Source organism: Argopecten irradians, chromosome 2, assembly GCF_041381155.1.
Source record: "Argopecten irradians isolate NY chromosome 2, Ai_NY, whole genome shotgun sequence".
Lineage (NCBI taxonomy): Eukaryota > Metazoa > Mollusca > Bivalvia > Pectinida > Pectinidae > Argopecten > Argopecten irradians.
This window is the reverse complement of record NC_091135.1, coordinates 43,007,565-43,151,743: the sequence shown is the minus strand read 5'-3', so window position 1 is coordinate 43,151,743 and position 144,179 is coordinate 43,007,565. Positions and strand designations below refer to the sequence as shown.

Genomic DNA, 144,179 nt, shown 5'->3' with positions numbered 1-144,179 from the left:
CTCTGTACCACAGCAGACATAATTTGTCCATTAACCCCCTGCCCGTCATCTCGGCTACCAGAACACAACAAAACTGACACGAGTGTTGCCGGCTATTCATATCCTTTTCTATGGCCTCAGTATGGTCCGCATATACAATGAATACACATTCTAGTAGTAACAATATCCGTCAATCACGTCAACGCTCTGATTTACCAGCATAATTATTTCCTCTTTCACGGGCTGCCAAAACGATGGAATCTATAACTACAAGTCGATGGATTTTCAAATTTATATACACATAGTCTTATTAGCTTAGTTAATAACGGTCCACTTACAAATGCATTAGAGATTGCGACTTGGGGTCGAATGTTAGTGCATAGCATGTCAACTAGTTCCAAAGGGCTCGGGGACATAACACTCGTAAATCATTCTTGGAGATGAAGCGACTTAGAGTGAGGAATCAGAAATCAATTTGCATCAATTCCGACAGCGATATATAGTGCTAGAAAGTGGACAGTGCACATAGTTTGTCCAATTTTAGGAAGGCTTATGAGAGCATTCTGGATGTTCTGTGCCATGTTTTTAAACATGCTAGAGTCTGCCTCTGTGTAGTGTTCAGCGTAAAAATGGAGTGGGACGACTGGTTTGTACGTTATCAGGATAATACACGATAAACAGGGAAGCTGTCTTAACTTTAAACCCTATTTACCTAGCTACCAACTAAAACATCCTGACTCATAACAGCTTGTGTATTCCAATGAGAGTAAACTATTCAGTTTTATCCTGCAACTGCCCCACATCTACTGCTGGATAAACTTGTGCTTTATCCGTCAATATTAAATGCTTTATCCGTCAATACGATCACGTAAATTTGTTTCATATCTAACGGATTTTTTTTATAATTTGACCCAGAACTTTAACCTCCCGATGAATGAAACGTCGTTCAGTCCCGCTAAAAAGTGACGTCACATTCCCCGGAATGACGTCATTAATCGAAAATTTCGTATGGCTGTGTTGTCTTTTTTTGTCTCATACCAAAGGTATGTAACGTAAAGTAACTCTTTGAAGTTTTTTGAATTTTTTTATACTGTTTCAATGATATTACACACTGAATATAATTACTGGTACTAATTGCGAATGCACTTATATATTTCCCACGGAAGTAAAAAGGAGTTACACTCTCATTCGGTTTAGTGAATGATTCGTTTCCTTCGCATCAAAGAAACGTCTGGTTCAAACGAAACTAAGTACATAACTGGCAAATTGCTTTCGTTTTGAATGTCATAATGGTTGCAGGTTAACATAATACACGGTTAGCATCTTACAATACAAGGTTTATTTGTTGGTGCGCGACACGGAAAGCCGAGATGACTCGACAATGCCTTCTTAAGTCTCGCACCAATATAAACCTTGTATTGTAAGATACTGACCATGTATTCTCTATTTATACATAATATTGGAATTGGTTTATTGATATTAAGTTTTCATGTTAAAGAAGTATATTTGAAGTCGAACAAAGACTAGCACCATACAGACATGAATTTATGAATACCGAAATATTTGTATCGGAGATTTGCCTTGTACATTATTTCTTGACAGGGAATACTGCAACCATTCAAAAATGTGCCTAAACCGATTGATTATTCAAATGTCTTATGCCTTTCCATGGTATATAGCAAGCTGGCAGAAACACTGCGACATACGTCACCAGATCTAGTCTGATTCTTCCTTAGGTTTGCTCCTTCTGCTGCAGCTGCCAGTGTCATCTGATAAGATACGTAAAGATCGTCCTTATACACAAATGAATATGTCTCAATTACGAAAGGCAAATAAAACGTTTTCTGGTACTGTATCAGTATAGGAAGGGGCGGTGTGTGGTAGAAGGGAAAATTAATTGATACAAGAGGAACATTATTACTGTGACGGTAAGATCTGGTCAACATTGATAGTGAACAGTGGGCAGCTGCCTGGCCATTCGATACCAAATATAGGTAATACCCACAACCTCATTCAGATCACGTGACTGACTTTTACTGCTCGTAACCCATTCACTTATACAAATTGACAGAATATAAATAATTGCCTATATTCTAGCTATTTCGATACTCTACTATACTACAACTGGATTGGAACAGTCATTGCCGTACAGAATCCAGGTCAGTCGGGAAACCAATAGGATATTTGTTGTTGTTTATATAAGCAAATCCTTCACGGTATTTTGTATAAATTGAGTTTTGATGAGAGCTTTGACATTCCTTGGATTTATATCGATTCCAGAATGACGGATTTTATTTCAGGCGAGAGTGTGTTGTCTGTCTCGTGTATAGAAGGCCCAGCACCAGCCATTGTCTTGACTCTGGTCAGCACAATACCACTCACAAGCTGGACCAAGGAGAAGACAGAGCCAGTATTAAACCATAACATTGATTGCCGGCGAATACTGGAGAGAAGTCAAGTTTGAAATCGCATTAAGGCGGTTATTCTGCCTCTCCTGAATGATTGCACTCCTCGCGACTAGACGTAATCCATAATCTTTTCACAACAAGCGTTGTGATCACCCAGATGTTGCCTAGTCGTGGTGATGGTGAAGATTGTACCGATACCCAATTTACAAGCTTTTGCCTTGCATGCGTCATGAAATAGATTTACTATATTAGTAACTGCAAAATAGTCTTTGTCCGACCTTCTCAATGTATGGGGTAAAATTGATGGCCGTTTGGTTTTATCTATTTCCGGAGCGGTGAGCGGAATATAAACCGGTAGACATTTTGCTTATCGCCAGTGTTACTGGTAAGGTTATTGCTAGCCTCTGTTATGTTCATATGGGTCATCATATAGGAGTGTGTTATTAGTGTTATGGCTACAGAGATATATTGTACGAATAATTCATAAGGAGGAAGCAATTTTAGATCAGAATTGAAATACGAGCAATATTCACCCAGGTTATAGTAAAAGATTTCAATAATTTTCAATAATAAATTTCGCCCAGGTCATACTACGTACGATGATATAAATTGTTTTTCGAGAACTGATTATAAAGGCTTACAAAAGAAAAAAGACATAACAGGCGAAACATAGGCGCATCGTATTCGAAATTCAACATATGAGTGCCTTCACCAAATGTTGGTAGTCTAATACAAATAAAAAAAAACTTCTCTTTTTAATTTCAAATTTATAGTTCTCCGATTCATGAAAGTGTCATTGTCACCTAATTCATAATATCTTCATTTCTTTCCGCTCTATGTTTATTCTCGGAATGACCAACCCCTATGAAGGTTTTAGCATGTCCATCCATAATCCAACGTTACCATTGCTGAGAGACATGATGATTCGAAACCGTTTTAGAGCAAACATTTTTTCAATTTTGTGTGGTATGTAAATCATTGCCGATGTCTCATCTTTAAGTAGACGCTTTTTGTCTTCATGCTATTTTATATGCGCGGCTTTAAAAACGCCAATTTCCAGTTCGCTCGAACTTCGTCTTCATTTCCAAATGGAATCTTTTGACAAATGTGTTGCTAGTCACGTTGATATCAAATTGTCTCCTTATGTTTTAGTTCTGTTGGCCGATACAATATTTTTCATTTTTTCTTCTGAAAAGTACAGCAGTATTTCATTCGTTCGACAAATGTAAGCTATACTAGATGGACACATGTCATGTAAAATCTAGTTTAGAAGACACATGTCAAGATATATCTCGTATGATGTAATATCTGACCAATTTAGAAGAAACGTAATATTTAGATATCTCGCTCTCACATGACTGGAGCGCATGCTGAGAAACATACGGTTGAAAAAGTTATGATAGATGATGTCAAGTTGTCCCTTCGGGTATCCTCGCATGCTATCGATTATTTTATGAATGATCGAAAAGAGTTGCCCTGCCAATCTTCTACTTGGAAATGTAGAAGTTTTGATATTTGAAGTAGAATAAATCTAAGTCAATCAAACTGTTATCTGTAAGGTAAATGACATATTATGGGACCTCCTTGAATTAAGGTCAATTTCTGGGAAGGATATATGACACCAGTTATATAAATGGATCGTAAAAGATAACTAAAAGTGGGGTCTCAATTCATTTTGATGGACATATCTGGGCTATAGTTCATGATGTAATGAAGAAATATTCCGTAAAACTTGCAAATTTTGGAAAATCCAAAATGATGTAATTGATTTTAAATCTTCATATGGTCTTTATATGTCTTCTTCATTTGTATTAGGGGCAGTCACATATGACACATACAGAAGATAAATGCATTGCAAATCCAAAATTGGTAACAAATCAGTATATTTGATATGTTAACTATTATGGATGCACACACACTTCAATAAAGAAGACTATGATTTCCCTGGTAAATGTTTATTGGAGTTGGTAAGCGATATTCCGTGACAAGATAATCTTAAAAGAAAGGGACTACCATTATTTCATACTCATTGCTTCGAAAACCTGTATTATGAATCCAGAGCTCTATCTCAAAATTATTTATAGTTTCCAACTTTTTCGCATTCATACATGGTTGAATGATTTGGATATCCCGATACAAAAATGCAGTGTCGTATTATATTTATTGTTGTTAGTTGCAATGCTCTCCGCTTGAAGGTATCAGGTCTACTTTATGGAAAACATCATTGGTTCTATTTTCGATATGATTCGCAGAATCCTCCTTCGGGGGTATTTGGCCTGTTTATCTTCTCCTTTATTAGATTCCCACTTGCAGTTTAATCCACTCCCTTTCTATACATGTATACCTTTTCGTATTCCTTTCTGTACTAGATAAATGCGGAACCATAATATCAATATATCATTAGGTGGCCCCTTTGGCACGGCCATTAAATAGAATTGTCGGGCTTATCGACAAACGCCACGCCTCCATACAAAGGACATTGGCCTTGAATAGCGTGACCTTCACGCCTTCTCGTTTCTGGTCGACCATGATTCCTTGTGACATAATTAGATAACAAATACACTATAGAGGGCCAGCTCTCTCGGATTGTGTCGTGTAGACTGTGGTAACTATAGTAAACAAAGATACAAAGTCGGGAGCATGTATCAATTATTAAAGTCTCATATCGATCTCGTCTCTTCTGCAAAGTAAAAGTATGTAAACATTCATCTACGTCTTGTGTTGACATAACGCTGAGGAAGGATATTACAGGATAATCTTATTTTAAATTATCTTCTCTTTTCAAAACTGTTGAGAACAGTTTCTTATTAGGTTACCATGAATTCTAAGCTTGCCTCTTTGTACAGATATATCATACTACCTCTAAGTCCTAATAAGCTAGACATTTCATTTATTAGACATCGATTGCAAAACAAGTATTATGATTTACACCAATCGCTTTGGATGGCACGGGAATGGGGAAACCGGAGTTCCCGGAGTGCAACAGATCTAACACCTAACATCCTAATGAACGATAAAATATGGAGAGATTCAATAAAAGGGTGGTTAATTCTACCGAAATGTTGGACAGCTATTGGTGTCTATCTCATCTTTTTTCTACAGACACAACGGTTTTAGTATTGCTGACATTTATACAGTGGCAAATAGCTAAAAGTATCGAACATAATCGAAACAGGGGAGTCTCTCTATTATTTTGGTTAGCTTTATAGTACAGAAACCCATAAAAGATACAAAACGCATATTTGATAAAAAGGGCAAACGTATAAGCATTCATATGATAAAATCACCTTGTTATATGGAAAAAATAACAAGGAACAACATTCCAGGATTATCAACATCATATTTACCTTTATAATGTTATAATGTTTCATTAAATTTTCACGAGGACATATCTGTGAAGATGAAGAAATACACGGCTTCTTAATATACCTGCTTTTATTGTAGATATCACCCTCCATACCGGCTTTTATTGGGACTGACACATACTCATAGAGTTGCCTTTATCTTCCTTTTATAAATTTCTTGTTATGAAATGCAAAACTAATGAAAGCTGATTCTTTAAAGATGATTCTTTGAATCTGAAACATGATAGACTAACCGATTAGGTTAAGAGAATTCTGTAGGTCTGTTTTATAGTAAAACTAAATGAAGAGGTTACTTTATAGTTGCCAATGTTCGCGTTTTTTTAAGTTTGTTAAATTCGTGGATTCGTCTTAATTTACGAAATTTGGATATTTCAAAGGGATCCTATCAAAAGGATGGCTTAACATAATGCATATATTCATATAAATGACAGTTTCAAAAGCTACGAAGTTATTTGCGATAAATAATTATAACCCGAGCTAATAAATCGTGAAAATTTGTATCCAGGACATTTAGCAAGTATACAGTAATTGCACCATATAACTTGTGCCCTAGGTAAACGGATAGCATGTTGCTATCGTTAGGAACTGGTAGTAACATAGCATCTTAAATTGCATTTCACCATTTTCTAATTCTCTCCTCTTTCGATTTATAAATATATTATATTTTAATTTCGTTTTATATGATTCAAATCTCAATTTAGATTATCTAATGATGTATCTGTTGAGTAATATATTGTCTTTAATATGGCATTTGATTAAATCCAAATTTACTTCGTGCGAAATGCCCATTCCTAAGTTATTGGAATGGTAATTATAATGAAGGTTGCTCTTGTCAATTGCAATAGTAACAGGTAGTGTGCTGATGACACGTTTTCGCCTCGCCTTAATTTATACTAGGACAACATTTGCATTGCTCATAGACAGTAATTAGAATCCACAAGGCCTGGTGCTGTCGCTAGAGAGCTCATTAGGCTTTCTCGTCCTAAAGTACACAGTCCCTGTGTGATAAATGCACATGCATTGCATGTTTAATTGATGTGAGACATTAATTGGAACACATGACAGAGAACTGAAATTACGCCCATCCTACGTACTGAAACGATATAGTGACAGTTTCCGAAGTGCATTGCGTCAGATCATAAACGTGTTTGAAGAGTTGTCTAATCAAAGCATTTCTGAGATACAGGAGTAAGAATCATTGAAGTGTTATGAAACATGACATGCAAATTGGACAAAATATACATTTTCTAATGAGACACGAATTTACAAACGTGTAAATATATATTGTTTTTCGTTATCTACAAACAATAGTAGTAATTGAAGCGTGCTTGTTTGTCCATAGACGGCCTTGTCATCAAAAACATCAAAACAAAACCAGCATGTGTTAGATTCTCAGAACAGGTTTTCTCCGAAAATAATACAGGAATTGAAACTTGCATTGCTTTTCCATTTCATTGTCTTATCAGCTTAATTCATACCTAGTTAAGTGAACTGCCACGTCCTACGTAAATCTGATAACACCTAAGACACGTGGAGGCTATTGGCGACAGTCATCAATGCGTTTATCGAGCGTAATCCAGTTTTCCCCCGAATATGGACCTGTTTACCAGGAATCAGATCTACGGGGACGATAGCTTTTGATTTAATTATTGTCCATCGACTCATACGTGGTTGTCGTTGAGTTCGGGTCCATCGTACTCCTATCTAGGGGTCACTTGATAGCTCCTCATCTAGAGCAAAAATGCCATCATTCCTTGAAGTGCACCATAACAATTGTTCTCTCATATTGGCGCACCCGGTCGATGTCATAATATCGTATGGGCTGTAACAAGGATTGTAAGTCTTCCATCTTTTCAACAACCTGTATGCATGGTGGCCTTCTCATAAATGCTGCTGTGGTCAATAATGTAGTTACGATAACCATGGCATAAAGCAAAGCCACTTTATTTAAAAAAGGTGTATGACATCAACTTGAGAAATATTTCTTAAATTATAGATAGGAGATGAAAAGTTCTGTAAGTGACTCTTTCCACTGATGGTTATAATATTATTTCAAGCCTGAATTCTCCCCCATGATTTAATATTTGATCTACACATTTAAACGAAAGGTATTGTTTTGACCAATGTTCAAACTTTATATTGCATATATGATACCAATGATAGTTTTTATCAAATCCTTTAAGTATCAAATCATTAACAATGAAATCATGTTTGATGTGTTTTTGACACCTTAAGTAGCAATAGACTACATATTTCCTGTTTTAATCGGTACAATATGTTAGGAAACACTGAATCCCTTATGTGAAGTCGCAGTTATTGTATTGAAAATACAGTTATACCTGTTGTCCATCGACCATCATCATTTGTCAATATTGAGGAAGCCCTTGTAGAACACAATAAAAATAATCGGAATGCATGCATCATCAGAATAACTGTTGGCATTGCATCTTTCAACAGAAAATGTTTTGACATTTCAATCTTAAAATTTTGATTTGAATAATTGTAGCCTTTCCTGTAAGTTTATATGCTATATGAAAAACATATATGCCTGTGTAAGTAATTTATAGAAAGTTCTGACTCATCAATATATCATGATTGTGATAGAATTTATACAAACTCGTATGTGTTTTTGTTATTTAATTTTCAACGTTACATGTCTATCAGTTTTACATGCAATTAGACAAACATTCGCTTTGAACCTGTCATTTATGTTAAAATTCGAATGCATTATATTGCATTGATTACGATTTTTGTCCCTAGGGAATATTTATAGTAGTGAAATCACCATTAAATTTCTTTGCCGTTAACTTTGTCATAGTTTATGACTTCCTAATATGTTTAACTTATTCGATACAATGACATAATGCATGAGCTTTGGTTTTTAATGATTTTCTTATGCAGGCAAAAATCCCAAAGGCATACCACCTTTATAGCCCCATTCTGAAAACAAAGAAAACGAAAACGCGAGATAAGACTTAAAAGTCATTTTCAAGGACACAGATCCTTGAACGAAATGGATTTCATGTTAATTTCATAAAGCTGTCGTTCTGACAACGTCTGTAGGCAATGTTTTAAATCGTTTGAATCGGTTCGATCTGTTTTTAATGTTTTCCTGTTTTTGTGCATATTTAAGTAGTATCATAATATTTTTAAGATAGGCATTTCATTTTGTAATATAGTCTTGTTAAATTAAAATCATGTGTATTTGCCTTAATGAAAAATAACTAAATGTCAATTATTGGATTTTCTTAGCAGACTCCCATGGGTCGTTAAGGGTTAAATGTAAAGTTTACAATGTAAAATGGAAAGACTTTCATCAGCAACGGATTAAAAACTGATGGCATAAGAGAACCAAACCTGTACTAATGTAACTTGAAAGTCATAGTTTTGATATCATCGTAGCCTGTCAGCCACGCTTTATAAGACCACTTGATCTATATATAGTATGATATGTCACAAAATTTCTTGTTTCCTAATTGATTCTTTTAACACTTTCGAACTAAGAGCATCATCAAAAAACATAAAATATGTCAATGAGGTTTGAGTTATCATCTCAATTGCATAAGATATATTTGAAATGGTCGAAAACTAGAAATCATTCTCATTTTCAGCGCCATCGGTATCGTAACAAACATGTAAATATCGACACTTTAAAAAGCTGTCATCAATCAACAATGTATAAAACGGATTTGTAATATAATCTGCTTGTCAATGTTATTGACTTTCATGCGTAGTCATATCATGTACATAAAGCTACAACAATCATTACCCATGGCATTGTATATCTTATATACATCCAAATGCATAATATTTATTTACACTTCTATTATATTACAAACCATTTTCAGTTTCGTTCTGCTATTTATATTGTATAGATTATATGTCCTTTCCTCATGTCTTTAATTAGCCATCATTTATTTACAATGATCCGTGTGTACCCTCCAAAATCATCTGATCATTGTGTGCGGATAACAAACCAGCGATGCACTGTCTTCTGTTATAAAGCGTCTGTTCATGAATGAATGTAAAAAATAGCTTTACGACACAGCGTTGTTTACTTGGAATCTATATATGGAGAATATGAACCTAAAATGGTCCTGGTAGTCCCTTACCTTGCCAGGACTCCCATAATCCAATAACCCTATCTGAAGGCTGTTTTGGTCTCACTTGCGTCAATATTGTAGTAAAACCGATAACAACTCGCGCTTACTCGTTAAATTGCTTTTATGGTCAAAACCAGAAAGTGAAGGTAATCTGTCAAACTAGATAGATCATTGTCTATACCTGATACTTTTTGAAGCAGTCAGTTCACAATTGACGTCACCAAGTTTTTCGAATGTTAACACGTGCATTTCGCAACACGTGACATAAGACAACATGTGAATATAACCATAAACAAGTATCCGGATATCAAAGGATTATCTTTGTATTGTTTTGTTGTAATTCTAAAATTGTATCGCTAACGATAGGATTATCTTTGTATTGTTTTGTTGTAATTCTAAAATTGTATCGCTAACGATATGTATTAATTATTTTCTGTAGATTGGTGAGATATTTGACGACAAACACTTGTTTTATATGTTACTGTCACCTACATGTTGTATCTAATCATTGAAATGATTTTTTAAAACTGTGACGTAAACTCATGCGTTAAGACAATGCTTGAAACCATTATTTTCCTGTATAAATTGCGCCTCAACATATCAAATATTATGCAGCATATTGTTTAGAAGTACTTATTATATATGTTGATAACAATCGAATTAGTTCATATAAAAACTTTCGTTTGCCGCATTCCCTTTCATTTGAAATATAAGGGTAAAGATGTTCACAACATCTACCGCTGCGTTCTGATTCTCGTTTAGGTCATTATCTTACCTGAGTTAAATCTTGATTTATATGTCAGACAATGTCGATGAATGAGAAAGCGCTAAATCTTCCGGAACGCATTATATTGACAAGAATTTTTATTTATCCTACAAGTCAATCTGATCTATATGAATATTTTCTGCCTTACCTGTCATAGCAAAGACACGGAGATCAATAACATAAGTCAGTATATAATATGTCCCCGGGGTTAATGTAATCCTAAAATTTACGGTCAGTGAAAAAAAAAACAATTATCCTGAAACATAAAGCGAAAACAGGATTTATATGACAGCTTCCTATTTTTGTCTCAGGACACTCATCTTTGTCCTGATAGACAAAATAGTTCCCTTGAAAAGTTATAAACAATTTTAGTACCCTGTCCTTCATGCCGCGCCTTGATATAAATGGGACACGTGTACACATATTTTTTTAAATCGCGTGTTTTCTAACTTGTTTTTGTAGAGTATTATTACGTAATATGTAAAAACATTGTTGTGGGGATAGCTCATTTCTATCCCCTTTTGTCATTTCTAGAAACCTCTTCCTAGAAAGATTTGTTTCATTTTTAGAGATCGATTCATTTCACTTGAACCTTCCTAAGTCATGGTGTAAACACTTGTGCCGTGCACAGTGGAAAATTAGGAAGGAAGGCAAAAAGGATTGTTTTCTTTTACAATAGTTCGATAGTCACTATAGAGTGAAACTGCATTTAATTGTTTATTTCCATGATTGAATATTTCCATAGTATGACCATTGTATAATGATATGGTACTTTCAATCGTTTTTGAATATGTATCCAAATTCACGACTTGTGGGCAGATAGAAAAGGTTTTCTTTTTCTATTAGAGATCACGTGATTAAGCTTAAACTTTGATTGATGGATCGATTCTGAATGACCCACAGTATGAAATCCTAGAGATAAACACAACAGATAACATTAAATAACGATGTCAGATTGATTTGCTGATACAATATTCTTAAGACAAATGAATGAACTTTGAACCATTAAACCTTATATCATTAATCGCATATTTCCAAATATCATGTACATACATTTTTCTGAAGGAGCCCTTATATACCAAAAGCTAAAACAAAATCCTTGTATGAAAGGTAGTTCTCCTTTGCATTTAATGCTATGCATTTCACTTAAATCTACAACACTTTTATGATAATATATCTCTATAATTCTTGTGGTGGTCATTAGCTGTGTGGAACAATATATTTCCGGTATCAGTACTGTTAAAGTACCCTGCGTACGTCAATCATTTGAGCAATTTTTGTTTATATTTGTCCCTCAGTTGGAACTAAGGGAAGAAAAACACGATAAGCAGAAAAGGATTCTGACTATACGCCGACACATAATTTGAGCTGTAAAAACAAACACTTTCTTTAATGACTTAACAACTGTTTATTTGTTTTCCTAAAATTAGGGACTTTTCCTCACTTTTGTAAATAAACAATTACTTTTCGAATCCGTTTCCATGGTTTTAAGTAATGGATTCTTTAATCATTCTTTAAATCAACCACATCTAAATGAAATACTGAAGTGATAAAGTGAAAAGATAAATATGGAAACCCAGTAATATTTAACATGTTTAACGATGGATTTGTACAAGGCAGACTTCTGGGATGTCCTAATACTATACACGCAGCAGTACACCTAATGATGTATGTTAGATACACCGCAAATATAAACTCGATATGTAAAGTAGATGGTATGGTTAATACACAGTGCTGTCTAGTACGTAGCTTTTTAGCATTAGGAAACAATGGAAACATATACAAAGGTGTACATCAGTAGGCAGTACATGTTGTACTATGACAGGAAAAAAAACAGACAAAGAGATGTATGCATATCTAACCGCGCCTCCACATTTACATAACTATATGTTTAACAGTAAAGGTAGAAATGTAGCCATCACTACGCAGCTCGAACCCGGGACCTCCAAACACTAGCCAGATATTATATACAGATTGAGCTGCCTGGTCACCGATAATCGCCCAGTCAATTCCCGCTACACTAATAGGAACGGTCCATGACAAGACAGGATAACAGGATCTTATTAATTAACAAGTGAAAGCTATCTTAACTATGCTACAAATATAGTATAAATAATATATAGCATAGGCAACTCTCACTTTCATAATCTATATAGTATCTTGATATTTATTTTAAAGATACAGTAAGAAATATCTGCAACATGTTATTCAAACTAATATTGGTCTCGTAAATGACGAGAGAAGAGACATATTTCAAATATAACAAAATCTATAAGAGAGAAATGGAAAAGTGACATCAAATCCTAGCTTATTTGTTTGGACAATTGATGATATCGTGTAACAAATGATTGACATATCATTAGAGAAAACCAGGAAGTAGTACGGAGTATCATAAAAATGAATTTGTTGTGGAGGAGCTCTTAGCTGCAGTATTTATTGCGATTCCCTCTTACATAATGACAGATTGTCTCATCATTTTCTGTTTTTATTATAACTTGTTATTGGTAATTAGAGATAGTAACTAGTTTGAATGCAGATTGCTGAATGTGGTGTCAAATAATGATAAGTTTTCTCGTTGTAATAATAACTCATTAAGTGCAATCAGTTTGTTTATCAATCATGACAGCAAAACATATCACTTTCACACAATTTTTTTTATTGAATTTTGTTTCTGTTTAGTGTACGAGATTTAGAGAATATATGGTTAGTATCTTACAATACAAGGTTTATGTTGCTGCGAGACCGAGACGCCGAGATAACGAGGCTTGCCGAGCCATCTCGGATTTCCGTGTCGAGCACCGAAAGAAAACTTGCATAGTAAAATACTAACCATGTATTATGTTTTTCCTGCAATCATTATCACATACAAAACGAAAACAAACTGTCAGTGATTGATTTGGTTTCGCTCGAAAGATTCATTCACTACCGTGGGAAATATATCAGCGCATTCGCAAACAGTACCAGTAATTCTATTCAATTTGATATATCACTGAAACAATATAAAAAATACTCATAAACCAATAATTACCCATCCTTTGTCATGAGCCAAGGAAAAGATGCTACCGCCATACGAGATTTTCGATATCGTAAAAAAATGACATTATTCCGAAGAATGTGACGTCACTTTTTAGCGGCGCTGAATGACGTTTCATTCACCGGAAGGTTTAAGTTCGAGGTCAAGTTAGAAAATGTTCCGTCAGATATGGAACAAATCCACTTGATCGTATTGACGGATAAAGTATTTCGTATTGACGGATAAAGTATTTCGTATTGACGGATAAAATATTCGTATTGACGGATAAAGCACAAGTTTATCCGGCAGTAGGTGTCCATCAGTATGTTGGACAGTTGCTGTATAAAAAGATTTGTTTGGTTGAACACCCGTTTGGTGCTTCCTTAACAGTCATCCTGGCTTTATCATTGCTCCTATGAAGACAATAAAATGACTCCAAAAACCCCCACTAAAAAAGCTATTTTCATATACAAAGAATATGGAAGTTGATGAAGCTCTCTGAACTGCCTCTCTCACAATATATCAACCATCTGCCTGTTCATTGTTTACCATTGTGTACTGTCGCCCTCACTTCCTCTCACAGTATGATATAATTGCTTTGTGTTTTCCTAAAATACTTCGACAAATTGTTTAGGGTTAGGGGCAACCTTTTCAAAAATTACCTGTATCGGTCTACGGCTGAGAAAACATATTTTCTTAAAAAAAAAAATGGTTACATGTAATGGTGTGTCCTGAAATAATATTTTAATCGGTGGCCTATATCTGCTGGCTGATTTGATTTTGAACTTATTATATTGATTCAAACTTTTAGAAGGAAATGTAATTTTTGAATGATGTTTTCTACTTTGATGTATACGAATAATGTTTGTACATCGGTCTAATTTGATTTTGAACTTATTATATTGATTCAAACTTTTAGAAGGAAATGTAATTTTTGAATGATGTTTTCTACTTTGATGTATACGAATAATGTTTGTACATCGGTCTATGGTATCTTTCTGTTGTCTTAGTGAAAACGTTTACCTTCTAAACATTGCTATTACTATGAACTATACCGAAAAGAATATTAAACATTGCACGGATGAATTAAACGACCCGTTATCACGCCTAATAATTAGTGCTAACAGGAAAATTGCTATTTGCAAAGGAATTTGAGCAGAAAATTTAAAGCTTGTATAAAAAAGGGTATGCTTGTCGTGTTTTCCTCTAATTACAAATAGTTAAAACAAATTAAGTAATATTGGCTTTCATATAAATTAATGGCCTTCTAATTGTGTCACTTTATCTTGGTTTCGTTATTTACATCATAAAAAAAATAAAAAAAATAAACCCAGAGAATATGAAAATATCCTATATGATATACTTGATGTTGCTTCGGTATGTTATTAATACTTTGAAAGTAAGGCTTCATCACTGAAGCTGTACATTGTTTATATATTATCTGAATTTTCCTGTATTGTCTGGCAATGGGATATTGATAATTTAAGGGCCATTGGTTTAGCCTAATCAACATCAATATGATTATATACAAAGCATTTTATAGGTATTTGATATAACACAAGGCAAGTTTAAAGCAAGACAAATGCTAACATCAAATCATTCCATCACCACCGCCTACCGCGTGACATTTGCGGCTGACAGATTGAAATTGACTGCAGTGTTTCAACTTCTTATGTTCATTAGAAGTTAATACCGGGGCTGGCGGTAACGTAATAGTTCCACAAACTTATCATTGAAGTGAATAATGTATATGATAGCAAAATAATAAAAATATGCCAGATGTGAGAAAGTGATAATTTGTTATATTGCATTGTTAATTTATAGCAGAGAAGAAAGGAGTTTAAAAGTACACGCTTCATTGATGTTTAGTTTGGTCCTCCTAAAGCGATTCTAGTTTGTGTGGGTACTAATAAAGTGCCCGTGTTATCTTACACGCCCCTACATAGTGGAATTATCTATTAGTTACCCTTACTTAAAGTACACATCACTCTCTTTGGTTAAACTTGTATAAATTGCACTTGGTTATATTATATGTGGGTATGCTAATCCATTAGAGTGACACAAAACACGTGAAAAGATACCAGTATCTCGGCCTAACTTTGTATGTGTATCTTTAAAGGCTGAAATAAGAAATCGTAGATAATAAAATAACGTTCAATATACAAATATTTAAATATACATTTAAAAACGATTTATTACTAGGTTATCTATGAAAAAGCTGTAATTTGCTGATCATGATAAATGGAAGTTGCCAATAGTGTCCATATGTAGTAGAGTGAAGAAGGGTTTCTGGAATAGCTGGTTTAGCGGAATGTTATCAAATCGGGTTGGTGTTATTTTGGTGGATTTCTATGTGCTCTGTTTCAACTTTGACGCATTCTACTTAGAGCTCCAATTTCCTAATTATACAAATCAAGGATTTATTTGTTCGTAAATCCCTCATTAACAGCACACGAAGCGTCATATTTCCATTCTTGTCAATATTATCCCATTTAAGCCATTAAAATAATAAAGCATGATGATGAAGACGTAGTTACAGTTTGTTGTGGTAAACCCTGGCACTTTTGTGACATGTGGATACTAAGCGAAAATATAACCACGTCAAAATATTGCCTTTTATGATATTGAAAAAATCTTCATAAGTGTCGATTAATAAAAATACACATCAATAAACCTCGTTATGAGAATAACCTTGACCATGTGAATGTTTTTCGATTTGATCAATCACCAACGCTAAATATTGCAGCGCAATAAAGAGCCTAAGCCAAATATTGGCGAGACAGTGATGGTTTATATTGCACCATGGATGTCTGATGTGGCATATTAAGCGTATATTACATAAATGTATAAGTGATTTGGCGTCGCCTATTTCAATTTCTAGTTATCCAACAGTGTTTGTCCGAGACAATATTAACGCAAACATTGTCAAGGGACGCACGTGTCTTACTTTATGACCCTTTCAACATGTAGACGGACAATTCCAAGCAGATTGGCATCATTTTTATCACATTGCCGGTATTGTTTCTCTGGATTGCCAGTTTGTGTAACGTCTGATAGATATTTGGGACGTTTATAATCTTGTATATTTTTATCATGTTAGTGTGTGACAAGTGGCAGCTTTGGTTGTTCTCGAAAAATCCACTGACCTCGGTAATTTATTTAAGCACTTAGTATTAGACCTTTTTACCACTAGCGACTTAAGGACGAGCCAAATGTATTGGTCAGTGTAGTGTTTAAAATTAATTTTGGGATTCGCCTTCACAAAATTTATTTTACTTTAACCCCACGTTGTCATTTTCATAAATGGGGTGTGTTGCTCCGTGTCTTCGGCGGCATGCTTCAGTGATATAGCACTATAAAAGGGCAACAGTTCCACAATAAAAGAAGACAACACGAATATACTGCAGTCTCCCAGAACAAGCACCTCGCAATTCACTCATATATCTAAGACACCACATACATGGTAGACCGTCCGTAAATTATCCTGACTGTTATAGGCTCTAATTTGATCAAACAAACAAATTCATTAATGAACACATTGTACAAAAATTGCAAAGCAAAGCTTTCAGCTGTATCAATCGTTTTTGGTCGAACATACGATGACACGAGAGGACTGAAAGTGAGAGCAAATTATGGTATCTTGGTGAAAACATAGGAATAGTTGACCTCATTTCTATTCGAGACCTATTGAGGAATCTTTAGGAAAGTGACATGTGCAATACTACGGTGAAGTTCGTGTTTAGTGGTTCATCGATATAAAGTTTGATAAAAAATAATCAGAAATCAGCGAAATCATAACAATGGAACAGTAGGAATCATTGTAAATAAAACCATTTTTTTATACTTATATCTTTATTTTTTTATCGCGTAACGAATTGCTGCAAAGCAGTAAATGAAATAATAATATGAAAACAACCCCAAAACCTGTAAATAGAGCTAAAACCTTTGATGTTTTCATAACTTCTTTAATTTGACCCTAAACTTGTCGACTAAGTAATGTATTCAGATTAATTCCCAATTAAAGATGAAAGACAAAGCGTTTAATAGCTGTAATACAAATGAATAGCCTTTTCATCCCTTGGAGTCCTATTCTACTCGACCTTGATATAAAGTCATAGATATTAAGGATGCTTAATGGACGATAATCATCAAAACACATCCCTAATAGTTATAAAGTCGTGCTGATTATCAGACTACATACACCACTATCATACACAATGTATAAACAATGACAAAATGCCGGGAGGAAGAACACTGCTCTATGAAACAAAAATACTACGGTCTATAGTTAGAACCTGCCACGCGGGACGTTATAAACATAATGGCCAGAGTCAGGCATTGCTTAAAATAAATATTTAGATCCAGTTGCTTAAATTGGACATAAGCAATGCGACCGATATTTCGGAGCTTTTTAAAAACATTCTCACTTACTTACAAACCAAGAAAGAAGCTAATGATGACTGATTGTACAGGTAAGTGAGACTTTGGTGTGTATTTAATATACGTAGGATTTTAATAATGTTTTAGATAAAGACGTGGTACTCTTAAGGATTTGAAATAGAGCGTCTGCAAAATTAACTGTTAACATCAAAAGAACGTAACTAAAAAAATGAAAATTAAAAAATAAAGTAAATGAAAAATTAATTTAAATCGATTTGTAAAGATGTGATATGAATGAAATCTAATCGATTGATTGTCCTCAAACCTCTTTTTCAATCCATTTTGTTATTATTTCTGTAACAATTAGACTACCTCATCGCCGATGATGTATATTGATATTGACATTGTTTACTCGGTAATTAACACAAACATCAAAGAAGTATAGTCATTGGCAGTGTTTGATGTAAAACGGTATTAGGGTACGTAAATGATGTTGATGAGTACATTTTAGGAAGACATATGAGGCAAATTGAATATTAACAGACTGAGAAAAGACAACCGAGATGAAATAATAATCTTCAAACCGATAGTACGACAATCAATTACGACCAAGGTCATTACTGGAATCCGTTTGTTAATTAACAAAACACGTATTCTCGTTCGTATTGTTTCGGTTTGTTTGTTTGTTATGAACGTTAATGTTGTTTATCTATAAGAGTGGCATTTCTTAGTGTATATATATATATATATGCAATGTTTCCTAGTACACGTATTTAATTACTAAAATTTATAAAAAATAAAACGTGTGCACAGTAATTCATGTTACATGTTTTTCAAAATGATGTTAATTTAAATCAAACATTATATATTACGTTAACAATAACGTGGAATTTATCAACAGTGTTTGCTTTATTTTTCATAAGGAATGTTAAACTATAATAGTTTTATGCAATTATTTGCTTCTGGGTTATACATTATGTAAATACGTGGTACTTCAATAAAACATCATTTTGAATGAAACGCCCTTCGCTCCATTCTGTTAATCAGATTTCTTGTACATGAAGATGCTAAATAATCATACCTTCAGTCCCGAGAATGAACTATAACAACTTAAGGAGAGAGTGGTTACATAACTAAAGATAAACGCATTGTTCCAAAAATCAACTTTTTCATCATATCACATCTAAGTATTCATTCTGTTATGTCTTCAAATGTCAAATTAATGTTTACTTCAACTCAACCTGAAAATATTTATGACAATTGAGAATTGTGTAAAGATTTGTGTAATCATGCGTTACCATCGTCTAGTACGGTTGATTCGCTAGGCAGTTATGATACTTATGTGAACTATAAAGATAGCGCCCAAGGCGTTACGAGTTCGATAAAACCACACGCATGATACAAATACATCAGAGGATATTCCGAGCGGAACGGTGTCGATACAATAACGCACGACAATATTAAGGCGATGAAATAATCCCTCGGGTGCCCAATCTGATAAATAATTGTTCTCTCTGCGAAAAATTCCCACTGATCCGGCAGTCAGGCATCTGGAATATTCAGAGGGGATTCACAATTTAATAAATGACCTTGTCTTTCTTATCAAACCAGTTAATCACAGTTGCTGAACTAATCACATGGAAATTATTATAGCATTAATACGTAAAGGAAGATGTAGTTAAACTGGTTTACGGTTTGAGATAAGCATCGTGGTTCTTCATTTGTTTCGCTGTATATAATAAAAAAAGCAAGATTATATACGTCTGTGTTATTAAAGGACCTACAGCGCTTTGTATTAAAATCAATTGATCACAATGAGCGCATTCGTAGACAGACTGCAATAAACATCATTTAATTAAACAACAGCTCTATAAAGCAATCAGTGTTAACCAGATTGGCTGTACCATCTGATATCGCTATACATTTCACATTAACTTAAATATATTGCATTTTGTGAGGAGTTTCATTACAATTTGAACGTAATATGATTGTTAGTTTCATCTTCATTGCATTATAATTGCGTTTGGTTTTATTGTGAACCTACTTATTAACTACATTTTCTTTTTTGTTCGCGCATTACTTCATCTGTACAATGACTTCTAACATGCACACAATTACTTTCGTGCAAGTGACATGATATCTTGCAAAATATATTTACTAATTTTTGTATGTTACAGATAGAAGAAATTCGAATTTACTGAATTATTTTCATGGTGATATATACGTGTTACGGCATTTAATCCTCACAATATCAATATAAGATGTCAGATACTGTAATATACGTATATTGTACCACAGAGCATGCTGTTTACGATGCCAAAGGTTATCACGGATACATTTCCTTTATACGTATTGCGTAGATCACGCTAAATCTGAATTCAGGATTTTTAGCTTACAGAAAATCAGAAAAAACATCACGCAATTTGAGATTATTCACCTTAACCTATAACATCTTTAATATACAGATACATGGTTGAATCATTCACACAAGCATGTATGCTCTGTTTAGGTGTACAATACAAATAAGCCTAATTTTGTTAATGTTGCATTTCTAATTATAATATGGAAATAACTTTTGAGTACATCTTTACTCGTTATTTGTGAACACTATTTTGAGAACCAATGTTGCACCTTTGTATGGGTCTGACATAACTTTTTGACGCATGGAGGACACAATGCCTTTTTTTCTAAATCGTGTTTTACTTTACTTTTAGTCATTCTAAATTTGTTTCTGAACTTTGAAGGTCACTAGACAATATATGTCTATAATACATCGTTAAACACTCAAACTGACTCCCATATACGATGTTTCCCGTTGCGCATGTCTAGTACTTCGGAGCAACACTAGACACCAAACATGCAATACTTAGGATAATTATACCTTCCCCTAAGAATCAATGTTGACCTTGGCTGTAGAACTGAACCAAATAAAAACTTGAAGTAGATACGGTTTGATTGCATTAGCCTCTAAGTTAGATCTTTACCGCAACGCTAATTCAGTTTAGAAGGCATATATCTGGGCTATACCCTGACGTGGCGCATGCCTTTGCTCACTAACGAGGAAAGATGCGTGCTGGAAATTAAATGAATTTATCGATGTTTTTACATGATAGAACTGGACACAACAACAATCCAATCCTATTTAATATCTTCACAGTTATTCATCGGTAAATACATCTTCGCGAATCAATGCTCGCTGATAATCGTCTGGTTTATGCTTTGGCGACACATTTACTCATTTGAAGACGACAACTGCAATTGTTTTATATCAAGTCGGTACAAACCCATTACCACGGCTAGTATATCATTACCGTCGTTGTTGAACCACCAATAATCCCACCAATACTGTTAGATGATATAGCTAGGGAACACCTACCTGCTGCATCATTGCTTGATTATGAAAGGTGACTAAATGTGAGATCGGTATTTTTTTCTGCCTTAATGTCTCATTTGACACCACCTAACTTTCAACCTTCAGTTGAATATTCGTCACTGTCAAAATGTCTCTGGATTTCATCCCTTAGCAATGACACCATAGCTTAATATTATATTTTGGTGATCTCTCCTTCTGATTAGCACTCAGCATAACGACGTCATTTGCAAACATGATCATTTAAGGACGTATCGGACTAGGAAGTAGCAACAACAGGAATATCTAAAGAAAACCACCCACCTACGGTCTACGGATGATAATGACCTATGTGGGTTTTTAACTCTCAATCCAGAATTGGCTGGACAGTGATGATGTGTCGGAAAAATAAACTCTTTCCTGTTACCACGAGTTTGAAGTCTACATGCTTGGCTCCTGATTTGAATACTACAACTGCATAATCTAATTTCCATTGACGCCCTTACAACGACGGAACTGTCGATATGAATGCAGTTATATGTTAAGTCATATACACAGCAATGTAGGTCGATGAAGTCTGTATAGATACCAACAAGGAAGGACATTACAAATCTCATTTGTCTACCAAAGACATGGCAAAGCTCTATAGTGGTCGTTACATTTATCAGACATCCGTGTTGATTACAAATGAAACGAAATGAAGTAGACGGGATAATAACGAAAATTGGAACGTTCGCGTAAACTAGAGCATTCATTCGGGACATTGCGGTACACAAATAGTATTACGTGAAATTAGTGTGTAATAACCCCATTTGCAAAATAGGGCAAGGTTACCATATAATTCATGTGAACATGTATGTTCAGAGCTTCCAATACAAATGTATCACAATTGTATTGTGTTTGATGAAGTCTTAACTTGATTACGCCGCGCTCTTAATAACATCGTTTTATAAATCCTTTCGTTTTGATATCAAAATGTTTATATATAAGATTGTGCAAATGTCAAAGGATTTCTAATTATTTTTTGGAGCTGTACAGGTATCATTTGCAATATGTTTAAACTACATTGACCACTGACAGAGGGGGCAAATTCCATAATGCGGTGTAGGTATTACCACTCCCTCTTAATGATAATATTGAAATAGTTAAGATGTTCTACAGAGGTTCCAGGCATATGTGTTACGGCATGTGTTAAGATATGGCGAGGTAACTGCTATGTATTAGTAAATGCAGAATAAATTGACTACGAAGAAGCCTTCTAATGGTACAAAGCCGTGACATGGATTGCAAATAGACAGGCCAATGATCAGGAAACACAAATCTGGTTTGGATGTGATAGCAACCCTAATAGAGTTACGCCACAAATACACCGTCAATGCGTTCTAAAATGGAAATTCTACAACTAAGCTTGAATTTGCCTCTTCTAACAACACCTATGATTTGTAAGGACAAAAACTTCCCAATAAATACGATTTTTCTTCAATTGGGCTTAATAGGAAGATGTACGTGGATCTAATGAAAAAATAGGCATTTCTGGCGCGCGCAATGGGAAGAAAATTTCTATAAACCGATTCACAGTTGGATGAGTTAAAATACGAAGTCGGTGTTAACAAAACACGACATGAGATTCCATCAAGTAATCCAGTTAGCTAATGTTTCGATATTAACATTGACGTGAGTTGACGTGAATTACGTATGTATCGGATATGTTGGTAGGTTCTGTCTCGATGTTGTGTAACCACATGTCAATTTGATAAAGGAGTATTGTTGTAGATGTTCCGTAGGAAGCTAGCGAAATAGACAAAACATGAGTGTCTAGTAAATAACAGATGCCTGGTGGGCAGAGAAATATTGATCATGATATAAACTGACGTTATGGCATTTCTTTAAATTGAAATATGTAAAGTACAAAAGGGCAATTTTCAAACTCGATATGAAGTTTGAGATTTTTTTCAGCGAAACGTAATGATGCAATGGCAACACCACACGAGAGGATTTGACGTTTTTTATGTGTGTTCCGCGAGATTTCAATTGAGCTCTCAGAAATCCATGTAAAAAGAAACACAAGAACGAAATTATGTTTACAATCTGCATCAATCTTTTTTTTCACATTCTATATTCAGACACGTCATGTATTTTCATAAAGCATTCAATATGAAATAAGATTTGACAAGATTCTCTTTATGGCGTGTTTCATGTTTGCTTGGAGACAATTTGAAATTCAACGCATTTGGATACTCTTTGCAGCTCTTTATTTTCAAAATAAAAAGTGAATTTCAATTGTTTCAAATTTTACGTCGAATGTCTCGTTTTCAACTGAGAATGAAAAAAAGAAAACATCGTTTTTGTCCATTATAAATATGATTGATACTAGAGTGGTTCTGAAATACAACAGCAATGCATCAATGCTGCCTTTGTGTAAGTCAAAATTGCCTATGGTGAAATAAAAACGGTTGTTCTTCAACAGGGCCATTGAACTGTAAACATGATTAACGATAGAAATTCTTTGATTAAATAGACATTTTCCTAGTCTGCAGTTATTTTGCTTTCAGACTGTATTTCCCAAATGACATTGTAGTTCCAATGAAGAGCGTATTAGGGATTCACTCTACTCTATTAGCCTTTGAAATAAGACGAGTCGGTATGGTGTTGTATAGACAGTACAATGCAAACATTGCACATGGTCAATTCTCGAGCGCATGCATCCCGTTCTATATCAAATAACTTCAAAGTTTCACAAACATCAAAAGAAAACAAAGAACGTAAACGAACATTGGTTTCAAATAAAATTGTCAATGTACGTTCTAACGTGCTGTTTTCCTTTGATGGTGAAAGAATATTTGCATTTGATAGGTAATTCAATCCGAAATGCTAAACTTTACTGCATAAATCTGTTGCATATTTTTAAGTGAGAATTTTTTTTTCAGACAGTGATACGTTACATCATCTCATCCAATCATATAAATGACGAAGAGGCGCTGAAAATATAACCAACTGTTGGTAAGTGCATAGATACCAAAAAACAGCGCATGCAATGTATATGTTTCCACATATTTCGTTAAGTTGTGTCTCATTTCTGAGAGGATTAGTCGTTATTATTAACGGAATATCAATGTCTATACTTGCCAATTCAATAAAGCAATAATCCATTTCAAGTTACCCAGCGACAGGTTGGTGGAAATGGCACGTAGCAAAAATTATGGTTGTAATTAACATTCGTGAAATCATTTTTGGCAACAAGGTGCACCGACATTCTAATTTATTAAAGCATTGTTTTTTATAGAGGCAGTGCTGTAGATATTAAAGTTAATAATTAAATATTAGGTAAACAACTGGTATTCAAACAGTTTCTTATAGCTTAAAATAAGTCTGTTAACTCTGATTAATTGTGTGTGCGATGCATATTCAGCTATTGGTAAAAATAATATCGACGCAAAGATGCTCAATACAAGTAGGAAGATTAATTTGTGTTTTCAATGTGTAAGTCATATGATGTTATTAATGTTACAAAATTGAAATTAAGACATCAATATTCCCTAACATTATTTAAAGTATAGGTTTATCTGATATTCCTCACGCAGAAAGTTTCCACGTTACATGAAATCAGGTATCATTATCTGTCTAATTTGATAAGCAAATAATTGACTTAATGACAGACATGCCAACAATAAATGGTGATACTAATTCCAGGAAGTAAAAAAACTTATTTTATTATTGAGATAATGGGCACCATTTGATGCTCTAAACATTACGACATATTGACTATAAAAGAAAACGATGCTCGTCATTAAAATTGCCAAGAAAACGCTGTCGAATTACATATTGAAGAAAACATTAGCATTTAAAAATGCATATATATTCCTATTATGTGATCTGCTACATGTGGGAGCGAAGTCGTCTGGATTCTTCCAACTTTCACATATTAAGGTAGACCGACCAATGCGAATCATTATATTATATAAGTTTGAAGTAATAAGTTGAAATGTAAAACTACGACTTGGTGTAGATAGTTCAAGGTTGTTTGGTGTAATGCTATAAGTCTATATTTGACAAATCCCCATCAACAGGCAACGACTACATGATACTCTATCTGAATATCTGTATGACTGGTGTTAGACTTGATGGCTTGGGAACTGGATTAAGGAATCGAGGCTTCTCTGGAATACAAGACACATTATACACACGACAATTCTGACACATTCATTTGACAGCCGGCTAAGCCGAGACATCAAAGGATAAACAGGACAATATACATTGATCGTTCACAAATGATTACACATGATTTAATGACATGACAGTATAATGTTATTAAATATACAATTTAGTCGTGTCCTTCTGTAGTCTATGGGACAACCAAGTTTATCCATAATAGATTCAAAGATGATATAAAAATACATTTCTAGCCATGTGGTCTTATGCACAGTGTGTCAAAAATGCCAAATCGCGATCCAACAAAAAGTTCTTATTGAGCAAGCGATCTTTATATGGAGGTGCTCTCTAAGACAAGATCTCTTTGGTAATTATGACTTAATCATCACGGTGTGAGAGAGAACGAATCTGAGGCAAACATGAATAACTGCACATCTAACACCTGTTCAGACAGAATTGCGCTGAAACGTTGCATGATAGATAGTCACAACAATGTTTTAAAGGCTGCATCACTGCAATGCTGTATTTATACACTTTCATTTCACGGATGTCGGTCTATAGCTCCGGTGGGAGGGTATGTTTTACAAGGCAGAAACGAGTTGTACACATCAACTCTCTTGGGTAGACTACGACTCAGCCAAGAAACCTCAGTGTCAGACAGCCCTTCAATATCCGTATTAACACATAGAAAGCATTACAATGCATTGCAAAACCGCTCTTAACATGTCATAATGAAATCTCGCGAGAGTTCAATGGGCACTATCATGTGACCCAAATGTTCATGGTAACTAGAGTCTGACTGCCTAAAGCTGAACCAGGCGGTTGTCATTTAAAGAATGACATTTGGGGGAGTTCCGAGTTAAAGCTTGTCGGTATCAATTCCCTCGATAACCAGTCTGATTACTCAATAGAATCATGTGCTCTATTGTCTTAAATTGCATGCCTTGGATTATTGTTTTGGTGCACTCAGAAAGCAGGCGATATTTGTGGGGCTACCAACGATCCACAAACGTCGACTGTGTTCTGTATTGAAGTATCAGTTTCCTACACATTCTCTGTGACGCAATATAATCCTTCTACTTTGGCATCACCTCGCTTTAGATAGGCGGTATTGCAATCAAAGTTATTTTCATCACATCATGAATAGTTTTTCTAGATTGGAGTACATTGAATGTCTTCTTTGCTTGGTGTGTTAAAGCACCTAGAAAGTCTTTGTCAACTTTTACATCCATCATTTCCTGGATGTCCTGTGACATGATTGACGACCTTTTTAATAAAGAACGAATTCTCCTGTGACGCAGTACTATTCGTACTTTTTAATTGGTTTATTGTTTTAAAGGGTTTTACTTACTCGTTCGATAATTGTTTTCGTTGTATGTTTTTTTTAATTGAAACAGTTACAAATCATTCATGTAAAATGAAAAATCGTTATTATGATTAAATAAAATCAAAAGATGACATGTATGTCTCGGTTTTGCTAATCAACACCGCCTTTTTACTGTAATAGAATTCTGATTAGGTTAAATCAGTACCTAGAAACCATTAAAGGACCTTGACTCAAATGCCATCAGATACGAAAACAATTCGTGGAAAATTTAGGCAAGACATTTTGAATATTGCTTCTTGTGTCTAAAAGCGTATTCAAGATTTTTTTCTTTCGTCAAAATCTAAACTTAGTTCTGTTATTTCCCAATAATTATAAAGTAACAATAATCCTATTCGGAAACACTCTGACACTGATGTATTGATCAGATCATTGCGTGCATCAAGTTGTTTGTTACGTAACTATCAGTGCATCCTGAATGGGCTCTCTCCGCTCCTTCAAGAACACGCGTGATCATTTCTGCAAGAAGGAGTAGGGAAATTACATGTCTACAGACCTTTCGTCAGACATTGTAAGCATTGAAAGCTTAACCTGAGAAAAATGAATGGTATTTTAAGTAGCAATTCTACAACAACTGGATGTCTGCTTGTATTTATGAATATGACGCCCATGTCTAAATATGGCAATACATAATTGAGCTGTAATGATCATACAGTGTGAACTGCAGGTATGCCGACGTATGATGTCCATAGCGTTAGATTCGTATTCGATTTGTAAGGCAAGTTATACATAGCCGCAGATTCGTATCAGATATGACTGATAACCCATGAGTGCTGTTTGCATCTTTCCTGCTCAGACCCTTTATATCGACTTTGAATACATAATTGTACGGTAATGTTAATGGGTCGTTAACGGAATGGTATATGATTAATGGCAATTTATTGATTGGCTTTTTGTCCAGAATGGGATAAGATGATAACGTAAGGTGATTACTGTACCTTTACGTTAAGTAAATAATTATACATTAACGAAGCTATTGTATAAAAAGAACAACTAAGAAAAGGTGAAGACATATCAAGTGATGCAGACACGTGTGTATTCGTTGTGATTTACGATATTCTTTTTACGATTAACTTTTAATTTAAAATGATCAGCCTCCATAAAGAGTATATTGATATTATTTTTCTTGGAGATATAAACCATGTTTGCTCTGCAATCAGACATATTAACTATAAAAAAGAATTCAGTACAGGAAGTGCGACATCGTGGGCGATCTACTTTGGGTGACATTTTACCGAGTGTAGGTCTCAATTCCAACATATCATAACTTACATCCTATCAGTCAGGATGGGCCCAGATAAAACATAAACTTTTCTTGCTTTATAGTCCCCGTGGTCTAACCAAATCACAAATCTCTGATATAAGGGTTAAACAATGAACGTATGTACGTTTACTATTAAAGAATCTACAGAAACACTGTCATTTGTCACATGAAAGTCATCCCGTGAGATAAGCAGGTATAGTGCAGTGGAAGGAACGCACAAACTAGCAGGAGTATTTGGATTTAAGAAAACTCTGTAAGACATAAACGCCTACCTAAGTAATTCGGACTAGACAGACATAGGTCGGGTAAGGTTACACTGAATCGTGCCACTAATTTGATGCCAGGACATGAAAAGACAAATAGTACTGAAGACAAAAGATCCTTCAAGAAAATATCATTCTAGTTACCAAGTCCCCTTGATAAAATTAAAGACATTCAGGAATAGAACATAAACGACCCATTCTGAATGTTTACTAAACTGGTGCAGAATGAGACCAATGACCAGCATTTGAAATATACTGATATACCGGAAGTGTAAGTCAGTTCAATTCATATGTCCCTTGCATCGTTCCAAACAAGTACCGCGTGCCGCTGATGCCAGTAAAAATGCTGACCACCTTGGAAATCCCTGAATTATTGAGGACCTACCTCTTAGTGTTATCCAGTGCATTATGGGTGACGTTTGTAACCTATATACACGTAAACTCAGTCTGAATCCTACCACACATGCTAATGGAAACTGGCAGGTGCAAATAAAGAACAGATTTTGGTCACGCAATTGCAAAAACTTTATTACATCACACAAGCGAAACACCTACCTACCAACTTACATTTCGAAATCAATAACAATGACTAAGCTATACAAAAAATTATATTCTGGGTTTCCTCAATGTGTTTCTTAGACGTCATCGTGTTTGTGATGACGTTAGGAGCAACGAACGATAACTCTATCGCCCCAACCAAATACGAGATTCGGGTAAACCTAATACAGATACATATTTATCTCGGATATCAAATGGCATCGTCTTAACCAATAGATTCTTGCCTGGGGTAGTATAATTCTCTGTAATGCTTACCAAAGGAAAAACAACGATAAATTGTCTAGACAGTACTTCTTATATACAAGATCAGTCTTGAGTTGATGTCATATAACGTGTGTATGTGAAAAAAAACTGGATAACCATGAAAAGCAACATCAACATTTTACATTATACAGTACATGTAAATTCAAAAGGTCAATAACTCTCTTCGGTGACTTGTTTGTGCTTCAATAGACATATAATGAAAGATACACCATCGCCGACAAAGCATACATGACACTCATCATTCGAATAACAACTGATGTTTAACCGTGTATATATGCTTATAATTAACACAAAAATACATCTAAAATTTTGGTTAATGCGCAATTAGAACCTCATTCCATATAGGACATAGTGTCTTGTAGTTTTTCTAGACGAAATAGATTATTTTTAATAATTTAATCACAAAGTAAAATGAGAAGCTCAACCTTTTGGTATTAGTTGGTACTTCCAAAAACTTGTGTAAATAAAGTAAGTAACTTTTGTAACTGAAAAAAAAACTAATTCGTCTGCTCATGATTTTGATAGGGACAAAAATACCATTCGTCAGCTATGTAGCGTCTTAAAAACAAGAAGTCATGGATCTTCATTTCAATAAGGCATATCATGGCACTGAATTACCCCATTTTAGCCTCAACGAGCAAGACAGCTTATTCAGTATGACTTACAAGTTTTAAATGTCCATTTCTACAGAGTGTAATTCCTTAAAACCATGCTCTTATTGGCACAGATGACATGTGCCGAGGGGGGAAATATTAATGTATAGAAAATTATTTGTTTATATCCTTGAAGGCTGATCCCAAAGTTCCAACCTTGGCAACCTTCAGACGTATAACATCTTTCTGGGGCAATAAACGATGTTTTTACTACAGAAAATGTATAGGAAAGCTCATAACAGATACAAATAAAAACTGAAACCGTGAAAAATGTTGTTGTGTATCCCTTGATACGATATTATTCGTGTTTGATTCATTTCAAATACGTTATGTTGGTACTACATGTCAATATTGACCTTCATTTTGATATATGAGTTGATGAGGTATGACCTACATTTATGTATATCTATGCGACACGCTTAAGATACTTACTCTACTATTCTCCCGGTCCAGTACAAATCTTCACCATTATTATTACTTTTCGGTCTTTACGTAGAATCTAATAGCGCTCTTTTTGAAACTTTAGCTTTGCAAGTAGGGGGGCAACTAAATTTAGGATTTTATCTGTTTTCTTCTTCCGAACTTACTTTGAGCTCCTTAACGTCTTACCTGACACTTCTGACATTGAGTGAAGCGTTTGCCCATTTGAAGAAGGTGCTTCACAGTAAACAAAAGATATAATTTATGCTCCTGTTTAGCGCTCAAGACAGTGGAAGTGGGGCGACTGGTTTACTCGTTGTGATTATTATGTAACCGAGTGGAGTGTGCTTTCCGGTGTCTCTGGTAGTATGCTGTAGTGATATAAGATTATGAAATCAACAGATTTTACTATATAAAACGATGAGAGACAACACGAATATACCTCCTAACGCAATTACCTAATAACAACTTTATTTTTATCAGTGATACAAGCACAAACTTATTTAAAATATTTTTATATTTTGAAAATATTTCAATCTTACCCTTTGAGCGATGATGTCAGTTTGACATTGCTACCCTTACACATCAAAGGTCAAAATTAATTATATCATAGTCGTTCGTTATATTCCGTACTATATGTCCTTTGTATATATACAGTGATGAATGATTTGATATATATCAAGCACCATGGGTGTTTTGTAAGCTGGTGTAAACAATGGTTAGATTACTTAAATTTCAGGATAGAGTCATGAAACGTAATCAGTGTTTCTATTATGAGCTATTAGGGTTCAGCAAATACATACTTACCCAATCTGTGATCTTACTATGCTTCTAATATCACCCCATGGTGTAAGGATAAACTCCATTGACGATCAGCACAAAAATATATAACTTAAATAGATAAAATTGAAAAAATAAAGGTGAACAATTTTAAACACCTGTGTTTCCTTATTAAGCTCCATTGCTCCAATGCTAATGATCACTAGTCATACAATGAAGTATTCCTATTTGGTTCATCAGCCTCACGTCTTCATCTCATCCATCGCTGCAAATTTATTAATCTGTTTTGCCAATGTTGAAGATCTTGAATTTTCATTGGGGCTCGCTTTTAATTGCTTTGATCTGCTTCTGCGTCATAAGCTTCTTTAGTTTTTTATTCGACATCACAGGCTGAAGTTCCTGAAACTAGAAAAAAGCAAAAAAAAGTATCAAAACAAAAAGGTTGTCGCTATGTTTTAAATAGAAAGCCATTGAAAAATGCATTTGTTTTTCTAATTTGGTCTGCAGCTTTTCTTTCGATTATACCGCACACGACTAGAAACAGATAGTTAAAACAGACTATGAAAGGGTGCTTCCTAAAACAAAATAGCTTCAAAAGGGAAATGTTCATGGAGTTGGTAGCAACGGTCTACAGAGATGACCATACCAGAGGTGATCGTCGGTACAAACATTCCCATGAGACCTACTTACATTAGAGTCTACCTCGTTATGTCTGGGCGAAAACCCAGAATACGGACGCAAAGTAACGAATAACCCTAGACGCGCGAAATCCTACGAATTGATTACAAACCAAGGCTATCAAACTGCACACTTATATAGCCATTGATTTGTGTGTTTACCATTAATCAATGATTAATTCTCTAAGAAGTTTGGAGTGTTTGTCTGTGCCAATTTAAAGTACCTTCAATTTAGTTACATTTCAACAGGTAAAAGGGGCGGAGGACAATGTCATTGGAATCCTGAAAGAAGTTCTGAAGCGGTACGATACCATGGATTATATACAAAGTCATTCTGGGCAAAGGTCGGCTCTCTTAAAAAAGCGATACTCCTGCCTTTTTATAGTGCTATTCCCCTGAAGCATACCGCCATGTACACCAGACTGCACACCCCCACCGGTCATATCACACTGACAACCAGTAAATAATCACTGATTAAGAAGTGGTTCCTCTCATAGAACTATCACTGTCATATACTCTGGTATGGTTGTTTTAGCAAGTCACTCAAAACCTTCGTTAAACAAGGTTCACGAAAACTGTTAAAGAAAGGATTGTCATTTAGGATTTTTTTTAATTCGTTGCCTTTGATCAACAATGGACGCAATAATCATTATTCTGATGCAGTGCACAAAAGACTGTATATAAAGAGCTCTATGTTGATAGGCATTTTTTAATATCGGTGATGATATCCATTGGTTTAAAATGTTTATTTTATGGATGAAAGCTACAAAAACAATATCAGCATTATTGGCAATTCTCTATGTAATGTTATATAGGCGAGTTATTTTTTAGATAGACATGCTATGGTTTATAATGAGGGTTTTAATAATTTTTTGCTTCTCTTTTCATTTTACTTACCAAAATACCATTCAAATAAACTGTCGTGCTTCGATAAAGTCGTTTTAATCCCTAGTTTTCGAAAGAACGTGCATCAAGAAGTGTCATACAGAAAAAAGGTAGTTAGTGTATCGCGAAAAATTCTCTGATCTAATACATGTCCCATATATCCCAATAAAATCAAAGCAATCATTATTTGCCCATCCTGATCAGGGATTTCTTTTAATATTAGCAAAATGACACCGTTTTCAAATGCAGCTTCCGAGATTCCCTTTGCCTTTTAATGTTATATTCATACGAATAGTGCACCACTACCTAGGTTTTGACCATCCATGGACCTTCTAGCATTTCACTGTTACAGTAGCTTTGTATTATTATATTCATATACGAATTAAATGCCGTTTTTTCACAATAATGTTCGTAATTTGCATAGTCGTCTATTATATTAGATATTATATATCAATATTATAATTCCTTCATTTAATGTGTATATTTCAACTTCCGCTTTTTTGGTGGATGCATCGCGTTTCTTGAGAGCGTTATTCAGAGTGTTGTTAAAGTAGCTAGATTCAGTAATGGTTTATGGGAAGAACAACAATGTATGGACGAAAGACTAGGGAAATATATATTTGTCTTTATACATATGCCTATAACACGAAACGATGTAATGGCTTATAATAGCATTTACCCATTACGTAACAGATATAAGAAGCATTATACAACGTAACATCGATACAGAGGTATATCCTTACCCTGGTAATGTTAAAACCGTGCTTGGTCGATTAGAGACGTCAGATAAATATCAACCGAAGATTGTTTTTTCTTCTATATGGCGAATATTGCTATGATACCATCATTTTAGTATGTTCTATAAGGTATCACGAAATGATTTAAACGTGTTTTTGTGCACATTGTTTATTTGTTTTTGATTGATTAACGTCCTATTAACAGCTATGGTCGTGTAAGGACGGCCTTCGAAGTATGCGGTGTGCTGCGTGTATGTTGTGCGAGGTGCGTGTTTTGGGAGAATGCGGTATATTCGTGATGTGTCTTCTTGTATAGTGGAACTGTTGCCCTTTTTATAGTGGTATATCACTGAAGCATGCCGCCGAAGACACCAAGCAACACGTTTGTTGCGTAAAGCTATCACGTATATTTTCTTAAAACTGTTTTGTTAATTTGCAAGAGTGTTATTTCAATGAAAATGAAAATAAAAAGTTGCTTGTCTTCAGATTGATTCCTTTTCCTACATATGCTGACTTATAACAGAAAATAGTGGATTTTTTTTGCACGTGTATTGTAAAGTTAAATAATAATTTCCGTAAGCCTTATTTTTATATCATTTTCATTTTGTGTAAACTTCGTTATGCAAATTCATGTTTGTTGATGTATCTCGTCGTTCTCAAACAGTTCAATCGATGTTATGCGTGAATTTGATTAAAAATGGTTTAACATATCCGTATTACAAAATTTTATGTTAAAACTTTACAATATAGAGCGTACCCTACTATAATGTATGATTTGAAAACCATTGACGCAGAATTTTTTGTTGTTTTTTCTCAAACATCCGGGACAAAATACTTCTTCGACTAAATCAAACTTTAAACGAAATCATGATATAATTCTTTATAAATTCTAATAAGTTGTTACACTATTTACCATTTTTTGTCGTTTTCGATCAAATTTCATCACGAATTACGGTACGATCCCAATGAATGACGTCGATACCACCTGATCCAGCTGCTTTCGATTAAGATAAAGAAGTAAATAAGTATTGGATAGCCTTGGAGAATACCTACATTGGGGGGGGGGTTATTTTTTCTTTAATTTATTGAACCCAAGAAGGCTTTAGTCTAGGTTCAAGCGAATTACAATGTCACTTGAGGGATGTCCAATTTTTCCTTTTGGTCTTGTGATGAACTTGAATTGTTCATTGTATTTTTATTGGTGATTCATTGGATTTTATTTTCTCTATCTTGAAGTCATATTAAGTTAACCTTTGCAAACACGAAATATATTAGTATGTGTTAGATCACGTGGGCGAAGTGACGTAGGATGAAAAAAAATCAATAGCCAGTGGCTTCGTTATGAATACATTCATATTATCCATATATTCTCGTTATCGTAGTTATATAATTCATAAATGATTCAAGGAAATTTGAACCAAACACTCCTTCAACGTGAGTGTTCGTTGTCTAGTCGACTACCGTACAATTGTCCAATTATTGTGTTGTGAGACTGTGTAATTCTTGCCGATTCCTGATTGGTTGGTTGACAACGGCTTGACTGTAGAAGATGATGTGTAGGATAACACGAATAGAAGATCAGATCCATAAGCGACAAATAAATAAGTGACCAAGTATGATCACATTTACGTCAAAATATCTTCAAATCTCAGAAAAGATGTTTAATGTGTTTGCAATGGCTTTAAGATTAACATTAAATTTGCCTTACGACATTTCCACCAAATGCATGTTTAGGAGGTAAAATTGAGGCCATTAGATGTATACCCTGAGAGGAAGCATCCAATTCCCTGATTCATCGAAAAAAGGAAAAGAAAATATCTTAAATCATGTAATCATATTGCCAAGAAATCTTCTCAATGATTTCACGGACTCTATTCTACAAAATTATGGTTCTTTTGTCAATAACCAAAAACTGATAGAGCCTTGTTATATTTTTTCATAAACCTTACACACACAAAAAAATAAATAAAAAATGATCCGAAATGTATTTTAGACATTTAAGATACAGGTAACTAGTCTAGTACATGCAGTAGCAGGGTACTGCATTAAAAAGGTATGAGGCGAACGGTAGAAAGGATTATAAACAGTGTACGTTATGAAATAGAAGCAACATTGATTATGTTTCAATTCATCAATCGAGTAAAATATCCCTTCTTTTAGAATTACATTACATTGACACGTTCTTTTATATCAGTGAAACAATATGATTATAACTCTTGACATTTCACAATATCTCACGTGTCGAACGGTAGGTTGAGACCATCTATAGAAACATATCTAGAATAAAAAAATACTTTAATGTATCGTTATATAGAGACATATATGGGATGTATTTATCAGTAGAAGAATACCGCTTTCTACTTGACGACCAACAGATTAGATACGAAAATAAATACGAAACTAATGACCAAAGGATCTACTTAGATATCAAAATTGACAGGAAATGTCGTGTATCGTTGGTAGAGGTAAGTGGCGTGTTCTATATTTCTGACCAGGTCAATTTATTGCTGGCGCGATGACCAGTCCACAGTCTCGTTACCAATCGCTACTAATGTTTCTTACGTTTTCTCGCCTTTTTTATCTCCTTATGGAATACGAAATAATGTTATCCGCTAATCGCAATGTCAGTTGCCGTCGTGTACGTACGACCTTGTCAATATGTCGCTTATTTGAATTAACAATTACCGAAATGGTGCCTTGAATGAACCTCTTATGGCCCATATATATTCCGAAACATAGCCGAATAATGGACTTCTAGTCGGTAACGAGGTCTGAATGTCGACACATCACCAAGTTCCACTGATAGAGTTCAATGTAAAGGTGCTAACGACAGGCATAATTTAATAAGTTACGTTTCGTATAACCGCTATAAGTTATGATCGGGCCAACAAATAAAATGTGATCTTGTTTCTATTTATGGTCAGAGGAAATATATCTATGTTAAGTTCTATGACTTTATGTCTATTTTGGAATTTTGTCCTATCCTGTGTCAAACTCGATTTTTTCAAAGAATACCAACACGCAAGGGATGTAAACTGGAAATAAACAAAGTCAGAATTAGAAGGGCAAATGGCCTTTCTATTTTATTTTCCATTTCTCTCTAAAAACCTTATAAGACAGTCCAATCCACAAGTTTATGTAGACTTTCCTACTTTCCCATGTATATATACATTGTACAACGCAAAGCGTGAAAATATTGTGTAACTCGAAAGCTATCGAAACAGGGACTGACAAAGAGAAGCTATTTTGCTGTTAAATTATTCATGATGGAAATAAACTATTCAAATGTCCTCACATTTTTTCAATAAAGCCGTATGTCTAGTATATTTACGTGCAGACCTTACCGTTTTTTAAATCCCCGGGGCGACAAAATCTGCGACCTCAGACTTCACAAATTCCACAATCATCGACAATAGGTTGACACGACAAAACATCAGGAACAGGCTAGCAAACTAATATAGGACTGACTCGCATGGGAACGCGTGTCCAAGGTCGAAAAAATAACTTGGCACTAAACCGATGATTCACGAAGAAAAATCACAGTATACAATAGACATACTATTGGGTCATGAAATAAATTTTGTTTGCAAACTTTTGTGAGAATCAGCTACGCGGAATCACACAGTTTGCAAACAAAATTTCTTTTATACCCCGATGGAATTAAAAAATAGTGAATTCAATGCTTAAATGAAAAGTAATATGGTCTGTGTCTAACTTTGTGCATGACACGTTACCATATAGTCCAACACCATTGAACATGCCGATCAGCCGTTCATTGCTTGGAAATAAAGACACTGTCAGATTACAGATAGCAGTATGGTCAGTGTATCAGGTACACTGTCACCTTTAATAGTTAAAATTAATACGATAAAAGTTATACACGTGCGGAGGCAATGACCTCCTTCCAGACAATCAATGGTCTATACGCATGCGCATTGGAGGAAATATGACAGAACCAGACGTGGTATTTGAGATTTAGTTTCGTATATGTCTACGTCAATAAACGTATTGGAATATCCATATTAAGAGTGATAATCCAGACAGTGAAAAATGAGGTCAGGGCATCAGGTTCGGGGTATAATTTGATCATCGTTCAACCGATGTATATATTGCTAAAACATTTTACCAAACATAAGGTCTACACAGTGGTCTAGATTCGCTTACTGCCCACGCCGGTTGTGCTCCCACACTGATGACAAATATCTTGGTTTCTGACGGGAGAGTTCATACGGGAGCAAAACTATTCGATAAACATTGATTTTTGGTAAACTTGACCAACCGTTTGGCTGTCCTCTATAAATTCGTCTGAATGTGAAAATAAATCTCAGTCCTGACGTCATATCCGTAAAGATGGATGGATATGTCATTAAAGAGTAACGTATAAAAGCGAGTTGAATAGTATGACAACATGCAAAATATATGAGTGTGTGTAAACGGGTTTTATTGAGAATGAATATTAGAAATATTCCCATGCTTAACTCTATATTATCGTGAGAACGTAAAAATAAAGCAATTCCCCATCAATTGTCGTTTTGGCATTTAGAATAACATCACATCTATAAGTAGATGTATAAGGATAATATTAGTTTTCATTAAAACCAGATAATATCTGACAATTTAGTCCCAATTTCCCGTTTTAATGTCGCGATGAGACAAATCAAATTCGGACACTCGTATTCCATCAATGAGATGCTATAAACGAAAGCTAATCACTGTGAAATGACTCTTATTTGTAACTTCTGTTATCCACGTTGACTTTCTGAAACCCTGACACTAGAAATTGTTCCCTCTCGATACTGATAATGACATTAGTGCATAACCTTCTGACCTTTTCCAATCTCTGATATTTATATATACATATTCTTGATATTCTTATTGCTACATATTCTTGATATTCTTATCGCAGAAAAAAACTACATTTTTCAATATCCGTGGGATTTATATCTCTTGGAAATTGGTATCAAATCCCCTTTCGTTCTGCATAGCAACATGTTGATATCTACCTAATCCTATTTCTGAACATAAAAGTAAAGTGTAGTAGTTCGAAACGAAGAAGGAAAGCAATTTTCCGGCAGAATAAATAGGCGATTTGACCAACTCTACTGAGCAGTGAAGTGAAAAATTAGACAGTTTGTGTGACAACTTGTTTTCGAGTTATCTCGGTTTCCATAGACGTTCCTCTATCTCGTTACGGGGTCCAGTTAGCTCTATTTAGAAAGACCCAGTATATAAGACAGGTTTCCACTCGAAATCTGAATGTGATTAGATTTAAAACTTCCACTACGGTGTATTTTGAATCTAGTTTAAGCCGCGACATTAAGCTAAATGCAAATAACTGCATTCGGCTGGCGCTTGTCTTGGCTGGTCGAATTGCCGTTGCTATTGAAGTGGAAGTCGTGTTGAACATCATGACTAAAAGATACATGTAAGTACGAGATACCGATAAGCAAATAAAATACTGCTCATTTGTTTATAGTGAATATACTAAGGCATGTACCTGGTTTTCCTATATTATGATCGTAAAACGCGACTTAATTTGGGAGCATATTCATTATTTTTTGTAACTCAATTTATTTTTCATATCTGCCTTGACACTGCCTAACTGTTGTTATGTCTGCTCCAGCTTAGATTATACCTGCTGCCCCCATTGCATTTGTAAAAGGCAACTAAAATTGGATCTCGTCTTTTTTCTTCTGCCTAACTGACTTGCTTCGTAGCGTCTCCCTGGACATCGCCTCTGTTTTGGCCTTGTGGTGCGCTTTCGCCCATGTGATAAAAGCTTTTGGGTTTTGTTCTCTAGCCGAGACACAAGATAGTCTATAATACTGTAGTTTCTGCTTCGTAAGCATAAAGGAAGTAGGTGACTGGTTAGTATGTGACCGGATGGGGTGTGCTGTCTACAGTCTGGCTGTTTACTTCAGTGAGATAGCACTATAAAATGTGCGAGAGTTTCCACTATTGCTAACAGACACAGCACGACCATACCACAGCCTCCCAAAATCCACAAACATTTACATATATACATCGTATAAAGCGGAGGCCATCCTTAAAAAAAACATCTAATTATAATATTTTGTATTGTAATCTGCTATTTTTGCTGTTAAGGTAGTTAAGCAACATCAACCTACGATGTTTACAGGAAATAACAATTTTACTTATGTTGCCATGTCTTACCTGGAGATGATGTACCCTTCTATTTACATAGACACTGTTATCATCGGGGAGATATTCTTAAGTATCTAATTTGGTTAAAGCCGACTAAATTTAGTATATTTTCTTTCTTTCTAACTTACAATGTACTTTCTTCCTCATTACGTCTGCCTTGATTTTTTTCATTTGAGCTTTCGCGCCTGTGAGGAAGGTTCTGGGTTGTCCCCTGACCGACACACTGACCCTGCATGTAGGGCGTTAGAATTGAACCAGCTACAGCTATTGCATGATCGTAAAAGGCGACTAAATTTAGGATCTTATCCTTTCTCTTCTTCCTAACTGACATTATCTTTCATAATGCCTCCCTTGGCACCGCATCACTTTTGGCCTTGGGTTGAGCGTTCGTCCCTGTGAGGAAGGACAGCAAAGTCTATCAAAGTGGCAGTTTCTACTCCTGCTTTGCTCTCAGCATACAGGGAATGGGACGACTGATTTGCCCGTTGTCAGTATAATGTAACCAGGTGGGGTGTGTTGCTTGGCTTCGGCGGCATGCGTCAGTGATATAGCACTATAAAAAGGGCAACAGTTCCACTATACAGGAAAACACAACACGAACATACCACAGTCTCCCAAAAAACACGCACCTCGCACTTCACACACGCTACACACACTGCATTCATGGGATGCCGTCCTTGCATGACCTTGGCTGTTAATAGGACGTTAATATCATAAAACAAACAAATATTATAAGCCTTCCTGAGATGTTTACCAGATGTTGCGTGGTACTCGGTATAACAAACTCTTCCCCAGTCTTTCGTAGTACCAGTGCATTTTGTATAGTTTACTATGTTTTTGAAGGTATCCACTCATTACGTCTTACAACGCAAGTCAGAAGCTAACACAAGAGGGCAAGGTGTTGGGAAATTTTTATTTGGCTAAACAGTTTATGCCTAATTTTTCGGTGTCATCCAATGATTCAATTTGACAACATATTGAGAATTATACCAAATCTTAGGCATGCTACTTGTAATTTTCTTCGTATTAGCAGAATTACATCCCTGTTACAGAATAAGCACCTAAGAGAAGGGATGTTTTGATTGGGTCAGCATCCGGTTGCGTAAAATAGGATTAGAGAAAAGGTAACTTCGTGTGTACCAGATGGTCAGCTTATAAATGTTTGTAAACAATCCCATGGGAATGGTAAGTAAATGTTCTCTTCATATTTATATATATATATACATTTTTGTGAGCTTAAGTCGAGAAAAACGTTCAAAATAAACAAAACTACTTAACTTATCACATACACTGTTCAAAGTACCGTAGTCTTGACAAACGGCCATGATTTTTTAAAAGTACATGCGGTACAATGAATTTATTATATTCCAAAACATGTCTAAGCGACGGCAAACTTTACTTGTTTTATTTGGCACATGGTCTAATTCCGGCCCGTGATATTTTGATGGAAGCATGCCACTGTTGAGAACAAGATATTAAATTTATGGAAATTTGACGCGTAAAGCATTGTACGTCTATTTACTTATAAAGTTAATGTTTGTATTAGAGTTGTCCTTTAATACTGGTGCAACACCTGTTGCTGTAGTTATGATGATTTTTATGTGTTCTGCTGTTACAACATGATAAAAGTATTAAAACAGTTACATCCGTAAACAGATTAAATCGAAACCTTTATAATGTAATATGTTTTATAGACATTAAGAAGTCTCAATAAATAAGAGGAAAATGGTAATTTTTATTACAAAAATCGTGAATTTTAGAATAAATCAAGGTGAATATTTAATTATGATGATAACGCGCAAGCTGTACAGACTAGTTACATGAGAGTGAAACGGGGGATAATCCTGAACGGAAAATCACAGCAGATAACATCCACCTTTAATGTAATGTCAAGTCGTTATACTGTACACTCGCTGGCTTTGGAAAATATCAAACAATCTCTGTGAACGAGAAAGGTCATTTTTCCTGTTCAGTTTATTCCATTTGCCGTTCATTACTTACACTGGTGTGTGTTAGATAGACTTTTTAAACTGATTAAAATAAAACATCAAAGAGTGTCTCCAATGCAATTTGTTCTGCTTCCCAAGGCCATTAACAGTAGTAAAGTTATTTGACATTTTAAAACGTTATTCAATTTGTTGTTTTTCGCATTTAAAAATAATAATGGTTATTTGCCTGGAAATTCCAGACAGGCAATCAGATACATTTTTTTTATATTTTGGTTCGTAGAGTTCAATGACGTGTGAATGTAGGATGTAATACGGTGTTTAATTGGTGTAAATAGCCTGAAATAGAAACACGAGACTAAAACGTCAGCTTGTTTGGTTCTAATTGCAGTTAGTTTCTATAAGGGCTCTAATCAATCGAATATTACAATGTGTGATTAAGATAGCATCGGGTATTACCCGGATCTTGAACTACCGGCATGTAAACAAGGTTTTGTAAACAGTTCGCGCTAGATAACTCACCGTGTGTTAGAAGAGCTGTTTGTCATTGCAGGTGTATATCAATTAGTCCGGAATTAAACACAGAAACTTTTTTCTGTAGTTTTGATTCAAAAATCAACACAAGGAGTGTGATCAAATCCTGTTCAAAAACTTCAAGGCAGTGTCAATAGGGCTTTTCATAGCGATCTTTGTATTTTGTAATTATATTTAGTAATAACGTTTTTTAATTATATTTTGTAATATTATTTTGTATTAGCATTTTAAATGACCTTTATTGTTAGTTTGTTGAATGTTTGCGTTCTATATGTAACTAAGGTTATTCATTAACGAACCCCCCCCCCCCTCTCCCTGTATATGGTAGGGTTCTCGGCCATTTCATATCTTTAAAGCATATTGAATCATTTATAACTTAAATAGGGGTAAATAGAAATCGGCAAAAGTGGGAACATTGTTCTGGCATATACTACTACATGTAGGTCTCAATCATTAATTTGTGTCACATATACATACGTGTTAGCTGAGGGTACCGTAGTCTGGTGGTTTTCTCTGGGCACTCCGGTTCTTATTCCCCACTAAAATACTGACCATTCTTAAATGTAGTAGGATTTAAACAATATGAAACCAATTGTGACAGAATGTGCACCAACTCCGATTTTGCATATTTTATTGCATTGATCAAAGAGACTAACGTGCGTTCACATTATTCTCCCTAATGTCTCCCTCGACAACTATTTTGGCATTCGGTTGAGCGCCCAACCTTGTGAGGTAGGCTCTGGCATGGGTTGTGTCCCCTGGCAAAAGTCCCACTACCGCAGTCTCCAAAAAGCACGCACCACGCACTTGATACACACTCCACCGCATATATGGAAGGTCGTCCTTACGTGGCCCTGGCTGTTAATAGGGCGTTAATTAATCAATAAGGCGTTAATTAATCAATCAAATAAACAAGCATTATTCTTCATTACCTTATCATACATTGTAGTTCTTTTCGCGCTCGCTTTCTTTCCTTCTTGTTTCCTTCTTTCTTCGCTTGCTTGCATATTTAATTCCTTGATTCAGTGTTACATTGACTCTTTACGTTCTGGCTTGTTTATTTACTTTCTCCCTGAATAAAGAAATACACTAAACATGTACAATAAAATGCATCATTTAAGCTAATGCTTATTACAAAGGAACGGTTTTGTTAAGCTGATTCTGAAATTTATTTATAAAATAATTCTAAGAGTCAGATCTTTGTTATTGAGTTAACGGAATCCGATGGGTAAAACGAACAGACGATAGTCGAACAAACAGGAACTACTATAATGCGAGCTTCCTAGTGTAAATATTCCCGGAAAGCTTTAAATGGCTCCATTACACACATGGCTGACGATAAAAAGGTGTACGTATTAGTGAGTCTGAGAATTTATCATCATGTCGTTTTGTATCGTTTCGCTTTAATTCTTTGATATGTACATGTACAATATACGTGTACCTTCATTTTTATCTGTATTCCAATATACAATCGATACATTAAGCATATTTGACAAACTTGACGAATATTTACAATGTAATAACTTTTTATGCTGCTTTACGCATGCATCAAATCCCTCAAGGAAGTAATGTCAGAATTTATAGCCTTCTTATATCCGTTTATGGATAATGAAACGGGTATAAATAATATGAATGATATAAATAATACAAAAGGAAACTTAGGTAAAGTATATTTATCTAGATTGATGGTTACTGTATAAGGGCATGCGAAGGAGTCATGTCATACCTCTATAAGCCGCCTATATAGTATACACGCCATGTCATGCCAGTGTGATATACATGAGGAGTAAGGGAATATCGACCAACTGTCTCATTTGTGACATAACACCTTTAGGAATTGGAGAGGCGTGGCCTACTCCGCGGCGCTCAGCCAATCAAATTAACGGTTTTATTGTAGTGCGGAGTTAGATATAATGGATCCAGTGATCGTTACACGTGCTCCGTGCAGCCACAGAAGCAGTCTAGTGGTACATAATGTATAGCTGTGTCGAGAGAAACTTAACAAGTTTTATCGGCGATAATTGGAAGCCCACCTAGTGCGATTTTTACGTGCACGTGAGTTCCATAATCACTGTAAGGAACTATATTCCTCTCAGAATGTTCCTGGATTCTGTGTCGTAAGGATTTGCCAGGAATTTGTCCAAAACAGACTAACTATTTTTGAAGCGAAATTTCATTAAGAAATCTTTTGTGATACCAACATTAGGCAATATTGTAGTATCAGTATAGTGAGTGTTATTGGTCTTTGTGTGATCGTTTGGAGACAATGTGTTGTTTGCAATTACAGGTACGGAACTATACTAGCAACTACTGCCATAGGTCATATCTAATATATAAGAACACTTATGTATAACGATATATTAGTTTTAGAAATATTAACTTTATTCTTCTTGTTTTATTAATTTCTGTTTTAATTGATTTTCTGATTATGCTTGATTCATTTTGTGTGATTTATTTCGTACTTATTTTCTTTTCAGTTACTTTAAATGTCAAACATGTTAATTAGCAAAAACGTGTAGTGCTGTGGGTCTTAATACTGATATTTGGGAGTACAGAGTTATATTTCTCTATCGAAAAGCTGACTAAAGATACATTAAAAGTCGTGAAAAGTTTATTGATTGATTAACCTTTTTTATTTGACTTCAATTAAAATTCATGAACAGCGGCAATTAATTCATATTCTAATACTGGGACATTGTTCAGATTTTTAACGCGAGCAATAACTATTTGTTTTGAATGAGAGTCATCATTGCATTCTTTCATAAATACATTTTAGTAGTTAAGATGTACATAAGAGTATATGCATGTTATACGGTATTCTGGTAAGATTTACTGCTGATTTCATACTATCCATTTTGAAAATCATTTCATTGTATCGTTTTGTATATTTTCGTATACTACAGTAGCTACATCATATCTTAACTTACATCATTTATCAATAACTTATCTTTGATCGCGCGTATTTTTTTTCGTGAATTAGAAAAAAAATGAATCTCGTTTTAAGAAATATTTTCTAGTGGTCAAAGGACAACAGAAGAATACGTGACACAGGGTAAATTAATGAAAAAGACGTATTTACTGAACTCGTTAGGACCAGGGAAACGGTACAGACACTTACACAAACATTCTCTATTTCTTGCCATCGGCTTGTTTGATCCTTTTGACATTAAGCCTTTTCGATTTTTGTCTCCTGACAGATTATAGAGATGTACCTGCTGTAGGAACGCTGTGGAGATTCGGCGCCCCAGCCTCGTCAAGTCCACGATTACACAGACAGCATATATGTATACATGCCTGATTCCATCATCCGAGTTCGGCTCCTGATGTTAGTTTGGATCTCTACGACAACAACTAGACAGCTAATTTAGGAAATCTGATAAATTTGTTCGCTTTGATTTATTCTACTGTTAATCTGGATTTTTGTTCCGGATTTGGTTTTACCATTATGTCGTCCTTGGAAAGGAAGTAGAAGAGATCGGCGTCCCATTTAGTATTTGAAAGTTTTGTATTTGTGGTATAACTTGAAGAAATGTTTGCACTGGACACTATGAATGCCCGGTCAATGTTTAAGGTGTGTTGGACAGTGTCTTTTTTGTCCTATACAGCTAGTATTGTAGTGAATTATACTGCAGACACTATGCCAACTTCTTTTCAACTGACAAATTACTCAACTGAAGCTACCCATACAACGACAGCAAGATCAACGGATCCGAATGAGGACGTTGTTGCTATGTTCTTGGAGCAAGTCGAAAAATATGAACAAAATAAAGAAAACTGTACAACTGGTACTCAATATAACCTTGGGAAAGGTGTGATTCAACAATACGGCAAAAACAGGTTCAAACCCCAGGCACTTGTGTCGGTCAACCGCGCCAATTTCCTGACCAGAATTTGGCGCGAGGCCGATTCCAAAGTGGTTGATTCGGAATACCTCTTTTATTCTCAAGTTCAGAACATGTTGGAAGGTGATCCTGAAATATTCGCCGCGGGAAACTGCTACGATTATAAGGAATTTAAAAATTACGTAATGTTTTGTCCGTATGCATACCGTACGGATGATGGAACAATCAATGTTAAGGACTTATCTATAGCGTATCCGTATCTCGGGAATGACTCGGAATGGTTCCATTCGGCTCGAATGCGAGCAAGCAAAGTTCAAAACTTCAACTACACGATAGGTAAGTACTGTTTTCGTTGATCTCGTTAAAGTTTAAACATGTTTTAGATAAATATGTGTAACCACCCGTAAGAAACGTTCACCTACAAATATAACGAAAGACAGTTCATACGATGTACACATCATTATATTATTGTATATTCCCTTTATGTAATATCTATACCGGTTAAAACATGTACACAGTTGAAATATTTAAAGGAATCCACATAATATACATATAGAGTCAGCTCTCGTATGTCGAAGTATATGCACTGATCAATATATGTAAGGTTTTCAGGGAAAAGATTATCTCGGTGACTTATGAAAGGACCCGTGTCTATCGTAAAAGCTTAATATAGGCACTAATTCTTTTAGACAGGCGAGCAAACTTATATGGCAGTTCAACACATTGAACTAAACGAATCTGAACACATCAATTAGCAGGTGCATTAATTGAATCGGTATCTAATCATCGGTCCTTTTAACAATCGGCCCTTGTATGAATCTATCCACAGCAACCGGTTCTTTTATCCATCGATTCCTGTATGAAATGGTTAATGTATCAACCGGTTCCGTGACAATTGGTCCCTGTATGAGTAGGCGTATGTATCAATCGGCCTTGTATGAACCGGTGTGTGAATTGACTGTATCAGTCCGTTTATTAGCAACTCTCCGTATGATCCGAATAATATCTCGGCATCTTCACCGCTCAGTGCCTTCATCAGACGGCACCTATTTCGATCGGTACCAAGGCTTTGTTAGGTACCATTTTATCTACTGGTCATATAAGTTCTTAAAATTTCTTTTACTTTGTATCGCATATTATTTTCTTACTTTGATAAATGGTTTAATTCTCTTGTTATATATGCATAACTAACGGCAAAAATCAATGCGCCGCTCTAGAATAACCTTGAATATTTTATTGGACGTTACACAATGAAGATAATCAAACCAAATAATATTGAATTTCAAAAAGTTAATTTAGCTCGTTCATTTACAACATCAACGTCACTAAATATAGAAACTTCATTTATCTATGATATGATAAGAATCTGCTGTGGTACAAAAACAGAATGACACGTTAAGCATGACATTTACTGCTCCCCGAACGTGTCCACCAACGACTCCGATACACGTCTACATCTCGTGTGTATTTTAGTACTAATTAACGTGAATATTTTAACAATACGATGGCTATTCTTGTATTGTTGATCCCTGGACTTAATGAAACTCATCGTAAAATAATCAGACCATGTCAGATAGAACCAATGACGATAATGCAGAACAAAACTGGCAATCTTGATTAAAAAGTGTCTTTGTTGTCTTTGATATGAGATCCGCACAGTGACCGAATGATTACGATACTAGCCTGCCATCTTGTTTCCGAGTTCGAACCCATATGGGGTAGTTGCCAGGTACATGTACATGATTCCTTTGACTTTTCTCCATCTCCTAAACCTGGCAAGTCCTTAAATGATCATGGTTGTTAGAAAAATCCTAAACAAACCAGAAGAAACAAACAATTCTGATCAGCATTCAGTCAAACAGCAGGGATATTGTTTCTGTAAAGAATCTTTAGAAATATCTGGTATATTTTACATATGCACAGATTGTTGATAACAATAAAATGAACAGCACTGATACTAATCTGACCTTATCAGACATTATTTCAATTCAATGTAATACACATATTATTCAAATCGCAATTCATCTGTTATCGTACATTGCAAGTGTATTTAATGAAGGCTTTGATGGAACACAATATTTAACATTTCGCAAGTAGAACGCTTCACACACAAAATAATCCAACGGTGGTCGTGTGCTAAATCCAGTGGTTGGTACATGACGGGAACTACCGTACAGAGCATTAACACAACTTTCAATTCGAACGATGGTATTCATTCTCAAAGTATTGTTTTGGTTTTGATACGGAATTTTCTTCATTGATTACATGGAAAAATATAGTTCATTAACTAACTGTATCATGAAAGTTAATCAAACCTGATTTGCGATCCTTCGAAGGTCAATGCCATCTGTACGAGCCCAACATGTGTAGTATTGTTTACCCCGTAATAGCAATGCTAACCGTAGTCACAGTTAGATAAGCAGAGATAGACCCCGTATTTTTGCGTTTTCCTTTAACTAATCTACGTATATTTTGCCAAGAAAATGAAGTAGTCCCAACAGAATCAATGAAACTTGATGGATGCCGTAAAATTACATTACGCACCTCAATTCAATGTCTCTGGAGACATCAAAGGTTTGCATCACAACGCGAATGTCTCGATATGTATACATGCCGTACTTTTATGGCCACTTCTGTCTTCAAACGACAGAGTTGATTGCGCACATACCTTTGACCAGCAAGGGTAACGTCCGGGGAGTATCGTAGGAGATCAATTATCTACAGAGACGACAAAGTCCTTACACTTTCATGCCACTGGTATGTAAAAGTTACATATATATACTGAACGATATTTTCTTGTCTTTACATCAAAGCAAACAAAATCGTCTATTTCCTTTGTTTAATCCTTTATTTTGATCATTTTTCTCATTCATTGTTGCAAATATAACCATTTTTTAAACCATAAGTACCATTTGCTAAGATGAGCAAAACCTTCGATCATGTACAAAACAGAATATTGCTGATTTTGTTCCCTGCATTAACATACCATTACAATAAGCGAAGTTCAATGTATTGAAATTCGTTTTGAAACAAAATCTTGCAGAGAGTAAGAAAAAAGTACGATAATTGAAGTCTTTGTCCTGAGCTTTTAAAACGCGATAAGATCACTTCAAGTCCCACAAGTGCTATTATACGTCATGTTGGGGCATTGAGAAAATATAACGTCATTTCATAATGGCTATTCTATTTGAGTGTATAACGTGGGGCGGGTATATCGTGAGGATGCAATAGTCTCCTAGTGATACAAATGTAGTGGGACTCATCCATATTTCGTCGTGATATCTCGCTGAAATATTCTACAAAGAAAATAAAAAAAATGTCTTTTACTTCAGTTTTCATCATAATCAGTCTACTTCATTTGAGATAATGTTAATGTAAAGGAAAGCGGACACAAACAGTACATTCGACTTTAATAAACTTTTAATGCTTAAATATTCTATTTAAAAGAGTTGATGTTCAAAGAAATTTGCTAATGCGTTAATTTGCTTATGTATTTACCGATAAGATGTCATCTGATCATGAAAGACGAAATAAACTTAATTTACCTTTCATGTTGTGTTGTAAAAGTCTTATCATAAATAATTACGTCAACGTCAATTTACAAGTTTTTATATAAATTAACGTAGCTCAAAGGGAATAAGAATTTTATGCTTTTGTTGGAAGTTTTACGTTCGCCCCCATTTTAACATTCTTTGTTAAAATACTAAATGTTCAGATGGTTTTTTTTACTAAAACATGCAATAACTTCCTACATCTATATTTTTAATTGATGTCACAATAACCATTCTAGTTCAAACAGGATTAAACATTTTCAAGACTTTATTATACGATAATGATTACGGAGAAAAATGAACCCTTCTTACACGGATTTGATCGTGAATAATTCTAGTTACAAACATCGGTATGTAACACGAGGACTAGATGATAGTTTGATAGTTATCTGAATACAGATATTTTGAAATATTTCCATATTCAGCTGATCACACACTTGTTACCGATATAGCGATGACAATGACTACAGTACTGGCCTTCTAACTACATGATCTATAAACGTGTAAAAATGTAATTTTTATTAGTTTTTTTCTTCGTTTGAAACAATTTTATTTGCTTTTTCTACATATATAACATTACAAAGACAGATCACAAAATAAATCATGCCTCACTCACATGAAAGACGTACTTGTAGAATTTTAATGCCGGGATTACAATATGCTTTGATTTTTATTTTGATAGATCTGTATAATAATTCATATTAATAATAACACTATCCGGTATTACGTTCACAATAATAATTACACTAATATATATTAGTTAATGCTTACATTGAATCTACTAGTTCATATATTTATTTACTAGTGTTTTAGTCTTTGTGATTAGGCATAGCTTGACAAGGAAGAAGGGATATGCTTATCATACTGAATCAGCATAACTCATATAAAGGTGATTTATACAGTAAGTTTCATTGGGATTACGCTATGAAATGATCAAGATGTCAGCCTTTTTAAGGCATTACACAAACATATAGTGGCAACTTATACCACATATGAATTTACAACACCAACACATTAAATACAGAAAGGTCGTCCTTAAATGACATTAGTCGTTAACCGAGACGTTAAGCATAACCCAACCGACCAAATTGTGCGACGTGATGTTAACAATAGAAAATCGAACCAAAATAACATACATGTACTGTAACCGGTACTTTTCTGACCACGTTCACTGGTAAACTAACATAAGCTTATGAAACTTAAGTGGTAACCCGCACGAAGCTTAATTAACTTTTCTCAATGAGAATTGGCTATACCATACTGTCAGCGTACTGCGACATAATCGTTATATAAGGCATGGAATGTACCCGTATAATGTATCGTCGAGATATTAAGAAAATTCCGTTTAGGTTTAAACGAGCAGACTCATCAGAGTAAATAGGTAGTGTAATGGGAAATTTAAATTGTGACTCCCCGTGTGACCTATATTACTACCGGTAAAGTCGCGGTCGGTCTATTAAAGAGGATGACATATTTCACTGGAAAATTACAAAATCCGCCTTGTTTGAGTTGTTCTATGTGAGAGTGTTGATGGTCGATTACGGCTTCGCAAAGAAAATACCAGTTTTTAACATTTTGTGAACTGCAAAAATTGTCGATACTTGGTTAATGTACACGCTATGGCAATGCCTATTTCTTTATGGCACTGTAAAACTTTTATTACGTAGCAACATTAATGCAATACACCATCTAGAGACATTAGAAGAAATTATGCTGCACGAATCTTGTTGTCATCACATTATCATCATGATAGATGTTGATAGAATCAATCGCGTTTTGACAATGGTCATCACTTAGCCGATAGTGTAACATAATACATGGCATCATCTTTTTGGAGATTGACCTCGATGAGACAGATTACGTTACATGCTTTAATCCCATTTTGCCATGACCATTTGACATGGATTATTTTGTTACTATTTGATTGCCAGCAATTTAGTATGATTTCCGGAAATTTTGTCTAGTCTTCATCTTTACTGCGTTTTGTATAGTTCTATAATTGAACACTTTCCCATGTTATGAACCCTAGAGTTCAGCTCCTGTCGGCGTTCCCTTATTGTAACTGCACATTTTAATTTGATCTGAATTTTATATGGATATTTGTAGCATCATCAACGAATAAGATAACTGTTCTTTGGCCTATGTCAATTTCTCCTTCTGTCTAACGCTCAGTCAGAGGGAATTAGAACCGCTGGTTCATCTGTTGTTAGTGTGATTTGACATGGTGTGAGTTGTTATATCAGTGACCTTGATAGAATGATTCCATGGTTTGTAATATAAAATTGTTTCCGATTGGAAGAGGAGACGCAACATACCACAGTCTCTCAAAATACACGCGCATTCATTATACTGATCACACGGGAGATGGCCCTCACTGTTAAAAGGCTATTAAACCTAATACAATAAAGCAAACCGAATACTGAACAGTCTCATTCAGGGGATGACCTTAGCTGTTGGTGGGAGAAAACAAACCCATGTGATCACAATAGGTAACCGATGACTACAGTGACATTAAAGCTGTTCTGACTGATGCGGGGGTTTATGCTTGAAAAGGTCGAACAAACCACGATTGCGTTGTCATTTCCATAACCACTATGCGTATTAAAGCGAATTTTCGTTACAGTGGGGACACAGGTGTATGTTTGTTTATTACGAAGAAAGGTTTATCTAGTCAAATACAAGCATGAAAACATCAACGAATATTCAAGGTTATGAAGTTTTATTATAATCACAAGCAGTTGATGGGAAAATAAACTCATAGTCAAGGACATACTGCGTTTGTTAATCTTCCGACGTCAGGAGAGGTTTTTACTGCCAAGATTACGGTTTAGGAGGTAATAACTACATGTTTGTTATTCCGTGTCCTGCCTGGTTTTAAAATTGGATTTTTACGCAAAATATTAGGGAGCGCTGCCTTAGTCACAAAATACAGCAGTGATACGTATGTTGTAATATTGAGCTAGCATCGTAGCTTTCCTAATTGCAGTACGCATTGGAACGTTTTATGTACAAAACGTCAAATAGAAAGTTTTAAGACTAAACTCTTACACTACGTATATACAATATTGATACAACTTGCTTTAATGATAATCGATATGGTACGGCCTCTGTCTCCGCCGGGCCAGATTTACAATAAATCCTAGATGAATCTGTCTCCTCTCTGGTAGTGGTGCTCTAATCGCTCTGACTTTTCAGGACAACTTTTAAACATGTAAACATGGAGAGCACACATCTCTTGTCACCACTACCCCGCCAGTTCATGTTGAGTCGTACTTTGATTCAGTATGTAACTGGTTTGTGGCAAGTGACTTGACGGGGATCTTGTGTAATAGAAGAATACTTTACACAGATCTAGTATAAAATAAAGTACATAAAAGTCCAGAAATTACTACCGACCTACATAATACATTATCTTAAATGTTTAACTGTGGTGATATGTTATATATCGTGTTTAATGACACCGTATTAAAACGCCTGCGATCTTAATAAGGGTGAAGAATAACGGATCCACACCGAATTGGAATCTTCCAGTAACGTAAAATAAAATCGATTCAACAAGGAAGAACAATAACCAAATTAGAGATTTGTAAGGAAAATTATATGGTAATAGAATCTGGGGTTGTGGATGACAACGCATTCTCTGTCTCTGCAACTATACTCGTAGAATACTCCAGCAATAACGGCTTCTACTCTTTGGAGAGTCATCTAGTCCTGAAAGGAGACTGAAAATCATCTGGGCCTGATAGGAGACTGAGAATCATCTAGTCCTGATAGGAGACTGCCTTTTCTCATAAATAGATGCTTGTATATGTTTAGTTTTGATTAATTTTGCAGTATCAACATCTATGATAGATTACAAAGGTATCTGCGTGTGTGTTGTATCTGGTGATTATTTGTTAACTTTAGGATTGCTATATGTTAATTAGTGTTGTGTTTACGCAACAGGTGCGGCGTTAGAATGATGCCGTCCTACTAAAGAATGATTTCTTTTCCTGATTGATTTCTTCATCCTTATGAGTAATTGCAAAACGGGAAATTTATTTATCTGTTCTATATAGCCTACAGATTTACTTTTTATCAGCTCATCAAATATGGCAAAGTGACCATCAAAGATCTTGATGATTCAGCTAACACTTCATTCATCCACCATTCATGAACCTCAAAGAAACGAAACAAAGAAAATTGCTATACGCTGGCTATAGTAAAACTATGATACAGCCGGAGTATCTTTTGACAATATTTTAGTTTCGTCCCTGACATGAAAAATGACATGGAATTCCAAGCCATAGATAGACCAGTTATGTGATGAGCAATCACATAGTGTCACGACTACAACCTCTTATTGGCACTGATCTACAACCGAGAACAAATCTGTCCTCTGGTTGTTATCGCAGTCGATATTACAATGTAAATTGGCACAAGGACAGAACAAAGAATCATGGGCGCCGTCCTTTATTTTGGTCGCGGTGCCTTGAGACTGTGATATAACTTAGATTAGAATTGTTCGCATGAGAAATGAACAGATTTATTTATTTCATTCATTACGCACTAAGTAATGTGGGTCAGTCAACTGATTTTTATTTGTATTCTCGTCCAAATCTTCAATTTCTCATTTAAACCCGAACAGATTCGCAAGTGCGGCCACATTTCGGTAGACGGTTAATGTCGCCAGTCTACTAAAGGGCTATTGTAAATCTTCTTAGGACCGCGTTTATCAGGTTCTGACGACCATGCCAATCTATTGGGAGGCCAGCGTGACAGGCAGATCGCTTCGATCCGATTGGACTCCGTAAACAATCGGTCACAGCTAATTCGGGGATCGAGCATGTCGGACGGCAAAACACAGTATTGAGGCTTTGAGGGTATATAGAAGCACGAAATGCCACAAGGACATACAACGATTGATCTACTATGCAAAAAAGTATAAGAAGTGTGAAAGTAATGAACAACATTAATGTGATATTAAATACACTGTGGCGTGATGTAGTGTACCGAGACTGACCTATTTCTTGTGTGCTTTCTATTGCACCTTAGTTTAATCTGTCAAAACCACTCAGGTTTGACCAAACAATACAAAATAATAACATGAAATATATTTCAAACATATTTTGATGTTTCCATTACGTTATCAAACCTTATATGTCTATATTTCAAAATTCAACTGCTCCGCAGTTAGGGCACTAGAATAATACATTTTATCCTCATTGTAATATCCTAAAAAGTCGAGAAAATTGAGAATTTCCCTAAATGTCTCTCACTATTTTTTTTTCGTACATCGTCATGTACGTCATTGAGATGAAAGCTATTGGTTTTGTCCAATGGTCGGGATACTTGCCAGAATCTTAGTTTCCTCTACTTAACTCTCATCAAACATGACGTGGGAAATCGTTTTACCCGTTGTCAGTGCTGTGTTATCGGATGTGGTGTGCTACTCGGGGTCTTTGCCAGTATTCCTTATTGAGAAAGAAGTATAAGATAAGTGAGGAGTTCCATTATTACAATGCCAAACAACATACATATCCCGCTGTCTTCCATATCTTTAATTACACTCGCTTCGAACACGAGGCATCGCATATACGCCTAAATTGCCGTTGCTGTTGATATGACTATCAAACGTCTCGCTCTCTAGGAATGACATATAAATACATTGTAGCATAGTTTTCCATATGACAAGTAACATTTGACTGGATAGAAATGAAGCTAAATTTAGATTTAATGTATGGATTCTAATTCACAAATGAAGTCTAAATCATACACCATTCGTTGTGTTCATAGTACCTGCTTGACACCTTTGACGTGTCACTAGGCAATTATGGGGGTTCTGGGTTTACACCTTTAAAAAGTCGATATTTTGAAATGCATTCTAACGATTCCATAAAATGTAATGTTCATCGTGTTTGATTCCCGGATAGGCTGTTCTCAGCCGAGTACATTTATATTGATTCATTTCCGGATTTCCGTCAGTTTACTGTCATGTCTCAACGTTTTAAGTTCCATGTTTGTTTCCTGTTAGTTAGATGATAAAGCATTCCGTATGATGCGAGAGCAAAAATGCTACAAGAAACATTTAACATAGATAAAACATGTCCTATGCTAGTCTTTCGTAGTATCTAACACAATGCAGGTTTATATATGGTCATATGTCAGAAGATTGTGGCATAAGAAGCAATAGACTGTAATTGTTGGACATATGTATTTCATTATATATCATTGAGAGAGACTTCCCATGCATATACGAACAGGAAGTAAGCCGTAACGACTAATCCTGAGTCGGTTTCCGTTGTCCTGTGGGTATGGCCTTAGTATCTAGATATAATGTAGTCGATTGGGCAAAGTGGGTACAATTGTACATCGAAGACGTTTTATGATATTTTGGTAACACCAATAATCAGACATGTAGTGTAGTAACCACCACATGCAATATATCACTTGGCGCTGCTATAATATTTTCTTTCTAACAGCCAATGATACCACACCCAGATCTCACTAGTGCTACTGATGACGTCAATTTGAGCAAGTTCAGATCAATCCGACATAATTATGAAAGACATAACTTATTGCGGTCAGACTAATTTGTCAGAACCAAATAAAACGGTTTCAAAGAATACCCATCTGAATATCCGAAGAGTTTCCGGTCTAGATTGGATATAGGTGATTCATTACACTGTAAAAGTCATTGTATATCTCGAAAATGACGTTCTCACACATTAAACTATCGTTTGGGCCAAGTAAAAATGGAAGGCGTAATGACCTCAGCTATACCATCACAGACAGTACACAACGCCCGGTAGTGGCCATTAAAGCTTTCCAGACATTTTCTAAGTGATAGCAATACCAAGAAATGTTTTCTGATGATGCAGTAATGATTTTTTTCTAGCGCCCATGTCAAAACAAACACGTTGAATGTAAGTAATAAAATAAATTGAAGTATAAAATCATGATTCTTTTATATGCTTGGTAAATTATAAGAAGATGAAATTTGAAAAAATGACACACTCTCCTAATTCATTTTCGATGAATTCCAATTATATTTTATTTCTAAGTATTTTATTTTTATTCTGGATAACATACGCATTTTGCGTGCCTTGTCTTGTCAACATTTGGTAGTGTATTCGTTTTACCGACAGTTATCTGGACGTCTTGTTTTAAGGAAACGCGAAATATTTGCAGAAAATATAAATTTGTATAGCAAATATCAGACCAAATATGATATTCATTTGTCATTGCTTGAAATTGATTATCAATATTTGTTGAAATAAACCCATATTACCAATACCCCCACTTCATTTTCTGTCGTCCATAGATATGTTGAATTTCAACATAAACCACGTAAATACATAATACATAGTACTTATCTTAACAACGATAAGTCTATATTGAATTCCAAAGACTGGGAGAAAAATTATGACTTTTGTTAATCGTCTTCCTTTACTTTTATGTAGTCGTAAAACGCAATTTCGACTCTCCGATATGGGCGCCAGGAGTCGCGGTGCCATTCGACACCACAGGGAAGTGTCGGGATTGATTACTTAGAAAGAAGACAATATATAATGTAGGGTTTAGGTATAACCCTTCCAGGAAAGAAATTACACAATACATTGAAAAAGTGAAACATGTCGGAGACCATCACGTAGATGTCGTTTATATTTCTTGATAATTTCTATTTGATGCGCCTGTTTTGACGCAATCACATTTTTACACAAAAGATTTTTTTTAATGTGTTAATTGCAATTATAATCATTTTCCCGTACATGCTGGCGTTTTCTACTTTGACTCGCATTTTACTTACAATTACACATGGAACACTGGCATTTAAATGGTCCTACTAACTAATTTTTCCTACTACTTTTAGCTGTTGGCCGTTGAGTAGGTCCACATTGACCCTCCTCCGAACACGGTCCTAATTGCCTTACAATCCTCCTTTGAATGTTTGCCTTTTTCTGTACTGTCTATGGAGCTCTACAGCCTCTTTTATTCACAGTGGTGTGCATTTGTGACCTGCAGGTAACCAAGTGGTTAATGCTGCTCAATGTGTGTTTTCCAATGACATTGGAGAGTCATATTGAGGAATGTGACTAGTGACCTTTCTGCACCTGTGGTGAAGGTAGAATACTCTATACCTTATGACCTTGTGTCAGGGTAAATCTAGCGTGCTTTTCCAGACTCTGGTCTGGAGGACCTACTTTAAGCAACCAATAGGCAATTAGTGAACTACCTCGTTCGTATCTCCAACATGCTCCGAGCTAAGGAATCATTCAAATGCTTTATTTTACTGCTGTCCTTTCTGTCGCCAATACGGCGTTTTAAAGGTTCAACTCATAAGTTGTAGATTTTTATAGGTATTGCCATTGAACCAAAATCGATATAGCAGTTTGAAAAAGCTGACTATATGATACTTTATCTAAACTTGATGTCGGAATAAAAATTTCAAAAAAGTTACCAAAACATCATCCAGAAAAAAATGTAAAGATAACCTGAAATACGACTTATGTCTTGTAAGATTTCTTTTATCCTTCGAAATGTTTGATTTACAAACCTTAATTTACCAAAACTGAGCAGATTGTTTTTTAAGATGACTGATGGGTCAGCTTTGAGCGCGAGTTCCGTTCGATGGACACATGATAACGAGGAGTTCATTAGCGTCAGGCCAAATGTATATCGATCCCTCGGCAATCTGTTCGATTGTCACAGTGTATGATTCTTAGTTACAAAGTGTTTATAGACCAGTACGAAATTATAGATCAATACAAGAACACCAGATGTGGTATACTTCATATTTTACTTCCATTTCATTTACTACCAGTTTTATCAGAAAAGAATGTTTTATTCACACACCTCATACCATTAAATACTACAACATCTATAAAGTAGACCGATGGTTGTTTATTGTCTAGATAAGTGTCGCTTGTGTTCCTTCTGTGGCTACATTTGGTACCAACACAAGCGATAGTAGTCCGCCTGATGCCTTTAAAAGCATATCCAATTGCAAGAATGCGTGTCTGTATCAGAGATGGTGACTGTCGATTGCTCTTCAATTCCTTTCTGATACCAGTAGCGGCACGCACATCAGAAAATATGTTGCTTATGTCTGAACCAGGATAAGCTTCCAATGATATATATTGGTCCAGGGTCCGGTAAACAGATCGGCTTTGAAACATAAGCAATAAAACGATAAATAAACGGTAAATTTACTTTATTGGTTTGCACGAATTGCTATCAGAAAAAAAGTTACAGATGAACATAGCAGTAATAAAATAGTTTTGATATACGCCATATGATGAAGATAAGAGTAATATTATTTCTGTTTCTGTTATGCCAGTTACACTTCAAACGTCTATAGGTACGATGTAAGAATTCTATCTGCTGTCCCATACAGTTGTGTGGTCGTAAAAAGCTACGAAATGTAGGATTTTATGTTTCTTCCCTCTTCTTTTAAACGTCACCACCTCACCTGTGGCCTTCGGTTGAGCGGTCGCCAATGTGAGTAAGACTCTGTGTCCTATCCCCTTGCCGAGACATACAAAACCGCAGTGATTTCTGCTCTTGTTTAGCGCAAAGCATAAATGACATGTTAAACGTTGCATTATGCGCGGCTTTGTATCAAGTAGGACCCCGGGAAAAGCCCAAGGTTTCTGAAACTGCACTGGTTAAGACGGTCGAAATCCTTTGTCATTTGAATGTAGACAAGAAATATTCCATGAAGATGATTTGACCTCGGATTCGCATTAGTGATTGACATTTTCCATTAGGCTAATTCGCTTTATTACCTGGCAGTGTATCACATGTCTTTTTGTACTGACGATAGGATTAACACCACAAGAGGTAACCTTCTGTACTAACAGCTATGGATAACTACTTGTACGGAAAAGACAAACATACGTGTATCTATATCTGTGATACAAATGGCATTTTACCGAGAAGTTGCGTGGGCCTAATGTGGACAGAATATAATAAGATGATTTTTCTGTCACACTTTATTTTTATTTTTTTTTATTTAGCCATTTAGTCAAAGAAATGTATCCCTAATATTTATTTCTATTATCTCCGTGTTTTGATAAAAGACATTCGTAATTGGATGTTTACATAAGACTATTGTATTACCCTGCATGTAGGGCGTAAGAATTGTACCTGTGCCCCTATTGCATAATCGTAAAAGGGTACAAAATTTGGGATATTTCTTTTCTCTTCTTACTTACTTTCTTCTTCATAACGTCTTCCTTGGCGACGTCTCACTTTTGGTCATCGGTTGAGCGATCGCCTCTCTGGGTTCTTTCTCCTGGCCGAGACACACCATGGTCTATAAAAGTAGTAGATTCTGCTCCTGTTTAGCACTCAGCAATAAGGAAATAAGATGACTAGTTGCCCGTTGTCACTAAAATGTGACTGGATATAGTGTTTTGCTTGGTGTCTTCGGTGACATGCTTCAGTGATATAGCACTATAAAAGAGCAATATTTCCGTTACACAAGAAGACACAACAGGAGTATACCACAGTCTCCCGAAACACGCACCACGCACTTCAATCATATGCGCAACAGACAGCATGGGCATGTGAGTCCGTACTTACATGACCCTGGCTATTAATAGAGCGTTCATTTAATTATACAAACAAACGAAAATTGTAATTAATTATCTGAAATACAAATATACCAAAAACATTTTATGTCTCCCAAAACATAAACCTATTCGCACACGCGGTACATTACATGCGTGGGTGGTCGTCTTTAAATGACTTTAGATGTGACTTTGATGTTTAGCCTACCAACTACTCACAATGTATCACCAACGGGTATTGGAACGATACAAGAGTAGGCAACCAAAATAGAACACTCGCACCGTTTGATACAGGATTTGATCTATAAAATGCTATTTTAAAAGCAAATGTCTAGAATTAAAAATTGCCTTTATCTTATTTCTGTCGTAGACGCGTTTCCTGAAAATAAATCTTTGAACAAAGACATGACTAGCGACCTTCTGTACATTGATCGGGGCCAGTTAAACACGTAAAAAATGTGTATGGATTTACCTCTATTCGATGTTTGATAGATTACTGCTTCCTTGAATAAGACAACGTGTAACAAGTCCAGATGTTATTTGTTTCACACGGCATGATACACATTGATAGATGCCATTAACCAGATCTATTTACATATTACGTATATTACATGATCGCCCAGTTATTTTATAAAGGCGATATGTATATCCGATAATACATTAGGTTGGTTTATCACGGATTTATCAAGTTCAGCCATCTAGAGGTAATATAGGCGCTGGGTTTGAGTGTTTTGAGAGAAAGACATTGATAATCATTCAGCTTGTTATTGTATGCATAATTTCATTTTCATTTTGTTTTGTAATCAAAGACATTATCAAGAAAATCGCGTTCTCTCTGCATAAAATGTTAACTAAAGCCAGGTAAGATGTTACTGAGGCCAACTGTGAAGTTTCGAAAGTTAATAAAATATTAAAAAATGTAGCCCGCAATAACTACAAACCGAAACGATACGAAGAATTCACGGAAACTCTCGATTTCCGGAAAATATTACTTGACGCAATTGATATAGGTAAAAGGCCTACATACGAAGCGCTTCGCTAATTGTCGTGAAGTGATCGACTTTGTACGGAAAAAACAGAAACAAACATTCTAACGACTGTACAAAATGTGTAGGTCTATACGCAGGGACCTGGCACGAATTTCTAACAAACAGTATAGTATTATAGTGTCAAATATTTCTCTTTAAGGTAAAATATGCGTCACTGATATGAAAAAAAAGAAATATGTCCGTTGTTCTCTACCGTAGAGTTCATATTACTGTTAGTTCGATATTTGTGCCAGGTTCCTGTTGGCCTATATACGAAACGCGTCGGTAAATGTCGGTTTTGCAATTGCGACTGTTTCAAGATGGCACGTATGTTTACAAGGTGATTTTTCACCGTTCAATATCATACCTTCATCTGGGCGGAATAATGTCACGGTACACGTCTTTTATCTTCATTCTAGGTCATTGGTACAATGTTCGATCATGGCAAATGTTTGTGATTAGAAAAAAGAATGAAACGTTACGTATATTGGGCCTTTAAATGTACTCTAACGTTATAAATATTGCATTGTCGTCCATGTCTTCCTTATTTTGTATACATTTGTATAAAAAGGACTTGTGACTTATGGAAGCTCCGAACTGCTCTTCTTGAAATGTGAGTCTTCGATTGTTTGATAAACACTGAGACAAAATTAGCAAGAAATCCCAAAAAGTTACCTGCTACAAAACACCAATTATTATACTTCTTTATTGCCCTGCAGGTCGGGCGTTAGAATTGTACCTGCTGTCCCTATTGCGATGATAGTAAAAGGCGACTTTTAGGATACTTTCTTTTTCCTTACTAACGGTCTTCTTCATAATGTCTACATTGACGCCGCCTCACTTTTTCCCTTCTGTTGAGCGCTTGCCACAGTGAGGTAGGCTCTGGGTTCTGTCACCTGGCGGAGAGGCATGGAAGTCAATGTAAGTGTTAGTTTCTGCTTAGCACTCAGCATCAAGGGAATGAGACAACTGGGTCGCCCATAATCAGTATGATGTGACCGGATGGGGTGTGTTTCTTGGTGTCATACTTTAGGTGGCATACTTCAGTGGTATGGCAAGGGTTCCACTATATAAGAAGAGTAATATATCGTAGTCTCTGAAAACACGCAACACACTCTTCATACACGCTACACACCACATACATCGGAAGCCGTCCTTACATGACCTGGACTGTTTATGGCACTTTAATTTAATCAATCAAACAAACAAACAAATTATTACTCTAGTCAGACGAAAAAGTATTTTCAGGTTTCTTGCTTAATGCATATCGTCTTTGCACCATACATCTGTTTTTGCTGATGAAATAAATAAGTCTTGTATTATTTTCATATCGGCTTAGAGTAATCCTATCCGAATACATGTCAACAGATATCAATCATTCGTACGTGGAACTAATTATTGGGAAAATACCTCTTTTCCCGTCAATCCTAATTTGTGTCCTGCCTTATATTGTAAGTGTAATCCGCTGTTGTATTGTATATAAGTTCATCTTTAATATAGCGAACGCCCGATATGATTAATAGCCTGCTGGAATTGGTATCTTTGGAACAAGCTATTTCTACCGATGATATTGATACAACTATATATGTTGTTTTGTCTGCGCCACTTTTGTTATGTATTTACTTTAGGCGTACTTAGAAGTGCGTTTGAACCCTTATTTTGATACGAGCAATAACTTACACGTATTGTCATACATCTGAAAAGATGTTTTGGTAGTAGCATCATTGAACTCAAATCCATTAACCATATCATGAGTGCATTGCATGTCATATATGACATTGTATATATTATATAACATTTTATATATTATATGACATTATATATGTTACATGACATTGTGTATGTTAAATATTTACATTATGTGTGTTTCGTCACTATATGAATCAACCAACTGACGAAAACATACATTTGCCTATGAAAAACTATGAATCCACTATGAATACAACGATTCTCGTGCATCGAGCAGCTGATTTCAAACAATACGCCAGTTTCATATCAATAAAAATACTCCCCAACAATATTTTAATGTGTTGTTTCTTGATAAAGAATCAACAAAGGTTTACTGTAATAAATCAATAAAATCTTATTTTAAAGGGACATGAACCTAAATAAACCATGTAAATTTGAGTAAAATACATATTTAAGACGTGTCAGATACCTTACTAAATAATATATATCAGTTATTGTGCAAATGTATCAAATAAAATAATTATAATGGAAATTCTATCTTTCTGTATTTTGAACCGGCCGGTCGAATTTTGTAACGATAGTATAATAGTATTGAACTTTAGTGACCTCCAACAATGCACTGCATATGTAAACAAAATGGTTGGTCAAAAACGTGGGTGAAGCGAACACAAACGAATTCCGATTGGTCAAAAACGTGGGTGAAGCGAACACAAACGAATTCCGATAGAATACAGTGTACGTCAAGAGTCAGTAACGTGCGCGAATGGGAAAGTAAGTAAATATAAATGGATCACTGAAATGCAAGAGACGGGAGCAACTCCCTACTTTATATTTACGTGATGTACATGTACATATGTGCAATAAGTCGGGAACCTACATACTCCGTCGGGAACCTACCTTCGCGGTGCCCTGTCGAATGAAAAGTCTCGTTTGACTACAAAATGTTTTATAATAAATATGGCTTAAACTTCATTTGTCAACCATCGTAAATTAGAAAATAATCTTAAAATGTGGAAAACTAATATTCCTTGTCATGTCAGCAAGTTTGTTGTTCATTATAAACTCGCTTTCGGCCAGCTTTCGTTTTGTGTTCCAAAAATAGAATATGACGGTCTATTTTTATCATTTTTGAGGTAGGTATTCTTCACGTTTTCCTGTCGTTGAAGATAACCAATCATTGTAATAAAATATTCAATAAACATCTGAAAACCATATCTAAGCACACAGAATAAATTATTTAAGGTTCATGTCCCTTTAACTATATTCCTTGTTTATCTTTTATCATTTGGAAAAAAACGTCGACCAGAAGGCGGAAGCTTGAAAACGTGACGTTTTGGAACGACTTTGTCATCCAGCAGTTCCATTAATCTCGTTTCTCGTCGTATATGGGTGTCATAATTTTAAACATAATATCATAACTTTTCAATAATTTTTATTTTAATAATTCATTCTAATGTAAATATAAGGATTGAATGTATTTTTCTAATTTTCATAGCGGCTATGAATATCAGAAGCTATCTACATATCTTCCGAGGAGCACTAACGCGCTCAACGTGATATGTAGATAGCTTCTGCTATTCATAGCCGCTATGAAAATTAGAAAAATACATTCAACCCCTATATGACATTGTATATATGGGATTAGTTTATGTTTGTAACATTATACACCTATCACTTGAACAAGAAATCATCAAAAAGAATGAGATTCAAAATGGCATAGATACTGAACGAAATAGTTCAGAAATGATAAGGTTTTAAAATGACCAGATTCCAACCGTCCATTCTAACGATATTCAAAGGGATAATGCATATAATGGAGACTGGTATTTCCGCGGGGATGACATTTTTGCGATTTTGCGGGACATTGCTTTGATCGCGACAATTTTATCCGTAAAGTATTGAGAAATGGTTGGGTAATATAGATCCGTGTAGCTAGTTCATTAACTGGCGTAGTTAACCAGCTATACGATATATAAGTGGTATTTCAGAACTTAATGATGAAAGATAATAACCAATGTCCAAAAGCAAATGTTACATGTATACACCCAATTATGTGAAAGAATAAATTGTTATGAGGTTGTTTTAATGAAAGATTGGATAAAAAGTGACAAACTTCACCATCTATAACGAATTTTATATTCTAATAATATGATATATCATCTGTCGGGTTAAATAATTGATATCATTCTTTGATGTTTGTCTTCTCGGTAGTTAGAATGACACACAGTACCAATTGTCAATATAATAACAATGACAAGAATAGGCTGTATCGGTATTTTGCACGTGGCTCATTGAAAATCTCGGATTACTATACACAAGGATACAAACATGCAATAATCAATTCCCTTTCAATTAAACGTGTTACACTGCTATAGAAATGAATTGTGGTATTTTCATGTTGAGATTTATCAATGAAAATAATCTAAGCACAGCAAGCTTAGTTAGTTTACGGTTTTAGCAGTACTGTATTTACTTTTTGTGCGTTATACGTAATTTCAATTTTTATCTATAAGAACCATCGTTCATTAACTTTTAGATTTTCAAGGAACGTAAAAATAATATCAAATTATTTGCATTACAAAAACATTAGTAGATACGTTTATATTATAAATACATACTCATAATGGTTAATTAGCTCATTTCACTATTTAATTCTCTTCTAAACTACGGTCATTGATCGAATCAAGTAGCTGAAAAATTATATGAAATTGCATATTGCGTAGTATTTTGCATCGCGGCCATTTGCATAAAGAGGAAATTTGACTTAACAACGCTGACAGAGCTTGATACATTGAGGTTCCCCAACAAGTGACTGTTGTTTATAATGTTTATCAAACTCGAGCTCTAGCGAGTGTCTTTTTAAAAAATTAAAAATTTAACAAACGAGATTTTAGATAAACATGATAAACAACAGTCACGCGTTAGGGAACTTATTTATCCCATTACTTTAACTCCATATTTATACCGTGGTGACCATTTTCTCGTCTTCATTCTGGGAAACTTACCACCATACATTTTGTAGTGATATCTTTCCGCCATAAAATATAGTGCCTTAATAGAGAGCCAATATTCTATTGTTTGATACTTTTAATAAGTTACTACCTGCTAAACAGTGAATACAATAATATTTAAAAGAAAATGCGCTACGAAAAGTAGCCCAAAGTTGAGAGCAAATCGGAATCAAGAGATCTTGGAATTGACCAATCAGAGGCGCCGTAGGTGTTTACACACTGGAGTGTGTGGAGTGTGTAAACATAAATGATAACCAACTGCTATGGAATTTATCGCATGTTTTTTTTTCCATTGTGAAACATGCATAGTTATGGGATAAATATAGGTACATATGCATCCTACTAGACGAAGTGATACCTGTCATGTTAGCCACAATAGGCGATACATCACAAACAATGAGAAATACAATAACCAACGTAATGTGTTTCATCACTTTAATTACCAACACAAAAGCAATAGGATACAGTGATCCATTCATCTTCGATCTGATTCGAGACAGGTACTTTTGTGTGCATCTTAATTAAAAACGCCAGCTTGCAAAACAACTATACAACACAACGCTCTTAATGTAATGAGTATTTTACGTTGTCTTTGTGTATGACTGTAGTTTAAATCATGTCTATTCCTTCATTTGTCTTGTTATTGTCGGAATGGCGTTGTTGACACGGAATGACACCATGTGTTATTTTGAGATCTGTGGTCCTTTGTAATCTTTGCCATTGCTACATGCTTTATGTACAAACATGTTTTGATCCCACTTACTTACCTTTACAACTTTAACGTGTTAACATGCGAGATGATAATCATTTATCAATACCAGAAAGCTTCTACTCACTAGAATGGTGGAAAGAAATCGTATATCTGGAGGTGATCAGCAGGCTACAGATAGGATTTATTCTCAGGAGCCATAAAAGGCAAAGAAGAAAATACAGAAGACATGTACGTATCGAGACATCTCGTGATAGCGTATCAAGAAATCAAAATCAACTTTCCAATTTAGTAATGTGTTAACAGAAAACCATTATATTAGCTTCATGTTTTCCTTCTTTTGTAAGTGCGCTGAATTTTTCTTACATTGGCAAACGTACGATAGCTAATGCATAAATTACTTAATCCTTTTGACTTGTTTACTCTATGTACAAACTTAATGAAAGAGTGTACGCATGATACAGCACAATGTTCACAGGGAAATGATATTCCAATTTTTTTTTTATATATAAGCAATACTTTAGTATACACTATATACATACGCCGCATTAAATTGAAATTGAAGTAATGAGTGTTGTATGATCCATTTTGTACTTCAAACATGAGGGTTCTCGTTTTCGTATTTCAAAAGGTTAACAAGCATTACATTGAATGTAATTGATTTTCGTATGAAATTTATCTTGATGGGTATATGTGGACTGATTCAGAAACATGATGTCCAGAGGAGTTAGTTGTAAATAAGTCATTTTACGTTTTAAATGTAAACAACAGAAATAGATTATGAGTATAACATGTTGTTTATGATATCATTAAAAAGACGATAGAAGTATCACTAATGAAAAAGGGAGAGAATGCATATTCATACGCTTAGCACATGTGGTTAATTTAAGGAATAATTCACTGTTGTTGTAGAGTTCATATTCATGTCTGTTGAAATATGAGTATATTTTAATTAATCGTTTTATTCAGTCTAAGATTCAATATTAGAAAATATCAGGACTTGAATAAGAAAACTATTACGCTAAGTGCATTAAAAGGATATACATAAAAGGTTTCACACGGGAATTCAGAGGTGATCACTGAGGGAATAAAGCCACATGTTCCGGTATTACTGATATGCCAGTATATGAATGTGTCTTCGACTGGGAAATGCCAAAGGGAAGAAACGAAAAACAATGGAATAAATAGAGGTTTCCCAGCAAGTGACTGTTGTTTATAATGTTTATCAAACTCGAGATAGTTAATTTTCAAATTTTGAAAAGATACGAGCTTTAGCGAGTATCTTTTGAAAATTTGAAAATTAGCTAACGAGAGTTTAGATAAACATGAGCTAACGAGAGTTTAGATAAACATGATAAACAACAGTCACGCCATAAAAATATAGTGCCTTAATAGAGAGCCAATAATCTTTTGTTTAATACTTTGAATAAGCAACTACGTGTTTAACAGTAAATGCAATGCTATTTAAAAGAAAATGCGCTATGAAAAGTAACAAGAATTTGAGAGCCAATCAGAATCAAGAGATCTTTGAGTTGACCAATCAGAGGCGCCGTAGGTGTTTACACACTGGAGTGTGTAAACATTTATCGTATGTTTTTTTTCCATTGTGAAACATGCATAGTTGTGGGATAAAACTAAGTGGTGAGAGAGTACTTTGTTCACATACCTCCATAATGTAGCATTTTACCTCTATACTTGACACAGATAACAGCATCATCCAAAACGGCGATTACGTCACAATATCTGATGTCTATAATTGATGAATTACACTTTAGTAGATGACAGCATGTTCTATCACGATGTATTCCAGAAGGGCAAGCGAAATTAAAATCCTGATTATGAAGCCCGTATATTTCCCGAACACCTACGTAATGTAATCTTGTGTTCATTGCCGAAATTTAATTTCCAAATGGCGCTGTAGAAGTATTATAGCTAAACTGATCGCATCCTGAAGCTTTTACCGATGGTCTTTCCCAACCATTCTCATAATGACGATAAATATGTCTGTGACGTTTGGAGGAGGAATGTAATAAGCTTTTCTTATAGTTATATCAAAACTTATATCAATGTTCCTATATTTGCCGATCCATCCTAAAATGAGAGAAAAGACAGCAATATTCATATGGTGGTAAATTTAAAGCTAACTCCAATTCATTTATGCTATATTTTGTCTAGCCTAATCAGCAGACCAATATCTTGCGTGATCAAAAACAATATTATCATAATACTACATAAAATGTGCTGCTAGATACTAAACCGAAGTCTAATATTAGTCTTTTAGTTTTTAGTTTATATTATGAATGAGTGTAATTTTGATTTGACACATTGGAATTCTTGCACTCAAATTAATCTCACATTTTTGCGGTTTGTCATTAAGGTTTAAGACCCTGTTTAAAATCTTGATTTTTTGAATGCCTATAAATCACTTCTTAGATGTACTTGAACATAACCTAGTTGATATAAAGTGTCTATGCGACCGTCCTAACCTAAGATATTATTGTTGACTCGTATATTGTTGTGTTGTTTGTAAATATTGACAAAATATGTAAAACCTTGTACACCTTGTTGTTGCAAGACCACATAGTTCAGTAAATATTTCTGTCACCAAATAGTCCTGTCATAATATTTACTAGTGTGTATAGCATGTAAATATTCTCTACTTACTTTTTTATTTATTTGTAATCTAACACATTCAAAGATTTTGTTAAAAATATCAGAATTTGCAATGTGGGGTTTTGTCGTAGTTTTCAGTGTTCGGTACAAAGATGATATAAAATAATACTCAACAATTATGTGTCACAAGCTATTCCAGGATTCCGAGGCAAACTTATCGCCTTTCACAATGAATACTTATTCTTCAAGTTTATCTTGGGTCTTGATCACGCGATAAGTTGATTCATATTAAATTTAAGATCTCATGTCCGACACTGTTGGCTGTATTTTGAGATTTCTGGTCAATTTATTGCTATTTTTTGAACGTGCTAGGGTGTTTCCTTTCTTATTGAGCAATCTGAAGGACTGATTATATGAAACACTAGATACGTTGTTTTTGTTGTCCGTCAAGGAATGAAGAACATTACTTTAGTTTGTTGTCGATGTGGTTTAGTTTATAGGGTTTAACCTCCAAATTTTTCTGACAGGGCCATTTAAGGAAGGCCTTCAATGTTTGTAATGTGTCGTGGTTTTGGTAGGCTGCGGTATATCGCTATATCCCAGGGATTTGTAATATATTTGCACTAAACCTGCGGAAGTGCTGCGGGAAATCTTATTATTTACAGGCGCACACGCAGTGATCACATGCAACACATCATATACAAGGGAGGCCGTTGTCAAATGATATTAGCTGTTAATAGCATAGCATAAAACCGAGCAAATAAACAAAATGTTATTGTTAGCCTGAGGACATCTGAATCCTGAAATGTTAGAGACATAACTGTTTCCTTTAATTGCATTATTTATATTGCGCCTAGTCTACCCAATAAATAACATCGCGGAAATATTCCTAGAAATTGAAAATGCATTATTCTTATCGGTAACTATGCAATTCCGTTACCAGTCTGGCGAAGGCCGAGGTAGTCGAATGTCTGTACAGTCAGAATGCAAAAGTGATCATGAATCTTCGTATCTGAAATGTTCTGCTCTCTGTTAGTATTTAAACCGTACTAATTTAAGCTCCGGCAACAGCAGTATGTAAGTCAAGTTTTACATGTTCTTGTAGATGTTTATGTGATATAAATTATATATCTCGATTGCCTTACCAAACGATCGACTAATTGTTAAAACTAGAAGATGGGCCTATGGATGGCATATATCCTTAATGCTTTAAGGCCAAGATCAGAAATCCCTTACAACACATTGCCGAGTTTTCCAAAAAAGTGACCCACCAAAATCGATGAAATAATAATTCTAAATTTCTATACTTTTTTATAGACTTTATATTTGTACAAACTGTAAGAGTAATGCTAATGAATGAACATATCGTTACTCATCTAGCCTACTTAACCAATTTGTAGTTTACCTGAAACCGAAAAAAAATATTTGTAATGCATTAACTATCACTCCGGCTTCCTATAACATGTCCTTAACATCTACGGTATATGTTTACTGGTAAAACCATCTCTAGTTACTCTACGGTAACCTAGGAGACCAAATAAAGTTAAACGTGATGACCCTTGTCGTAGTGAACTGCACGGATTGTTAAAGGTCGCGAGCTAGGCATTATACCAATATAGCCTTGGACACCGCTAGGAGGGTCGGCAAAACACGGACATGATCTTGCTAGAAGAATATTGATGAATCTACGCAGGCGTTGAGCCTCTCACTTCCACTGTAAGATAGACAATAGGAAAGAGAGTCGGCCAGGGCGAAAATTCGCCGTTCACGGTAATTACTACCCCATTGATGGGAATGCTATCCCATGGGCAAATATGACGTTAACGACCCCAAGTCAAATTTGATTTATACCTAAAACTCAGATGAAATAATTTCCTTCTGGTTTATCAGCTTTTCGAGAAAGATATCCTTCAAAATGTTGACGTAAGGTCTTCGACCTCGGTGAATATTCTTTCCGGATTGATATATACCGTCTCCGGATTATCATGATTTGTTTAGTGGCAAACCGACTTTTATATGATATGAAAAGAACATTGTTTAAATATTGAATTGATATCGAAAACACCATACGTTGGAAATAGTGTGTGTTGAATGCAATGCTGCCTTGCGATTACGAAACCTATTTAAGATGATATTGTATTTTGTCACGTTGGCAAATGCTTATGCGTGTCATTTTACTTATATAGGCATTTTTGAAATTGACATTTCACGATATATGATTTATAAAATCGTTTAGTAAAAATTCAATTGGCAAATGTAAAACGATTTGATATAAATGTTCGTATTCACTTATTGAATTGTTTTCATTATCAAATATCCGTTGCTACTAACAAAAGAGCGGTATACTTCAGTGATAAAGCATTATAAAAAAGAATCCCAGTATACAATAATACACAACACAAATATACCGCTGTCTCCAAGAACACACACCTCGCACTCCATACACACAACATACCGCATACATGGGAGGGCGTGCATACATGGCCCTGGATGTTAATAGGAAGTTAAATTAATGATACAAAAGATATCACACTGAATAATAAATATAGATAGACGCCAACAGCACGTGTTTGGAATTGATGCATAAACAAAATACGCCAAGCGCGTGATCACATTCTTGCAACATTGATCTAAATGCGACCAATTGTCCATCCAATGGAAAATGACAATGGTAATGGTTGTTTATCACTTTTTCCTGTTCTATTCATAATTTACCCAACACCATGACATCTAATGAAAATGTATTCCATTCTAGCCTTGATATATCAACTGCAAAGTTAACATGAACCTCCGGTTATTTATTTTCTTCCTACCATATACTTTCGTTTTTTGCGAGGTAAACGCCAATTCAACCGATGTACGTATAAGCCCAGTATTCATTGTGGATAACTCGTATTTGGAGACCACCGGGCTTGTCTTTCGTGGAAGATAGGTCAAACGAGTCCTACTTCAAGGGTTGACTTTAATTGTTATAGATGGCATTTGGTTTAAATAGAAGTCATTTTATTATTTGTGAAAGAGGTCCTTTTTGACACAATTAGCTTTTTTTGGTACACTCTTATTGTTTCTTGCTGTGTTGTTTCCTATATGCCGATTCTTTGTGTATAGTGTAACTGTAACGAATACAGTTTGTACTTTTAGAATGATACTAATGACTGTATAAAGATATAACTTATGCCCAATTCCATTATATCTGATGGCAATAAAATATCTTTTATTCAAACGATGGTATTGGTGATACCAAATGTGGACCGTCTGTATTTTATCCCAAATGACCAATTTAAAGTGCCTTACAAATGTTTCAAATATGATATACTGGCAAAAGTTTTGGTGAAAACGATGCATAAAAATGTCAAGTAGGTTTTAAAAAAACATCTTTCGAACTATAACGGTACTTTAGTTCCTCCAGATATAAATGCCAAGTCACTTTACGAGAAAATTTCGATAAAGTCTCCCGGGAAATTGATTCTTAATAACTATTTTGATCTCTGCAATAAGAAGATGTCATTTTCCAAATTTCTCATAGTGTTTTTTTAACTCTACTGTTGTTCATACAGTTCCAACCCATAAAACACCGTCTACTTTATATTTGTATGAATACTAGTATCCAATAATTCAGCTGGCATCATATCTGTACAATTTTACATACTTTAGTTACACATAAAAATGCATAACAGTGAAAGCATTTTGCAGGCAATCTCAGAAAGGATTGCAATCCCTTATAGCTGTATAGGTTTCAGGAATCACTCATAAAATGAGATAGTATAGCTGTATATACACCTGGGTATCAGCACTACGACCATACAGCGTACTCCGTTGCTTTTATTCTCTCCCGGATATTAAAGTGATCCCGTGTTTATACATTTCCCGGAAATATTGTTTCTTTCATAATCTTTACAACTATATCTATCATTTATGATGAAAGATGGAATAAAAACCAGTGGATAATGCAGGTAAAGACAGGGTAATACAGACAAGTTTAGCTTTGATAAAGTAAGGTTTGTCGTAGAGACCGATGCCTTTTAATAGGACTAGGTTCAGTTCATTCCGCCTCTACGTTGTAAGTGATACAGGGGTCGTCTTACGAATCCTTGTATACTTATGACGTGGTGTTCATTCCCTACTTGCACTATACTTATGTTTAGACCTCATTTTATTTTTTCTATTTAATCTTATGCTACTGTCTCTGCCTACTCGTAAACTTGCTTTGTCGCAATCGCTGTGTTGGCGTTGAACTCACATTATTTCTCTAAAGACCTCAAATTATACAAATAGTAGTTTCCTACTCAAAAGGATTATTAATGATCCCTCCTATGTAGTTAAACTCCCAAATTATTTAAATCACAAATTACTTGGTGTGTTTTGACTGGCTGTTTCTGTGTGTATAGTATGTCCAAATGTTATTAGTTAGTTTAAAATAGGAAGTGGATGGAGTAGATTTGCATTAATGACTTTTTAAAAGCACGGAAATCGAATTCAAGAATGAAATATGCGGGTTGCGGTTGCTGCACTTGGGAGAGATTTCTATTTTAATGTGTTTGCCTTAAAAGCAGATATCCAGCATTGAAGTCAAGGTCATTTTACAAGGTTAATTACTAGATCATACCCTTCTATTCCAAATTATTTACTCTTTATTATAAAGCGATTGTAAGTTTCTGGTAATGTTTCAAAGTCCCATGAGAACTTGTCGACGCCATAACCTTTAGAATGTTGTAAATCACAGAAAAAGGATTTAGCTATGCGCATAGATTGCAAGCAAGTATTCATTGAATTCTCCTTTTAAAGTCAGACTATTGATGTATCTGTCTGTATTTCAAGGGCGGAACATTGTAACAGACGGATGTTGTGGTAATAAGGCTAAATGCATGGAACGTTCCTAAAGAATCAGAATGGAATGGATTTCTCAGAAGCTTTTATTTGTAAATAGGGATCGGCATTAGTTATTCCCCCTGAGATGGAGCTCTTCCGGAAGTTACTATTAAAAACGACTTTATTATGTAGATACTGGTATTTTATTGGTGATGGATTAAACATTGAAACACTTATGATGATTCCATACCGCTTGTCATTTAATTTCTCTCTCAGGCCTATTGTTTCTAATAAAACATGAACAATCATTTAATAGAAATACTTTCGAAATGAACTTTTGCAAAGACAAAATAGGTTCAAATCAATAATACAAATGCAAGCGCAGTACTTTTAAGAGGATGCATAAACACGTATGGTGGCTTGACAACTAACAACATATCATCATGCTTGCGCAAAATAGTTTTGCTGATGTAAAGCGATGCGAATTACAAAACAATTTACCTATATCTGTGTTTTTCTCTTTGAATGTTTTTTTAAATACTGTAAAAAAATTGTGTAGATCGTGGTTCGGAGCTTTAACTTAATTTCATGGTTGGTCGATGGTCAATAATATATAAAGAAATTGTTGTTTTTATATTCGTTGTTTCACAGTAACTACGATAACAATGGTGAACGTTTCTTCACAACATTTTATACAGTAGTTGGATGATATTACTACACGCATTGTATACAGTAGTTGGATGATATAACTGCACACATTCTACACAGTAGTTGGATGATATAACTGCACATATTTTATACAGTAGTTGGATGATATAACTGCACACATTTTATACAGTAGTTGGATGGTATTACTGCACACATTTTATACAGAGTTGGATGGTATAACTGACACTGCACACATTTATACAGTAGTTGGATGATTATACTGCACACATTTTATAAGTAGTTGGATGATATAACCTGAACTCATTGTATACATATGTTGATATAGAAAACTGTGACACATTGTATACAGTAGTTGGATGATATTACTGCACACATTGTATACAGTAGTTGGATGATATTACTACTGCACACATTGTATACAGTAGTTGGATAGTATAACTGCACACATTGTATACAGTAGTTGGATATGATGATATAACTGCACACATTGTATACAGTAGTTGGTATATAGCGTATCAGTAGTTGGATGATATACTGCACACTTGTATACGTGTTGATATATTACTACACGCATTGTATACAGTAATTGGATGATATTACTGCACACATTGTATACAGTAGTTGGATGATATTACTGCACACATTGTATACAGTAGTTGGATGGTATTACTGCACACATTTTATACAGTAGTTGGATGATATTACACACATTGTATACAGTAGTTTGATGATATTACTGCACACATTTTATACAGAAGTTGGATGATATTACTGCACACATTTTATACAGAAGTTGGATGGTATTAATGCACACATTGTATACAGTAGTTGGATGATATTACTGCACACATTGTATACAGTAGTTGGATGATATTACTGCACACATTGTATACAGTAGTTGGATGATATTACTGCACACATTGTATACAGTAGTTGGATGATATTACTGCACACATTGTATACAGTAGTTGGATGATATTACTGCACACATTGTATACAGTAGTTGGATGGTATTACTGCACACATTTTATACAGTAGTTGGATGATATTACACACATTGTATACAGTAGTTTGATGATATTACTGCACACATTTTATACAGAAGTTGGATGATATTACTGCACACATTTTATACAGAAGTTGGATGGTATTAATGCACACATTGTATACAGTAGTTGGATGATATTACTGCACACATTTTATACAGAAGTTGGATGGTATTACTGCACACATTTTATACTGTAGTTGGATGATATTACACACATTGTATACAGTAGTTTGATGATATTACTGCACACATTTTATACAATACAGAAGTTGGATGGTATTAATGCACACATTGTATACAGTAGTTGGATGATATTACTGCACACATTTTATACAGAAGTTGGATGGTATTACTGCACACATTGTATACAGTAGTTGGATGGTATTACTGCACACATTGTATACAGAAGTTGGATGGTATTACTGCACACATTGTATACAGTAGTTGGATGATATTACTGCACACATTGTATACAGTAGTTGGATGATATTACTGCACACATTTTATACAGAAGTTGGATGGTATTACTGCACACATTGTATACAGTAGTTGGATGATATAACTGCACACATTTTATACAGTAGTTGGATGATATTACTGCACACATTGTATACAGAAGTTGGATGGTATTACTGCACACATTTTATGCAGTAGTTGGATGATATTACTGCACACATTTTATGCAGTAGTTGGATTATATTACTGCACACATTTTATACAGTAGTTGGATGATATTACTGCATACATTTTATACAGTAGTTGGATGATATTACTGCACACGTTTTATTAATACTTTAGTTACTTTCTCCAATGAAGTTCATATCATATCGAGTATGCTAACTATCAAATTGACCATGAGTACGTTCGGCTGATCGTCGATCTCGATTGTAGAGGCGTTAACCAGACCGATTTCATTCAAAGGTAAAATTCAAAATATGTCATATGCATTATTAATATGAATAATCACTCTCTTAGGAATATATTCTCTTTCACGCAAGAGATACTATCTGTAAAAAAACTCTATATATCGATTTAGTTATATACCAAGGTCACAAAGTACCATGTGGCCGTTAATTGTCAGCACATGAATATTACTTATATGGGTAGTCAGTAGATAGACAATTAGACATGATGGAACTAGGACATAAGCTGTTACGCTTGTGAGGATGTGCACAGCCCGTGACAAGTCGTGATGTTTCGTCAGCCTTGTTATCGTTACTAATTAGTACTGACGTGACGCGATGATTAAGTACTAAAATATTGACGCTTGTACTTATTGTTTCTGGTTTCAATGTCATCATCGAAAAAATGAACAACCAGTATTTATAGAGCGTTTAAAACCAAATATTGCAATTGAGTAATTTTTCAAAGTGATTATTATGTCATATTGTCATTTGTCTATTAGTCTACTGATGTGTAGAGTGATTAATGTTAACCAACATATTATTACAAGCCCTCCACCTTTGGATCGCGAGTTCGAAATCCTTGTGGGGAATTGGCGGGTACTGATCACTGGTTTGTGGTTTTTTTCTCTGGGTACTCCAGTTTTACATTTTCCCCATCAGCCTAATCTGTCACGTCCTTACATGACACTGACATTAAAACAGTCAAATTATTCCATGTCCAACATTAAGGACATTTATATATTAATATTCTCAGAAGGGAAATCGCAATAGAGCTCTTGTTATTTTCAACTTTATTTGCTGAGATGGACAATGACACTGGAACTCTTATGTAAGGTTATATATATCTTTCTCAGATTCCCGGCCACGATAGCTAGGACTATCGTGTTACTATACCGACACGTGCACACAGGTGTTACTACGCAGCGCCTATGCGATCTCGATGTGATAGTTTATTCCGTTTGAACCATTTGTCACCTTTGATTATATATTCATGTATAGACTGCAGTACAGGAATGAAAGAACTGCTCGAAATCAATGTTTTGTTTAAAAGAGTGTTGTGTGGAAGCCCTCAAACCAACTTTTAAATTAGAATAAGTGCATCGTGGCTAAAACATATTTCCCCAATAAATTAATTATAGGATGGTCTTATTTGATATATTTACCTTATGAATGGTTTGTCATGTGTTTTAGGTTTTATGTGTTCGATTTTAGGTAATTATATTTTATTGATGGATTCCTATCTAATCACTCCAAAACTGAATATTTACACTTCAAAGGTTTAATAACACTGTATAACAGTACAAACATAGCCTGCTGCATGGTGAACATGTGATGTGATCTGTCTTTTGAGATAGGCATGTACGACAAAGTACCAACTAAGATTTATATTAACCCAGTGGCCTATTTAACTAAATACTTCAAGGCACTTTATTTTCGTGAGATATTGATTTACGTGTAATTTCGAAAAAGAGATTGAACACGAATTCAAATGTTTTGATATTGTATAAGTGAAAATTACGTTTACAGTACGATAACATGGATTTTCGTAAATATTAAATATTGTTTTTGTCTAATTTTGTATGTTGGCCTATCTCATAATTCATGATGTTACCCACATCATGCAACTAGTATCTTATCAGTTTCTGTTGAAAGTAATGTTTAACGCACCGCAATTAGCAAATAGCTAACCATGATGTCAAGACAAAGGTAACAAAAGTACGAGCGTTCTACTTATATTCTCGTATGACAAAGGTAACAAAAGTACGAGCGTTCTACTTATATTCTCATATGACAAAGGTAACAAAAGTACGAGCGTTCTACTTATATTCTCGTATGACAAAGGCAACAAAAGTACGAGCGTTCTACTTATATTCTCGTATGACAAAGGTAACAAAAGTACGAGCGTTCTACTTATATTCTCGTATGACAAAGGTAACAAAAGTACGAGCGTTCTACTTATATTCTCATATGACAAAGGTAACAAAAGTACGAGCGTTCTACTTATATTCTCGTATGACAAAGGCAACAAAAGTACGAGCGTTCTACTTATATTCTATGACAAAGGTAACAAAAGTACGAGCGTTCTACTTATATTCTCATATGACAAAGGTAACAAAAGTACGAGCGTTCTACTTATATTCTCGTATGACAAAGGCAACAAAAGTACGAGCGTTCTACTTATATTCTCGTATGACAATCTACTGACCAATTCAATGCTCTACCCCTTGTCTTCTATATGTTCTCAGGAAGAAACCGCATATTCGTGTATGAGTTTATGTGGTAAAACGAGATCAATGTTTATATCCCTGTATCATGTGATGACATGGGATCGCTCTGTATCACGACACGATAAGATATACCCCTATCTGCTGGCAAGCTAGGCTTATTCAAAGACTTGTGTTGTCGACTCGACACGCACTTATGAGGATGTAGCATGTAAACTTAATCAGATGTAAATAAAACGAAGCTTAAATTGTTACACATCTGTTTTCTTGGAATCCCAGAAAACCTATCACCTTATAACCTTATAAGGTTTTACGGCTTACTCCTTATAGCTATTACAGCGTTCCTGACGTTGTGTAACATATATTCCCAAACTAATCTAACCGTATCGATTTACATCATAAGATGGTTTTCCAATAACTCAAAATAAGCCATACAAACAGCCTGAGGTACACATGGCCTCAATATACCAATGTACTTTTGTTATGTATCCTACCGAGTCAAACCGTTTACACCACCTCATAAAAATCTGGCGCAGGATGAAATTGTCTTATTGCAGCAATACTCCATTCGTAAACGTTTTAAAAGTATTGAGAAAATCCAATATATCTCCATTTAGTGAAACCGTAAAGATATCTGGATCCTAAGCTAGTTATCGTACAACAACGATACCAATAGACCCCATGCTGTTACATGGCTGTTTCTTGTTAGGAATGATAGTTCATATTGCATTGAAATGCAGTCTTGGTTTCCACTAGTAAACTATGCCCTGTCATTGGCGGAATGTATATCAATCTCTAAGTTGATTGTGTACAACAAAATACATTGAATTGTTATTGAATGGTCTATTGCCTTCAGTGGTTTTATTTCTTGGTTTCAAAACTTTCAGTTGTATATCTCCCAATTTAGGTGATTTTATTCAAGTAAGACCAAAACAAGTTTAACGTTGGTATATTGGCCATTATTTTCACTTTTCATAGTAAACCAAAGTGTAAAGGTTCCATTATAACAGTTAAAAACACAAATGACTTTGGATGTTCGAACAACGGTTCACCAAATACTTATAACAGAATGACAAACGCAATATACATGCTAGTCCAGAAAGATTTTTCAATATTTCCCCCGGTCTTTTACATGAATAAACAGTTTTGTCTGCAACAACTATTTATATTTTTTACTTCTACACAATCGATACCGATAACAAAATCATAATTTGAATTTTCACTGATTCATTTTAATTTTATACGTTCAATGTTTCTAGAAGGCATCATCCATTTAGAATTAATAAAGGATCGCATTCACAGATAATGTATAAGAAGCTAAATTAATTTGATCGAGGTTAACTGCAAAAGTGCATGCGTTTGTATCAAATGGAATCCCTGTAAATAAATTGTCTTTGTGTTCGTTACGTATGCTGAGTCTTCAGATCGCTGTGCACAATATAAAATCATCATTGGTCTTCTTTTGTGATGCTACATTTGTTTTACCAATTTGACATTTTATAATGATATTAGAAAAGAACGTATTGATTAAAACATTCAAACTAGAAGGTGTATACATAGTATTTTGAAATAAACTAACGAGACCAGCAGAGTTGCTGACAATGAAGACAAATGCCGAATGGCTTTCATTGTCTAGCCCGTTAATGCAATGTTTATAGGGACATATTTGAACGCTCCTGTGCTGTGACACACATTATATAAAAACGGTATCACATATACTTTATAAAATGAGTCATACAATCCTATTGAACAGCCACGTACATGTATAGCTTCATTTACTTCGCTGTTACAAGTAAAAATGGAAATGTGTGTAATCATCTGGAGAAGGTTGTATTGGGTGTTGATAAATCCAGCTAAATCATTTTGATTTAATAATATACTTTGCAATACCAAAAAGGAATACCTACACAATTATAAAAGCCTACATTATGTTCAGCTTCTAAGTCTTAAACCCACAGATTTCGAATGTTTCTATAATCACTGCACACCTTACCGATATATTGCAAGCATGATAGGCACAACCATAAAGAATGTCCATGTATTGGTCTTGCGTTGTAATCTCTATTTAGATACCTCTATGTAATTCAATCAACCGAGATTTCGTCGCTACGATGGCTAAAGGTCCTACGAACGTTTTTTGTTCCAAAGGGTACATGAATCCAAACAATATAGGTTGATTTATGCTTTAATGGCTTCCAAGAGACATATTACCCCTTTCGGAGTTAATTCTTGTATTACGGAGTTAGTACGAGTCGCGAGTAAATTCAATTTTGATGTGATTTATCGGTGATTTTACCGACAACAAGGCTAGCAATTGGAAGCCGAGAAAACTCCACAGAATAAGGAGATTTGTTTCTGCCTGTAAGACAACGGAGGATCGTCGTTTGCGACCGATTCCGGCGTTGTGAGTCTCCATGACCGTGAATTATTTTATCATTGACTTTAGGCAGTGGAGACCCTCGTAATCTGATGTTATTGTATATGATTAAGGATGGAAATCCTACGGAATTGTTATGTACAATTAGCGTTAAGGAGACGAACTGGAACTGCAGTTAATAATAAATGTTATAGTACACACTTGTAGCAATTCCGAAAGTTCATTGAACTCTTGCCCGAGAAATTATCCCGCTTGTGTTGGCGTGTTTTAACCAACAATTAATTAGTGCAGATGACAGAAAATATAACGGTAGCAATACCCTTTAAAACGAACTTCAGTGGAAATTTAATATATAACAATATAGTTAAAAACTCGGACGAATGCAACCAAATAGATGATTGAAAGTGTCAAAGATAAGTAATTAATTAATACAAAAAGTGGTTGCCGGTTTGATCCTTGTATTTATTTCCATTTAAAGGACTATAGAAGCATTATGGGAAGTTCTAGAAGATTCCATATTGTTCAAGAGAGTTTTCCCAAATGCATGAAACGTATGCATTTCTATGTTTTGAGATAAAAGAATTTATAGAAAAAACGTCACATACCTTTTCTAGTTCCGGTACTTTTTATGAGGCATTTGAGTGCGTGGATTCGTATACATATGTATCAATGATACTGAAATTTACATAATTAGTATCCCTCACCGATGAGTCACAGTCGCTGATTGGCCGAGAGGCGTCACGTGTGAGGGCGACAAAACGTTCAAATATCATGTTTCCCCCATCCGGAGCCCCTCGTACTTTTAGCAATAGTTGTCGTTCGTGTAACGGAAGTCTCTGAGGTATTCCGATAACAATCAAAATGGTTTGCAACCGACGCTTCCGTCTGCTTTTGACCGACGAAATTAGTAATATTCTTATGATTAAAGACACATATAGCACAAGTACACCCGATTCAATGTTTATATATTGTAACATAATAATTGGAGTTGAAGTGGGCTGAAAAATACGGTAGTTCTAACTTATGATTTAACAATAATTTCAACGTTATCCCAACAGTGTTTGAGCTAACAACTTAAATTCTAGCCATTATTTTAGACTTGTATTCTGGCGCGAGAAAAACAAGACTTGGGTAAACAAAGCGTCATGTCGCCCTACCGCCAGGGCAATAAATGTATATCGTTTAAACTAAATAAACAATTAAACAGGGATAACAGATATCAGATATACTTGTCATTTAAACTCTCTGTACCAATCTAAACACAAGCAATAGGAGAAACGGGACGCCTAACTTACGTAACATTAACATGAGGCTTTTTAACAGCACATACTATTTCAAAAACATAAATGGAAGTAAAAACATATCTAGAAGCAATACAAGTAAATATGTAGAAAGTGACATTTATGACCACCATGACTTGGCGTTTTGAATGATCAGCTCATTTGTACCTAGTATGGTACAGCTAGACCTCCCCTCTTGGTGTCTTAAGGTGATACAGAAAAACGTGACACGCGTTAGGTCGACCAGTGTATTGAACAGCTGTAACCTGTAGAATTATGGCTGCTGTTTTCGTTATTGTGAGTTCAGATCAATAAACCAATTTCCGTACTCTATTCATTTTAAGAGAATAATGTGAGGTGTTAGAGTATAAATACAAACTGATAAAAATATCTTAAGATATATGAAGGTTCTACGTAATTTGCGTTTGTCATTTTGGTGCATCGTAACACTTTTAGAAGTTTTATTTTTTAGATAGTTATTTCCTCATTTTGAATGAACTCATCTCGCCTTCATTGAGTTTAAGTTTCTTTTAATATGGCACAAGAACATGATCTGTGCGAATACCATGGCAATGTCACCTTGTAAATCATCACACCAATGAATTATTATCAGACATTAATGATCGTGGAATTACAAAGGGATCCATAAAATTAGATGTTTGGATGGGTACAATATATAATAGTTTAAATATAAAAATAAATATAATGATATTCGTAATCGCAGTTTATGCATCATAAATGGCTTTTAATGCATGGAAAACAAAGAAATAAATTACAGAATACTTTAGCGAAATCATTGTCAAACTCCCTTCACTTCCTGTCACTCGTTAAGACTAATTGTGATTATTATTCATATTCTCAGGAACGACTGAGCCTCGTTATAACCAGACAACTCACCTAGACGCTGTGACGGACAAAGTGATTACGGTTACATATGATGATGGACATTGGTCACGTCCATATTTTGATTGCGGAGGCGGGTACATTTGGATGATGACGTATACAGTTCCCTTCTTTGGTTATAAGGACGGACAATTCAAGTTCAAGTAAGTACATCGAATTGATCATTTTGTTGTTTAGTTTTGTGGATTGTTATAGCTAAGCTATGTTTTTGTATATACCGAACCTCGATACACATCGAATGTATGACACACATCCGTTGTGGTTAAGCTCGGCACTGAAATGCGCAATTACTAAAACTAATAGTTTTGATAGGTTGCGTGTAAAACAGTTTTTTTTCTGAAATTGCTAATGCTGAATTCTCATCTCTGCTTACTTTACAAACTATCTCTATAAGCAATCATAAGTTTCCAATTGTATACAGGTAGATATATTTTGACCATATTCCATCCTATTCCTAATCGAATGTTCGTATATCGAAATGTTTTCATCATAGAGCTCGGTACAGATTTCAGCCGTACTGTGCATGTATGTCCGCACTAAAGAATACACCGTGTTATATATTATTAATCAAGGACAAGGATAAGAGTAATTGATCTCTAGAGGAGGTGTTCTCAGGATTGCTCTGTTGTGGTACAATAGTTGTTAAGATGGTGTACTTGATTATGTGGCTAGTCTAATAATAGCCAGCCTTTTTAGCGTACGCAGAACATCCATTGAGGTAACAAGGACGCCGTGTGGTAATACGATGGACAATCAATTGCGCCTTAGTTTCTAATACAACATGTATGATACATGGAAATTAACCTTTGTCGATGTATTTTGTTGTTTTTGTTCGGTTCATGAACCGTTTGGACCATTTTCAACCATGGCTAAAGCCAATATTCTTAAATGTACGGGCAGCTTGATAAACTTGTTTCCTACCACCGTTCACTTTGTAAAGCGATCAAAATATTGAATTTACCGTTGATGTTTCTTCTCTAGGAATTAATCATCTTTATAGTTTTGAAAGATTCTATCATAAACATCCGTTAGGCTATAACAGTGTAAAGAAGATATTACGGAATAATGAAAGCAGCAATCTGGAGTCAAAGTAGACATGCCGAAGAACGATATAAAATACACTTAAATCTGTTTCCTGCCATTTTATTTCCGATTGTGAGTTTTCCGGTCTATCTACGTCCGGATTATTTGGGGTCCATTGTAACAGAAACATAATACTATACTGCAGATTCTTCTTTTCGAATCGTGTGGTGTTGTGGACCCCACATAAAACATGGTCAGTTGAGTAGCTACAATTGAGTGAAATAAATAAATGAAAATGAAATGTCTGCACTCTAAAGCATTGAGAGTGGTCGGCAGCCCATCACGGACCGACGTATATCCACGTAAAGTACACTTGTGTCCAGACATACACATATTACTTTCCTCTCAAGGACAGTAACAAACCTTCACCAAACACTGTGTACGTACGTCCTTATTGAGTTAGGCCGGGTAGATATCTATACGACTGTGCATCGCTATATGTAATGCTTCAGGAACTGAGCTCTCCGACTATTCCGATATTCTCTAATGAACAAGACATGACGATTTTCCATGGATTCTTCAGATATAAGGCGCAGACCGAAACCTGTAACCTGTCACAGTAAAGTACAAGATATATATATAGAAATTAATGTCACTTTGATCACTAGTTTGAATTGTTTTATAACATACATGAATGAAAGCATTCATAGAAATACATAGGAGATCTGTAAACACATTTCTTTTCAGTAAATTCTTTGTTTTCTTCAACATCCTTTCATATCCATGAGGAAGGGTGCACTTTTAATTGAATTAAAGAAGACTGTAATAATCAAACAGGTTTTGAAAATAATTAATATTCAATATTTTTATCAACAATCAGTGCAAATGAAATTTTCGCAGCTTTTTCATATCGTCTGTTTAATCCCGCAGACGTAAGCTTTCATTTTCCATTGGGTGATGTCACTCTTGGGTGTCTTTTATGCACTTCAGACTCGATAAATGTCCCTAGAATCAAATTAAGCTAGACATTGATAGACATTTCAATCCAAGTTTTCATCACAACCAGCTGCCGGTATCGAGGATAGAAAAGTGCTTCATAGAATAACAAAATGTTTTATTGGAAATAACTCATCTTAAAATTTGAACATCACATGCGTTGCACGTACTATTGGCTATGGAAGCCATGTGGACTCATTGGCACGTCCATTGCTCTACAGAAAGGCTATGGCGTCTATGTCACTATATTATTTTTGAGACGTATTCATAGGTTTGATAATTGCATTTAAATAATGAGATTTATGAATACAAAAATTTTCATACTCGGGATATGTAGATATGTTAATAAACCATAAGATCAATAATACAATGAATAAATATAATAAATATCTAAATGTTTATATTTCGGAGTATTAGCTAATAAGGAAAACACCAATACATTTTGAGACGTTAGTTTACATATGAAGGCCTATGTTTTTATATTTTTGCTTTAAATCCAAGCAAAACGTTATAGATTTAAAGAACTGATCAAAACAAGAAACAAAAATATTAAAGTTTCGCTTGATGTAACAGTAATGTAATATGTATTTCTTTTTACAACTGAAAGCATCATTGTTAATGTTAACACGCTTTTCAGTATGTTATGTTATCGTTGCATTATAAATTACCTGCCCATGATATTTTGCAGCCAAGATTGATAATAAGAACGAATGAATATGGATCTTGTGCATTCAGTTTTTCTTTTATAAATTCCTGGTGTAAACACTTAAAGTTTTTTTTTAAACTGCATTTGTTTTTTGTACATCATTGTAACGACTTGCATAAACCTTTTGAGAAAGAACATCGCCATATTATAAATAGAACACCGGGCATGTGACATTATATGATGAGGGCATTTTATGGCCCCGCACACCCATCAGTCTCTGTATGTCAGTTTAGATCCGACCATAGTAAAATCAGTTGTTTGGGATGTTTTGGATGCACGTTAACTGACTTTATTTTAGAATTTTATAAAATTAATTCAATGTGTCTCAATGGGCTTAACCAGTTTTTAAGATTGTAGCTAACCCTTATTTGGCGTTTACTAAACATAAAATTCAACGGTGTAGTAGTATAAGACTCTTTCATGAAAGAAAAAATATTCCATACTTCTTCCACGCAACTTGTTAACACCTTGTTATAAGGTAATTTTCGACATCGTCTTTCTATCAAATGATTCCTGTAAGCAGCTCATCACTTCGTACAGCGACTGACAATCCTTTCAATATTGCATCACAGCCACTATCAGTGACCTGATCTGCAATCGAAAACCTACTCCCATGATATTCTGCCCTAACTAGAACAGTAGTGTTTGGTTAATTAGGACAGTCTCTATCTTTTTAAACTACTTAATTGTATACCTAATTGCTATGTCGCTGTATCATCACCACAAACTTCAGATGCCCAACCGATAAATATCACTTGTGTCAGCGCTAATCAACACGTGGGATAGACGATTCTAGATTGGTTCATTTAGTAGGTTTGCATTGGACGCGATGTGTGCTTATCGTACTGTGTGCGTATGTTTTGTTTGATTATGTGTCATTGATTTTTTTTATTTTCCATCAATTTCAATATATTCTACCACGAATTTCAATGAAAAAGGTATTTTGCGTTGACATTCGTTGTATCTTTCAAGAATTTCAATTGTTTATGACAAAAACGGAATATTTTCAAAACAAAAATAAAAATAACAAACGCATTGTTATTTACTTTAAAACAGTAAATTTTGATTATGTGGTTGTCAATAACATGCTGGGCGGTTTCAATTACTTAAACTATAATAGTCAATCTTACCTCTAGTCTTGTATAAAACAGAGGAAATGTATAAATCTGGTATAAAAGGGTCAAAACAATTATTACTCTAGACTTTACAGAGCCAGAGGTCAAGGGGAATGGGCGTTCATTCAACGCTACACTTACATAAACAAACATCAGTCACACCTAACTCCCAATACAACCTTCAGTCAAATGACACTCGTTGTTAATGCAGGCTGACTATGGAAATTTGGTCTGAATGCAAATATATGTGAAGAACAAGAAACAACATAGTGACATATAATTATACAGCACAAAGACAAGTAGAAAAGCCAATTCTCCCCTGTTGTATGATTAATATCTGTACGTGAGATTAAGAAATAAGCAGGAGAACAGCCAAGCCTTTTACCATGTTCCTACTAACGTAAACCAATGTCGAGGAAAATGTGTAAGTTTGTATATGTGGAGAGCTACATGTGTACAGGAACTAAGAACTCATTTTAACCTGAAAGCTAATTTCAGCCTCCAAAATAGGTTCAAATCAGAGTTAATATGTCTTGTCATGAAAATAACCAGATACTCATGTAGAAAATATGCCAAGCACGAATGCAGCAACGAACAATAGGCAGAGCAAAGACGAGACACGCGAAAAATTAACTTCGTTGATATGCGTAGAAACAAAATGGATATGGTGAGGAATCATCATATTTCAGATATGCTAATTGTTATCCTTGTTTTTATTTTGGAATGCATGCTAGCTTTGATAAGACCTTGAGTGTAATTATACCAGGAATAAATATTTGAGAAAACCCTTGAATGTGAATTAAAATTATTTTACTATTATGCACGTGAGATTGATCATCCTACGGTTTCTATAGTATTACACATCGTTAAAGAAGCGTTTATTATGTATCATACTTTTAAGCTTTATAACTTGAATTAGACTTATTTCTTCAATAATTCAATGTGATGTGATCGATTATAATTCCGTGATTAGCTATCTTAGACTTTCAATCACTTATGCATTATTTGAGTTGTCACCAGTTAATAGAGATTTTTTTTTTCTATTTGATGAATGGTTTTTAATTGAGAAATGTCGATTTTCTGTTCCTTTAAATTAGGATAAATTGATTTAATCATACATCAGTTCACTGGTTTCCAACTCATTCAATTTAAGCTGTCGACACGTTCATTATTTAACACTCATTTTTTTAAATTATTAGAAATTTTCAATTATTTTTTGGTGAAAAAGCAGAATCGACGATGAAGACAACATGCCTGTATTTTGTTGTTTTTATAAATGTTGTATTTTAATGATCAGACATTTTGTCTTCATTAGATTATTTCTTTCTGCTTCTTGGTCATTACTGCAAAAGTTATACCATTGCTCTTATAATGAGTGTACGATAATTGTCGTCCAATTGTTATGCAGCACCTTTTACTACGCAAACATTTAAGAATTTATTTTTTTATGAAACGCCACCTGATTTCAACATTAGGCAGCTTTAGTAATAGATTTTGGAAACTCATTTCACCCTCATTCTAAAAGTTACCTAACTTTATTATTAAATCAAATCACCCATATATCAGAATAATGTTTTCCAGTGTTTCCTGGCCCTCCTTGCTCTATATTCCAATGTACCATCAATATGAAATAGTTCATAAACTTATACGTGGAATTCAGAAAACGATTCACTGTATATCAGTTAAGTTAGTTTCTCTATTAGACTACCGTCGTAAATGGGATTGAAATTTAATAGGAAGTCTTGATGTATCTGTTGCCCTACTTGAAATTGGATTTTCGGAAGTTTTCGTAGTAGAATAATGTGTTTATAAATTACCTTAGATAACCTACCTTGTTATAACTGTAGGGAAGATGAAAACATGTTAAGTGGTAGGTTAAGTTCGATGACTTTTCAGAAAACAAGAAAATAAAATAAACATTTTCTTCTGGGAATGAAACATGTTTGCGAAAGCACAATTACGCAAGCAATGAACTACTTACGTAATTGTAATACTTCACTACCGTACCCCATATGGCTGCATGGCGATTTATTGTGCAATACTCAGCGATGTAATGAAGTAATTGTAACAAGTAAATAAGAATGTTCCCTATTTATCGTTGATGTCCCATTTGTGTTGATGAAATACTCAAACACCCAGAAAGCGTCTATATATCGTGGACAATTAAGTATAATGTTAATAGATTAGAAATCTATATACCCTTATCCATCCATAGAGTTGATATCATGTTGATAGGACTTATACAATAACAATCCTGTAGGTTAACAACAGCGATCATAAATTCATATGCTGTTTTTGTTGTTTAAAACTCAAACAGTGATGATTGGATTAAAATATTCCGACACAGCTAGAAAATACAAAGTAGAAATCAAAGTCTAAATAAGGATTGGAATTCAACCTGGCCATGCCTAAAGCAGTTCTTATAATCTTTAAAGTAAAGATTTGAGCAAACTTTGCTTATGTGCATTGAATGGACCCTTGGTTAGATACTCATTTTATTAAGATGTTCCACCGCCCGCCGACGGAGCATACATGATATTCATCATTTAGACAATAATTGGTGTTTAATCGTGTATATATATATATATGTCTAATTAACATAAAAAGTATATGTGAAATAATCATGTTTGCCTTTGGTGCATACGCAATCAGTACCTCATTCCATATAGGATATTGTGTCACGGTTTTTTTCGGGATGCAATTAATTATCTTTTTTATATTTCTAACTTGAAGTAAAATTAGAAACTCAAACTTTTCAATGGTGGTAATGGTGCAAATTAAGGAACTTTTGTAACTGAAGAAAAATTCTATATCGTCTGCTTCTATTTTTAAGAGTGTAAAAAATACCATTTGTCAGCGGTGGAGTATCTTTAATTTTGGTAAATCACATAAATTGGTCATTTTGGCATTATTGAAATTATGAGTATCTGTGAATATTAGAAAACATCCATTTCCATTGGACAAACAGTGTCAATGGTCAAGTCTATTACTGGGTCACTAGCGGATCACATTACGGCTGTTAATAAACGAGAACCGAGTCCTACTTAACGATAAAACTGCTTTCAGCATTTGTCAGAGTAAGTCACAGAACTACATTAGATTGAATCTATTTTTGATTCTATTGAATGTCTTTTCTCTCTTCGATATCAGAATCACCCGTTAGGTGTGAAATTTAATCACCAAAAAGCAGTTTCTTCCAGCTGATGCGTTACGATACCTTAAATAAAATGGTAAATCAATGCTGTTTTCTCATAAACCACCGGATTCGATTTAAACCATAACCATTAGCTAGAGCAATATAAAAACAGCTTCGAACTGGGATAAAGCTACCAATTGCAGCCTGTAGCAAATGTATTTATATATATATACGAGAATGTATACCTAGCTAACAGTCACGTTAACAACAATGGTCTAAAATGCCCGGAAGTGCAATTTTCAAAGACAACTTCCTTTTAGAGATATCCTTTATACATTATATATGATTGCGTTTACTGAATTTGATTCCATCACATCCAGTGAGTCGAAGTTCGTGGCTCAGCTGTATGAATTGCCCTTTATCGACGAGTTCCGCTTATACTACTAGTGGTTGTTGATATTACTTACCGGATATGTCGTTATCAATATAATAGATCACGTTAATTGGTTAAATTTGTTGACACGTGAAAACATAAAAATCTGTCAAAAACCAAATCACAACGAAATGCAGTAATCGTGTTTAAGCCTGACCGCATGACTGAACAAGTACAATTTAATTGGCTAGATTTGCATAATTTAATGCGTTAAAACTAGAGATTGCCTAACATCGCCAGTATCCACACCAATAAACCAAACATGGCACTTATAGTTCAGGGTTTAATTCTACATCTGTGTTGTTCTCGGCAGCTTAACTTTATAATTCAATTATTGCATTATCTTTATTATGCTTAAAACATGTTACCAATAATCTGCTTTTACAATATGTATAATGTGAAAGTATTTAGAAACAGAAAAACAATCAGTAATTACATGCCGTGAAAGACTGGTAGGGATTTAATTTAATGGTAAAAATGTTAATGTACCAGAGTGGCAATCCCTAAATCGTTCTGAAACAACAGTTTAGATTTAATAACTACAATGACAAATGAGCAAATATACATTCGCAATTGATCGACGTAAAGAAACTGAACCATGGAATATTCCTATAGAAACTTTAATTTCAAGTGTTAACGATCAGAAATGAATTATGACAGAATTAAGATAATTTTGATGATATACAGTGTAACTACATTTTGAGGATATTCAACGAGTTCCAGCAGAAACCGTCTTTTTAACGACGTTCCTTGAATTCTGACGTCACATCAGTGTATTCTGACGTCATAATGAAATTTTCTACCTGTCACAACCATTAAAAAGCGGTTTTTCTATTCTAGAATTGAAATCTACTCTCATATATGATCTTACCATTGCCATCGCTCCCAAAAAGCACATATTGTGTATCTTTTAATTAATTTATAAGTATTTATTCTTATAGATGATGAAGGGTGTTGTACATCAATGGTCTTAGACATCCTTCCTGTTCTTTAATATCATGTCCGAATAATGGACCTCTATCATCACACACGATCTAATTGGTGTGGCCTTTGTAGTTCCGGAATCCTGGAGCGTTCAGTTGGCTTGACCTACTTCTCTGTCCAGATGATTAAATGAGTGGAGGGTATTATCTATCGCTGGACTTTATTGTCTGCAAATGACTCCGAGACATGGCATAGTTAGCCTGCCTTGACGTGATAAAATGGTTTGGCACCTATATTTACTATTGTCTTTTAACAAATTAATTGTTTTACATACTAAAACAACGATATAAAATTAGCAGGTTATCATTAGATTGTTTTATGGCTTGGTCACTACACAATTTACTTTTCTTTCGTTTCAAATCCTCTAAACCATTTAATAAAAATACTGATGTAGAGATTACTAAATTGTAATGCACAGGCATGATCCGAATGCTCTAAAGCACATAAAAATACAGTCAAACACAACTTTATCGTTAATGTTAACACACCCAAACATATACTTTTAAATACACCATACGAATCACAGCCTTCGCTCCACCGTTCATATTCTCCGCCAACATTCCACTACTATATTCAACATCTCCGTACAATATTCATGATATATTCATTAAATATACACTTGTAAACAACTACCTACTTACCACTATGCAAGTTACAGAAATTCCTCTAACTTTCACATTAAATTGTTTACCAAACCATCCCAAATATATAGCATCAACTATCTCTAAACCTCCTTATTTACCCAAATGCTTTAATCGCATCTCTCACCAAATCTTATTAATATGCACCATAATCAATCTCAAAACTTTCTAATCTAACGTGTTTTTTCATTGGCTGGAAATACATTATGATGTCAGGACTTGACGCCAGCTAACAGTGACATAATGTCAGGATTCGGGGACTTAATGAGAACATGTGAGAACATATGAAATGAACATACATTTAAGATCATTTATATCTAACATGATTGCATCAATTTTTCATAATGCTTTATTAAATATAAATATTATTATGAAATGTTAGAAGAAAAGAAGATCACATCTCAATAGATATATGTAAAGCGATGTTCTGTTCACCTCGATCCGAATATAATGTATGAATCAATTGTCACAAATTGTCTGAATATCAACTATTACATATTTGATTATGATTGCCCTTTCGGTGATTTGTTGGTATCGTTTATTGTCAATTATTAATGAATGAAAAGAAAAAAGATTTGATAAGCGTTGTACCAAACTAGTTCTACTCATCATAACGTTGTCATTTGCGCATTTATATCTGAAAAGACAGCGCCTGTGGCATATATGAAATGCATTATCTAAAGGATACCATTACGGATGTCAACTGATTATTGTATGTGGTTAATTGCATTTAATAGTAACATTTATCTCAATGTTTGTATACTGCTTTAAAACAATATCATGCGGAAATGTCATAAATAATAGTATAACTTTTACTATAATAATATATTAAAGTTAATATAATATTTATCATTTCCTACCATTTGAATTTACACATCGATTCCACTGCACATGTTTCGCCTACACAAGACATACACGTCTCGCTGGTAAAAACAAACAGAGAAGTTTGATGTGATTTTAACACCCTACAATCAATATTGAATTGATGTTTTCATACATCTACGTTCTATCGATTTCCTCCTGACATAATATAGTTTTATATGCGTATATATTGGAAATACATACCTGTATATATTGGTCTAAGAATTAATTCAGATGTATATTCAAATCATATCAATTTTGAAGATAATGAAGATAAACTGTAATGGTATATTTGTTGCACTATCGTATTACCAATCACCATAAATAAGTCACTTTCTGAAAACACAATTCACAGAGGTATAGACATTTTAGCCTCGTAAACCAGGTTAGAATATATAACTATCTTGCTAATTGGTATTTACGAACTTCTAATGTAGACATTGTCAGAGAACAGAATTTTTTATGACATCCTCTGTATTTGTTAATATCTTTTGCTTGTCAAAGGTATTGATTTACACTTTGATTTACACCAGTTTACCTTCATACGTTACTGGGTTTCATTGTTTTGTATTAGGGTTCAACACACTGAATTATCAATTTATATAGTTCAATAGATAGATACTACCATATGTCCAAACAGCGTGGAAAAGCAATAAAGATAGAAACAATTGAAATATAATAAACAAACTATTATTCGTTTATAATAATTGATATATATGTATTGAAAATATCGAATTTATAGTCTATTGTGATGCAAATCAAAACTATTTACAAAACGCAGGCACCCAGAATCTCAGTTTGCTACGCATGTAGCCGAATTGTTAAACCAACACAAACTCTGTATGTTTGTCACGTTAAAGGAAGAAAGAAAATTATATATCTAATGTATTCATACATTAATAGACAGAGGGTATCTTTATATGAAAAGGCTGAACGATCCTTACGGTAACTATACTACTTACAAATGTATCTGCTAAGAAGAAATGTCATTCTACTAAGTAAAATACGATTGACCCCTCAAATATAATTATCAATATTATTGATGTGATCATTCTGAAAAACATGTTCTATTTGAACGTTATCACCTTCTCTCATATCTTATCTTATATGAGCAACATGATTGGACAGTAGGACACAAAAAGTAAAGCCATGGATACATATATGATTTTCTGATGCAACTATATGTAATACTCGATATGATACGCATCTCATAACATGTGTCAGGTAATCTTCTGAAGGTATAGTATTTCTTTGTTGTCAAACTTCTGACGTACTACCTGAATGATTACTTACACTAATTAACATAGCTAATAAGTATGAAATACAAGCAATATCGGATACATTGGTATAAAAACAATAGTTGTACAGGTATATGTCCATACTTGTGCTCCATCCTATTTGGCCGTTGTTACAGCTTTTCTCTTGTAGCCATTAATTTTAATATTTTAACAAAACACGTACATTTTTTTATGATGACGATACGGTTAATAAACTATTAATGATAATCCTGTCTCAGAATGTTCTCTATAGTTGAAACATTCGATTCATAATGTAACATTAACCTATTCGGTCTGACTTGAATGAAATGCAAGCACTTCCTTAGCAGTTTATGCTATAATATGGTACTTGATGGATCTAATGTTACAAAATTAGGTTTAATGTTTCATCCTAATTGGACATTATCTATTGCTTAATTAAGAGGACAATGACATTGATGGCCCTATCAAAAGAGTATGAGGAACATTAGCTATTGAAACACCAAATATAATTATATAATTATTATACAGATATATACATCTTATACTTATAATGACAATGACAAAGAGTTATGTGTTTTTCAAATGATATGATGTGGGGATAATGAAACGCTGAATGCATTCGTTCTATTAGCTATATATTATGATGTTTTAAGTGCCATTGAAAAGGTGTCATTGATAAAAAAAACTTCATCCACTGTCGATTTTTTCGCTTAAATGTAGCAATTTCATATAAGAAGATGTAGGTATAATTCCATGACCAACAATGGTGGTTGTTGCGGATTGTTACACATAAAATCTAAGCGAATCATTATCTGATCGCCACTTTAAACACAACCCATTATACAATAAATTCTTCCGCAACGTTGAACAAGTGACGTAGAACATCTACTTCAATGATAAACGTGCGCACAATGACGCGTTGATACTTAGACTATACATATAGCTCCCTGGCGGTGATTAAAACATACGAAAATGTATATATACAATAAATTATGTCAAAAATATCCTTCATCCAATCTAAAAATAGAAACTGAATACATGGTCAGTGTATGTTGGAAAGGATAAAAAAAAGATAAAAGTGTCTTCGGTTTGCCACTTTTTCTTTTCTGACCAGAGCCAAAATTACATATCATATTCTAAGACAGGAAATATGTATACTTTTTATCCTGCATCAATCATTAAAATAGCATATCTAAGCTTAAATATACCAACAATGCTTCAAATGTGTCCAAAGTAGGGGGACAGCATAGTAACAATTTCTATTAAAACTTACTGGGCAAATACTGGCAAACTGTTTTCAAAGGAACCACATTATCCTGATTACATATACAAAATTATCACAATGATAATGCTAATTGAACCGTTAAGGTTATGGATGTGTTGATTTTTTATTGTAAATACAACAATTTTCTCAATAAATATAAGTTGTTCTCAAACACTCAGAAGAAAACTTAGCTTGAGTTTTGCGAAGTTTTGTGTCATTTCATGTGCATGCCATAGTTAGGAAATGCTGACTGTCTCATCAAACCTGCTATATCATAATCAGATTGGGAATCACAGTATCAATACTTGCTTAAATAATCAAGGAGTTGGCTGATAGCTACGTAATGTGATGTCCGAAAAAGAAAATTGAACACCCACTTCCCGTTGTAAAGCGATTGATTTCCTGGGTTTTAATCCGAAGTAGGAGGATGTGATTGATGTTGAAATGCAGCGTTAAGATGTCAATGTTTGGTAATACAAACTGCCCTTGATGTGTGAGCGTTCGGACGACTCAGACGATCATTGTGTTACATATGAAAGGTCAAGAAGTGCTAAATTTGTCAGACGATACATTCGTGCAAAGAAGTAAGCGGATGATAGGTAGACGGTTGTATTGGATATAATATTGAGCCTCTGATACCTGTAAATTACTGCATTTAAGTGGAACCATGATATATCAAATGATCTTACATTTACGCGGCCGCTCTTCGCTCTATCAATATCAATTACAATAAGGACACTTCATCGGTCCTCGAGCATAAATGGCGTTACAATAAGGACACTTCATCGGTCCTCGAGCATAAATGGCGTTGATTAAGTGCCTTTAACATTTACCATAACTGTTCATCTACAATTGATGTACTAGCACTTGCTTTACTAAACTGCACCTAAAATGTTCCACAAATCCTCCTTAAAGGAACATACTGCAGTAACCTATAGCTATGTAACTAACATACCATTCATATCATGCTTCGTTATTGCTACAAACTGAAATGTAGATTAACTTATTATGTAATTTTATGCGTGCTAACCTTTGTAGTTAAATGTCTCATCTCGCTTGGCTACTCACTGAAGAGTTGATTGATTACTGCATTTTCCTTGCTTACTGACAAAATAATTTTCAAATAGTATCAAGAAATGTCGGACAAATCAGCACGGCCTAAACGCAAATGTGAGATCATTTAACATTAGTTTTTTAATATCTATTTTTGACATATATGGAAGCTTCAGTATTATCTAAGGAACCATCTTATCATTTTGATATTAGATTATAATTATATTAATTGGGAATGTCGCCACAGACAAACCTAGAGAGAATGTTTTTATTCAACATGTCGTATTTCAAAGGAAGCCATGTATGAAATTATTTTTAACGTCGACTTTGTTGTGATAATCTATGGCTTTTTAAGGTTACGAGTGAGTTATGGAACGGGAAGTATAGGCTCCTTAGATGGTTTCTGTTTTAGTTATGTATTAGCAGGACATCAGTAGTGACAGTTCACGACGAGAAAAATGCGTTGGTAGAACTCTACTTTGGTTTTATAACATGCTCAATTCAAAATTCAGCAGCAACAATGTTAGGTTGTTTGTCCTGATCTTTGATATTAGTGAGCTTGGACATTGTAGGTTAATTAGGATTTATTAGGAGAATTAATGAAAGCAGGTTGATAGCCTCTATATCCATATCAACAATATGATACATAAAGTTATGAATTAAATGTATCATCCGGTACATTATATGGTGCAATAACTGTGTAAATGCATTAAATGATATATTTTTCATTAAAACTAGTATATTTTCATTGTTCACCATCTAGTACCTAAAACAGTAAACAGTGTCAGCACCAATCACATGTTGTGACATTGATTGATTTAAGATTATATAACATCAAAACAAACGTCTAAATAGCTTTAGATATTTGATTTGGAAGGCATGACGCAAAGTAAAGCTTTCAATATTTTCTCTCGGTTTATTCACAGTAGTAATAGAGTCTGATAGTCCATCAGATCCTGGCCTGGTCCAAAGTGCACACATTATAAAATGCCAGCACTGCCATGTCATTATTCGATATATACTTACACAGTTATTACATCTTGCAATCATTTGACTACATTCTGCAGCTCCGGATAATCATAGCATCAATTCGGCGGAGAATCGATATCATCATTCTCGTCTATCAAACCTTATTCATCGTGTTAATGTCTTTATTTGTCAAAACATTGATGCATAAAAAACGCATAAAGATATTAAGAAACGTGTTCTTGTCCACAAACACCCATTACGTTGGTTGGTTATGTGAATTCTGTAGCGTGTGGCTAGTGTAATCCATTATGATGGGGAGAAATATATATCCTTAGAATTGCTCAAGTTCGTGAAGGCCTCTTTATCAGAAACCATTCCTTGCTTTTTTGCTCCGACTCCAATCTTAGAACAATACTTCCGGTGAACGTGCTACAATTTTAACGTGAACATGTTCTCCAAATTGCGTTAGTGTAAGTATTATTGAAGCAATGCTGTTATATTTTTCATGGCTTTTAATCATAATATGGACAACATATAAAAGATAGAATGAAATTCCAGTGGAGGGGGTACACATTTATGCATTATAAGTATTTTCACATTTCAATTTATTTTTTTTAAAGTTCACGCCACTTAATCATCTATCTAAAAATCTAAACACCCAACTGTGCGTAATCAAGGGAAATAATTCAGTTAACGCTCTTATCCACCAGGTGGCATTAGTGACAATGCCACCTAGTATCAGTTATTTGTTTGACACACGAGTTAATCTTCTGCGTGTAAGTGTGTGCTCAGCTGTACTTTATATCAATTATCACTGTCCCTACAGTATAATCTTCAATAATCTGCCAGCATTTTCAATCGAGGCAAAAAGTCTTAACAATATATGCTATTAACAAAACAGCTAGCCTGCCCCGATACACGCACAAATCGTAGAATAACATTGAGTGGATATGGCTACCCTTTAATATGATTGACTAGATATGGCTACCCTTTAAAATGATTGACTAGATATGGCTACCATTTAACCTGATTGACTGTATATGGCTACCCTTTAATTTGATTGACTAGATATGGCTACCCTTTAATATGATTGACTAGATATCGCTACCCTTTAATAGGATTGACTGTATATGGCTACCCTTTAACCTGATTGACTGTATATGGCTACCCTTTAATATGATTGACTAGATATCGCTACCCTTTAATATGATTGCCTGTATATGGCTACCCTTTAACCTGATTGCCTGTATATAGCTACCCTTTAATATGATTGACTAGATACGGCTACCCTTTAATATGATTGACTGTATATGGCTACCCTTTAACCTGATTGCCTGTTTATGGCTATCCTTTAACTAAACTGACTGGATATGGCTACCCTTTAACCTGATTGCCTGTATAGTCTACCCTTTAATATGATTGACTAGATATGGCTACCTTTTAATATGATTGACTAGATATGGCTACCTTTTAACCTGATTGACTGTAGATGGCTACCCTTTAATATGATTGACTAGATATGGCTACCTTTTACTTTGATTGACTAGATATGGCTACCTTTTAATATGATTGACTAGATATGGCTACCCTTTAACCTGATTGACTGTATATGGCTACCCTTTAACCAAACTGACTGGATATGGCTACCCTTTACCGTGACTCACTGGATATAGCTTTCCTTTAACGTGATACAATCTCTATACCTATACTATTCATATTTTGATAACATCTGAAACCAATACAGACAAGGAGAAATGAGTTTTTTCCTATTTATTTATTCTACGGAAGAATTACATTAATGATAGTTCATGACGTTAAACGGGCAAGTGACTGTAAAATCGGTAAAAATGGTATTAATATATCCGGAATAATTTCTTATGAATTAGAAAAATAAAACTGTCCGTCAAAATCGCTGTACATGCGAAGAAAATAATAATATCTATGGGAATCCTAAAAGTCCTCCCGACCGGCTATGAGTGCAGGTCAATCTTAACGCATGCGCAACATCCACCACTCTCCGTAGTAAACAAAGTTTTGAACCAAAAGGTTTCCGCCAAAACAACCAACTGACTCACCTAAAATGCGAAAGGAAAGGCAATGGAGCAGCGACAATCCCAACAACTGACTCGGTAAACATTACGACGCATGGAGAGTGTTAATACAACTTGTTATAGTGAAGAGAACAGTTCAAACGAGCACGCGGCTCCGGACCGCTACTGTATACGTACGTACCTAGCCTACTACCCGGTACTCCCTGCTCAGCTGATAGTGAGTGAGTCTTCGTATTTTGATAATTATGTAAATAGTCCCTAGCAGTATTTTTTCATAAATGAGTGGTCACATATGGTCACATGTTTCATACCTGTTCCCCAATCGCGTAAAACGTAACCCTGGGGTAAATAGCGGTTCTTTCGTGGGGCCTCTTTAGGGGTAATGAATGCCCTGTATATTTATAAAATGTACCGTTGTAATGCATGTACAGTTAGAATGTAACCGCTAGTGCATTATCAAGCTAAGATTTGTTTCAATTAATCTATAATATTATGCTACCGGTCAATTCATACAGTTCTGATGTATATATTTATAGATTTTTAATTTGTAAATTTTTGTTCTGTACATGTTTCTGGTAGTGTTATACACATACATTGTATATAGGATTTACATTGTAGGTTAATTGGTAAAATTGTATTGTATATGTTCTGATATACACATATACATCTGTACATGTAGGTTTTAGCTTTTTCTTTAGATATATTTGGAGGACACATACAGTATTATTTCTGGTCATAATAATAAATAGTGTTTGTATATTTATTACAACTGTACCTGGTTCATGTGTATATGACAAACTTTACAGAGTTGAAATGTACTGCAGCCATGTATCATTTATAATTATTCTGAATTTTTGTTGGAACTATAGATAATGAATTTTGTATCTTTTTTGAAACAATATTTGATTCTATCAAATGCATCAGTGACACATTCACAACTTATAAAACGTTTTCTCTAAAATAAAAAAAAAAACTGTAGAATGAACCTACATTTATTCATTTATATATATTTGAAATTGATCATTTCAATTTTTGTCATATTCAACAGATATAAAAAAATTGTTGGTTCTTTTTTCAGGCACCATGCATGCATAGTGACATGAATACAGAAAGTTCATCCCTTGGACCTGTATACAAGTGTATGTATACATATACATACATTTAGCATCATATGAAGACTGAAGAATGTTTGATATGAGTGCTCTTGAAAGTAAACTTTTCCAATATGGACCTAGAAGATCATGAACAGAACATTTAAACAGTATTAATTTATTAAATGTTCCTTTCAACTGTAATCATTAAATAAAATTATGATGCAATACTTTTTCATTGTTTAACTTTGTAGAAATATTTGTTTATATTAGTCCTCTAGATCCAGTGATTATAATTCTTGCATCCATATGCCTGCCCATTTGTTTGTCAGGGCTTGTGAGATAGCTTTTCAATTACTTTTAAAATAAAAGGATTTTTTTTACATATAGCAATATAGATACCATTGTCTTAGCATTTCTAAATTCTACTTTACAAGAGAGTAGACTCAACATATAAATAAAACCATAAAACTAGCAAGTTATCTGAAATGTTAAAAATCTTTTTGTCTGAACCAAATTTCACATTTATTGTTTATGTGTAACTTGTACATAGACCATTTATGTATTAATACTATAGTAACAGTGATTACAAACACATAGACTAAAATGTAGTATGTAGTACTATGTGCATCTGTCTTTGATTTGAGTTCTAAACAAAAAAGTGGTACCTATTGGGAAGTTGTGACTTGGGCGGAGGGTGAAATACAGAAGAAATAGCTACACATGGAAAAAAGAAAGATATACAGTACCATATGGATTCAAAGTTGCTCCAAAATCAATGAGACTAAATAACCAAAAAAAAAGCCATGTAAACCCCAAATATGCAATGACCAGATCAATGATAAAGCACCCTTCCACTTCCAGTTATCTGTAGCTATTTCTTCTATATTTCAACCCCCCACTCAAGTTACAACTTCCCAACCTCATGATTCTTCTGTCTTTTAGCCCCCCCACCCCCACCCCCCAACACACACATACCTGATTGATTGTCATGTTATTTCAGGTTCTTATTCAGGCATTATTCCTAAAAACCAAAAAGGGTATACACACTGTGTACTCTCAAAGGAGGGGAACCACTTCATTCAAAAATGGAATTTACAATTTCATCTTAATTTTGAAATTTTCAATTAAATTATTAATTACTGGACTATTAAAACAGTATAGAACCCCTCGGCTACAGACAAAGTACTGTGGTACACATTTCTCTTAATTAATTACTTTTCTTCAACTCAATCATCTTTTTCTCCAGAGCACAAAAAAGAACGGGAAACAACAGAAAAGGAAAGTAACATACATGTAGGCCTATATGTTTTCTGGAAACATATATGATGTGTTAATTCTCACAGCATAGGCCTACATGAATGTGAAGAATTAAATATTATCAATGTTTGAGAGAATTTCCTAGTTGTAATTCTATAGCAGCTACATGGAATGTACGTTTACATATATACATTGTACGATACATATACATCATAAAAGTTTCTTTCCTTCCAGCTGGACATTCATGTCATCTCTCTCCAGAACTCAAATATTGTTTACAAAAAAAAACCAAAAAAACAGAGACATAGATAATTTAATTAAATCTCTGCAAAAAACTACACGAATAATTGAACACATATATTGTACTTGTAAAATATCTATGTATGAGCTAATTTATTTTCACATCTTTGACAGCTACATGCATGGACGTTCTATGGAACGTTTTCGTGTGGTTTTAAATGGGAAATTATGTTACGATTATTTGTACTTAACCTTCATGATTCGGTTGATGTAAAATACGACGAATGCGATGCTGCAATAATTGCCCCTTGCCGGGGCCCCATCTCTGCATCGGCCGAATATTTGTGTCGATTTCCATGTACAAGATGCTTTTATCGAAAAATTATTACAAAGCATTGTCATTAATGTAAGAATACTTCATTTGCATCAAAGGTATCATCTCAAAACAACAATTTGCATACCGCATTAGTGGTTTATCACACGAAACGAAACCGACACGACTGAGAAACACATGTCCATGTTGACATTTCCACGCAGCCTCGTTTTCAAAGAGTTTGGCGAATTTATATTTAGAACTGTGCTAAATTTACACGGGGCTTCCCCAAAATTTCAATGGTCAAAACTGGACACCGTAAGCAGAACTTGACCATCATTATGGTATACAATGACTTTTGGAAGGCCAAAGAACGCATTTAGACTGGTTTCCTTTGCCCGACTATTCACTTTAATGATAGTTCATGACGTTAAAATCGGAATAAATCACATGAAGTGAGTCGGACGTACAAATGTAATAGAATCATCTTCAAACCATATCAAATGCATTTGGTTTTTTCAAAATACTGAAGCACCATACTGATTGATTAATGCACTTTGGTCCATTTATTTAAGTATTTCTTCAGCTTTATCTACCGTCCCTGGCGAATTGCAATGTTGTATCATATCTATTATGCTCCTGTTCCTGAATGTTTATCGAAATTCCCACAAGGTCGTCATCATCAACAGAATTACTGATCCGATAGAAAGAAAGTGACTAGTATTTTCTCACGCAGTCGCCACTGTCACGACAGGTCGGCCCCGACTGCTTTGGAAAGACCATGTTATTACTGCATCGCAAAGGTCAGCATCATTTAAAGGCACACATCAATGGCACTTAGGTGACAATTGTGGCAAGGGAAATAGGTTACGCCAGATTGATTTTATATATCGCTAATGATGTGAACACTCCCATCCGTAAACAAACGACGAGACGTCATGCTAAAGGAAAGAAGGCATTTCTTGTAGAATTTATATGGCAGGTTGACTGTTGGATGTATGCAAGATGTAATTACATAAGAACTATAATGATTCGTTAAAGTGAACTAAAAATATTTAGATGAACACTTAAGGATGTATTCTTCTGAGGTTTCAGTCCCGTTGAAGTTTCGTTTCGACAAAGATCAAAGAAGTTATGAGATTTTCAAATACAATTTATCAATATCTGTAGCAAGTTGCCAGTTGCAAATTTTGTCAAAAAATTACAGTTCTAACTTTAGCAGATTTTTTTATACGGGGATTTTAAGAAATGGCCATTTTGGCGGCCATTTTGAAATTGTGTCCTTTTTTGCTTTGAGTAGAGCCAAATTTTTACCATTTTTTACTGAAATTGGTTTTACTTAAATCATCACTGCACCACCATTTTTAGCTGTATCGAGCTAATTTTTTCTGTAAATCTTTATTTGGTTCGCGGTAATTAAAATATTGAGCATTAATGTGTGAAATATTTCATTTTTTTCACTTTATTTTTACATTTAATGGTAATTTGAGCACTTTTATTTTTTTCTCTAAAATACTGAAAAATAACAAATGTTCAAGTGGGGCAAAAAAGTAAGCACACGGACCCCCCATTTTTCTGCCTGATTTTGAAAGAACAACCCTTTCCCTATTGATATGCAAAGTATTAAACAAAAGTTTAATACCAGAACTTTTTCTATAAAGGGTTAGATTTGGCAAAAATGGCTGAAAATGGTGCATTTTTTATCTCAAAATTAAGGGGTAGGGGTAGCATATGTTGTTATTCTGAGAAAAAATATCAGTCTTATTAATCAAAACTGGTATATTTTAAAAGAAGACGACTGGAAAATAAATTCTACAAACATAAATACATGTCAAACAACTCATTAGGAATTATGGCTTTAATCTCTTGTGTATAATTCCCATAAAATCCAATATTTTGTCAACTAGGTGCTTTGAGTGACAGTAGCTCAAAAACGAGCACACGGACATATGTTTTTTCTTTCATTTTCTTTCATGGTATGAACTCCTCTTTCCAAAAATCTATATGAGAAAAAAGTTTAATACAGGAAAATTTTGACTTCTCAGAGGTGTACATCCTTAAGAGACTTACGTTAAATGTTAATCATTTGGAGAATTATCACTTGTTTGCTTATAAGTCATAGCAGCTATCCAAAAACAACCACGAAACACCAACCAAAAGTGTGTTTATGAACAACTCTCCTTTGTTACCACACACTGTTCTTTTAAGGACAGGTTAAGAGATAGAATGGTAGTACGTCTTCGTCTAGTGTAAAACATGTCAAAAAATTAGACGCAGTCGTGAAATGTTACAATTTCATCAGAACAGCCTCATTTGTACCGTTTTATTTTGTCTTTGCAGGGGTACAAGCGGCATAGATATTGCCTTACAGAAGGTAGATATTGACCAATGTCCACAGCCAGAAGGAGCCACGGAACCTAATGTGTTCGCAGGATCAGCAAGGTGTAAACCCTCCACCACTAGGGTAAGGCTCACATATCATATCCACACACTTTTATCCCTCCAACGCCAAACTATACCCAACGCACTATCGAGGACAGCTCTTCACATGGAATACAAAACCAGTAGTATTGCATTTTATTCTGATGGTAAATCTTTGAAACGTTATCAAGATAGCATTACATTGTAATATGTATGATAAATGAAATTCTCGTTGAAGAAGGAACAAAATGTTAAAGATTGGTTGCGAAAAGTATATGACCTTATTATGGTGACATATATATGACATCGTTTATTGTAGGTCGCGTTGCGGTAACTTCACTTTTCCGAGAAAATTTTGTCGAGTTATAACATGACTAGTGATATTTATGTCGTCAAAATTGCCTTGAAAGTTTAGTTATATTATCGTGGCCCTGGCTATCATTGACCTCGTCTTAATAAATTAAATCGACTTTTCAAGATATAAATCGACTTTCCGACATAATTATCTCAAATATTTCGCTTTAAAAATCGATTGGTCGACATAATTCTCTTAGCAAAGTCGAGTTAACGTGACGCGACCCAAACTTAAACGATGTCAGAAATATCCACCATACCTTACACATTGGCTCATGTAGCGAAGTGTTACAGCGATCTCACGACTTTTTCTCTGAGGCTGGCCATTTTGACATTTCGAAACTAGAACACACTTTCAGAAATTACCATTTGAAGGTTTTTGGCTTTTAAAGTTTTTTTATTTGATACAAGATGAAGCACAATGACACTTTGCATTAATTTGTTTAATGACGAAATTTAATTCCATTTAGTGTGAGCCACTTCCACGACTAGGCTTTCGTCGAGGATCATACAAATGCGTTTGCCTTGATGGGTATTACTTTCCCAATCTGGTTTCACCACATCGCTACTTCAATGGCACCGAAGTAGAATATGAGTATGCAAAGAAGACACGGGTATGTACTATGACAAAATCCCCGAAAATTAGAATACGAATGAATCTTTAGACTTTAATTTCTTTGTAGACGCCTTTTATATCGGTATGTCGTTTACAATTAGTTTGAATACTCGTTCTGACTGAAATGTGATAGAAAAAAAGGATATTTCACTTCATTCTATCATAATATCTAATATGGAACAGTATATCTTAGGAGACTCTTATCTTATTTGACTTTTTGAAAGGGAATGTATCAGTAAACATTATTTCATCATTTGTTAAACTTTGATAATTTGGCAACGAAATTCAATAATGATTATTCATATTGTTCATTTATGCAAAACTCTAATAACCCAAAATCAAGGCGCCATACAATAAAATTCACGTTGTTTAAATTGCATTACTTTAAGAAATACTAGTAATTGAAATTTCCCAAAAGTGAAACTATAATCTTATCTATTTTATTCTCTATTAAGGGAGAAGAGAACATCTACGACATATCATTCGAATGTTTGCCATGCGCCGCCGGGTGTGACACGTGTGAAGACCCGTCCCCGTGTATCTTGACCCTCAACTGGATGCAGCGCAGTGTCGTCCTGGGGGTGTCCGGTCTTATCATGTGCTGTATACCATTACTGATCTGGTTTACAGTACACTACAGAGACGTTAAGGTAAACCATATAACAGTCATTATTTCATACTAATCCTTACATGGCTAAGTACACCATATAACAGTCATTATTTTATACGAATCCTTACATGGCTGAGTAAACCATATAACAGTCATTATTTTATAACAATCCTTACATGGCTAAGTAAACCATATAACAGTCATTATTTTATACGAATCCTTACATGGCTGAGTAAACCATATAACAGTCATTGTTTTAAAACAATCCTTACACGGCAAAGTAAACCATATAACATTCATTATGTTATACGAATCCTTACATGGCTGAGTAAACCATATAACAGTTGTTATTTTATACCAATCCTTAAATGGCTAGGTAAATCATATAACAGTTATTATTTTATAACAATCCTTACATGGCTAAGTACACCATATAACAGTCATTATGTTATAGCAATCATTACATGGCTAAGTACACCATATAACAGTCATTATTTCATACTAATCCTTACATGGCTAAGTACACCATATAACAGCCATTGTTTTAAAACAATCCTTACACGGCTAAGTAAACCATATAACATTCATTATGTTATACGAATCCTTACATGGCTGAGTAAACCATATAACAGTTATTATTTTATACCAATCCTTAAATGGCTAGGTAAACCATATAACAGTCATTATGTTATAGCAATCATTACATGGCTAAGTACACCATATAACAGTCATTATTCCATACTAATCATTACATGGCTAAGTACACCATATAACAGTTATTATTTCATACTAATCCTTACATGGCTAAGTACACCATATAACAGTTATTATTTCATACTAATCCTTACATGGCTAAGTAAACCATATAACAGTCATTATTTTATACCAATCCTTACATGGCTAAGTAAACCATATAACAGTCATTATTTTATACTAAACCTTACATGTCTAAGTAAACCATAAAACAGTCATTATTTTATAACAATCCTTACATGGCTTAGTAAACCATATAACAGTTATTATTTTATACCAATCCTTACATGGCTAGGTAAATCATATAACAGTCATTTTTTATACCAATCCTTACATGGCTAAGTAAACCATATAACATTCATTATGTTATACGAATCCTTACATGGCTAAGTGAACCATATAACAGTCATTATTTTATACCAATCCTTACATGGCTAAGTGAACCATATAACAGTCATTATTTTATACCAATCCTTACATGGCTAAGTAAACCATATAGCAGTCGTTATTTTATACCAATCCTTACACGGCTGAGTAAACCATATACATGTAATATACAAATATAGTATTTTGACAAGATCGATATATGGTTATATCGACCAAAGAAAAAATATTGACCGAGGACGTAGTCCGAGGTCAATATTTTTTCTGTGGTCGATATACCCATGTAGTGACCGAAATCAAAATGCTATAATTGTTTTATCATCTTTCTGGATTCTTTACATTTTGAAATGAGTGTGAAACTAAATGAGCATCGCATTGTATATTCTGCTTCGTGATGACATATACAATCTTATGATTGTGTAACAAGTTTAAAAACAACATATGACAACAGTATCAAATGATGCACTTCACGCTTTTATTACACCCGGTGCATGCGTGTTTGTAAATTGCATACATGTACATGTACTCCATTATACATGTAGCTCAATGTCTTCAGGACACAGTCAATAAAATGTATAGTTTGTTCTCCGTTGAAATAATCCACTTCGACGTCAAACATATATTAACAGATTCAATATGACATTAAGATACCTTCTCTTATGCTTAGTACTCCATTCCGTAAAATAAAAATCGTATACATACAGTCGGATTAGCCTAAGCTTAGGCCTATAATGTTGTAACTAGCCTAGGTGGAATTTAAAAAATAAACATCAAACGTATTCACTATTCAATGGCTCCAGATGCTTAATGAATGGTATTCGATTATTTGCTACTCTCCTATCGTGTTTATGTTGGAAATTTAAAAGTTTAAACTGTAGTTCAGCTGGACGTCATCATCATATTTGATAGAAACCGAAACAATCAACGTCGTCTGTCACATTTTTTGGTTACGCTTCAAACTCAGGTCATCAAAGCGGTTTTTTCAAAGCCCCGGGAACACTAAGCGTTTTGGTAACGTAGACGATAACGTTATCTAAAAATAACCATGCAATATACTTTTCCTATTAACTACTTCCGGAAAAATCGTGCAATATAGTTTTTTATCGGTGATCACGTGGCGTGTTTTTGACCAATGCGAAGGGACACAAAAAATCCAGAAAAATAATAACAGTCATTATTTTATACCAATACTTACACGGCTAAGTAAACCATTGATGATTTCAATGCACTACAAATATAGGTAAAGGTAAAAATGGTTTCCATCATTCCAACCTTATCCATGCATGGTTTCTGATTATGGTTGAGGATGGGGATTACGGAATAATTTTAAAAAATTAACGATGGTCCATCAGATATGTGTTACAGTGCCCTATGGATGTTTAAAGATACACCATATACAAAACATTATTTAATGAAAGCAGATATAAAATAAACATTTAAAATGTATTGCGCATTGCCTAACTTTAAAATAGTATCTACTGGGCTTCAACAGATTCTGTTCCGCTATCGCTCATACCTGACGTCACAGCATTGTCACATAAAAACACAGCAGCCACAATGATGCGGTGACTTGCATACACAATACACTGGGTTAATTGACAGTACAAAACGAGAAAAACATTCACCAACACTGATAAGGGTAACAGCTCACAGAAGGCGACGTAAAAATGACTTTTATAAAATCGTATTTCCACCCTCAACTTCGAATAAAATAGATTTATAGGTTAAAGTACAATCAATAGTTCTTCGCGAGTAGAAAAAAACCCTTAAATCATTCATTAAATGAGAATTGTCCCTCTTTTATTGTCAGACATTGCCAGTAATGTTAAAAGTTCATTACATACAATGAAGTAAAAGAGAAATTTTCTTGGATATCATTCATCAGATCTCTTTGTCAGGATTATTTGCGGTAAAAAGTACACTGTAAGTAATTTGTAATAGTAAAAAACGGTTTACGGATCACGGCGACATAATGATTGATCACACACTGTATGTATCTCACTTCTAAGGCGTAACAAAAGGTGCAATGTGGCGTCTTGAAAGAGTTTAAAAACAGAAACAGATCCAAAAGAAACATTTTATTTTCTCACTGTGGCTGAGATCCAATTTAGCTGTTCAGCACTATTTCTATTCGATGTTAAATACACAGTAATTTACTTGTATCACATGTATATATGTTCATTTTAATGTCTACATTACTGCATCGGTATTATTCACCGCTATTGAGTCATATCCATGTACCTGACTCCATTAAAGAATACATAGACTTTTGGTAGACTGTTAACCATTTTTGTGCTCCAGAACATTTTCCTTTGGCGCCAGATGTAATTTTACAAAACCTTTTAGTTTTCTATGGTGACTGTATTCTCCTTACCTAGATAGTTATGTTTGAAATATCTGTCTCTGGTCCCGTAAAAGTGGCAAGTTTTCTGAGTCCGATGCGAGAAACTTAATTTCAAATTTGAATTGGTGAGAACTTCTTTAAACAAATTGTGCATACATACAAATATATTTTCATTCGTATCTCAAAATTAACAATTATTTTCTTACTGAAATTTCAGCTGTGTTAGATGTAAGTAATATAATTACTTAATCTGTTTATGGTTTCAATCCGAATAACCTTATATTAAAGAAAACAACAGATGCGATGTGTCAACGGTAGCACAAGGAATATCGACTACCATCAAAATCGTAAGATTAAATTAGTTTATCATGAGGCCAAAAATAAATATATTTGTATAGGGTTACGTTGGCAAAATAATAGGGTCGGTAGGTTGGGAGGATTTTTTTAGAGTCTTTCACTCTAAAATAATGGCTGGAACCAGACTCTGATATCGAAATCCCGACATTTATTTTTGTTTTCATAGAAACTTGTGGAAAAAATTAGGGTCGGGGGTAAAATATTAGGGTCGGACGGGTATCCTTAAACCTTAAACAGACATATTATCTTTTTTGCCTAATGAAAATGACGTACATATTTTTATTTTGATCCATTAAATAAGTTTGAACTTGAAATGGTTGGCGAATTTTTCATTCACGTTCAAGTGAAATATCTTACTGTGAACGTCGCTCATGATAGCTATTCTCGTATGAAGTGTACAATAAGATATCGCACTGGTTGCGTCATTTTCGTTGTTAAATGATATACATTGTATCTTTATATAAAAATGGCGATGGCAGCTAATCATTTTCCTTGTTATAAAATATTTCCCATTAAAACATGTAAGTGTTTTCCAATCTGTTGCTGTCGGCGTACTGGTATTATCTATAAGGCGATACATATCAATCTCTCAAACAAAAACATGGAAAACAGCGGATAATTTGTAGGTGTGTTTGAACGGCAGCTCTTCAACCTTTTAAAAATTCTGGTTCTGAGGTGAAAGACCTTTAAGTAGAATGGCGGAAGTCTAAATAACTATTGAAATTGATGAAACCTCGAATATCACATTTACGACTCCATTAGACCTTGTGTATTATAAGCACATGTGTCCAGCAGATCGCCATCAGACCTGAAGCGATTGGCTGTAATCTAGTTCACTCAGACTATAATTTCATGTAACAGCTTTAGACCATTGTAGCTCGCGCTCAGCGTCTGACATCAGACATAACAGAAACGAATTTTAGAGCTTGAACTATTAGACATTTGGCACCTAAACACAGACTATAGCATAAACCCAAGGGACTGATTTCATTTTCATATTAGAATTACTTGCGACAACTGTAACACTTTTCTTTACTTTTTCGTGATTACATATACATTGGAGTTGTCTCGATTATGTTTGATGATGAAACCTAATCGTATATAGATACACATAAAATAATTTCATATATATTATCTGTTTGTGTATAAATTTGATTAAAACAAAGAAAATAGAGATTGTTGCATTGTTATCTTGTGTAAATGCATATACGTATAAAAGAATGGAAAGATGAATTTAAACAATATGTAAGCATTGTGTTAATGTATCGATTGATTTTGTATCTGCGTTGATCACTGGTATGGTTCCTCCCCACTAGGATGTTATGTCTTATATAATCCTTGCTACCAAATCACAACTGAGGACATACTGTATAACCGTAGTGTGAGATTATAAACATACTGGCGTATGTCTAAGAATGAATGTGCAAACAACGCCGTATCTAATTAAAGAGGCAACACAACGGCAGCAATATCAGAAACATGACTATAACAGGAATAGACAAGATTTATAACCATGAACAATATATTCATATCATAGCAAGGCTTCTAAACTCGTAATGGGAAATATATATCATGTATACTTGTCAAAAGATCAGACGGTGAAACGGAGGTCGCTGCACAATATCTCGTCAGATATCACAGACAGTTTATAAAGAGATGTTAGGGTTAGTATGTCAGACATTGTCAGTTTATATCGCAAGTAGAACGAGAAAACATACAAGACTGAGACTTAGCAACTGCGCTCAATGGAATCTACAGGCAAATACATTTCGTTCACACTATATCAATTATATTAAGTGTCGCTAGCTGTAGGAGTAATTACAAGCATTATGAAAATATTGATTTCGATCTGTTTGATAAATCCTGTGATTTGATGAGTTGAATGCGCATGGTACTATATTTATTAATGATGGTTTCAGTACTATAAAGGTAGTTGATAAAAACACATCTGCTACGTTTTCATAAGTAAAGTGGTAATTGGTCATGAAGCAGGTAGGTAGAGACGTATTAATCTTTGTAGAAACAGCTCTGATTTGTTCATATAATATATTTAGCAAAATTGTCAAATTGTTTGATATAATGTGTCATATTTCGTAATAGAATTTCTGTTAATAACGATATTTCAGTTCTCGTATACCTCTCCTATTGCAAATATGCTGATAGCAAATGTAAAATGGCATGACCACCCCTCAGGATTTCGCGTGGCATCAGAATGACGTTTATGCTAGCTTTTATCACAAATCAGCATGCAGTCTAGTAAAACACGATCCCCTTTCCCATAGCTCTTCAATACACCTCCCCACCCCCGAAATGACGCGCGACCTTTGCTGTTGTATACCGTTCATTCGATTCAATTAATGTGTTACTTTTATATACCTCAGTATAAAAAAATCCAGCATAGGCAGTGACTAGTTATGTGACAACTGGGAAATCACCATATGATTTGGTCCAATGTTGCTATACGTAAATCAATCAATTAACACTGGAAACGTTAGGGTTGTGGCACGAACACTGTCAGTCAAACAGCAATTACATCAATGTAATACATATTCTCTAAACGATATATGGTAGTCTATACATTTCTTATTTTGTGAAAGGTTTCGACGAAAAAAAAGGAAAAATCAACGTGGTATATATTTCTTAAAGATGCTCCACCGCTAACAAATGATAATTTTTCACTATAAAAAAACAGCGGCAGAAGATTTAGTATTTTTCTTCAGTTACAAAAGTAACTTTACTTTACACCATTACTTCCATTGAAAAGTTTGAGCTTTTAACTTTTCTTCAAATTAGAAATATGAAAAATAATTAATTGCATCCTGAAAAATTTCCGTGACACTATATCCTATATGGAATGAAGTACCTATTGCGCATGCACCAAAGGCATTTTATATTATTTTTTTGTTTTAATTAGACATATATATACGCGATTAAACACCAATTATTGTTCCAGTGATGTATATCATTTATGCTCTGTCGGCGGCGGAGCATCTTTAATGAAACGATTGTTTTTGCTTTTTGAAGAGAAAGTATTGAATGCTATTTCATTTGATATTTTAGAGTAAAACATTAATTTGTGACATGATGTTTTTCTTATGAAGGCAAAAACAAATGTATGCATAATCTAAAGACTCAATACAACAGCCAGTTTTCAAGTTATACACGTTATTGAACGATTTGATTTAAAGTGTCTGCTCATGGCTTCCTTTCTTGCTCGCGACGTACAAGCAACGTATAGATATTAAATAAACAACATACATAGTTTGATATCGTAAATGATGCAATGTACCTATGATGTTGATACCAATTATACAACCAATGTTCGTTTCAAACACTTGATACAATCTATTGATGAAGTCTATTACCAACTTATGATCACACAGTAGCATCCTGATAGGTCAACTTATTTAGGACAGAGCAGGCACGTGCTTTTTCCATCGTCGACTAATCATGCGCGATATCAAACATGACATTCTGTTTTATAAACAGTGTTATTGCTTGGAAATGCGTTCTGTACTTTTATCAATGAAAAATCTTTTCAAAGCTATAAAAATGTCTTTTTTGTTTACCAGTTTATTTACGTTATGCACTATTTTCGTGCTCGTTCGACGCTAATGACAACAGTTATCAGGAAGGGAACGATTTAGTTATGACCGGTTTAATTCCAATGATTCGCGATAGGGAAGGAATGTCTCTCATTACGAAAAGTACATTATTTTCTGTGATTTATAAATTTTATCACGCGACTATTTGAACTGAACATTTCCTTTGATAATACCAACATCCAATTAAGCCGATTTCCCAGGATCACAATATCACGGAGGTATTTAATTTTATTTAAGCTGCGCGGGATCAATAAATCTTTCCTATGTAAACAACAATAATGGATTTCCTGTTTTGTTTAATCATTTATATCTTTATGGCATTGCACTGTTTAGTCTTAAAACAACACGTTCTATTACTTAGAGTCGAGGCATTAGTTATTGAAAATTTTCAAATTTGATTTTAACATTGAAAACGTTGTATAATTCGCCACGGTTAGTAACAAAAACATCTTTTATCATATAGCAAACATGTCCTGGGCCTTGCATGTTTTGAAATTATCTGGAGATCCCCTTAGTATCAAAATGACAGTGCTGTCCTTTTAAGGCACCATTTACCACAGCGGTGGTAGGTGAAATATGATAACAATAGGTCAGGGTTATTCTTTTTATGTAAAGTATGTTGAGGTCTTGAGTAGTTTACAAACGAAACAACCAATACAACATAATTAGTCCGGCTCTTTATAACAGTCACAGATAACAATTCTTTATTACATGATCATTTTCAGTGAATTTCGATTAATATTTTAGGATATGATAGGTATAAGTTCAGAATAACTTAAAATAGAGTGGACAAATTGTTATTAAATCAATAGCATTTTAGATAAATGCTAATGATAATAACAATAAACCACAGATATTGTAACATCTCTTGTTGGGGTCATGAGTCGACATTCTATGCAGACCTCCTAATCCAAGATGTACTCGTAATACCTTTTACGATAAACTGTTGTCCTATTATCTAGACCTCAAGTCTTTCTTTTGGTCTCCTGGCGAATTTAAGCTTAAGAAGAAATATATTGCGTAGCTCCGTGCGTTCATTTTTTACACTTTCGCCTTTTAAAAGTGCTGCTTGTTATTCAGATGTTTATTGATGGTTATATTTGTGTGTTCTAGGTGCTGAAGGCATGCAGTCCTGTCCTGATGCGAATCATTCTTGTTGGGGCGTTCCTCCTATATTGTCCAGTAAGTATTGATAATAAGATCATAAATAATATTAGGATAAATTTACGCATATTTGATATGCATATCCGTGATATGAAAGATGTAAAATGAATGGATCCACTTACATTTGAGAATACTAAAATAAAATTACTTTGAGCATAAATAATAAAACCAGATTACTAGATAACATTATAATCCCAAGAAAGTTCGAATGAAATCTCATTGTTTTGGTATCTCAAAATCGACGTATTGCTTTTGATTCAGCAATTGGTCAGAAAATTCAACATTCTAGCTATTGCCTGCCAATCTAGTCATCACTTTTTGTTAAATCCACTCTCTCCCAACGGTGTAATTATGAAAACTGATATAGCATGCATACTGAGTCAATAGGCATCTTTTTATTGCAAGCGTTCATCTATGTTATTTGTTCAACATGTCTTTGCAGTTAATTGTTGGATACTTCGAAGCAACAGTCATCACTTGTATATTAAAATTTTGGTTCAGAGAAATCGGATTTTCAATATCCTACGGAGCACTACTATTAAAAACTTGGCGGTAAGTTGACACTGAACAAATGCTTCTTCAACGTAATTCCGCCTTCGCATATTACAGAGTTACTTCCCTTGAGGATAAGTTTAAATTGTGACGTCATTATTTTGTAAGCGACACTCACTCTTTTTCTCTGAAAAAATACAAACGCATATCGTCACATTCAATATCTACCCGCACGTAAGGGCAACTAACTCTGCAATATGCAAATACGGAATAACTGTAAGTAGGCTTTCAAATGTTCTAACATAAGGTACCCATAGTGGAGCACATTTTTAAATGTTTTAACATAAGGTACCCATGGAGGAGCACATTTTTGAATGTTCTAACATAAGGTACCCATAGTGGAGCACACTTTCAAATGTTCCAACATAAGGTAACCATAGTGGAGCACACTTTTAAATGCTCTAACATAAGTTACCCTTTATAACATAGTCCATAGTGGAGCACACTTTTAAATGTTCTAACATAGCATAACGTAGGTAACCATAGTGGAGCACACTTTTAAATGTTCTAACATAAGGTACCCATAGTGGAGCATACTTTTTAATGGCTACGTCGACCACCACAACAAAATGAGATTAATGTTTTTCTTTTTCTCTACAATTATAGATTAGAATGAAAACGAATATGAAATCTGGTCTCAGTTTCATTAATGTCCCTTAACCTTTAAAGATTCACTTTACTTAAACTCTTAATAAGACAACAATATAGAAATTTCGAAAAAAGCTGAAGTTAAGGAACTTTCTTTAACCTGTTTTATACGATAATTTGCAGTTAAATTTAGGAATGTTGATAAACCTAGGCCTAGAATGTCATATTTGTAATAACCATGATTATAGCATTACAACCTGTTACAACATTTGAAATATGTGGCAGTATAAGGGAAATACAGATATTAAACAAATCATTTTATTATTTTGTTTTAATATTTTACGGAACCCCCCTATTACAAATTTAAATCTCCACTATGGTCTACTTTTGGACATAATATTGCACTTTTATTTGAACAAGGAAGTAAAAAGAACTTTAACTTAACGTACTAACGTAAGAAACCGATTTGACATGCCTGTAGATACAAAAGTCCCAATTTTCAATTCGACTGTTAACCTAGAGCGCCAACAGCGCCTGTAGGGGATTTTGCTGTGATAGATGCAATCAGAAATAGATTAACTCTGAAAGAAACAAAAAAAAAAACCCACACACACAAAGACCTAGGGCCTTTCTTTTGTGATAGCAATGACGTTAATTACTTATCTAATGATGTTTACATACATTGAATGTTGAAATATGTCTTGTTAACCAAATTAATTGATGCATAGCCGATGTCAGTACGTAAAACCTTAATGTTAAAATCAACAGGAAAATAGTAAACCCTTTGAAAATACATTTCTAAATAATATATATATTTACAGGATTTCCGTTGTTTTCCGGGTGAGGTCGGCACAGCGTGTGAAAATATCAGATGCAGACCTCATCAAACGTCTGCTAATCATTATCTTCATCTGCGCAGCTTATCTCACCGCCAGGACAATCGCTGGCACGCCAAGGGTTATAGAAGGTAGGAATGACAATATAGGATGTGTTTTGTTGATTCACCACAGATGCTTTTTATTTACTATACCAGTCCATTATTGTACGTATGATACAATTAAGATAACAATGAAGAATTTGACTTTAGCGGACACCGTAGCCGTTCAATATAACCCGACATAAACATGTTAGCGTTACTACTATGGAACGAGTGGTAAAATAAGTGCGTGAAATGTTGTACAAGTCAACGCAGTAGAGCGAGTGCTTTAAACCTGCTCCATAATTTTTCAAAGTGCGTTATTTTTCAAAAGGCGTTATTTTTTTTCAAAGTGGGTTTTACAATAAGGTCATATTCATACACTTATCTATTCTTTCAATACGTACTCTACCGCTTTGTCCTAATTTAAAATCACCTGCTCATTTTGTATAAAAAGTAATCACGTACCAGTGAAGGTATTAAAAGCGTACCCAAAGTAACCTCTCTCAAGGTACAACAACATCCTATTGTTTCCATTGTTTAACTGTTACAGGTCGCAATGTAGATGACCTGAAGGCTTTTCAGTGTTCAGCAGATTGGTGGGATCACTCGGCAGCTATAGGTATGTCTAATAAGTCGTTGTAGGTTTTGTTAAAACGGAAGATTTATTAAGTTATTAAGTGACTAATTATTATGAATATAGAACCTTAAATGACAAGGCTTTCAAGAGTTAAAACTTATAGACTAACTCCATAAAATCTTATATGAAATGAACACACATTTAAGATACTTTTTTATTATCACAGAATCACAACAACGTCTATTTCGAAGAGTTTTACCATCACGATATATTGCCAAATTCCATCAGGTGCCGTCATTTTATCACAACATATTCAAGTTATGACGTCACGTCATTGACTACTGATGTAAAGTCATGACGTCATAATAAATTTCCACCTAATAAAAATCGCTATAATTTACATTACGCTAGTGACATATACTAAAACATAACATGGTCACTGGATATCGGCAGATTATGTGACAAATATGTTTTTGATATAGCAATTGTCGATTCATTACTACCACATATTTTGTTGATTAACTCAAGTAACATATTTTGACAGATTTAAGCATCTTATAATTTGTAATATAGTTTTTATTAAAGAAAATAAGAAGATTTGAAATCAACCTGGCTTCCGATTTACTTGTGTCAATGGTTTTCATATGGTTTATAAACTCAAATAACTATAAAGAGAAACCGTATTCCTGGTTACACGTTGTTGATGCAGGGCCATTTAGTATATTGCTAACTACTATTCCTACATTAATTAAATCTCAAAACGTGGCGCATTTCTCTCCTTAAATTTTATCTCAGACCCAACTGTGCAATTGTGATAAACTTGTTACACTTGCTTTCAAATAACGCAACGAAAATTAAAAGTGCAGGAGACACTCACAGTGAACAGTTTTTATTTATTGCAAAACATTATCTTAAATCGTTCTCTTAACACTCTGTTGTTTATTTGCAAATTGTGATAACACATTTATATACGCATTACATATGTAGCCTTAAGGTTTCTCTAGCGTGGTGTTGTAATATGAGACTTCCTTTTCAAGAGAAAAAGGTGAAGACAAGATTTTGAGATGTCTGTCCACAATCCAGCGTTCTCACAATATCAAATTATACATAGATACGAAACTAAATGAATGTTATCGACAATGACGCACTAGAGTGAAAATGGCCATTTGTCACGCGTTGGCAGAAACTATTATTCGCCATAATTGAAACATTTTGAGGCTGTATTGGGTACGTATGGCTCATTTTCCATTAACATGTCGTTGCTCTAGGTCTTGTTGTGTAAATCAGCGCGTAACTTTAAATACTTATTGTAGAGATGACGTAAATCAGCGCGTAACTTAAAATACTTATTGTAGAGATTACGACTATGATATAGAAGATGATTATCGTAAAACAAAATTGATAACTCTTCATAAAATACAATGCGTTGTTCATTTTTGAATTGACGAATCACATTGATTTGAGATTGAGATGTCATTTGGCCTAGTTTAAGTCAATAAATGCGACCGTTACCTTAATAATCTACCTTTCAACCAAAAAAAGCAACAACAACAACAAAATTTAAAAAAAAAATTAATATACCGCAGCCTCTCAAAGCACATAGACATTCACAATCACAACACATTGAACGCAGTTGAGGCCGCGTGCTTTAATTTATAATAGTTATTGAAAGGATGTTAAGCAGAATCATTAACGATTTCTATAAATTAAATATGTCATGTTTTAGATTAAATATACGTTATGGTGCTGACACCTGTAGCAATATTCATGCTAAATTTTATGTTGCTTTCTTGATAAAAGTAATACAACTTGGATATCTATATTTGCAGCGGAGTTAATATTCCTTCTGTGGGGGATTCGGCTATGTATTGTCGTCAGGAAGGCACCATCAGAGTTCAACGAAAGTCGCTTCATTAGCTGGGCCATCTACAACGAGACGCTCCTTTCCTTATTTCTTAATGTTTCAATGTAAGTAGGCCGTTACTGCAACGAGACGCTCCTTTCCTTATATCTTAATGTTTCAATGTAAGTAGGCCGTTACTGCAACGAGACGCTCCTTTCCTTATTTCTTAATGTTTCAATGTAAGTAGGCCGTTACTGCAACGAGACGCTCCTTTCCTTATTTCTTAATGTTTCAATGTAAGTAGGCCGTCACTGCAACGAGACGCTCCTTTCCTTATTTCTTAATGTTTCAATGTAAGTAGGCCGTCACTGCAACGAGACGCTCCTTTCCTTATTTCTTAATGTTTCAATGTAAGTAGGCCGCCACTGCAACGAGACGCTCCTTTCCTTATTTCTTAATGTTTCAATGTAAGTAGGCCGTCACTGCAACGAGACGCTCCTTTCCTTATTTCTTAATGTTTCAATGAAAGTAGGCCGTCACTGGAACGAGACGCTCCTTTCCTTATTTTTAATGTTCCAAGTAAGTAGACCCTATTGTTTGCAATGTACAGCTTACATGCGAATTCGTTAAATGAACTTTAAAAATTCCCGTGTGGATTTGATAAACTTGAAGAAATGTCATACATATGCTTATGATCAAATGTCAATAGAGATGCATTATTCTCATTCTCATTGGAAAATGCGAAACTACATAAAAAGGAAGCAAAGTGTTCTCGAACAACCTCTCAATACTTTACCAAGCCTACTGTCGAGGTTTGATTGAGATATCTGACGTAAAAGGTTATACCGCTCAGTATCAATAGACGCCCACCGAGTGCACACAAAGATATAATGTAAAATTTCACGTTTCCTTTAGACAATAAGAAAATGACATAAAATTGACAAATGGTAACATAAACAGAAAATATTGTATCGAGATATCATCATTACAACACAAGATAACTTCCGTCGCTAATGAGAGCAAAGTCTGAATGTGAACGGAAAAGGTGATTTAGTGTCGTCTAGCCGATGGTTGCTTTATATGGGAAGGTTAACAGGATATCCGTGGCTGGATATCACATTAGACGGTCCACGTATTATCTCACGTATTACCTTACGTTTTATCACTCTATCACTTACCTGACAAATTTGAGAAGATAAAATACTGACCGAATAAAATATACAGTCGGATGTTATTCAATTACGTATATTATTGGTGATAGCGATGTGTGAAACAGATAAGCCAGATAATTTGGTTATTAAAAGCGTCAATGATGGGTTATTTAGAAACAATTTTTATGTCTATGTTTTAACACACTAACAGTAGATTTTCTCCTAAAATGATCTGGGTTTTGGCATCTAAGATGACTTCAGGATAAAACTCCATCTATGATTCGATCTATTATATTGTAAATCGCTATATATTACCTCTATATTAAATTGCCGTATTTCCCCATTCTAACAATATGAAAATTTAATTTCGATTCTTGTACAGTTGTATGTTTTATCTACATTTAATATGGAATTGTATTCATGTATGTTTTGTTAAATCTAAAAAGTCCCCTTACGATACCGCGAACGCAGAGGGTATTTTGGTTTTGGTATTTCTCATAATAATTGTATCGACCAGTTTGTCTCACTGTTTATAAATCCTTTTGTCTAACTGCATTTCTGTCGCCACTTCAGTCTTGTTATTTATGAAATGCAATTTATTTTTTTTTACAGGATATTTTTACAAGATCCTTTCCCCACGAATCCAGATCTGCTACTCCTAGTTCTGTTTATTCATACACAACTAACTACGACTGTGACGTTAGCATTTCTATTTGGAAGTAAGGTAAGGTCTAATTTGATAAAAGGTGTTCACATAATCAGAGGCAACAAAAAGTTTGCATAGCATTTCTGTTTGGAAGTAAGGTAAGGTCTGATTTAATAAAAGGTGTTCACATAATCAGAGGCAACAATAAAGGTTTGCATAGCATTTCTGTTTGGAAGTAAGGTAAGGCCTGATTTGATAAAAGGTGTTTACATAATCAAAGACAATTTGAAAGTTGGCAATTCTGTTTGGAAGTAAGGTAAAGCCTATTCAATACCGAATTCAAGTTTTTAAAATTCAGGTTAAAAAGTAATGATATATATATATTTCAAACTAAATCTGAAAACAATGTTAATAGTTCTTAGTTATATCAATGCACTATCGATTTCATACACGCGTTGTTGCAAAGAGAATTTTGTTAAAATTGATAAACAGTAGTTGCATCAAAACATCTTCTGATACAATTTCCCTGTTGTGTTTTCAGGCCTACCTGGTTTATAAAGGATGCAAAGGAGAGAACAGTAACCATACAACGATGATAAGTAAAAGTTCTAAGAACCACCTCAACTCTAACAAGCCTTCCTCCACTCTTAACACCTCCGTATGTAACTCTTCCTGCAACTATAACTACTCGGACAAAGGCGACGAGACCGAGTGTGAAAGTTTACTAGAAAAAGATATTCAGGTAAGTAGCGCTACGTCAGGCCCGTGTGGAGATTGTATACGGACACGATTGTAACCGAATGTTAAAAGTCATTTATTAGGCGTTAATATCAGTCAATTTTGTTTTAATTTGTAACAACCATTTGAATTTGGCTTATGATATCCACATCGTCTTTAATACTCTTTCTGCATGGCTAGAACACGTTTCGGGTCATGTATCTATTATTCTGACCCAGTGTATTTTAGGCCTGTTTTCTGTATTTTCAATTAGGATTAGAGATTTATGCTGTAATATTTTTCACTTTTTGACCCGGAAAACAAACATCCAAAATGTTCTCTAATCATAAACTATTTCTTATTGCTATTAGTGCACATGTCACGACAGACATGTTTTATTTTATTATTATTTTAAATTCAATACTGACCCTTTCTCTCCGCCAATGAAAAGTTATGTTGTGAAAAACGCGATAGTTTGTTTACGTTCGGATAAAGGCATGACATTTTTTAGCCAATGAAAATGCTTGGTACAAAAAAGATTGCAGTTTTCCCCCTTTTAATATGTTTAACCACGACGTGCATCATGATCTGATAGGAGTGTAATATAGCTATATCATATTAGGAAGTATGGATTCAAAAATATGTATTTATATATTATTTATTTTATGCACTAAAGACATCGAGAAAGAGTAATTGTGTGATATGTTTTAACATTAACTGTCATAGTAATGCTGTTCTTCGCAATTAGAAGTAGCGCTACTTACCAAATATATCCTATGAATGGGAAATGATGTCGTCTTTCAATTTCTTCTGATTCCAAAATCAATTGCAAATTTGTTCATCACAAATATTTGATATTTGTACTTGTTAACTGTTTTTTGTAACTTCATTTGCCAAAATGATATCAACTCATACAATAGCAATTTCCCATTCTGCGGAAGTATCCTAGTCAATAGAGGTACGTAATTTGTTTTCCTCTATTTGTTGTTCTATACTGTGTCTTTGAAAAAAAAGTTAAAGAAAACAATTGAACCCAGTTGATAATATAAACTTGTTTACAATCTCCTTATAAGGCATGATATAATTACTTTAAAGCTAAACCCTGGGACGAAATTGTAACTTCAAATCGCTTGCTCTTTATTTACCAATGTCGACATCATGTCGGTTCAAAATGTACCTTGGGCTGGTTTTCTTGTCCTGTCATTACACATATTTCCACACGGATGACTAATCTAGACCAGTTATAAAGTCAAGCGAACCATAGTTTTCCCCTGGCCCTTCTAGACCTAATATTGACTCCAGTTTATCAATAATTGCTGTATAATCTATTGTTATGTAATGAAGTCGACACAAATAAACTAATTGTAATGTTATTATGCCCAACGCTACTTACGCTGTTCGCATTCAGCCACTGAACGACACTGTTTGGAATGAAACTCTCTCTCTACAGAATCTCTAGTTGACAGTTACAGTGTCTGGTTCTGTCTTTTATTATTATGATCCAGGGCAATCCTTTAATTCGATTTACATAACGACGATGGCATCTTACAGCGTAAATATCGTGGTCATATAGTCAAAGATATATACATAAAATGCTCTGAATTTCGCTGACTTTACGGAATATAATTCTTTCATTCCAAAATCTTTGATATTTTGTAAGACTTATTATTTAACAATTAAAACGTTTAACGACATATTTATTAACCTTATATTTTGAATTGCTCCTCCATATTAATCCATACAGTATATTTTAAGACAGATATAAATGCAAATCTATTTTAAAACGGATTTGTCGTCATTTAAGAACGCAATGCTTTTCCCTGTGACGGTCAAAAACTATAATCGATCAGAGATGAACGTAAGCTGTAATATCAAATTGACCTTTATAATTAGAATCTGGAGCAGTATCAAGATAATGCTATCGCAGACCCATAATGTAGTCTTGATCTTTTGTATTCCGTATTAATGTTATTTAGACTATATTTACTGCTACTCTATCGGATTAGCACAAGAATTAATCTTGTAACCGGGACATTGAGGTCTTTGTTGACGTTAAACAATTGATATAAAATAGGTTTAGGTGCACTTTCTATTTTAAATGGCAGTTCCATGTACTCTAAAATTGGTTGATAGATATAAGCGCAACTCTAAATTTACGTTTAAGTTATTAATGTGTAGGCTATAAACGGTTAAAAAAGAAACCATATAAATGTGTGTCAGATACTCCATGGAAATGGATTTTCAATTATTTGAAGCATATCTGACTAAAACAACCAGATGGTTTACGTTACAATTTATGATATTGCTTGCTTTGCAATAATACTGCACTAGACCAAAATACGCGATAATTGACGTACATGTACCTCATTAGATGTTTCTAACTTAACGATCCATACGTTCTGTCAACTACTAAACGTGAAATTGTTTCTTGGGACAGTTTAAGGTAAATTGATTTGCTTTCCGAATAAAAATATATGTAATAGTCTTCCATTTAAAAACTTTAAGCACACAAGAAAACATTAAACCATGTCATTAAATATTTCAAGATCCTTTTTTCAATATATATGCCTTTTTAGTCGTATTTCCTGTTAATCCAGCTTAAAAATTGCAAAATAAATTATAATATGAGAAAGGATGACAGAAGAAAATGCAAAATGAGAGAAATTCTCCCTTTTACTTTTCCAGTCAGTGAAGCATTGAACTCTAAAATCCCCAGAAAAAAAATAGAAGATTTCGATACAATTTGAACTAAAAAGAAGAATAAAGACAAAATTTGTTCTCTGTTTTTGTGTTAACGACATGCTAGTAACAATTAGAACGTAGATATACTTCAATCTGCTATAAATAATTCAGGTTCAACAAGATGTTTGGTATTGTCGTAACGTTCGTTGAAGAGATTGATATCCTTCAATACTCAGCTGCTTTAAGTTCGTATATAATCATCCAATGATCTTTTCTTATGAAGCCAGTATGAGCTGGAAGCAATTTCCCCCAGTTCGTCTTACAATCTATCAGGACGATGTATGAGATAAACTTGATTTACAGCATAAATCTTGTAACATTAATGTACCGTAACGCTGCATTGGAGAAACAAATAAGTCTTCTGACAGATAGCTTGTCTTCGAATCATCTCATCGCGTGTCACAACCACCTAAAGTCGACAACAATTATCGTATTTCTAGGACTGTATTATACCGGCCCATGCTGTTTGTCATTCTCAATCCTCTTTCACGATTTGAGGAGTAGTACGCGGTCTCCAAAAGAACCACCGTTAAATGACATTGACACGAATTCCGCTTCGCATCAATATGAAACATGCCAGCTTCTGAAAAACTCTGGACCTTGTTTACGTCTGTCAAACCGTTCGCTGCCATGAAATATCTCTTCAGCTTGAGTATTCGATGTCATGTATTTCAAAAGTGTGCCTAAAATAAACAAAAAGCATTTGAATAACTTCTCTTTACGAAATGCCATTGTTTAAGTTTGATTTCTCTTTCCCATGCTAATACCTGACACTCAGTAAGATATACATATTCTGTATATGAATATTGTATTGTATTTGTTCGTAAACAAACCGAAATTGACAAGAGCTTAGTAACCAAGTGAGTTTGCTAGTTGTCGAAGCAGTCAGCTGTTATTAGAATCTTCTTCCTGAGGACATTATGTTCTCAATTCATTCGATAGAAATCGGGGACTATCTTCGTATCATGCCCGAACTTAAATATTACACCAACACCGGAAAAAGTATTTAGGTCATTTCAGGACGGAAGATGTGTTCTTATATTAGATCGCCCTGAAGGTGAAAAATATGTGTCATGTAAAGTGTAATGTCTATGGCACATTACGAACATTCCTTGTCGATTACATTGGCATCATAATTGGTCAGATGAAGCCCATGAATAGTACAAAGTCACAAACCGTCACATTGTTTATATCTTGTGTCATGGTTGAGCTTTTCTCTGCCGTTTCTTTATCCTTATACAGACAAGGGCATAAGTGACAACTTTTCAGGACCATCAGTAGGTATTAAAATAAAATATAGTATAAAGAATATCTTGACAATTTCAAGAGTTAGCTTGTTGAGGTGTTTTAATATCGTAACCAGATGTAGAATTCAAGTCAAATCACGCCAACGGGTATCATATCCTACGTGGTATCCGTCTGATATTATATGTTACTGTCCAAAACTAGGCCGAACTAAAGTTAATCTACCTTATAGTGTAATATGAAAGGCTGGTTTTGTTTGACTGTGCGTTGATCTCAATTTTCTAACACACTTATCATGACACTTGATTCAATGCTTGAATTTTAGGAGACATATGTTTAAATGAAGGTAAACCTTAAGTGAGAACGGAACACTTTGATTCCTGACACGATGTCTAAGATTTAACCAAGCTAACGAAGAAAGGTTTAGATTGCGTTTCTGAAGAGTGATATAATGACAACATAGGTAGTGACGAATACGTCGCTACTTTTTCAACGTATACGTTCTTTTTTGGTAATTTTTGGAATGAACTAACAACTATTCTGAAGCACTGCTTACAGTTCAGCTAGAAGAAAAGTTTCAACGTACAAATTAATTTTGGTTTTTGCAGACAGAACAATTTGTTCCTGTCGTCAAAACTAACATTTGAAATATATCGTGGCGTTGTCCTCAGTTAATACCATTTATTCATAGTTTGGATCCTCTCGAGCGGTGATATGTGTTTTAACAGTCTTTAGAATATAAAAACAATTTAGATAGTTCTTCAGATGTTTAACTTTAGGTTTATATTTTGACGACAGAAGAAGTGAAATCGAATCCCATCGCATTTCTAATGTTTTAAAATTAATTTCTTGTCGTAAAAGAGAAACAGCTCGTGCGATGTCCGGAACAAACTAAATTCTACAAACACTAAAAACCAATAACATTGTTTGTAAACGATCGCCAGGTTATGTAGTAATAATGTTACGAGCAAGTGTAATGTTTTGTAGATGTAGTTTACCAAAATGCTTATTGTTATTATTTTACAAATTGTAAAATATTGACGTCAAACAAATGTTTTGGTCACGAACTGTTGTTGTCTCAAAGAACAACGAGTAAGCGTCGAAGCGCCAAAAGGATGTTTCGTACGTGTAATGTCCTTAGCATTACCCAAATTAATTAACGTGTTAATGTTACGGTAAGCGTAATGAATTACAAACCCAAATAACAAAGTCTGCCTTCCAGATTTGTACAATGGACAAACAGGACAATTAGTTGCTTTGAAAATAATCTACGTCATGCATCTTTTATGTCTGTCTAGAATATAGCAGTTACGTTGAACTTGAAAAAGTCTTCATAAAACGAGACAGCTAAAATCTATCCATCCAATGCCTGATCAGAAAGTTACATAGTTTCATTAAGCCAATATGTTGAAATAAAACATTTTCAGACTGAAGTTTTAAAACTAAAATTGTGAACATAATGTCTCTTATAAAAGTGTAATAGGCGTTTTTAAACATGTTGATGATGCACTCCGTTCATCACTCTTATTTTCATCTATTATCGTGTAACCAAACCTCGCTAACAATAAAAGTTTTTAAACGTTTTTTACGGAGGACACTGGTTAATGGAAAACCACATTTCACAGAAATATTAACAAGATTGAATTTCAGAAGAAGTCTCTTCGCCCATTTACACCAGTAGCTAAGAAATTCATCAAATAATATACAAAAGGTGTGGCATTTAATGACGCTTTCGAACTAACCACATAGTTATTTTTTGTATATTTCAGGAAGAATTTAGGCGCCTTTACACTCAGCTAGAGTTCCTAAAGCAACGGAATATGAAAATAGGAAATAGACATCTGCAGCACAAACTTTCTGCTATGACAGAAGCAGCTCAGAAGGAGGACTCGCCAAATTCGTCGCCCTCTTCCCCTAGTATGAATGGGAAGCGGGTTGTGATAAACTTAGACTCATTCAAGGAAGCAACGACATTATAGCATACCTGTTCGATTGTATTCTAAGTGGATTCGGTGTCCTTTTTTGTAGGAGACAATTAAGTGCGCGTGTGCGTCCAAAACGTATAGAATTGGAACGTTTCATCAATCGTTCAGTGTGAACAGAATATGCATTTGTTGTGATAATATAATATTTGGAAAAAAATGACAATGACTTTTAACTTAAAAGCATTTATGCTGTGCAAATTGTTGTGAAACTATTTGCGAATTATGTTATATAATGTTTATGTATACTAATTTAAGATGACTCTGCAATATATAGTTCCGAAATGTGTAAGTTATTGAGAGTTAATTAACATTCAATAAATCAAAAGTATACAATGTATTACCCATACATCAAGCATCATTAAATAGTTAAAAGGAATGGATACCCCTTTATGACGAAAGCTTCCAAAGCCAATAACTGTTCCTGGATTTAAAAAAATCATGTATAATTCACTTATAGTAAAAGTTTTTTGACGATATTTTGAAAGACAATGATTCATGTGGTCGCAAAAGTCACAGTCAAAAAGACAAGTTTCTTACATTCGTCTCTTCTTTAAAGTTTACATACGTATTTGTATAGTTATCATCACATTTAAAGAAGATCACCATATATGTAATAACTTAAGTGAATTGATTAATCGCTTAGCATTTTTTTTACTGAAAAACGAGCGAAAATACTGAATAGTGATTGTGATATCTTGAAACTCTTGAATCATCCGCAGATCTAGTAGAAGTATATTTAATGGTGTTTTTTTCTCTAGTTTACTGACCTTTTATTTTCTAAGGAATTCAACAGTGAACTATATTTGAAACTTATGGGCAGTAGATTAAAATTTTACACGGAAATTAGGTCATCATAGCCACTATAAAAACCTGAATGAATATTTCAACATAGTTTAGAGAGAGAAAAAAACAAATTAGTATGTTAACACACATTGTGTTATGTAATGTAGGCTTCTGTTGATGTCTAATCAAATAACAATACAAAAGTGATATGAATGTATTCTCGTATATCAAAACTTACTCCACTTTTACATTACGTCAGCTCATCACATATCGTCATAGATGTCACGTGATATTTTGTTTAAATTAAACATTCGTAGAGTCATCATTATTTCCTACCTCTATCTGGACAATAAACAAAGCACATTTGTTATCATTGAAGAAAAAATATTTTTCAAATCTAACATAAATAATGGAAACATCGTACTAGATTGTATGATGTTAATGAAGATTGACTGCTTTTATTTTTTTTCTAAAACTTGTTAATATCAGATGAATGGAATATCAATAAACTCGGAAACTATACAAGGTTAATATTTTACTTCAATTGCTTAATTGTACGTTAAAGTTTATTATCGTGTAGATAATTTGATATTTTCCACCATGTCTGCTGTTCCTATTGTATTATATCACCGGTAACTATATTCATTGATTAGCAATAACGTGTTACGACATCTACCAATAAAATGTAGTGAAAAACTACCGAATAAAAACTTACATATGCTTCCAAACTGTAAATATCATGATTTGTTTAATGCTATTTAACTGATTTTAATGTTCTGTCAACAACACTAGGAAATGTAACACTATGTAACAATATACGATACAAACAATAGCAAGAGTGAATTAAAGGAAATAACGTTTAAATTAAAACCCATGAAACTTATGTTTATTATTAGCGATTATAAGCAATACGAGCGATGCTTTCAAAAATAGTTTGTTTTATTTAGTGTACATTTGACAATTGTTGTATTTAAAGACGTGTCGTGCTTTTCAGGTGGAAGAAACAATGGAGTATCAATACAGTTATTTACTTGTCTCACCTAACCCGCTTTGCAAATAATGTTGAAGTAAATTCTAAGAACAAACAGAGAAAAATTTTTCTCCCCGATAGTACGAACTTTACCAAGTCTGAAAAGATGGAATTGATATTATAATTTTGAAAAATGAGGCTCTTACTTAGATTCTTTGTCAACGTGGTTACCCATTTCCTTTTAAAGCTACAATGTCTTAATATAAATTAAGAATGTCTGCAAATTCACGTCTTATCATTTGATATCGCAGTAAAAAAATAACACAAAAACTATAATCCTTTTTATTACATGGTAATTTTATTCTACATTGGAGATATTCAATCATTAATCATATTAATAAATATGTACAGTCAATTCACTCAGTAGCACCCCCTACATATTACGCTTAATCAATACATACTAGTTTCTAATAAAACGTCTTTATCGAGATGAATGATCACCACGGTGCTATGTAAAGGTTCCAAGTGTAGGTGTGAGAGAAGGGTGTCTTTGAATATGAATGTATTTATTTACCTATTAGAACTGCTATATGATTATATATAATGTGATGCCTATTGGATTAAAGCCATTTTTTCAAATATATTATTTTAAGACATATCAACAAATGACATTTAGATTTTTGTTTTTTCTTATCATCATTAAAGCATGAAGATAAAATCCAAACTTAGCTAATTTTAATGCATCTCTATTAGCGTATTATATTAGTCTTAATTTGGTAAACACATGCTAACCAACAATTTAGATGCTTCTGAAGGTAGGAAAACATTTCTATTGAGGATTAATGTAGAGATGATATTGTAAGTATATAGATGCATTTATTCTATTATTAAAAGTTTTATAGCCAGAGACATGTAGATGTACAGGACAAGTTTTAAGTCATTCTGCTCTTACATGCCTTCTACAGGAACTTCATATATCGAAGTATAATATTGTGTGTAAACAGTTTGGAATGAAATGGATGTGAGATGAAATTTCGAACAAGTTATATAAATCGAATCATATTTATAATTGTTATCACACCATTATTATCATATTGCAGTGTATGATGTCATAAATTACAAATTATATCATTACAATTTAATTTTATTTATGTCCTCAAAATGACGTTACTTCATGCATACAATCATATAAATGTAATAATCAAATGTGTTCATTTGAAATAAAAATTCCCATATGCTTTTCCAAACTTTGGTGTTTGTGTTTTTCTGATAAAAACAGAAAGATCGAAAAGGAGGATCGTTACCATTGGCAACGATCAGTAACAGTCAAATTTTAAAATAGTTTTAAAAAGTTATAGAAATAGTGATTGGCTTACTAACTTGATTAGCCAAAATTGCAAACTGCAAAACACGTGTTCGCATCTTTCTTATCAAGTAAGCAAAATTGAGTTCTGTAATATTTGATATTTTTTAACAAAATTAGTAGACACGCTCTATTTTATCTTGTTTGAAAAATTGTCAAATAGTGATGTTCATTATTTCCGTTTGCTAACTTATAAGAAAAAGACAAGTTTTAGAATGAAGTTTTGTTTCATGTCACATATATGCTATAGTAGTGTAACATTGAAGAATCTGTACTTGACAAAGTGTACATGTAAGTTGACTCCAGGTAATATATAAATAGTTATACATTTCATAACATGACTGAGATGGCCGATGGTGGAAATTTGTACATGTACCTCCTAAATACGTGTAATGACACTTCGTACAGGCGTCTTGGGGATACATGCATGGATAACCAGTAATCATGACAGTCCTTACAGTGGTTGAGAAGTTGTTTTGTATAACGAAGTGTGAAACTTCACCAATTCATGATTACACGTCTTAACAGACTGCTGGGGTTTTATCAAACTCTATTTCGATAAATGTTTTAAAAATCATCATAATACAGAAATGAAAATAGGACTAAAAACTTGATTTAATGATAACATTGCTGATCTAATGGTAATCTTTCACAACAGTTACGTAAATTACCAAAGGTTATGGGACAGCATTTTTTTTAACAAAAAAGAAACATAGTTATATTTGGTGCTTATTACTTTAATGGAACTCAACTATAGAAAACGCATGTATGGAATAAGCCGTAAGACGCATATCAACGCATATTATAACGCCCGTTCCACGCATACACAAATAGGGAAAGTGCAATGCTGGCTTCACAATGTCTCGAAGATGACACAGGATGGACATTTTGGAAATTTTCTGATTCGGCGCTAATCATGAGCGCATCGGGTCATTCGTGGTGTCATCTTTAGCTATATATGAGAAATATTAAATAGATATATTTTTATCACACATATATATATATATATAAAAATATTGAACATATATTTCTATCTATTGAATATATATTTTTTGAATTTTGAAAGGTTTGACTTGTCATAGAGTATGTTAGTGCTCTAGGTAATAAGTTCCATTGGTTGTCACGATATCACATCAATACCAATCAAACTATATATGTCTCCTTCATATGACCAATTATTGAGTGTGGCAATATTGTATGGTGAAACATACCTAAAGAATTAGAGAAAAAAAAACTTGAAAACATTAACATTGAAGCCGCTCGCATAGTATCTGGAGCAACTAAATTAACAAGTATTGAAAAAATGTTTTGTGAAGTAAGATGAACAAGTTTATTTGATCGAAGACAAAACAGAAAAATCATCCACTTCCACAAAATGTTTTACCAACATACACCTATGTACCTATCCAACCTAATTCCTTCCACCGTCTCAGATATGCATAGATATGAAACTCGGAACTCTGATCATACATTCATTACCCTAATTACATGTAAATTCACATCTTATAAACAATCATTTTTACCATCTACAATAGCCCACTGGAACAAACTGCCTTCTAATATTATTTTCAGCCCATCTACTTCAGTATTAAAATAATTTCCTGATAGAATCTTGACAAGAAACGTATCTATTTATTTTAAGGGACAAAATCTGAACACCTTTTTTACCAAAAATATCGTGTAGTCTCCAAGCTGTGTTTGTGGTCAAATTGAAAACAATTTTCACTTCCTATTAGAATGTACTAGGTATGACGAAGTTCGAAGACGATTAATACGTTCATTACCATATTCTATTAATGTAGACCTTCTTCTCTTTGGGCACGAAACACTATCGGTACACGAAAATGAAGTAGATTTTCAACTATTGTTTAGTTCAACTATGTTCTGTTTTAACCAAAACCATACACCCTCCTTTTTACTAAAATTCCCATTTCTACATTCTCAAACATTAATTTCTATTTATGTTACTATCCCTACCCATGTTTCCTAGAAAACTCTTTTCATTTTTTTTAAGTTCAATATTTTGCAAACTTTACATAAGTGAACTTTATTATATGTGCTGTCTTATCAAGAATGTATTAGTAAATTAATATCAAGGTCATAACTTAACACTTTTTTTTCTATTTTGCTCTATATCAATTGTATATTATTATATTTACAGTCGGTGGTGATTGATAGTATAAACCCCGTTGATGTCAACTAAAGGCTACTCAACTTTATTTCTCGATAGATTGAGTATGTCACGCGCAATTTGAAGCCGCGCAGATGAAATTATGATGGTCTAAATCAGAAACTTTTGGTGTTTTCAGTACCGAACGTACGTTCGATGATCATGTATCAAGATTGGTTTGAATACATATACATGTACGTGTATAAATACAAATGTAGAAAAGTTACATTGTTTATGTTACTACCGTACCTCTTTGAGCAATGCTTCCGTGCGTATGATAAATAAACAATGTTGTACAATGTTACAGTTTATCACATTCCGATGACGTCGCAATGTTTACATGTTGTATGTCGGCGAGTTTGTGTTGTTTGCTACAACATGTAGATTTGTACATTCTATTTGAGTTGAATAAGTTTAACCAAAACGACTTAGCACGACAATGCATTTTTGTTCACCTCGGGGGACAGACAAGTTTATCTACTGTGAATCGGCGAGAGTAGGCCTTACATACACAATGTACGTTTGGGTGTTTCGAAATATCAATGAAACGGAATCCTACAATTGTAATTTACAATACTTGTAATAGGCATCTCTAATATTTATTGAAGTGTTTGAAACAACAATATAAATATAAGCTAACATTTTGAAAGCGGTAAACGTTTACAGTAGTGGGCCTACCTGTGTTTGTACATGTTCCTCGAAACGAATTCCGATACATTTGAAAATCTCCAAAATCCGGAAATAATGACATGTAACTATTCTAAACATCCGTGTATTCAAGTAATTTCAAACGTGAACTGATTAAGTAGAACTCAATTGATCACAAAATTGAAGAATCTCTGTTTGTCACACCTCCTTGACACAGGCGGTTTGAATCGGACGCCGCGTCACAACTACGTTAAATATCCTGCCACGCTATGAATTGTGTAAGCGTGTGTAATCATAAGAAGCAAAAGATTTCAACAGTTATTAATTAAAGAGATTATAATCATAATTAATATTAATATCTATTATAAAGGATAAACATATGTATGAATGATTTGAATGTCAGTATGAGAGAATCAAATTTGCTGAAGTTATGTATTTATTTGTAAAATAATATACGTAATATGCATTTCTTGAATAAATATATGTTTATAAAAAAAAAAGCAAAAGATTGAAACCAAACTGCTTTGCACCATGATGTTTTAACAACAGATATATAAAACAATTTATAGTTTCATACCGGGAAAACCCCAGATATATTCTTCGTCAGACGGAACTCATTTGTATACATATTATATTATATATGTTAATTGATAAATTGGCGGGAATTTCTCCCACTTCGAGTGGCTGTTCCAAATGCCTGTCGGAACCAAACGAAATAATTCAATTTTAGCCTTAAAAATGCCATAAACACTATTAAGGGTAAATTTTAAGCTATGAAAATAATAGTTAAGACATTCCAAATATCGATACCCTACTCAACTTTATCCTTCGATAGATCCACCAGAGAGAGACTTTAATCCTTAATTGGTGTATTAAATAACGAAAGTTTAAACTAATACCAATCAAAGTTGAACCTTAAAAGGTCAATACTGATTTATTTACAAATACCTGGCGGTCAGGACATCATAATATAAAAGATTATGATATATAACGTCAGGTCGGAGTCCCTAAAATATGGGGGTTACACAAGAGAGTCAATTTTCTGTTAAGTCCAGTTTAACTAGAACCAAATAATATTTTTGAATGGTTTTTCATTCATTATTATGCATTATTATATTGAAAATACGACAAATTGAAAAATATAACTCAATGTCAAAAATTAGGTCACAGTAACATAAATCTGAAAAATGCCAATTATGCAAGAGTAAAGTTTATCAAAACAAAACATTAAATCATCTTTAATATGACATTCATCATGATAAATAGTCGTCATTTATCACGCTTCTGATGACCGTATAAACAATGTTTATTGTTGAAGCAAACTGCCATTGTTTCAATAACATATTTGTATAATATGTAATATAATCAAGGATACGAAACGCCATCTGCAATCCAGAGACTGTGTGATACTATCGATAAAGCTAGAGAAGTTTCACCAGGAAGATTGAAGTGTATTGATTTCAAGGACATGTTTGTATGAACATGCCCTTGAATACACAGTGGGTATTCCATTGACACTCTCTGACATTTGAGTAGGACAAATCAAAGGACTTACAGGAAGGGAGGGCATATGGCTGCAATATTTATTGTTTGATACATAAGTTCACTGATATTGTTGTAGTAAAATGTGAGTTGGATAAATTAAAGCACAAGGGAAAACTTGTAGTAAACAAGATCATTATAATTGTTTAGTTGTTTAATGGTTAGTTGATAAAAAATTAAAAACAAAATCTAAACATCAGCACTATTCGAATTACCTCTAAATGTTACCATAACAATCGTCTACGTCTCGATAGCGATGCATAGCACTGAAATAACGACACGAAAATGGTCAACCGAGATTCCAAACACAGCAAAAGAATGAATAAATGTCAACATTGTTAAGAAATTGTTGATGAATATGATTTATTTTTAAATTGTGTGACTATCTAATATGAAAAAATGAAGACAAAGTTACGTCATGTCAACATTAGGCTTCAAATCTATCAATAGCCACTTTTTTTTCGTTAACCGTATTTTATAGAATCCTCGCAAATCACTTCACAGCATCATACGGGTGGTATTGTAATTCCCAAAACAATTTAAAAACAATGCACTGCACCGGAATATACGGGATGAAATTAAACGATTCAATTGTAATTTGATTAAAGAGATGAGACGCTTCCAGACTTGGTGGCGAAGAGGGCTGTACAGAGCTCTATAGCGTTATTTATGATTTCTTTGCAATAAAGTATACAATTTGGGAATAAACAGATGACGATAAATCTCTCAATTATGCTATACAGAAAATTACATGTCTGCATCAGAAATAGATATTTCAATTCATGAAAGTCATATTATTTATTTTTATACGAATCCCATAGCGCGCAGTGACGACAGATATAGGCCTATTTCTTTCATGAAAAATATTTAATATTCATGGGAGAAGATGAAAGTGGTAGACAGAGAGTAAATGAAATTTCCTTGTTTTAATATTTATTTTATATAAAATCTGAAAAATCAATATTTTCAAATTACACATGATCAAAATTATAAAACATTTAGGCGGGAATTCATTTGCATCCAATTTATTGCAAGGGTTTCAAATCGAAGAACAGGAGACATCATTCGAATACTCTATACAGATGAGTCTCGATCAGCAGCACATTGATATCTCATGTAGCACTAGTGTATACATACCTCTTTCCATTTACACGTTAAGCACAAAGTGATACGACAAAAATGTTCCTGCACACCAAGGCTAAATAGAATAAGGATTGTATAACAAATACGAACATCTACCCTTACATCTTACTTTATAGTTTCCTACACATTTAAAATTGGTTTCGAATATCATCTAGAACTGACACAACTGAATCTGCGATTTCCCACATTCCCGTATTTGTGATGTGGGTTTTTTTTCTAGATATATAAAATAAAATATTTTCCTAAAATGGGATGATGGAAAATTACATCACATCCCTTGTAGTTGCTTCCTGCAATAAATAGCGTACCTGATGGCCTTGAAGATCAAATACGATGACGCATTAGTATCAAGAAGGTCGATACTACAACACTGACTTATCTTAGTTTCTTTTAATAAGCATTCGTGTAATATCCATACGGTGGCTGATTGATGCCATTTAATCTTTTCGCCCCGAAAAGAACCAATTAAGATTTCTTAATTCTTGTCTTTCTTCCCCGAAAGGACGAAAACTAAAAAAAAAAAAACTTTAAATTTTGTCTTTTCGCCCCAAAAAGACGAATTTTAAGCTTTCATTAAAGACGAAATAGCACAAATCAGCCACCGTTTAAACAGCATGGCACATAGCTTATTTAAATTTTGTAGGTTTCCCTTCAACAATTGTTTCAATTATTTGTTTTGTAACGAACTATAGTAATACAGCATCTAACAAACATATACTAAAATCTTGTACCTTATCATTAATACTAATTGCGTTATTTATACTAATACAGCGTAATTCATTCTACCTTTTTAGAGACAGAAACTTCCATAAAGACACAAATAGATCATCTTATGGTTATACTGTTATCGCATGGTTGGTATGACGATGTCTATTGTTACAAACTACAATCACCCGTCCACAGCATTGTTCATGTTGTCAATTATTATTGAACATTTGTCAACTTTTTCCTTTTCACTTAAATGAAAGACACTGGCCAATCAAACTAACTTAAAGCCATCAAATCACCACAAAATCTCTTTTTTTCTTCTTTTAAACATGAAAAACCTTATAACTTCAAAATGCTAAGGCCGAAGAGGCACCTACTGTCTTCTGTAATTGGACAGGCATTGTTTCCTGGTGGTAGCATTTGTTCACGTTTTGGAAACAAACAAGATCTTAGTCCTTTTTGAACAGTTGACAGGTACATATGGACAAAAAATATTATGTTTGTTTAGGGTCACACGTGGCCAAAAAATATACGGTAGGTAGGTCGGATTTTTTAAAAGATATTTTATATAATTTTCTTGTGTCAAAGATATATTGCCTTTGTACTTGCATGATATTGTTAAATGTAAATTAAAAAAGAAAGTTTATATTTTATTGTTCATCATACTTTAACATGCTACTATTCATTCTCTTTCTGCTTAACTATTAATTGCTTTTTAATGTCGCTTTTTTTTCTTGTGTTAATTTTGCTATATATATATCTTAAATAATGGAGAAAAGACGGATGGATTTTCGCTTTATAGACTAGAAAATATTCAGAATAATGTGCACGCAGAATTTTTGTCCAAGTTTAAAATTAAAATATAAAATGTACGAGAAGTATGAATTGAACCAAACAAAATATCTAGTTTACAACCATTAATAGCAGACGAAACCTCAACACTAGTACTATAAGCGCTAGCTGTCACTCAACGGCACCGCAGTATCTACACAATACGCTAATCATACCATGCTGAACGTGGGCCACGTTCCAAAAATGCCAATTGACAGAACCTAGCATATTGTGGCTGAGGTGTTTATTAATTCGGAATTGCTGTTCATAATCCTATTGTCATGCCTTGTTGCCGTTTTTCATCTGTACTTCGGTTAGTTAACCTGCGTTTTCGAACAGCCGACTCACCTGTCATGGCCGCCATTTTTGGGGTGAGTTCGATTGCATGTCCCAAAAATTAAAGGACTTCGCCAGGGACGCAAACGAAAATGATGCATCCTAAGATTTTCAATTTTTATCAATAAACAGTTAATTGTAGGAGGGAAAAAGTCTAGGCAGGATCGGAGGACCCTAGACAAACATTTTTTTTCTAGTTACTGTCGTTCGAAGGATTTTCCTTGTGTCCTCTAATTGTCCGAATCCTTTATTTGATGCCTGTACGTTTTTTGTTGATCTTTCTATTGAATAGAACATTCCATAAACTAAGTCAAACAAATTGAGGAAGAAAAAACGCGTTTCTATTACAAAGTAACAAAAGGTAAAAAAATAATCTGTATTTGTGTCATACTGTTGACATGCAAATGTGGAGTAATAATGTATGGAGATTGAATAAGGGAAACAGTAAACAAAGAACTAGACAAAATGTCAAGCAATGCATTAACGGTAGTGTTATAACAAAATATTATATAGTCGCCGTAAAAGGAGAGCAGAACAAAAACTAAGTTAATAATATAGACATATCAACAACAAAAAATTGAAATGTTTTATAACTTTACGAGCAAACTTGAGAGCTGTCTATATGGGAACTTATAGTATTTTAAGTGCTGGCAGTCAGTCCCGTGTCTGGGAAATATTTTGGTTTTTATTGATTTCTACACTTATCATTGATAAATCGCACATTAAATGTAATTTTGGATATACTCGCCACACAGATACATAGGAGTGTATGTCGGTACGAGATGAATGGAATACCATCATCTTCCTTTTGAAAGAAGGTCATAGACAAATGTTTGACACAGTTCTATTAAGTGATTTATGGGGATAGTCTTATGTTGTTGAGCAGGCAAACATTTTTAAAATTAGAACAGTCATTTAGTTGACTTTTGAACATGCCAACATATACATTTTACGTCTGGTACCTTAAAGATCGATACATTAGCAAACCAAAATTTGAATTCAAAACTGATTGAACGAGAACAAATGAAATATCAATTGATGATTTAGGATAAACGTCTTACCAGGAATATGTAAGCAATATCACTATTGCTACAATTAACGTGTTCAATTTATTTCTTAACGCCATATTAACAGTCGAGGTCAGTAAGGGTTTGTGTTTTTGAGTGAAAAATAAAATCCCGAGTACTCGGAAAAGTCTACCGACCTGCAGTCAGTACCTTCAATCTGTCCTACGTGGGTTTCTAATTTGCATCAGAAAAGTGAATAGTTAATACAAGAATATAAACAAGCGACCATCGCGGCAACCGTTAGCTTAAATAAGCAATGAAACAAATAAAAGTAAAATCAATATAAAGCGTTTACATATTTATATTAAACTTGATTGACCAACAACCCAAAATAATAGTCAAAGAGTATGAAATACTACAAGAGCATGTATCAATAATGAAGTAACTAACTTCATATGTAACTGATAACACGATATTTAATATGAAATGTAAAATATCCATATGCAGTAGTAAAATTCCGTGAACTTTGTTTTTGTCATTTAGAAACAAATATGCACAGCAACAAGTGTTAACAGATTCAGGTGGCAATAGATCAGAGCTCGTAATACATAGCAGATAGGCTCTCTCAGGGGATTCTACAAGCGACACAAAAAATAGGTAACACATTTAAAACAGTAATAGCGCTAATCAGCTGTAATGTATACTTCAAGGATTCCACTATGAAAAAATTTAATTCACAAACTGTAACTAGGTCACAGCTGTTTAATAAGAATTAAACAACATTCGGAAACGGACGCGATGAATACTGTAAACCATTTCATTTTCGTGAGATACACATTTTCGCGTACTTTCGTGAAAGAGCTCATACGCGATTACCAGTGCAAATATATATTATATGATAAAAAGGCAAGAAAATAAAGTGGTTTACAGTAAAATGTATTAGTTTGCAGCAAACTAAGGTGGTCTACAGTATATCAAAGTGATTAACAGTAAAAGAAAGTGATTTACAGTAAAATAAAGTGATTTACAGTAACAGTAAGTGGTTTACAGTAAAATAAAGTGGTTTACAGTGAAATAAAGTCATCTACAGTAAAATAAAGTGATTAACAGTAAAATAAAGTGGTTTACAGTAAAATAAAGTGGTTTACAGTGAAATAAAGTTATGAAAAGTAAAATAAGGTGGTTTACAATGAAATAAAGTGGTTTATAGTAAAATAAAGTGGTTTACAGTGAAATTAAGTGGTTTATAGTAAAATAAAGTGGTTTGTAGCAAAATAAAGTTATTAACAGTAAAATAAGGTGGTTTACAATGAAATAAAGTGGTTTACAGTAAAATAAAGTGGTTTACAGTAAAATAAAGGGGTTTACAGCAAAATAAAGGGGTTTGCAGTAAACAGTTCACTTCGAAGGAATGGAACACATTTTTCACTTTAAAACACTTTTGTGTTGACTAACATTTGTCTAAAGATAGTTTATCTTTATTTGAAGCTATAAAAGAATTTGGATCAGTTCTGAGCAAATGAGCAAAGCAAACCAAGTATCAGACACCGTCAGTTTAAACACTAGGTCACTGTACAATTTTGTTTGCAAATACCAAAACGCGAAAGTAAAATTAATTATGTAATAGAAATATTTACATCGTAACGTTATTATGATAATAAACGGTTGTTATAGGTGCTGTTTCTCGATTTTAACACTTGCTGTAGAAAGCCCTAACTTTATTTTAATATAGGGCGTTAATAGCAATAACCGCAATCCAACCTATAGGGTTTTCACGGTTGTATGTCGTAAAAGTCAACGGACTTTTCACATTCCCTAACAATTATATCTCTACTTGTTATGCTGCATAGGAAAACTTTGCTGTTAACCCTTGTGAACTTTTAAAATATTTATGTTCTAGAACAAGTATGGGATAAACTCTTTAACCAAAAGTGATAAAACATGCCTGAACCTAATGATAACACCACTTCATTTAACGCCCCAGTTCCTATTTTTAAGCATTCTTTGAAGTGAAATTCGTTGCAAATTACATCATCTACTAAATTTCTCTATCAAGAACATGTATTTTTCTGAGGGCAAACAGTTCATCCCTATCTCCCTATCAAAACAAGACGATAAAGAAGCATTACCCGTCATTTTCTGAGGCTTGTTTATTAACATATAAAAGGAACGTCAGAAAGAAAATTCAAATTGCACCGAACGCACGAGTCATACCATTTTTACAAATGTAAGATTAGATATCACCGATATTGTGAAGAGTTGTAATACCATTGTTTGGACATTTTTTCAGCTGATTTAGTACTCAAAACATGCAAAACACAACATTGCTTTCTTCTCTTGGTAATCAAACCGTCACATTTGGGCTGACAGGGGGCCGCGGTGACCGTGTGGTTAAGAATTCTTCTACCTCTGGGTTGCTAGTTTTAATCCTATATGGGGCAGTTGCCAGGTACTGACTGCTAGTTAGGGTATTCCGACTTTCCTCCGCCCATAAACCTGTCACGTTCTTAAATGACCCTAGCTAGTTTTTTTAGAGAAGTTGATTTTGTATTTAGATATCAAAAGAGACATACAATGTTATGAATCACATCTATAGTATATAGTATTATATAAAAAATGGACATTCTGATCTGATTTACACTTTAGCTAGACAGCCTTGTTCTGTTCTTTGATCGGACTCTCTATAAAACGCGAATGTGTTCTGTGTTTTCTGGTTTCCTTATTAATATCACCAAGGCCAACAGGCATGATTGTAATAACTTTAACTTCGTTTCCTTTGACTGCTACTGAAAAAGTTTATCTATTCCGCTATACTCTACTCCTTCTGAACGGCTTTATGAGATATAAGAAATGCCTAATAGCTTTTGTGCTCTAAAACAAATCATAGACAAAAATGAGAAACAAGATAAAAACTGCAATCTTTTTGATATGATTGAGCCAATTTCTTTTCTTATAGCCCCGCACAAATGTTGTTGCCATATTAAATCCTTTACATATGATGTATCTAGGAATACTGTTAACAAACATTGCAAACCAATAAAGAATCGAAATGACAAGTTAACATTTTACAATGAAAAGTGCTCCGTTGACAAAATGAACTTTCAACAATTCATAACATTTCCATGAAATCTACAATTGTATTGTCTTACTTTCCCATTTACAAGTATTCAAAACGGAAATGGGATGGGAATCGCCCAATAGGATTCGAAAAACATTTCAACAGAAATGAAACACTGAATGTAATAAAATAACTAAAAACTACAAACGTAGCCCAACCAATTTATAAAAAAAAGTTTCCATGTTTAAAAAAAATCAGTTCAAACATTTTTTTTTTGTTTATAATGCAAATATTTTATTCCTCAGCTGAAAAGGGGTGTGTTGGGACATCGCAACAAATATATATACACATCTGCGTCTTGATGAGAATATTATCCTCACACAGGAAGACTCTCGCTCTGTATGCAAAAATATAGATATAATTATATCTTAAATTATGAACTATGTACAATTAAAGGGACATAACTTTTTAAAATGTGACAAACAGCTTTTTAAGAAAATATTCAATATTTTGCTAGCATTATGACTGGAGAATGACTGCTTTTATCTAATGTTTGTAGTAAAGAGAATGAAATATGTGTGTAAACAACAAAAACTAGCTTAAAAAGACACTCACAAACGCATATATACAAAAACTATTGACATACACACCAACGCATTCAAATGACTCAAATCATACGTATTAAGTACTTCAACATAAACCTCATACAAACAGTTATATACGTTTCCAAAATAGTATAAAAATGTTGACATCAGCATAAAATGTTGCTGTAGTACGGTAATGAAACTGGAAATGATAACCATGGAGACCCAGAAAAAAAAACCACTGACGTAAAGCTAGAACCAATACCCCGCTTTACTCCTTATATGAGAACATAACGACCAAATGATTCCACATTACGTTTTCATGTTAACTGTTATTGAAGCATAATTATGATGTATCAATATTTTTACATTCAGGTTACCACAATATGGCAACCACAATTGCGTCGCGCATCGACGCATGGTCCCTAACATTGCAGGGATGGTATGGGTGTGTGTGAGGCATAGAAATATCATAATCGTTTTACCTGCATTGTCAACTTAAGTATCATGCATTTGTTGTATATTTATTTTGGTATTGTTCGCTATGAGAGCTAAGATATTTAGTTCAGTTCGGGATTGAAGTGGCGTATTTACCATCCAATGCAGCACAAGATTTGAAACTTTATATCTTACAAGTTAGCATGTCTTGTTACGTCACTTGAGTAGAATTAAGAACGAAATGTTGAAACACAAGAATTATTGCATTGATATCAATAGCATATGGGTTGATTGAGGCGAAGGTGTCTATGTGTGATAACTAATGTAGTGTTATTTATAGAAAAGTAATACGAGCCTCTCCCATTATCACCAACTG

The 144,179-nt window shown here is 34.2% G+C and overlaps 1 protein-coding gene across 1 annotated transcript; it reads left to right on the top strand.

Moving 5' to 3' along the window:
• The first annotated feature begins 45,247 nt into the window (after positions 1-45,247).
• LOC138315592 (metabotropic glycine receptor-like) lies at positions 45,248-131,262 on the top strand. The gene is made up of 13 exons (XM_069256727.1): positions 45,248-46,220; positions 83,214-83,397; positions 104,990-105,113; positions 105,895-106,038; positions 106,496-106,690; positions 115,207-115,275; positions 115,700-115,809; positions 117,219-117,364; positions 117,867-117,935; positions 119,723-119,861; positions 121,500-121,611; positions 122,075-122,275; positions 128,007-131,262. The coding sequence occupies exons 1-13, from the start codon at positions 45,572-45,574 to the stop codon at positions 128,214-128,216; spliced, it is 2,352 nt and encodes a 783-aa protein (XP_069112828.1). The 5' UTR covers positions 45,248-45,571; the 3' UTR covers positions 128,217-131,262.
• Positions 131,263-144,179: the final 12,917 nt, after the last annotated feature.

Coding starts and splice junctions, on each gene's coding strand:
- LOC138315592 (XM_069256727.1), top strand. CDS start 45,572: ATGTTTGCACTGGACACTATGAATGCCCGGTCAATGTTTAAGGTGTGT. Junction 46,221..83,213: donor AAACTTCAACTACACGATAG/GTAAGTACTGTT, acceptor TCATATTCTCAG/GAACGACTGAGCCTCGTTAT. Junction 115,276..115,699: donor CGTTCCTCCTATATTGTCCA/GTAAGTATTGAT, acceptor ATGTCTTTGCAG/TTAATTGTTGGATACTTCGA.